General features: G+C 37.8%; 1 protein-coding gene across 1 annotated transcript; it reads left to right on the forward strand.

Moving 5' to 3' along the window:
• Positions 1-33,745: 33,745 nt before the first annotated feature.
• SLC2A9 (solute carrier family 2 member 9) lies at positions 33,746-116,297 on the forward strand (the record flags this gene model as incomplete). The annotated part of the gene is made up of 12 exons (XM_079534824.1): positions 33,746-33,829; positions 37,878-37,976; positions 46,969-47,129; positions 53,462-53,586; positions 54,669-54,814; positions 65,346-65,478; positions 74,016-74,203; positions 76,475-76,585; positions 85,173-85,274; positions 87,458-87,533; positions 106,698-106,825; positions 116,040-116,297. The coding sequence occupies 12 exons, from the start codon at positions 33,746-33,748 to the stop codon at positions 116,295-116,297; spliced, it is 1,611 nt and encodes a 536-aa protein (XP_079390950.1).
• Positions 116,298-144,179: the final 27,882 nt, after the last annotated feature.

Genomic DNA, 144,179 nt, shown 5'->3' on the forward strand with positions numbered 1-144,179 from the left:
TCTTTAATAATGATTCAACGAGGTTTTCACTGGAAGACTGTGCATGTGAGTAACATGGTTTAGTGGGCATGGTGGTGATGGGCAGATAGTTGCACTAGATGATCTCAGTGATCTTTTCCAACCTTAATGATTCCATGATTCAATATATGACACATTGAATTAGTGTATTCCTAGCTTCACTACCCATTTTTCTAGCCAGCAGCACTAAGTTTTGAGGTCTTGTGATTGAATCTGGCCAGGCAATACGGTGGAAATTGCCAACCAGCGTTATTGCTCCTCTGCTTGAGTGGTTTGTCTGTCAAAGCTGCCATCAAACAGAAGAGATGTTCCTCATTTGGTGCTTTTGGAGAGAAAATGCTGTACTTGATGTGGAATATGGACAGCCCTATATTAACACGTTCATACGCTATTCTTTGTGTTCTTTTAACATTGTTTCTAATATTTCAAAGGTAATTTTCATTTAATGTGAATTAGGACGTAGCGACTCATGAAAACAACTGTAAGTGAAGTGATTAAAATTTCACCTTGCTGTGCAGCAAGATTTGAACACTGCGCAAGGTTTTCATTTCATGTTCACACACAGCCAAATCAGATTTTAAGCTTTAGCCTAATTTTTTTTTTTTTTAAATTTTAATTCTGTGTTCTCCTTAATCCAAAAATATTTATCCTTACAGGATGACTTGTAGTGAATTTAATCCTGTGATGTGATAATTAGCTGGTAAGAAAAGCCTTAATCAGACCAAACTAAATGATCATATCTAGCTTATTTTACTTCTATATTTCTTTATGGTATTTATGTGATTCTTTAAGATATTCTGAAAATGAAAAAAATAGAGGAGTCCGTATTGAAAGTTCAGGGCACTGCAAATTTCATTAAGTTGATCGGAATTGTATCTGAACCCTAAGGAACATACATCTGAGCTAGTAAGGGGAAGAAAAATAAATGTAGGTGGGAAGCCACCTGCCACCTCTGCCTCTGGTAAGCTTGTGAAACATACACTCAGCTGTCATAGCTATTTCAGCAAATTTCACTGCCCTAGTGCTAAAATCCCTTTTCTATATCAGAGAGATCCCTTTTCTAGATCAGAGATATCAGAGAGTCACAACAGAGATAAATCAATATAGTGGTTACTGCTCGTTTTACAGATTCTGTGTATGTTCGTTGCCTCTGGCTTTTACAGAAAACTTCTGTGTATGTCTTTTTCCTCTACTTTTGGAAAAAAAAATATATAATCAGTTACAGTCTCTCTTGATTATTCTGGGCCATTTATAAAGGAGTTTTTCAAATGTGGTTTTTCCTTTACTGTTGGTTCTGTCCCACAAAGGGAAGGTAGCATCACAGGGTGCTGCTGGGACGTGCAGGTTAAAAATTTAATCATTAACCAGAAGATTCACAAATAAAAAATGCATTTAATCATTCCTGCTTTCAGCAGGTAATTTTCAAATCCGCTATTACATTCTGAAGCTAATGACAAAGAAAACATCTTAGATGACCATTTATAGAATGTAACACTACCAGTTATGTTGATATTGCACTGCTATGAATGGGGTTGATATCCACATCGTTTACAATAACTTAGGTCAATACAAGGAAAGGTATTGCTACCCTCTGACTGTCAAAGATAAAGATGGAATTGTCCAAGAAAAAGAGATGCAATCTATTATGCTTGATGTTTTTTACCCCCAGCATACAGCATTGAAGCTCCTCTTCTTGAGGTCTCATTTCAAAATTATTTAGAGCATTTTTCTTCAAATGAACATTCCAACTTAAATAGATAATGCCTCCTATTTATTTCTATGGAAACTGCAACAGATATGAAGAGCACAATAACACTGATTGGTAGAGCATATTCTCAGCTACAAAACACTGTTTTGTATTGTTTTGTACTGCATAGTCACCACAATTAGCTGTACATTTTCACCATTTTCACCAGCACTAAACAAGGATCTGCATGCTGCGCTCATAACAAATCTACACTAGCACCACTGTCGCTGTCGTCACAGCTGAAACGTACCACCCACTGCCTCACTGTGCTCACATCCACTGTTTGCTCTCTATAGTTGTTCTGCAAGCATCAGTGAATGTCAATGGGTACATTTTTTCCATGTGGAGGAGTTCAGTGACACACCTTTTCTTCATGTGCCTCTTCCATGTCAGACAAGGGTTTGTCAGACTGCCCCTCTGCTGCCATCTGTCACACAGCAACACAATGTAGTGGAATATTGGGAAGGTTCAGTCTCTACTGTCACATCACCAACTCCCACTTCTGACATCATGGACCAACATAATAAAATAGGAGGCATTACTTTCAGAGCAGCACTTGACAAAGGAAAAATTAACCCAGTTAAAAATGTCTTCTTGGGATGCTAAAAAAAAAAGGATTACAGTACAAAAATGAAGAAAATGAGGAAAACCTTACCAGCACTCTTAGCAGTGTTTATTATTTTCATTGAAATGTGCTTCATTTTACATAAATTGCTCTTAATTCTACATAAATTTGAGGATATACTTTAAAAAGCAAAAGCAAAAACTAAAAAGAAAAAAAAAGAGTACTTAAAAATGAAACACAACCAACAAGCACACACCTTTCTGCATTAACTAAAACAATAACTACTTGGGTATTTAAAAAAGGAAAATCAAAATGGATCAGGTGAGAAGCCATTTAAACCAGTTCTTCACATTATTATATATTATCTAAACTGTCTTGTTTTGTCTTGTTCTTATCAATGGTTAGTCTTCATCACACCTCCTTTATCAGGAGGAGTTTGCATTTCCTACTCACAGTTTATCTTTTGTAGTAAGTGTATAGAAAGGAGGATAAACACATATTGCCAACAATTCAGGAACCATTAACTAATAAAAAATGGTCTGGATTTGTAGATCAAAGCTGGTCTTGAACGTCATCAGGATATACAGCTGCAGGAAACTCAGGAATGTTCAAGGTAGAGAAATCATTTTCCCCAGGCAATTTTTTCCCTGAAGCTAATGTGTAAATCCTGTAAAAAGGAGTGGCTGCTTCTCATTTCTTTACATTCGTATTTTCTCTTTGTATCATTTGCTGAGTGTAAGAGGAAAGAAATTCAAGAAGTGGCAGTGGAAAAGTAGCAGAGATGAGGTCAGAGCTGAGTCATGCTCTACCTGTTCACCTTGGGTCTGTTACTGTTCCATGTCTCCAAAAAACAGTGCCACATAACTTAAAACATGACATCTTATAAATTCATTAATGTCTTATCTGCTTAGTGGGATTCATCAAAATGCTCTAATGGTTTGCCTTTACAGTGGAAATGAAGCCATTTCTGAAAATAAATTGTTACAGACTGAACAAAATTAGCAGAGCAATATGATGGCAGCACTCTGCCTTGCCTCCAGAAGGCAAACAGCAGCACTGCCATGGAGCATTCCCTGGGATACAGGCAACCAGAAGAGCAGTTTCTTCTCACAGAAGAAAAGCAGGAGACAAAAAGTCATATTAATGGCAATTTCAGGGAAAAATCCTGTGGTTAAGGCTTATTCAGTGCTTTAATATATTAACGTGTTTGCTTGTTTGTTTGTTTGTTTCCCAACAGTTTTGAAGTAAAGCATTCCTGATGCTATCATTCTGAGTAACGGACTCAGCAGCTGAAACAAAGGATGAAGAGTTTTCTTATTTTTACAGATACACTTTTTCACACCCTGATCCTATGTTAGTCTGTTAGGTATGCACCTGTGGGCCTTTAGCTGGCTGCAGCATTTCTGAATGTGCTTTTTAAATGTGGACGGAGAGAGAGTGAAAGAAAGTGTTCTTCCTCAGTCATCTATTGTGCAGCTTATTGCCATGTGTGTTCACACTTGTGAGCATGCCTGTGCATGTACACTCACCTCATTGGAACACTGAAACCTTTTAAACGCACGTAGCAATGATAATATTTCTTTCACTATGTAGTGAAGCTTCTGCCCTAGAAAATGTGGCTACTCTTGTCTTTTACAAGAAGTTATTCAACTACTAAGCTCTTGATTTTACACATTCAAGTCGGAGTGGGAGAGCTTAGATCAAGTTATATACTTTGCATAGAACTGAAGTATCATGTTTCTGAATCTGATTTGAAAGGACTGTGATCTGTGATGATGGCAGATCCTAGAACAGCGGGTCTGAATCCAGTGAAGGGATGAAATGGCTGCTCCGGTTGGAGCTCTTGGCAGCTCCCACAGCCCCAGTCTGCAGCTGAGGACTGATTGTACTCACAAAGAGTCAGAGGAAAAGAACAGGAGCTCTCAGGGAAGAAAATTCCTAAGATTTTCCTAAAAGATAAAATATGGAGTTAGTTAAAGACTCCCACAGATTGTGGGATGGCGCTGTTCCATAAACAGCCTGATTTACAGCAATGTCTGTTTGCTTTTCTCCATTTATATTCCCACACACTGTGGTCTCTTCCAAACACAGGACCCATACCAGTCACATTCAAGAGTGCTTCCTCAGTCACAGAGGAGCAGCGCTGCTGTTGTAGGAAAAGAAAGAGCTATTAACAATTGCACTGGGACAAATGAAGCCCCTGAATTGTCAGGAAAGGACATAAATCAGAAAATACATTATTTTAACCCTCAAAAGATGTCTTGGAGCAATAGAATATTTCTAAGACGGTGTTAGAAGAGAAAGGAGTACAGCAAGCACAGGGAGATTTTGGCAGGAAAAATTAAAAAAATAATTGGGCGGTCTTGATCCTGAGCCAGACAAAAGTTCAGAGGACGAACAGAGCTGCACTTACAGCAGCCTGACAAAACTTGGCTTTGCTGGGCCTCAGGGAAGGAATCAGAGGTGAAGGATGTATTGCAAAGAAGGGCACTGCACTTTGTAAATAGAATGGTTTCTAAATGTCCCTTGCTTTCTTGTTGCTGTCCTGACAACAAAAACAAATAGAATATTAAAAGAAAGAAATAAAGAAAGGAAGAAAGGAAGACTACCTCTCTTCATCCATTTATTTGTATCAATCATCTATAAACCAGAGATCACTGGTAAATCAGGAGGTTCAGACTTTAATGGGGACTGTGTCAGGCTGAAGGATTACTGCCAGGCTGAATGCTAGGCATTGGATCAAGAAGCCTTGCCTCCCAAGTGGCTGCTGCAGGTAACTTGATAATAAAGACATTAACAGCTTTAAAGGCTTAAAGCTCCCTGAGATGGTTGTGTCTTCTCATAGCTTGTCATGGAGTATTCTGCATGGGAGTTCATCCAGACTGTTGAATTGGGACCCTGCAGATCTGATCTACCAGTAAGATCCTTGGATTATTTTCAATGACTTAGGCAAAAGTTCCTCTGTATCATAATGATGGACAGATTAGTTAACTCCATTCCTAAATCCTTTTTGTTGTTGTTCTGATCTTCTTGGGAAAGAACAAACTTGAAGTAGCAAGCAGAAAATCATAAGCCTCAGTAAACAGCAAGTTTGCAAATGGAAACTGGAGATTTATATAATACATATATTAAAATGCCTTATGTAAGGCAATATCATACTGAATTATGTATTTTAATATTGAATTTAATTTTAATACTTGATTGCAGTTATATATTAATATATCTACTGCATATTGTTTTCATATACAAAATGTACTAATGTAATAAGCAATAGAAGATAATGCACCTAAAGACTCTGACATGAGAAAAGCTGTACCAAGCTTTCATATACTGCAGGCTGCCCCATAAACGATCTTTTCAAAACCTGATAAAATTTCCGGGAAAAGGAATGAGATACTTCATTCGTCAGCATTTTGCAGAACCCAAATGGAAAGCATAATATCCACTATTGAACACATTCTCATTGATAATCATGGCCTAAAACCAGATGGTGTAAGTTTTGAAACTGCTCAGATTTCACTATTATGATTTGAAAACAGCAGTTCTAAGATGTTCTCCACAGATGAGAAACCAAGGCCTGTGTCCTTGGAGCTTCTATCTTTGCAGACAGATCCTCTTTGCATCCCTGACAAACATCCAGTTCCAAAAACCTCTAAACAAGTCCCAGTGAATTCCACTGGAGCCACGTGGAAGCATTTACTTCTAATCTAGGAATGGGTAATAGAGGTGGGATGAAATCTATATCTTTTATTTTCATAGGATATTATAAATAAGGAATCATTTCTCATGAAATGAAAGCTCAAGTGTGTGGTTATTGATGTCAAAGGAGGGTACTCCATAAAGAAGAAAGTCATGATACTGAGAGCAAAGTTTATGTTTTTCCTATCTATAAACTGTGACTTAGCTACTTAAAAATATATACCTTTGTGTTTCATTGTATAAATGTCCCTTTTTTTTGTTATTTTTTGTTTGTGTGATCTGTTACATGGAATTTTATTATGACATAGATGATACAATGTGTTTTTGATGTTTGCTGTTACAATTTTTTTGCAAAATCTGTTGATCTAACATGAAGAAACAATTAGCCACATGCCTACTATCTGAACCTGTATCTAGGTTTTTCTGTTACGTGTTTGGAAAGCTGCTAACAGTGTGCTAGAAAAACAATTAGTAGAATAACAGTTCATCTTTATGCAAAATGGGCATGTCTTTCTCTTATTATGTGAAGATAGCAAGTAAGATGTGGCTCCAAATGGATTGTGTTTCACTTGAATGGTTATTTTAATTTTGAAGTCATTTGTTCCCAACAATAACTTATAAAAAATCTCCTGGTGTTCACAGAGTCCACTTGGAAATATGCTTGAAAGTCCCTGATTAATGTGACTGATTGGTATGTATCTACAGGTAATTTTACTGTTCAAATTTGTCATTCAGCAAATGCAGCATTTCATAAGACATTATGATCTAAGACATATTTTAACTGTTAGTACAAGGATAGTGGTAAGCTGATTCTCTCTATTGTAGAATTGAAAAGGAGTACTTGATTTTATAATTGTAGACTCTATTGTAGTATTATACATATATATAAAATGAGGACTGGCACGATCAGCATTAAATAGTGCTTCTCTGAACAGTTAAGTATTTTACTGCTCAAGCCTTTGATACAGATGAAGTGAGGAAGAAAGTTTTCCTTCCTTGTTATTGCATATCAGTAGATGTTATCCGTAGATATTTCTTCCAAACTTCTTTCACATTCATCTTGCAATAAAGAGAAAGGTCAGCATAGATTCCCTTGGGTCCTTGGCCTTCCATATATGTTGGCTGTTAGGACAAGTGAGTGCACTACTAACACTGCCAGCTTCAAGGTCAGCATATATAAGGTCAGCATATAAGTTTTAGAAAACTGTAGGTGTTGCCAGCCTGCTAACCACACTAACATGATTTTATATTTTCTCAGCCAAATCAGGGAAAATGCACAATTATCCATAATAAAATGATCAGCAATAAAGAACAGTAGCTTTTCCAGTAAACATGTTTCCTTATGCCTTTACAAATGCCAAGTCTGACTAAGTAGTCCAGATCACAGTAGGAGGTGAATACCATGACCAAAGTGCTTACAAAGTGCCCTAATTTTCAGTGAATCACTTTTACAGACAGAGCAAAAGCAGCCATCATTACCTCTCAAATGTGGCTGATAAGTAGCAAATCTCCATCTACAAACAGGAAACTGAAATAAAAAAAAAAAAAAGAACAACCACAATTTGACATGGAAGCAGCCTGCATCACCTCAAAATAGGACTGAAGGTGTTGTTGGAATCTTACAGATGTGTTCTGCCATCATCTTCAGTTTTCTTACTCCTTTCCAGAAGGGAAAATTCAGAAGTCTCAAGATCCTCTGCATGCTCTGTGAGAAAGGATGGTACACTGGAAGAAGATTTCTTCCTGGGGCAGAAAAGAGCCCTTGTGTCTGGACAAGACCCTAGGCAACTTTCTCCTTGAACAGAAGAGATCAGGAGACCTCTAGGGGTCCCTTCCAACCTCAGCCATTTTGTGATTTTGTGATTCTATGATTCATGGATTAAAGCAGAGGTGCAACTCTTTGAAAGGAAAACAAAGGAAGAAAATATCTACTGGCCACAGAAAAAGAAAAGAAAGAAAATGTCATAAGATTCCGAGGAAGAATGTCAAGGACTTCTCCAGAAGCTCAGATCTGTGCAGGCAGGAAGGCTTCATGCCTTCCACTGAACCTCCAAAAATATAATTTTCAGATGAACCAAGATAAAGCCAGTACATAAACCAGAGGAAGAGGATTTGAAAAAAGCCCAAATGTGGACTCTGAATCTTTGGGTTAATTCAGTTACTTTTAAAAAGTTAATGCTGTTTCGTTACAGTGCCAGCTGCCTCTTCTCCCAAAATAAATATGCTGGAGTGGTGTTTATTGTGGCCTGTACGTCCGATTGGATCAATAAGTTATTTCTTCATCTGAGAATTACATTTTTACCTTCTGTCTTTTCTAACATTTTGTTTCCTCATATTGCATTTCACATTTATTTCTTCAAGACATTCTGATTTTGAATTTGTAGCTAAATATATTTTCTTTATCTTCACAAAAGAGACTCTTTAAGGCAGTCAGACAATAGAGGTCAGGACTTGACAAGTGCTCACAACTTTTAAAAATCAGATGATCTCCAGTTATGTCTTGTGTATGACATGCTGGTGGATATAAAAATTGTGAAATTAACAATATCTTTGCCTCAGTTTCCTCATCTTTAAGCAAGGATTGATTATAAAGGTAAAAATATTAATGTACTTCAACGATGTTTAAGCCAAGTGTCTAATATTCTCTCAACCTGAATATTTTTTTTATTTAAGCAATACTTGAATATCTACACAAGGTTCATTTCTATAAGTGGGAAAAATCTCCCCCACATTCCTGTGTTCTTCCACACAAATTCAAATATTCTGTGGTTTTACCTTCCTGCAAGCTGCTTTCTATAGAGCAAAGTGCTGAGATACCAGAAACCTCAACTACTGTGCAGCATGGAGCAGAAATGATCATTTGCATCTGATGATAAGGGAGAGCTGGGCAGCACTGTGTAAGAAAGCAGGGGACTTTAATGGATGAGGGCTCTTTCTGAGCACATGTGGTATGTGGGTGCCCAACAGCAGAGAAGGGAGGAAAGGGTGATGTGTTAAATGTAGTTGGACAGGCAAGGAAAAAAGCTAAAACAGGAGTAGGAGTAAAAAAGAAATAAATACTGCTAATAGTAAGCCACATAATTGCAATGGAAGAAATCAGAAAAAGGTTAATCCTGTGATGGCAGAAGACCTTGATAATTAGGGGGCAAGCCTGCCTGTGTAACAATAAGGGGGCAAGCCTGCCTGTGTAAAAATAAGGGAGAAAAGACTGTGTAATAATCAGGGGGCAAGCCTGCCTGTGTAGCAGTAAAGGCGCAAGCTTGTGTAACAATAAGAGGGCAAGCCTGTGTAACAATAAGGGGGCAAGACTGTGTAACAATAAGGGGGCAAGCCTGCCTGTGTAACAATAAGGGGGCAAGACTGTGTAATAATCAGGGGGCAAGCCTGCCTGTGTAACAATAAGGGGACAAGCCTGCCTGTGTAACAATTAGGGGGCAAGCCTGCCTGTGTAACAATAAGGGGGCAAGCCTGCTTGTGTAATACTAAGGGGGCAAGCCTGCCTGCGTAACAATAAGGAGGTAAGCCTTCCTGTGTAATAATAAGGGGGCAAGCCTGCCTGTGTAATAATCAGGGGGCAAGCCTGCATGCGTAACAACAGGGGGCAAGCCTGCCTGTGTAACCATAAGGGGGCAAGCCTGCCTGCATAACAATAAGGGGGCAAGCCTGTGTAACAATGAGGGGGCAAGCATGTGTAACAGTAAGGGGGCAAGCCTGCCTGTGTAACAATGAGGGGGTAAGCCTGCCTGTGTAATAATCAGGGCGCAAGCCTGTCTGTGTAACAGTAAGGTGGCAAGCCTTTCTAACAATGAGGGGCAAGCCTGCCCGTGTAACAAGAAGGGGGCCATTCTTTGAACTTCTCCATTTCTTCAGCTTCATAGCCTAAATAATTTCTAATGTGAAAACAATCTGAATTATTATCCGACTGTGGCTTCTAGGCCATTGTCTAAACTCTAATCTTAAACCATGTTCAGACTGCAGCAATAGCTGGCTTTATCTGCTGTACAGCCAAGGAACAAAATGATGTGGAAGTAAAATATTCCTGATGGTCATGAGTCTGCATTACATTTATAATTTGGCAGAGTTCTCAAATACATCTTTGTCTTTCAGTTCCCTACATTCTAAAGGATTTACTAGTTTAGACCTATCAATTAACTCTACAATAATTTTGTTTGTTGTCTGGAATTAATCACTCAAACTGCTAACTACTACAAACTAGTACTATGTTTATGGAATTGTTAAAAGAGTTCCCGAATTTTCACTTACATGTAGCTTAAAAATTTAAAGAAATATGACTCATAGCACATCATAAGCACATCAAGCGTGAAAATGAAAAATAAAATATGATGGAGAATATTTTGTGGAGAAAAGATCTGGGGAAAGATAACAAATTAACTGTTCTTTGTTGATGTGGGAAGGGCCCACCACAGTGCTTTAGTTAAAAGTCCAACATTTCAAAATCCAGTGCTGGATGAAGAGCTGCTTGAAATATTTTGTGACTAATAACACGTTTTCTCAATTCACTTCCAGATTTAACCAGAAATTGTGAAGATTTGTATGCATATATTCCTCTTCCCAAATCCTGCTTAGATATTCAGACTGGATTTAAAATAGAAACTTATCAGCATGGCAGTGTTTTCAGTGGATCTATTAGTTTAACTGCTTTTGTAGTCTTTATACGCAGGAAGTGATCTAAAATGAAGTATGACAACTATAAAGTTCTTTGATTGGAATAATTCATTTCCTTAAGGGGATTTGCACAGTGTATGTTACCAAACCTTGCCTGTTATCAAAATCATGAAATTGTAATTGTAAGCAAACATATGAATGCAGAGATTCAAAAAATACCTACAGTATTGAAATCGTGAAATAATTTTGATTGGAGGTGATCTTTGGAGCTCTCCTAGGCCAGCTTCCTGCGCTAACAATATGAGGCTAACTCTAGCCTTAACTTAGGTCACTCAGAAACCAGAAACTCTCCAGATGCCTCTTCCAGATTTTCCAGCTGTTGTGAATACTATTTTTTGTCATATTTACAATCAAGACTTCCCCCTCTGCATTTGGTGACCATTGCCTCTGAGAGGAGTTCAGCTATGTCCTCTCTAGAACTCCCCCCTTGCCATTAAGTGGAAGACATAATTCATTTCACCCCTAGGGTTCCTGTTTTTTCACTGAAGAAGCTTGGAGATCCCTTAGGAGCCCCCATAACAGGTTCACGACCCTCATCTGACCTCCCACCCATTTGCACATCTCTCTGAGATCCCAGGAGACGCAAAGCTTGACACAACACTGCAGAAGTGCCATTGTAAATATCACCCATTATCACTTCTCTCAACTTGCAGCCAGTGTGCCATTAGTCTTTCTCCTGTAATCACATTTTAAGACCAGTGCATAAGAATATAGAAATCACTTTGAATATTAAAGAATTAACTAACAAATTATTGAAACTATCTCAAAGTTATACTTTTTCTCTGAGAATCCGGTTTGGGAATGTTTCTAAATTGTGAGAGTGTAAAGGTCTGTACTCCTTCCTCAGAGTAGTTTCATCCCTGTTAATAAATTAAAGTTTAAATGTAAAATGAAAGTACTTCTGGAAGAATTCAGGGTTATCTCATCATATGTCTACAGAAATCACTGCATTTTTTCTTATGTTTATTTTGTTATTTTTTTGCTTTATTTTAAATCTGAGAATTTTAGAAATACTGAATAAGATGAAAATTTTTCTGTTGGCTTTATTTTAAATAGAATATATTTCATATTCTATTTTAAATTATTTTCAACAGCTTTATCCACAGGAAAAAAAAAAAAAAAAAAAGAGGAAATTAGTCTGTTTCATACCCACCAGGTATGAAACTTCTTCTCAGACTGAGGTTGAGTCCCTCCCTTCCAGGAACACCTGAGGGAATGCAGCTGAACTGCTTTGCTTAATTAGTCAGTATATCTGAACTTAGAATGGAGTAGCATGCTTCGGTCAAGCAGTATAAAAGAGAGTTGGCATTGCTTAAAAGGAAAGACTGACTTAATGGAAGATTGTGTAGGGGAATGAATAGGTAAGTATCAGCCTAAATCAAGGACATAGTAAGTAGAAGACTATATTTAATATTGTAGGTATTTTTTGAATCTCTGTATTTATACGTTTGCTTACAAGGTGAGGAATTGAATTGAGGCATACTGACTTAATTTGTTAAAGGTATATGTAGGTGATTATTCTGTGCTCTTTTTCAGTCTTACAAGCATACAGCATGCTGGCATGGGTTGTGATCTATGTAGAGCTCATATGACTAGACTTCTTCCATTCTGACTTATACTTTTTCCTTAGAATGGTTAAACTATCTCTACATATACATATATTTGTTTTACAGTTCAGGCAAAGATTTAATGCATGTGATTCTTTTAAAACATATCTACTACAGTTGTCATGAATTACAACAGATTCTAGGATTTTTTTTTTATTTGTGTGTTAAAGTAGACATATCTTTAATATCCAGTACTCAAATTCATCAGGATATGCTTTTTAGATTGGAAAAGAAACATAGCTAAGAAACTATAAACACTTTCAAAGCTTATACATATAATATACACTACAGCTAGGAAATATTTATCATCCTTGATGTACCGACACTCCATTAAATTCTTCCTTATGGAGAATAAGTCTACACGACTGAACTGCATGTATACTTGAGTGTATACTAAAGCTTATACATTTTATTTCATTATTTCAATAGGTGAAACATCCAGGTTTTAGTCCCTGGATTAAAAACTCAAGCTATTCCTCAGAGAAGCCTTTCAGGTACAGGAGATATCAACACTGTCTCTTGTGGTCAAAGATTAGCTGAATACTTACATACTGTCTTCACCTGCAGCCTGCATCCTCCTAGCCTTTGTCTAACCTCAGTTTAACTTATTCAGGGTGGATTTAACAACTTGTTAAACTTAGCTTGTTATCTTATCATAGTCAGTGTTTTGTCAGTGTTCACAGGAAAAATCTCCCTAAGATGTATTGTAGTGCCATCTATACATAGTCTATTTTTTCTTGACTGTGCATACTTCTATGGGGACTGCAGGAGCACAGCGCTGAGACTCCTGCACCAGTGTGGAAGGTCAGGTCTGAGGCTTGGTCTCTGTGCTGTCCCTTTCCCCCACTTGCAGCTCTATGGCCACTAAACTGATGTGCACTGACGTGGCTGAATCTACCTCATGTCCCTGAGCCAGTTTGGAGAACTCTCTGCCCTTATCTCCTATAAATCCAGCTCCAGGCTGGTGAAATGATCAGTTGGTGGCTGCAGATTAGTGGGATTATATGGGGTTTATTTGGCCTGTTAGATTTAATTTACTGCAGGGTTTAGATGGAAATGGAATATTCAAAGCTGATCTTCTGAAAACAGAGCCTCTTTCATGTTTCAGAATAGCCCTTCAGCATAGTGGCTCAGAGTGTCCCACAGGATGAGGTTTAATTGTGTCTTGTGACTAAGCGGGACTTGCTCTCCCATTTGTTGTTCTCACCTTATGTTCTTGACTCAAATTGTCTTGCACTCCCTACCAAGAAACTACTTATCTTCTGGATAGAGAAGCAGAATTCTAATCCTGGGGCTTGTTGGCAGTACTACGTAAATATTTAATATCAATTATAATGGTTCTTTGGGGGAAAAGGGTGTATAATGCATAATACTTACTGGCACTGCTATTACCGTGCCCTGGACCAAAGCCAAAAGATATGGTAGATGTTAGAGGAAGCACACTTAGACCCTTGCGACACTAATGCGAATACAGCATGTTCCCTATCAGTGCCTCTTGCAGTAGTGTGTTGTCATTTTGTTTGGATTTCACCACTTCAGTGGAAGTTGTCAGTCTCTGGTCAAATCCAAGACTGAGCTGCAGGAAGGTGATTTGAAAGTAACTTGGAAGAGCCAACTGGATTCAGAAGTCAAATTTGATTTTTAATTTATTACCATCCACGTGACTGAAGCTATAAAATGCAAGATTACTTAGGTGAGCTTATTCTTCAGGTACTCAGCTTGTTTCTCCTGAAGAGCTCTCTGCAAGGTAAGGTCAAATTAAAATAAATAAATAAATAAAATAGAAGACAACTATGGAACAGGATATACATAGATAACAAAATTAAAAATATACATATATATTTTTATCAGTGTTTTAATGTCTGCCATGGGAAATTCTTCTATATTTACTAGCCCAAAGACCTTCTAAGACAAGTGCTGTTGTCTTTTTGAGGCTTTAATTGAAGTACAATTAATCTATTGACAGGAAAACTAATAAGCAAAGAAAATAAATGCATACTTTTTCTAAAGAATGATGTTTTTTTCTCTCATGTAATATACTACATTTAAGTAGTTAATATTAAGCCAGCTTAGGTGCTGTAAATTTTCTCATTGCCTGCTGACTATGTTGTTTCTTAGTTAGCACTCAGCTCCTTCCGTTTCTTAGAAATTCAGTGCTAAAGGTTCATCCTCATGTGAGAGTTAAGTGGAAGTGCTGGAGAGAGGAAGACATTTCTTGAGGAACCAAGATGCATTTTATAGGGTATTTGGCTACTGTGCTTGAGGCCTTAGCATCTTTCAGCCAGTGGAGAAAGTTGGCACACGTTCCCCACCTCCATCAGCAGTGCACTGACTGAAAGCTGACTTGCAGGCAGGGGTTGCTGTCTTTCCTAATCTCATCCTTTCTGCTGACTGGAAGGAAAGGAAGAGGCTCTTCATGTTTTCATTGCTTTCCTTGTGTGTCAGCACAGCAGAAGGTGCTCAGCAACCATTCATCTGTTTACTGGTTCACCAAATGTTTGTTTTTAAGGGAAATCTGATTCTGAGAGAAAGCTATGCATGTAATACACCTTTTATCTTCAGAAGGCATTGTTCTGAAACCACTAAGCTTCTCAGAGACAGAAGACTAATGCTTTTTTTAATTGCTGCAAACATAGATTAATCATATGCTAATTTGATAGGTGGTTCTGTTGCAAATTTCTTCTGGCTCCACGTAGAGCAAAGTACTTATTTTTTTAAAAAAAAAAAGTCAGAGAAAGTGTCAAGTCTTTGGTATAAAATCTGAGTCTTCATCTTGTTGTTTGGAATAAGCCTCCTAACTTTTATACAAAGAAATAATCTTACAAAAATATAATCTGAAGAGGAGCCAATACGGTGATTCCTTAACGTATGTAGTAATGTGTATAGAAATGTGCAACGCATGAACAACTCCTGTATCCTTTCTCTATTGTACCTAAGAGTGATTTGTGTAAGATAATGAGAATCTCTCCACTGGATCTTGTGGGGTATGGTTTAAGTCAAAATACATTCTTAAAACTGAAAGATGTTTTCTCAACTGGAAGGCAGGGCTGAAAGTCTTGGTACAATGTAGCCCTGGCAAAGTAATTAAGACGTCTTACAGAATTAGACCCTGTGACTGAGTATATTTTATTGTACATATGATGAGACGTTTCTTAACCAATAGGCCCGGTTCTGTATTGCATATTCTACATATGTTGAGGCTAGAAGAAGGCTTTCATAGAAGAAAGATTTTTCTTGTAGATTTAAGCTGTTCTCCTTTTAGTTTAGTTTAAAAAAAGAAAAAAGTCTACTGAAGAGTATTGAAGGCTTAAGTTAAGGATCCAATCTTGTATTTCTTCTTATTTGTTATCTTTGAGTCCCGCAATAGAAGAAAAATGAAGCTGCATAAAAGAGCCTTTTACCTATGAGTAAAGCAGGCAATGATCATTAACTGCCTGAAGTCTGTCAAGATCACAAAAACAAACCCATCTTCTCAATAAATTTTGTTAATTTGCAGTAAATTTTCATTTCAAGATTTTTAAGATGAACAGTACCCCTAGGCTATAAAATGCCTTACTTCTGCAAGGGCCCTTTGTCTTCAAGGTAGGAGGCAGTAACTGACTACTCCAGAAGAGGAGACAGTAAGCTTGCCTATGGGCTTATTTTCAACTTCTGTATTTGTTTCTACATACCTGTTCATCCCCAGTGCTTTGGAGTTCTGCATAACAGCTTAATTCCCAAAATGTGTCACTTGGAATATATAGAAATTCCATGTGCACTCAGTCATGAAGTGTAAAGAGAAGTTAGGCAGGTGAAGCCCCTTAATTTAGCAGTGAATACTTTTCCTTTCATGTTGCTAGACTGTCATAATAAGTGTAGTTACGCATACTGAAAAAAGTATGTGTAAAAATGTGTTTAAAATCCAAATATCTGCATTAGTGTCTGACACCTGAAATGGTTGTTGCCTGCCTTGTTCTGTACCACTGAAGTGGGGACACCCAGCTTCTGCATGCAGCTCTGCTTGCTTCTTCATTAACAAGACCTGGTGCTTTCCAGCTACCTAGTCCAGATAGTGTTAGTTCTCTCTGTAACATCTATGTGAAGGCAACCTCATTCCTTATTCCCCCCTTCCTTTTCTCCCTGAATTGAAGAACAATATTCGTCCTCAGACTATGGATAACCTGTTCCATGTTGCCTGGCAGTGGAGGAGGAGAGAAGAAAAGGAAGAAGGTGGCTGTAAGGAGAAAACCAAAGAACTGGAAAATTTGCTGCTCAGTACTGATGATCTGGGTTGGTTTGTCTGATTTTTTTTTTTTTCTTTTTTTTTTTTTTTTTTTCATCAAAATCAAACCCCCACAAGCAGTGCCATGCAGAAGTGCAAGATGGTTGTTCCCATCCAATGCCAGAGGATTATACCTCAGAGGTGTGTGTTTCCCAGTGAGTCCTTGGAGGTTGAAATCACTTCATAGTTTATAAAACTGTAAATCAAATTGCTGAATATAAATATTCAGTCCCTCCCTATTGTAAAAACAATGATAGATTTGAAATAGAAGTGAACTCCCTATTTCTGATCCCAGGCTGTATTTCAAACTGCTTGAAAAGAATGTACCATTACTGCTGGCTTTTAACTCAAACTGAGCTGGCCCATGAACAGCAGAGGAAAGTAACAAATCAGCAATGAATCATTTTGTCCCTTGTAGAGGGATCTTACCAAGGGGCACTGGTCCTTCTCATAGCTTTGTGTTAATAGCCAGAAGTTGTTCCTCATTCCTAACCCCAGTGCTAAAGTGTATGTGCCAATGAAGCTTTTGATTCATCCTTGACTTTTACTGAGAATAAACTTTTCAAACAAACAATGCATACAATGAGAAGGAGGAAAAGTCGTAAAGATCTGTTTAGCTAGGGAGTAGTCAAATCCCCTTGCTATAATTGCAGACAGACTTTCAGTTGCACCATGGAGTATGAGAAAAAAGCATTTATTATTTAAATCCCGCTGCTTAATTTACAACTTGCCAAGGTAGAGGATTTGAGCTTTTTGTGGTCATAAAACTATTTTGCGTTATTAGTTAAATTTTAAATGGAAACATAAATAGGAAATATGGGGCAACATCTGGATTTTTCAGCTGAAAAATCTTCATTCTATAATAGAAAGCTGCTGCAGTATAAACTTCAGCACATAGCAAGATGTTGTGCAGAAGAACAAAGAAGTAATCTATTGGAACTCCTGAGTAAATGAAGCATATATAGTGAGATCATAACACAGAACATGTATTGCCAGAGTTTGGTATCAACTTTTACACTTAACAAAGGTTTTTGAGTAATCTCAGACTGTTACAGATATGGAGTGGTTCTATTTCATGCAAAAACACCTAACAGTAACCTTGAGGAGGAGAATAAACTATAGTTAAAAACATTTTGTCAGCTGAGCTGTTGGTGTTTCAAAGTAATTCCTGTAAATGTGAAAGAACATGTGGAGAAAAAAATGTAAAAGGAAGTAACAGTCAGATTCCTCCCTCCTTAGCTACTGGAAGAAGAGGTGAAGCAGTATGTGATTAATAGCTGTAAGGTCTTTTCTCAATCTCTGTAGTTACTTGAAGCTGTTGCATTATGCTTTTCACTGCCCACATCTGCAGAGTCCCTACTATAATCACCAAGAATTTTTTAGGAACAACCTGTATTGCTAAGCAAGATAGCATCAGTTTAGAAGGGGTAGTGAATTAAGATGTGTTTGCATGTTCAGTGTATAAATGCAGAGTTTTGTCTAAGTTTTTGCATGCAGCCAGCTGTGCCAGAAGTGTTGGTATGGGGAATAGCACCATATTTTATCTGCTGTCCTAGAAATCCACTGTCAGCCAAGAACTTGCATAATACAGACAAGTCTTGATTTGGGCAGAGAGGGCTGTGGCTCATGTGGGACTGTGCGCAGGTGTGAGTCAGAACGAAGATGCGTATGTAAATGTGCTGCAATCTAACCTCATAACTGAGAGATTATCTTGTCCCTGCATCTCTTATCCCACAGAGGATCTTAAGCTTTAATCAATCATTGTAGGTCAGGATAGAGGCCACTTGATGAGGTTTGAATGCTGTAGAGTCTGATGTGATTAATAGTGTTTGGCATTAGTGTTTCCTGTTCTAGATTTTGGGGTGAAGTGTAAGCACAGGTGATGTCTCTAAAAAAAGAAATGTGAAGAATGGCACACTGTGTTCTTCACTACAACTAGGGCAGTATTACTTATACATAAAAAGGAGTTGAAGAGTTAAAACTAGTTAAAGCTTTGAGCAAAATCAAGTCTGCAACAATAGCATACTGTGGGATGTTGCACCTTTTCTTTGTATGTGAAGGAAAATAAGTATTAATCAAAATGACCAAATGACAAAGTCATGGGGATGTGGGGGCTGTGGGCAGAACTGAGCAAGAGGCCAGTCCTGCAGAGAGGTAAGAGAAGCTGAGACTGGGTTAGCAGCTTCAGGAATGAGCTGTGTGGTTTGAGTTCAAATGATGTGAGAGGTTGAACTGGGAAAAGCAGTAAAGAATAGCAGCGGGAGACCAAATGGAAGAAATAACATCTTCCAAATTTCTGTTTCAAAAGAAGTATGAAATCTCTCAAATCTGCAAGACAGAGCATTTAAGCACTGAATTACCCCAGGGAGTTACACTTATGCAGAATATTCCACATGAAGAACATATACATATATATATAAATATATATGGCATCTGGCATGTGTGCTCTCCTAAAACATAAGCATTTATGATGGCAGGTAAAATTTTCTTTGACACGGTAAGAATTCATAGAGGTGCAACAGTGGCTACATTAAATTCTGTCCATGTTATTCTGGCATGCTAGATAGCTGTTCCTGGCAGGCTATCTAGAAGCTACATGTCACTTGAAACAATGATTATTAGACAATTTAGCTTTCTACTGTTCAGGCTTCCCTGGGTTATGCTTTACAGCCTAGTGAAATAGCCAATATTCCTGCTGTTGTTAACTGTTTGAGAATTCACCCAGGTTAGGATAGAATTTGGGGATAGAGAACACAGTTCATACTAAGTGATCATACATGATCTTCAAATTCAGTTTAGACAAATTAGTGCTGTTTCCCTCCTTTCTGTCTTTTCTCTCTACAGCTTTTAGGATTTTGAATACAAAGTTGGAAAATATGACTGCTGTGACATTAACATGTTTGCTTGTAGATTATCATCTTGTTCTGGCACAGCTGATAAAACAGTCTTTGGTTCTGTTTAAATGTCATACTGTTTGTTGGTAATCAGTAATTAAAACATGAAGTGGGTATTTGCTATTGGTCTTTCTTTGAAACACTGTTGCACATTTTACACTGTTTGGTTTGAAGTTTAAATGCCATGCAGACAACTCAGGGATAGGATTAATAAATTGTCTTCATCTCATCAGTTGATCCATAACATTATGGAAGATCACTAAGCAGTTTGACACTTACACATCCACTGAGCTGATTTTTGTTATTTATCAGACTTGCTGGGAACGTGTTCTGAATTAAACTAACAGTGGAGTGGGGATGAGAAGGAGAAAATGTGCATAAGATCAGAGAAGCATTGACTGTATGTATTGCTTTAAAGTTTCAGAAGTTCCTGCAAGGCATATTTTGCCATATTTGGCTGCTTACAATTCCCTGACTGGCTGAGCTGTTTTTAGACCAGACCTATTCTCACTAATTGAGACTTTTTATCATATATATATGTATTGCTCTCTATAACTATATGAAGGGAGATAGCAGTGAGCTGGGGGTCGGCCTCTTCTTATGTGTAACTAGTGATAGGACAAGAGGGAATGACTTCAGTCTGTGCCAGGGGAGATTTGGGCTGGACATTAGGAAATACTACATTTCTGAAAGTGGCCAGGCAGTAGAATGGGCTGCCCAGTGAGGTGGTGGATTCACCGACCCTGGAGGTGTTGAAAGAACGTTTGGATGTTGTGTTGAGGGATATGGTTTAGTGAGAACTATTGGTGACCGGTGGATGGTTGGACTGGGTGATCTTGTAGGTCTTTTCCAACCTTGGTGATTCTATATATGCATATGCACTCTATGGGGCTCAGGAGCGTGCCTTACACACCTGATGTGCCAAAGCCATTGTTGAGCAACGTCAATAAATAAAATTACTCTGAAAGTCAACTGTACATTCAGTTCTCTCAAAGGTTTTGTCTGGGGAGTAAAACAAAGCAGGCATGATGGACATATGATATTTAACACCCCGGGTGGTATTACTCTACTACAAAAACAGGGTCATAAAAGAATCTATAGACTTTCACATATTTAAAATACTTCCTGTTCCCAGACTTCAAGTATAGATAGCCAAGAACTGCCAAACTCTACCGATAGCTGTTGATGAACTGCTATATCTCAACAGAAGGAGAAACAGTGTAAGAAACTGTCAAACAAAATGGGAGTGAGAAGACAAAAATTTCAATTAAAACTGTTCTGAAAAGGAAGTAAACACTTAAGAATCGTGATTCCAGCAATTCTGGGAAGCTGGAGATAAAGGTGAGGGAAAATAAAGGGATTTGGATCTACTTCCTATAATGTGGAGGTTGGTGGCCCTGCATGAGGCAGGGCAGTTGGAGTTTAATGATTCTTGATGTCCCTTCCAACCCAAGCCATTATGATTCTGTGAGAGGAAATATCTAGAGTAGGACATATTTCTTACTGCAGTCTGGATCTGTAACAACACAGAGGCTCTTAACATTTACTCTAATGCTCTGCTTTTCTTTTCTGCTTCAGGGAACCAAAGTGATCCACAATAGATTCAATGTCTTCCCAAATTAAAATTTCTACTGGTCAGTTTGTTACAGTGTAAATGCTGAGATTTACTTTTCTACATTTATTTGTCTACATGAACAAATGGGCTCATCCACCATGTAAAGCAGAAAGTGTATTTCTACAACTGTCTGCAATCAGTATTAGGTTTGACTACTCAGAGGAGTCTGTTAAGCAAAAGCTGTTCTCACAACTGCTCTGCTTTTCAAAGTAACTCAGATTAGATTGAGCAATACGTGTTGCAAATAATGGTGGCATTGTGCACTGCTTTAACATGTGTTGAAATTAACTTTGCAGAAGTAACAAAAGTCAATAATATGACCAATGCCTGGTGTTTTAGCACTTGTGTAACTTGTATGTTGTTATACCTCCCCTTGGTCTGGAAGTTTAAATTATGCTTCACAGATCTGGTCACATAAGAACCTTGGCTTTCATTACAGCCATCAGTTGAGGGAATCTTTACTAAAAGCTCAATTAACAATTGCATATTTCAGTACTTGGGAAATAAGTCCATAACTGCATACATTCTTCCTTAAGGTCTTGTGTCTACTACTTGTAGATTCCTGTTTCTGTTCTCAGGTTTATTTTATTAATTAAAAATGTAAGTCTTATCATGAAAGTAATGTTCCTGGAAACAACAGTATGCAGTATAGTAGACTTCTTCCTGGATTTTCAAAATATATGGCTTTAGTCATAAGATATAAGTCAGATATAAGTCAGTCACTGTCACATCGTTTTGGTATACTTGGCAATAAAACTTGAATCTTGTGAAATAATCTAGGTCCTTCTGATAATCTAGTGAAGAACACTGATATCAGATGAGGAAAATCATTAAGTAAAATTGTTCTTTCATATATTAGATTACACATTTTATTAGATAAAAATACTGTAGCTTGCTCAAATTGCAAATCTTCTGCAGCAAGGGTGGGCAGAAATCAAGTCTCATTGAACTTAGAAGCCAGTATTTGAAGTCAACAGCCACTGTGGGAAATATTTGAGCATGAGTGAGACAGAAGAGACAAAAGGAATCTGATAGCTGTCAGCATCAAGCCAAAAGAAAGCTGTGGGACTATCACAGGGTGCTGTGCAGGTGATAACTTGATGATTTATGTTATCTGAGAAGCTTTACATACATTTACTTGGAAGTTTATTCCATTAAAAGCCAAATAATTTTCTCTCTGAAAGAGATCCATTTGCCAAATGCATTAGATCTTTCAGTGGAATTTAAGTACCTTCTCTGGCATGCTACCTTCAACATCAGTAATCAGTGTGTATAACAGTGCAGTGTGAAACACTGTAAAAGTCCTTGGGTAGGCTTTCTTTTTCTTTAATTTTCTTCCTCCCCTTAACTATGAAGTTGTAATATGTCCACTGCAGTAAAGCAACACAACAGGGAGAGCAAAAGAAATAATATATAGGGACTATTTCATTGAGGATTTGAACTAATGAGAAGTTATTTATGAAAAGTTACACACAACCTTGTGTTCCACTGCTGCAGATATGCTCAGCTAAAGCTTGTGTGAAGTAGAGCCTGCCACAGATTATACTTCTTCTCTGCAGGATAAGTATGGATGCAAAATAATGGACCTTAGTCAATGCTTTTTATTCCATAAGCTGAATACGAAGATGTCTTATTCATTTGAAGTCACTGTGAAATAAATTTCAAATGTCTTCCTGGAATATTTTGTCCTGTTTAGGTAATTGTTTGTACAAATTACACAAGAAGTTAAGTAAATTACTTAAGGTTAAGAAGTATTACTTACCATTTTGATTGAAAATTGACATTTAAGTTTACTGCAGAAAAATTTCATTGCAACTTGCTTGCAAATAGAACAAAGCAAATCTTTTTATGGAGAATACTTTCTGCCCTTACTAGACAACCAGCCAATAGAATTCCACATATGACAAATAAAAACACTATTTTAAACACCTATATTGTCATCCACTTCCCTTTTTAGAGATCGCAGTTCAGTGACTCTGGAAATGAAAGCATGAAGTGAAAATATTTTTAGGCTCAAGATATTGCTTACGGGTGAAGAGCAAGAACAACTTAGATGTGTTAAGAATTTATTGTTAGTACAGAATTTATGAACAATTGTGTGTTTATTGTTAGTATAACTGGGATTTTAAGATCCTTACCTTGTCCCCAACTCTTCTGGGTCCTAAGGTTGATGGTTTTACCCTGACTGGGAGGGTGGGGACAGCCATATGCGTCTCCAGTCCTTGGTTCTTTCTTTGTTGGTTTGCAGGTCTTCATGACATCTGAATTTACTATATATGGTGCCTTTGATGTATGTTAGGTAATAAAACTTTATTTTCATTGTTATCTTTAAAACAAGCTTTGTCCTGCTGCAGCCTGTGGTTTTCAGTTAGCAGATGATAACTGCAGTGGAAGGCCTTAAAACAAGCTGCCTTCCCAGTACATACAAGGCCTACAGGAAAGCAGTGGTGGGACACTTTGTTGAGGATTGTAATAATAGGACAAGGGGTAATGGATTTAAATTAAGAGAAAAGACATTTACATTAGAGAGTAGAAAGAAACTGTTTACTCAGAAGTTGGATAGGCACTGGCATAGCTGCCTGGAGAAGTTGTGGATGCCTCATCTCTGGAAATATCCAGGTTGGATCAGGCTTCAGCAATCTGGTCTAGTGGGAGATGTCCCTACCCATGACAGGGCAATTGGAACTAGATCGTTTTCAAAGTCCCTTCCAGCCCAAACCATTCTACTGGTTCATTCACTGGTTTTGGATGGCATTTTTGGATTTAGGGAAGCAACTATGGAGAAAGGCATTGTCAGGGTAGAAGGGGGTGAGGGCGCAGAATCATGGTCAGGAGGGCCAGTAGGTTAGACCGCAGCAGCCATGAGCTGCAGATGAAGGACAGCCAGGAGCAGAAGATACCTAGTGGCAGTGGCTAGGTTCAGACAAGAGCCCTGAACAGCAGACGCCTTCTGGTGAAGTGGCAGGCCTAAGAAACTGAAGTCAACAAGTCAGCAACGTGCTGATGATCCCAGCACCCAGGACCAGACACAGCCCCAGCGATCTACAGATGATTGCATGGTTATGAGGCTGTTCTGAACCACAGCTGCAAGGTTAAAACTTGCTAGTGAAGAGAGCTAGTGGGATCAGCTTATCCTGGACTGAGGACAACAGCTGAGAACATCACCATGCCATCAGGAATGAAGGTGGAAGGGGGAATCCCCTGTGTGGCTTCTCATAACAGATCAGATCTCAGAGGCTCTCCTCATGGATGGGTGCCTGCAATGCCTGCACCCATCAACCATGTTGGCCCTGAGCCCAGGACATATTATGTGCTCAGAGCCCTGACTGAGAATGTTTGGAAATAGTAATAGCTAACAGACTTTGACCCCACTTGCCTTTGAAATGCAAAGCAGGCACTTCATCCCTCAGTTTCTCCATAATTTCATAACACTTTGAAATGTAAGGGGCTTTCATATTCATGTAATTGAGACCTACTGAGTGTGACAAAATATTCTTGCAATATTTTTAAAGCCACAAAAAAAGATGCTTAAATGTCTCTGGAAATCACAGTCAAAGATAGGAGGAGGGGTATAGGGAGGGGAGTAGGACCCAACTTCTATCTATCACTCACTCGTTCCTCAAAGTGAGACAAAAACACTATGTTCACAAAGTACTGAGTTGTACTATATTTACACACAAAATTTTACTTACATAGAGGAGAGTAATGAACACTTCGAAGCCAATTCCTACAGCATGTTGTCCTCCTCTTTTAGAAGGAAATATTTTGGTAATTGGTAGAGAGAACAAATGTTGAGCTGCTGCTTGCCAGGTTTCATGAATTTGTGCAGAGACTAACTCGTTACACAAATATCCTTGTGTTATTTTTCATCTCTAGACAAGGAAAAGCTAGATATCAGGCCTAAAGCTACAGCTAAACAAGCTGAAAAGGTCTGACCACTTAAAGCCAAACTGAGGTTTGGGACTGTTTAAAATAACTGGGCAGGTTGGATAGGGTGAAGGCTGGTGAAGTTTGTTTTCCTAGCTTGATTTCCAGGACTGACTTTCACACAAAAGCAACACAAGTAGATATTTCTACTCTGGGCTTGCTCTGCCTCCTTTTATGCACATTCAGCAGCGCAAGGAATTCTTGGACTCTGGGCTCCAGCAGTGGCCTGTGGCTCCCAGGGGGCTGAAGAATGAGTCCCGCAACTCAAGTTCTGAACAAGCTGAAGACTGGCTGAGGATACAGTGCATGCAAAGACATTTTGCTTTATTTCCCCTTCCACAGAGATCACGAGTGATGTTTAAGGCTGGAAGAAGTCAATCAAAAACGATTATTTTTTTTTGTGTATGTCAGAACTCGGAGCTTCATCTGGAAGGGCCTTGTGTTTTAGAATATTAGTAGTTTGAACACTCTTTCAAAAAAGATCATTAGCTCTGCTCCAAAGGTCTTAAGGGGAGTTGGAAACAATTCCTAAATGTAACAAGAATTTTTGCATTCCTGGTTGGAAAACTCTTTCACATAGTTGATTGCCAGCTCTTGGGTGCCTAAAATGAGGCCTCACCAAGGAGCAACTCTGGTCTTAACTAGGGGTGTGACCTTACAGTAGAAAAGCTTCTACTTGTCAATATTTAATTTAACATTTACTAAATGGTGGGTGGACGCCAGGCTGACCTCACTGGAAATAACTTGGCAAAGATTTAACTAGCTTTCATTTGCATGGAAGGTAATGCTGGTAATAACCCTAATGTAACAATAACATTAAACCCACAGTTCATTAGATTTTTTTTTCCTAAATGATGCCATAAGAGGTTTGCATGTGTGAATGTGTGAATAAGAGAAAACTGTTAAAACAATGCTAATGACCAACACAGCAAAAGGAAATTATTAACCCCATTTTCCTTCAAAGAACTGAGAAATTACTGTAGCTGATCCAAGTCAATAATACGGAATGATTAGTTCAGAATTTTTCAAAATACTCTGTATGTTTATATATTTATTGTTGATTTTGTTGTTCTTGCAGTTGTTGTTTAGCTAAACTGTATTCTACTCTTTAACACATCAAGGAGTTTTTGAAGAACTGAAATCTGAGCGTAGGTTTGGTTTCCTAATTTGAGACTGAATTTGTGAATAGGCTCACCTGCATGGAAATGAATCACATTTTTAAGTGTGAACAAGTATTCACGTGTAGCTACAAATATAGTATATTCTCTATTTATTTATTTTTGACATTTCTATTTCTAAGTTCATAAAATTGAAAAAATTCTTATTGAATGTGAAATTAAATTCCACTGACTTCTCCCAGAATATTCAGTTGGTGAGCTTCTCACTTAAGCTTGCTTGTAAAGATGTCCTTTTTTTTTTTGTTTATAATTTCAATTTAAAATTAACATGATTATTTCTTGTGTGCTATCTAACAAAGGAATTCTTATTTATTTGTCCTGTTTCTTGGTTCTATCTGTGTAAATTGTCCTTGGGTTGGTTTCTTTGTATTCTTAGTCACGTAGACATATTCATAAATAGGCCAAATTCATAAACTTGGACCTAAAACTTGGGAAAACTTGGATCAAGTGAGTAGTTTTGTTTAGTCTGACAGGATTAGTTCTAGCACAGTGAGCTGCTCTTCTATCGTAATAAAGCTGATGTTTTGTCAACTGGCACGCCTTTCCAAAGCTTATAAAGCCACATGAACTGCTTTTGTAGCGTAGCAGTGCCAGCTTTTTGGCCTCCTCTTACTTATTTTACTGTCCTTATGTGAATCATGGGACATGGTGAGCAACGCGACCTTGCCACAAATGAGGGGTGCTATTAAGAAGTAGCACATCTGCACTGTATATTGTTAAATTGCTACAGCTTAACCACTTTAGATTAGTTTAAAAGTTATGAAGATTTCAGTTAAAATATAGGCAGCATGAACTGTTAATTAGGTGTGCATAAACCTGGATGGTATCTTCTGTCACTCATATCTAAGATACAAGAGTCATTCAAACCTCATTTGCTTCCTCATCTTCATTCCAGACACTGACAAGAAGAATCTCCTATTTCCTCATAATCATCATAACATGTATGTTACAAAAGGTTAAGTGATAAGACTTTTTTTTTTCTCTTAAAATTAGAATACTGAATGCCAAGTTTAATGATACTTTTAGATAAAATTTGCTAGGAAATACTTCAAAGAATTTCTTTCCTGACCCAAAAAAGTGATGTTTTCACAGCAGCATCTTGTGGCTGGAGAAGGACACCCATGCTTATCTGAAGCAAAATGAATGGCACTATCTTTTGAGAAAATGTTTTTGTTCCTTTTATTGAGATTTACTCAACAGGGTCAAAAGAGATCTATGAACACAGCCAGAATAATGATAGCCTGAAATAGAAACCAGGTACCACCAATAACAAATTGAACAATGTTACTTCCAGTACCACCCAGAGTTCAGAATGTCAGCCAACTGGTGCCTCTCTGCCTGTTGCATCTTGGATAGTTTAGCATCTGCAAGCATACTGATAATCCAATTAAACTAGCTATCAACGTCCTTGAGGAAATGCTGATGAGCCTAATGTAATGTGTAATGTGCACAGGATTTTCAGAGTAAGCAATATACATGCTAACATGGAAAGCCAAAACTGAGGACACCTTCTCATACCTAACAGTGTTCTTATCTACACTTATCTTTGGCATATGCGGATCTCACAGCAAAGAGCAAACTGTTACAGCCTTGTTCTCACCCATGTTTTGTTTAGCACCTAAACCAACATTGATACAAATTTCCTATCTGTGGCACAAAGCCAGAACAACAACAAAGATAAATCTTTTTACAAGCTACTGTATTTTTTGTTACTGTACAGTATGTTTTGTCTCCAACCTTTGAAAACCCTGTAAAGAGATGACTCCCAGCCAGTACTGTGCACTCCTAGATACGTAAGTACTGGCCCAACACATCACTATTAAAAGCCATTTAGGGCACATGGAATGCTGTGGGTGTTCCTGAAGCAGGATACATAAATAAGCAAGAGTACACAAATGCAGGTCCTAGCCTCAGGCACTTGCATTTCAAATATCTATTGGTTCAAATGTGGGAAGTAAAGCTTTTTAACAGTATGTGGCAGCAGAAACAAAGACCTCTTGTATAGTATTGCAGCCATAAAAGGCAGCTCATTTTCTACTGGTTAGAAAAGATTTATTGCACAAATTCCAGCCTAAGCATTTTACTACTTTTTTCCTAATTACTGTTAATTATTTATTCATTCTGAAAAGGTATAAAAAAGCTAAAGCTGGCACTATGTTTTGTTCAGTAATTTAAGTGTTCTTATTTCAGAGAGGAGGACTGCTGTAACAACCTTCTGAACGGGCTGAACGCTGGAGAGCACTGAGTGAAGAGTACTTTGGATAAGTGGTAAGTAATGCCTAGACATTGAAGTGGATAGCTTGGCGCAACTTCTCCAGTTTGGCAACGGGTTTGATGTGGGCACAGAGGGAGAGCTTTATCTGCATACAAACCAATTTCTTGACATTCCTAAACAAATGGTTTCCGGTGTTAGACAAGTACTTCGCATCTGAATGAGCAGTCATTAACTCCACAATCTGTCGTCTTCTCCTTGGTAATAGATTTCTGCAGATCATAGCTTTAAATGTTCCATGAATTTATATATTAAAAAGCTAAACTTAATTTGAAATAGAAATTAAGTTGTTCATTTTCTCAATAAGGATCATCTTATATATTATTAATATAACTTCGTGACGGTCTGGAATGCTGAAACCCAGATACAGAAATAACCACATTGTAAACACTTCAGGACTGACACGGGTATTGGGGATGAAAGAGCTACAAGAGCTCTGTAACACTGTATCAATTAATTACTTAAGAGAACAAGTATTTCTGGAAGCTGGCGTGTCTACAGTATCTGTCCTGCAGATTAACTCTTGCTAAATGGTTCAGTACCATAGGAATGCGCTGTGCCACGTTGAAGTCATGCCACGCCTGACTCCAGATGACATTAATATTGAGACCGTTTGACCTTTTATGCAAACAGTACGAGAAGCACAATCTCAGTTGCACAAGGATCTATCTTAACAACACTACTTGAGGAGAAAATAAACCCTTGTTATGAATGAAATTCCATAAACACGTTTTACTCAGATAGTTGGCAGTTATGAGAATCTAATACATAAATTGGTCCTGATTTGGGTGTCAAAACCACCCTTTACCCTTGTTACCCCCTGCTGTATTCAATCAACATTTTTGATAATCAGTGGTGGATTTCTTTTGTATGAGTATGTATGTGCAATTTTCAGTAGAAAAGGAACAGACTTGTAGAAGTAGATGTCATAGACCAGTTTCAGATAGGCGTAGCTGGGAGCACAGGGAAGTGCTGAGTTTAAGTCCACTAGCTTGCAGGGATGGCTCCTTTCTTGAAAGGGTGAGTGCTCAGCCATAGAGGATTTTGGCTGTAAGTTGCATGGAAAAATTAGCAGCAGTAGCTCTAAAGCACACAATGTAGGTGAAGGAGTGAGATTTATGCTTCTCCCCTCCATGCTCTTTTACAAGAGTTTTAGATCTGAACTAAATAATAATAATAATAATAATAATAAAATTAGTCTTCTGAATCCTCCTCTTATATTCAGTAGAGGGCATAGGAAACAAAAGCACTGAAGTTGGGAAATTTTACCTTTCAAATAAGAGAACAAGTGAAGGGAGAAGAAGCACCCTCACAAAAAGAGATGTTTGCAAAGTGAGATACAATAATTAGGCATAGTCTATCATAGAAAGGCTGAGACTGAAGGGCACCTAAAAGATCTAGTTCCCACAACTGGGATTGTTCATGGTACAATAGGAGTCAATTAGTATTACTTTTATACCAACATCTTATACCAAACCTTTATGATTGGCACTGCATTTCAGTGTTCTCTCTCTGAGAGAGCTTGTTCTCCCCATTTTTAAAAGAAACCAAGATATTCAGTTCTATACCTCAAAAAGGCTTACTCTGGGAAGTGTAAAAATTCATCAGCTGTAAGCAGCTCTTCTGACTTCCACATTTTCTCTGTGTGTGGCACTACAGTGTTGATTCACACATAATATTTTAATAGAGGTTGTGTATTTTGTGCTCAGGAGACAGATGTGGAAGTGATGCATGGCCATCAAGAGGAATTTTGTTACCATAACTTTCTAACTTGCAGATGAACTGTCTGAAGCTTGCTTCTGTTGTGCTTGAAACCTAGATTAGAGTAAGCTTATTCATACCTCTGTCTGTTTAGTTTGCTCTGCCATCCATAATGCTCCCACTCTGTGAGCTGCTGAGACATCCTAGGGTCTCAGCATCCAAGGCTAACAATCACAGAAATCAGGTGGATTCAATATACTTTTAATTAACTCAACATATACGTTGGTAAATAAATTGCTGGACGCATAGGCAAACAAAATATAGCTCTGAAGGAGCTGCAAGACCTGATGTAAGTGCACTGCTCTGATTTTTTGGTCACCTCTCAACCAGCTATACAAACTGGGGGAAAGAGAGACCTGTTGTTCCATACTCCACAACAAAAAAATAAGACAATGTTTCTGGATATATATCTTAACTAATTTCTCCTGCACTAGCAACAAATGAACTGCCAGGGACAGAATGCACTTTTCACCCCATCTGTTAAAGCATTTCAGTGAATGTCAATTGGCAGCAGCAGTGCAAACTCCAGATATTCATTTTCCCAAGCAGGATGTCACTCCTATAGATGCTGTGAGATGCTGCTGTCAGAAAATCTTGTTTCTACTTGCTCTAATCTCACAACTCTCCCCTGCAATCAAATCAGTGAGACTGCAGAAGGAACACTGGCAAACCCACAAAAGGTTTCAGTGATCTGTATACTCCCTCTCCAGTCTAGATTTCTTAATTTCTGTATCACATCGGATGTGTCACAGTCCACTGGGTATTTATGAAAAGTTGTGAAACTAGAATTACATAAAGTACAGGAGGGATAGTTTGATCTGAACACCTCTGCAGATGGGGCATAGTTAGCTATTGCTGGCTTTCTGACAAGCCAGAAATGTTATAAATGTGTTTTAAAGACTGCTCAGAGAGCAAGAGATTAAGATAATTCAGCCATATAAATATGTGGCCATGAAAGGGAGACATGAGTTATCTATCTTTGCTGGCGGTGTAGCTGTGAGGTTAACATTTCTCTTTAGATGTTTACCCGACAGCTTATGACTGAGCCCATGCTGTTCCTGTTTCAGTGTTATTCCCCATATACTCTCCATCCAGTAAGCTCTTAATTTCCAGTTAGATGATGCTCTGTTGGCACTCTGTCAGAAGCGTAACATTTAACACATCGTCAACTTAATTATCTGCCTTCAATGTGAAAAAAATAAATAGCATGCGGGTGCTGCAGAGAGGAATACTGATGGATTACTTTTGATATTCTTGTTAAACATGGCACAGAACAGGTGAAATATCCAGTGGTAAGATTAAGTATATCTTTTATAAAGTGAAAAGTTTTCACCTTGAAAACTCTCTTCAAAAAACGAATTTAGCAGCAACTGACTAAAGCCCTTTGCAGCAGAGGGGAAAGTTTTGTTTGTAGGCTTTCAGTATTGAAACTGCACTGGGACGTGAAGAAGGAAGACAGTAATTTTTCTGGCTTCAGTGATTAGACAATGCAGATGCTTTCCTAGTTCCTCTTACCTTAAAACTCGGCCTGATTTCTAGGAACCATTCAGAAATAATGGCCCCAGCACTGCCTATGGTATTTCTTCTGTTAGACAGGATCTCTTCTTAGAAAACCTCCTGTATGCACAAGGATCCAAACATAACTTCTGCTCCAACCTGCTCTTTCTCTAAATTGACTGTTAGTCCTTGCGTATCATAGCTCACTGTCTTTTAAACTCCTGTCTAACAGACACCTTGCATTCAAGACAGGATCTATCATTACCATTTATGTATACATTAATATTTGAAGATCAAAGATATCCTTGAGATGCTGAAGCAGAAGAATTCATAATCCATATTCAGGACAAACTGAACAGATTGATGAACTGCCCAAGACCATAACATAAAGCACAGTGTAAATAACAGATAATCCACCCTACCTGAAACTATAGAAATCAGATTTGTTTATTAATAAGTGATTATTAAAATGCCTTTTAATGCTGTTGAAGCACATGTGGTGATGATTAGAGAGGAATTTTCTTGACAGGGCACTGAATAAATAGACCCATCCTTTGCAGAAGCATTCATGCAGTGGCACAGCTAATGTAAAGAGGTGAGAGTCCTCAGAATCATTCTGACCCAACATTTAGACAAATCCTAATATAGCCCTATAGGTGGATGACTTCAGCACAGTTGTCGTGTATTTTTTGGTTGTTTTTAACTGCATTTTTGATGCTGCTGTGCCTACCTGGCACTCTTGCTGCATGCTGCTACAATTTTCCCTCTTTTCCTTCTCAGCTATCAATTTACAAAGTAACGGAATGGAGAACAAGCAACAAAGCAATGGGGGGGTGACACAAAGTAAGGAGATGAAGAAAAAAATGGTAAGTGAATGTCTCAACTCTTCTATCAGTGTATTTGCCATTATGTCAGTATGTTAAGGCGAGAAATAATGTATGTGCTACCCACATACTGCCATATTATTGGCATTTGAGTGTCAACCGCAGTGAGCTGCTCCCACTGTGTTATGTTAAATGAAACTAAATAAAACACAGATACTGATTCATCTCAAATGCGCTCCATGCATTTTAGAGGCTCAATTCTCCTAGTTTGCCCCTTGTACTGTTGGGGACCATTCAGAACGATTAGAAGTGTTGTTTAGGTTATCTGTCTGTGCAGATGTTTCTCAATATGAACGATGACTTCACATGTTAATAAGGACCACATGGCTTTCTGTTCAAGTGCTGCTTTGCTCGATGTGTGGTGAGGACACAGGTTGCACAAAGACTCAGGTTGTATATTGGGAACAATTTCTTCTCAGAAATTGGTGGTGCACTGGCACAGGCTGCCCAGGGATGTGGAGGAGTTACTGTCCCTGGTGATGTTCAAGAACTGTGTAGGTGTGGCACTGAGGGACATGGATAGTGGGCATGGTGAGGATGGGATGGTGGTTGGACCAGGTGTTCTTAGTGGTCTTTTCCAGATTTAATGATTTTATGACACCTCCAAGTTTCTACATTACAGTCTGCCTTCAAACCTGCTGTGCTTTATGGCTTAACTTCTGTGTCTTTGGGAACTGCAAAGGTAGTTGTGAGGTATGTGGCATGCTAGCGGTGGAAAGAGTGCAGATTTACACCACTATGGACTGCAGACATCTGGGAATAGTTCCCAGATGTACTTAGGACTGGTCTGAGGCACATGCGTTGCCAACTGGAAGGCGCAGCTTAACTCTCAGCGTTTTGATGCGTGTTTGCAAATAGGCACCTGCGGAACGAAGAGGTGGAAGCGCTGACCACCGCCCCCAAGCACCGCGGAAACCCTCCGCCTCCCCGGGTCTCACGGCTATTTGTTTAAGTTATTCAGCAGCGCTCTGGACCACCCCATCCCTCCCTCCGCACAGGCCAATCTCTGTGGTCGCGGAGCGGAGCCCGGGCACGGCCGCGCTGTCCCTCGCCCACCCCCCGCCTCCCACGGCCGCGCCCCGCGCGCTGCCCGGCGGAGATGCGCGACCGCTGCGCACGTGCGGAGGCGGCGGCATGGAGCCTGCGGCGGCGCCCGAGGCGGATACGCTGGTGGCGCGGGAAGCGGGCGGCCGCCGGGCGGGGAGAAGCGCAAGTAGCGTAAGGAGCCCGAGGGGAGCGGGGACGGCGGCGGAGGGGCGCGGACTGGGGGGAGAAGGGGAGGGTTTGTGACCTTTCTCAGCTGGATAGGGGGGAGGAGAAGCGGGCTGGGGCACGGCGGCCGTGGGAGCCGGAGTAAGTCCCCGAGTGAGGACGGGCTCAGGTTGCAGCGCGGAGCCGTCCCCGCTCGGTGCCGGCTGGGCTGAGCTAAAAATACCGTGGCCGCCCGAGCCGGGAGTGGAGGGGGGCGGCGGGGACGGGGCAGAGCCGACCACGCGGTGGGAGAGAGCCCGCAGGGCGAGCAGCTCCTGCAAGCAGGGCGAGGAGAGCGGGGCTGCACTGAGCTCAGCTGGGGAGGGCAGGGAGCAGCCCGGGGGCCGCGGGTGGGCACGCACCTGTCTGCCCGGAGCCGTCCCAGCAGCGGTGTGCAGGGTCGGGTGCGCGAAAATCAGGTGCCTATGGTCGATAAGAAGCCTTAGCAGCGTCTATTGAAAGATCCTAAAACTTCCTTCTGTGCCTGTGCGGTGTTCACTGCTTGCAACTGTGTTTGATTTTAACCTGGAAAGGGGGCTATCACCCACTAACCAAAAAAGCAAAATCATGAATAGTGCTTGGAAAACTGAAATGCAAACCAGTGTACTTTTAAAACAAATGCAACTGCAGGTTCATAGTACACGAGCATTGCACCCTGTGCTGAAAGAAGAAGTTGAGTTGGTAAAATCATTTCCAAAGGCTATCGGAGCTCTGTGATCTGTGATAAGAGCAAAAAAATATGGACTCTTACAAGTAAGCAGCTCTCCAATGCCTGGGGGTCTTTGCTTTGGTCCAATATGAAACTTCCTTACTGCACCTTTATGCAGGGTGACAGCCTGTGCTAAGAGCAGCACACTGATAGTGGTAAAGGAAAGTAGCACCGCTGGGGAAGGTGTGACCACTTCTTGTTTCCCAGCCACTGTCAAACAGATTGCTGGAGGCTTAGCTTGCTTTGATCACTTATTCACTTATTTATTTAAAATATTGCCACAGACTTAATATTATTTTGAGTAATTTTTTTCTTTCTTTTTTCTTTTTCCCTTCTTGTTTCATTTTGCTTTTATTTGGCATTGCTGAAACTTGAGCAAATATTTGAAGTAGTGCACGAGGAGAGACAGGTCATGGAGAAATTGAAGCTCATGTTCCAAGATCTGTAAAGCTTTGCATGAGGCTCTGTGTGCCTTCTGCAGCAGGTCATATATGAGAAAACTTCAGGGTGCTGAAGTGTGCTCTAAACCTTGCTGTCTGCGGCACTTGAAAATAAAGCGGGCATTGGGTTTTCTAATTTGACAGTATTCCCATCATTTATACTGCCTTATTTGTTACTTAACCCTGTGTGCATTTAATTTGCTTGCACTGAAAGTTTCAGGTGTTCGCTGGAGTTTTTAATAAGCATAGATTACGTGGTCCAAATCACCTTGTTTGCAGGATTTTTCCAAGGTGTTTAATGTTGTTGGAGCAGATCTTATGTGGTAATATTTCTAAAAGGACTTGCACTTATCATTTATGAAACCTTTGGGAACACTCCTGTGTATCTCCTTAGTGTTCTAAATTCACAGAATCATAGAATCATTTGAGTTGGAAGAGACCCCAAAAGGCCATCTAGCCCAACTTCCCTGCAGTGAACAGGGATGCCTACAGCTCCATCAGGTTGTTCAGAGTCCCATCCAACCTGAGCTTGAGTGTCTGCAGGGATGGGGCATCCACCACCTCTCTGGGCAACCTGTTCCTGTGCTTTGCTACCCTTATAAAAATGTCTTTTATATCCAATCTAAACCTCCTCTCTTTTAGTTTAAAACCATTTATCCTTGTCCTGTCACAATAGACTCTGCTGAAGAGTCTGTTCCCTTCTTTCTCCCATTGTAGATATTGAAAGGCCATTTGGGTTTCTCCGGAGCCTTCTCTTTTCATGGGCCCCACTGCTAGAGCCTGTCTAGGTCTCTTTGAATGGCTTCTTTCCTTGAGTACATCAACTGCATCACACAGCCTGTTGTCATCTGCAAACTTGCTGAGGGTGTGCACAATCCCACTGTCCATGTCACTGATGAAGATAACAAAGAGCTTTGGACCCAGTACTGACCCCTGAGGGGCACCACTGGTCCCTCATTCAGAGTAGCAGTGACTCCTAGAAGTGAAGGAGTGGCTGTTCAACTCAGAGAAAAAATGGGCAAGGTGTTATCAACACCTAAATAAAGCCTTATGTTGGAATTTCTGCTTCTTATTACTGGAATAATGCTGCAAAGCTGCGTGTGTGGCAGGTTCATTTTAAGAAGCTGGCTAATAATAATAAATTGTACTTGGCTTATTTAACGAACTCTATGGGATATATTTCTTATGCAAGATTTCTGCTGCTGTACACTTCCTCCTGACCTGACTGAAAATAGAGCAGTTAATGAACTGTGTAATCTCTTCAAAGACTACCACGCCCTGTGGAAGAAGTTAACCACACTGGGCTGTCCCACAGGGCACGTTTGAGCCCTTCAGACCTGCAGCTGCAGAGCACAGCAGACCCCATGGGTGCTGAGTTGTGTGCTGCAGCCCCTGCCCTGTCAGTGGATATCCCATCATTTCTCCATGAACCCAAGTGACAGTGACTGTGTGGTGGCAGCGTGACCCCAGCATGTCAAAAGCCACACTGCAGCCACTTTCCCTACTGTACTTGTCCTGGAGGAACTTGCTCCTATTCATCATCACTGCTGTCATGCCATATGCTACCTGCTCAAATGTAGTTGGTGCTTCCGATCTTCATTTCCCAAAGGAAATGTACAGCTTTGTGCCACTGACAAAATGTATAGATTCATTAACCTGTTGTCTGCTCTTTGTGATGTAGATGAAGCTGAAGTTACAAGGCCTGCTTACACAGCTTTTTCTCCTTTCAAAAGCGTTCAGGCTTCAATGAGCAATCAGACTGAACATAAACCAGTAGTCCCTGCTCCTGAAATTTGAGATTCTTAGCAGAGTTTTTAAAAATAATAATAAAAAAAAGATGCTTTAAAATGTCATCCACTACAATGAAATTTCTTAAGTCAAGAAAGGTGAGCTGTCTTCTATAATGTACAAAACAATAGCCAAGCAGCCACCAAAACACAGATTTCTCTTAGGAAATCTTTTGAAATTAAATTAGGACTGGCATTGGTAATGTGTGCAGCACTCCAAAATCCAGAAGCAGAACTGAGTGTCAGAAAGTGATGCTGGATGAAATGGAAAGGACCCTTAAGTCTGGAAGCTTCAAATCAACTGACTGTTACTCCGGTATCTGAGCAACGTTGCTTTTTGTATGGATGAAAAATTAGTAGTAGAGGTTGGGGCTATCAGCTAGATGCAGGAGGACGGATAAGGGGTGGAAGGAGGAAAGTTGTAGAGGGTGAATTTCTGGTACAATGCTGGGGGAAAAGAGCAGATGGAATCTCTGTCTGAGAGTGTGTGTGCGAATGGCAGCAAGTTGCTGTTGGTGAGGTACATCTGGGTTACAATATCTAGTTTGTGGGCACCAGTTTGTTTGTTTGTTTGCTTGTTTATTTAATGCTCAGAATTTCACTAACCCTCATGCTTATGGGGCTGGGTGGGGAGTACACCAACTTCTTAGGCTACCCCCTAAGTCAGGTCTATTCCAAGTCATGTTGCATCAAGTATGTGTTACTGTGTGCTTTGTGGTGTTATTGTACATTGCCAAAGTTTTCTTTGATGAGATATGCTTCTATAAGATTTTGCTTTTTATTTTTTATTTTTTATTTTTGTGTGTGTTGGGGGCAGATGGGGAGATTGAAGCAAGAATTTGTGAGGTTGAAAGAAGTTTAAATGTTTACTTATGCCTTGGTAAATGTTAACTGAGATGCTGTCACTTCAGATTTACTGTTTCTTGGTCTGCAGAAATGGGAAATGCTGCAGGCCGTTACTCTGCATGAAGGAGGTCTGCCTGCAGGAGCTACACAAGACAGTACAAGCAGTGTTAAAGACTGCAGCTTTTCTATTTAGAGTATACTAACAATGGCTACATCTTTTCCTTGTTTTTCAGAGTTGGTCTGGAAGCCTAATTTTAGCATCTTTAACTGGTGCTTTTGGGTCATCTTTTCTTTATGGTTACAATCTCTCTGTGGTGAACGCGCCTGCAGTGGTAAGTTACTGACACAACTGGAACTAAGTATCAGTAGAGGGCAGCCTTGTCTATCTAATGTGCTCTCTCCAGCATCCTGCTCTTACCATCCTGCTGATATGGTGGAAGAGGTTAAATCTTCTATGTTAACCTTTCTGTACTTGAATGACTGTTTCTGGTGTCTGTGGGGTTTTCAACTAAATTCAGTATTGGTCAGGAAAACAAATGCTGCTGTCGAGATGAGGAGTTGTGCAGGGTTTCTTTTACAAAAAACTTCCCAAAATACAGAATAATGCTAAATCTTGCGCAGTTTTGAGTGATAAAGCATTTTTAAGAGCCTGTCTTTCTGACTAGAGAATATTTGGTAGCTGCAGGCGCATATTCAGCAACTTTCGTTCATTCAGTTCTGGAGGCTGACACATTTCATTCCCACAGTTGCGCTGCTATAAATGTCTCTTGCTGCCTCTTAAATCATGGGCCACTTCTGCATTTCTTTGGTTCTGATTTTGAAACTGCTGTGTTGACAGTTTGCTGCAATGTATGGATTATGTCTGATGAGAAGAGTATTGTAGAATCAGTGTACAATTTTTGAGGGATTTCATTAAAATATCAGCTATCACGTGGAAATATGAATGACTTGTTTTCATACTGATGGCCTACAGAGGCACTTAATTCAATCAAGCAGCACATTAAGCAATTCAGTAGAGTTGCAAGAAACACTTTTTTTTTTTTTTTTTTTTTTTTTAAATAGGTAGCTAGTAAATTTTTTGAGTGAGTTGTTGATACTCTGTTTTTAAAAAGTTCCTTTCCGAAGTTCACTCCTCCTTTTATGGAAATCTGTTATTAGAATGTGTGGCTAAGCTTCACCTGAGCAGCTCAGTCACGTGAAGGATGGATACAATACTCATGCAAGTAATGGAAAAAGAAATTTTGAAATTTACATTTTGCATTCATATTGTATTTAATAAAGCAACGATGTGAAGGATTAGAAATTGACTCACCCTGTAGGAAGCTTTCGTTGTTCACTTGACAGCTTCTGGGAATTTTCCTGAAGCTCCTGGTACCATTTGTACCAATAACACCAGTTTAGACAGATTGGATGTTTATTCTAGTATGGCATGTCTGTGCATCACCTCACCCTGCAATCTTCAGGAGATAAGTACGGCTTAGACAGAATCAGCAGGAAGCTGAAATTCTGGGAACAATGGTATTGATTGTAGCGGTGATAGGCATCTTTCCTGCACTGAATCAGTGCTGTCAGAGGTGAAGCATGAATAGTCTGACTTCTAAACTTTTAAGTGCGATATGAAAAATGGACCATCTGGTAATCAAAGCTCTCCTGCCGCTTTCTGCATGGGTAAAAGAAAGAAAGAGTGATCAGAAATGTTATTTGCCAGTGCCCAGATTGTTAGATTTAAGCCATGTTATTGATTATAGTGGTGATCAGAGAAGAATGAAGTTGGGGAGACTGGAATTGCAACTATGTCATGAAGAACGTTAAATTTCAAGTGTCACGGATAGTAGTACTTCCAGCATTGTCTGTTTTTTCTTGAAATCTTTATTTGTGGCTATTGGACAGAAAGTTTGGCACCGTGTTGGTGGTTCTGGTCATGCTATTGACAGGTGTGCATGAAGTCTGCCCTTTTCCAGAGTGGTGTTGCAGTATTTGAGAATTTAATATCTTCCTTATTTGTGTTAGACTATACAGTAGGTAGGGCCTAAGAATAGTCCTGTTCATACTCCAATGGAAAAGAGTATGTAGTTGTGTTGTTCAAGAGCAGAATACTACTAGTGTGGCCCCTGGTCCTCTCTGTAACTCCCAGGTCAAGCTGTGTCATCCATTTGTCTGGGACAGGCCACTTTCCCGTCCCTATCCTGCACTGGCCAGGCTGAAGAGAAGAGTCTGGGAGCTGCTCATAGCCAAGGTGAGGAGGAATGAGCCGTACCAACATCGTGATTCCTGCAGCACAAGAATCAGAACCTTTGCTCCATATGTCTTCTCCTGTGTGGCTGTGTGTCACCAAATGAAGTGAAGTTGAGAATGATGTGAGGTAACTGAGGGGAATGGCTTTTGCCTGTAAATAAATAGCGCTCTTACAAGAGGTCGTGGTGGGAGTGCATTAACTCCTAAAAGTTGTAAGTTGAGTTTAATTTACAAACTTGGTAAATCAAGCAACGTGATTTGGTTGTGTGCACCTTACACCAACATTGTGGTGGGCATCTATGTGTAGGATGCTAAGTATCTTTTGCTCCTATTTACTTCAGTACAATTCCTGTTGACCAACTTTAGAGAAATTGCTATATAATGCTTTCAGGGGTATTTAGAAAGTGCTTGATAATGACTGTTGACAAAAGTATGAGATGTTTCCAGGAGACAGGATTTGAACACTGAATTGTACAGGGGAAGTTCATTTAAGGCTGAAACCATCAACTCTGTGTGCAAACAATTGTGTATGTCTTCTTTCTGTGCTGAAAGTTGTGCCAGCTCATCAAACCACAGGGAAATGCCCCTGCAGTTCTCAGCTGGGAGCTTTACAACAAGCCATTTCATAAGGTTCGGTACTTTCTCTGACTTACTGCAATGGGGAAACAAACTGCATCAGATCTGCCCAGTGCAGATTTGTCTGTACTGACTACTCAGTCCCCCACCTTCCTGTGGGAAGGAGCAATAACCCATTGCAGGTGTGCTTCTTCCTGCTGGAAGCTGTGTTTCTGCAATCTTTTTAGAGCTGGCTCTGGGGTAGCTGCAGAAATGTATAGCTCACTGTCAGCCAGTTGGGTAACTGTGAGTGGCCCTCAAAACTGTGGGCCAGGGCATTTTTCTTCTCAAAAGACCACCTCTTATCTCCCCTTGATGTAAGTTATTTAAAGTTAGACAAGAAAAATCACCTTATATGTGTGCGTGTATATATGTGCTTATATATGCTTTAACTCTGTTCTGGCGTGGCCTTACCTTCAGTACTGTGTGCAGGTTTTGGCATTATGATATAAAAAGGACATAAAATTATTAGATAGAATCCAGAGGAGGGCTACCATGATGGGAAAAGTTCTAGAGGTCAAGACATGCAAGGAGAGGTTGAAGTCCCTCAGTTTGTTCAGGGCAGAGCAGCTGCAGAGGGAATGGCATGGAGCTGTGCCAAGGGAGAGGCAGCTGGGGGTTAGGGAAAGGGTCTGCACCAGAGGGTGGTTGGGCACTGGCCAAGGGTATGCATAATGGATTTGTTGAATCAGATTTGTTTTTTGCTTTTGGTTTTCATTTCCATGTGCAATACCTCCAAACCTGTATGTGTTAATACTTTCCCATTTAGTGTCAGTGGAAATCTAGGCAAAAAAAAAGAAAGAACAAAAAACAACAAAAAAAGTGATGGCATGTTTGTCTCTTATTCTTAAATGCTGTAGTTCGTACTTTATTTTCTTGAATATTTACACTTGCCTAATGTCTCATTATGAATAAGAATATAGTGCTGAGAAAATTAGTCATGACAAGGGGAAAAAATTTACATACTATTTTTAGTTATTAGAATTAGCAAGAAATGCTAATAGCGTTCTAAAAATGCTTTCTCTTAGTATTCATCACTATCAAAAATGAATCTCAAATAAACTAGATATCAAAATCTAAATATAATCTGAGTACTGATATTAGAGATAAGATTTATTACTTGATTTAGTGATGAATTTGTTTGGATATTCACAATGAAATATAGTTTGCTGCAAAGTTAACCAAGTGCAATTGGACATTTTTCATCTAATAATTTGTTTCTGTTTGTATGGGAACTATAAAATAGAGTGGAAATAATGAGGTATGATTGTCTTTCTTTTAAACGTCAGGGCACAATAATCTAGCCAGAAATTTAATAGAATGAAGACACTGTGAACACTGTATGTTCTACCTCCACTGCTCTAATGTACTTGGCATGTGCAGAGATTGTGTTTCAAGCTAAATAAAGCCCTCAGGTTGAATAGCTTGTGCATAGCAGGCTCGAATACCTAAGGTTGGAAGTTCCTAGCCTAAACAGGGAGAGCTTGGTGGAAGTCTTATCCTTCTGAGTGCTACCCCAAGATACTTTAGAGGCTGTGTCATGCCTGATGAAATCTGAGAGGAGCCTGGCGAGACTTTGAGATACTGTAGAGCTTGTGAGGGATCGTATCACACAGGTGTGCAGAACTGTTCTGCAGGAGTGATCATGTGGTACCTCAGGCTTTCTGGAATACCATAACCCCCAGTGGCATCAGATCTTTTCTTGGTTTCTAAATGAGAGGGGAATAAACGTGAAGTTTGATGAAAAAGAAATCAAATACACAACGTCTTTGCAGGTGATACAAAGACTGTGTAAGAAATGTCCTACTGGGGATATGAAGCCTTTACATTTTAGAAAGATGAGAAAATTAGGCATAACTGAACATTAGAGTAAGAGTAGTTGTTAAAGCCATCTTGCAGAAAATTACAATTGTGCTCATATAGGGAAAGCTGAAAAATAATATGAACTCTGGCATCCTGATGGCTAAAACTGTGAGCTGGTCATGGGGTCTGAGCATTTTCAGGAGGGAGAAAAGAATTCCAGAGAGCTGAGAATATAAGGCTGATAGATCAAGCAGAAAAATGATGTTCCAGAAATACAAGGACAGAGCAAGAAAACTGAATTTATGTTTTGGAATGGAAAAGTCTCTGAAGGTTCCATGCCAGAAGGCTTTTTATAGGGATGTATTGGATACATTTTAAAATCAGTAGAAATGTGGAATAAAATTAGTCATAATTTTCTATCTCACTGACAAAATGCCATGCATAAGACTGAAAAAAATACCCCAAAATACAGGCTACATATCACTTCTTACAAATAACATAAATAATAGAGAAATTGAATGAATTAATGTGACTTGAAGGAAAAAGTAATTTTGAGGGACAGGCTTGGAAGATAAAGGTTAAGAATTAGATATTTGCACTTGACAAACCAGCAGAAACTATAATACAAAAGTGAGAATTTGGGAAAGATCAGACATGGCTTTTGTGAAGGGCAACGATCCCTTAAGGGTCTGGAGTTTTCCACAGAATCAAGAGGCTCTCGGACTTTCAAAAAATACTCTGGAACGATACTTATGGAAGTCTTTTAGGAGGAACTAAGCTGTCATGGGGGAGTAAGTGTAGGCTTTGGGATAGATGAGTTGTTAAAATACAAGAAGACAGGAGAAGCCAGGTTTCAGGTTTTTGTTTCTTTAAGAGAACTCAGTTGTCTGGAAGACAGATTTATTTCTGCATCTTAGGTATCTGATTTCATGTTTGATACTTCTTTCATTACTGAAAATAAAATGCTTGTTTAGCTGCCTGAACTTCATTCAAAAAACATCTTATGTAAATGTGAAGGTAAGAAGCTATTATTTATTTATAGAAGCAATTCGTCATTCTTAACTTAAACAGCGTCAAAAATCTAGCTCTTTTTTTTATGTTACTGTGGCTTTTTTTTTCCCCTGTAATATCAAATCAACATCTAAAAGTTCTTATCTTCCTCCTCCAGCAATTATTTATCTTGGCTGTGAATTTCTGGGAAGAAAAATGTTAACTTTTGTTGCTTGGCTTAACATGTCCTTTATTTTGCATGGCTGACTGATTCTGTGTTATCATAAATAAGTCATAAAAGTGGAGCAGGCTCCCTTCTTCCATCAGTCCATGAATACCAGTTCATATTGAAAAGATCCAACCAGTGATCAGAGTCATGATCTGGTGCCACTAAAAGAAGGTGAAGGGTCTTAATAATCGGAGACTCTTTGCTGAGAGGCACTGAGGTGCCCATCTGCCTCCCGGATAATCTCTAGAAAGGTTTGCTGCCTGCTGGGGGCTTGCATTCAGGACGTGAAGAAGAGAATATCTGGCATGATAAAGCCAGACAACCACTATCACCTCCTAGTCTTTCAAATTGAGTTGCATGAGGCTGCAACCAGGAAATTTAAAAATATCACAGAATCACAGAGTTTGGAATGGACCTCAAAAGATCACTGAGTCCAACCCCCCTGCTAAAGAAGGTACCCTAAAATAGGTCACACAGGCAGGCGTCCAGCCAGGTCTTGAATTCTTCCATAGGAGACTTCATAATCTCTCTGCACAACTTATTCCAGTGCTCTGTCTCCCTTACCATAAAAAAGTCCTTCCAATGTCAGTAAGGAACTTTCTATGCTGAAGTTTTAGGCCATTACTTCACGTCCTATCACTACACGCCACTAAGAAGAGCCTGGCCTCATCCATTTGCCTTCCACCTCTCTTTAGATATTTATAAACGTTTTTCAGATCTCCTCTCAGACTTCTTTTCCCCAAGTTGAACAGACCCAGGTTACTCTGCTTTTCCGAAAAGACTCCATGTCCCTAGTGAAGATGTTGGAGGGATTGGGAACGCAGGTAGTGTTCTTCACAGTTCTCCCAGTTGGGGACTGGGATCTGGGCAGAAGGAGGAGAACAGATCAGTTGAATGAATGGCTGCATGGGTGGTGTCACACCAAAGGCTGTGTGTTCTGAAAGCCCATCTGAAGGGCCTCTATACCAACACATGCAGCATGGGGAATAAGCAGGATGAGTTGGAAACCATGGTGCACTTGGAAAACTTATGATCTTATTGCTATCATGATGAGCCTATGTAAACTTAATGAGGTTCAACCAAACAGAGTGCAAGGTTTTGCACTTGGTTCAAGGTAATCCCAGATATGCTTTCAGACAGCTAAAAGAACTCTATGAGCATAGTCCTGCTGAGAAGAACTTAGGGATCCTGGGATGAGAAACTTAACATGAGCCAGAAGTGTGCACTTGTAGCCTGGAAGGCCAATGGTATTTTGGGCTGCATCAGAAAAGAGGTGAGCAGTGAGGGTGGTGATATTCCTCCTCTATTCTGCCCTCGTGTGGCCCTATCTGGAGTACTGTGTCCAGGTCTGGGGCCTACAACACAGGAAAGATGTGGAGCTTTTGGAGAAGATCCAGAGGAGGGCAACAAACATGATCAGAGGGCTGGAGCACCTCTCCTTCCAGTACTGAAAAGGAGATTATAAACAGAAGGGAAATCAACTTTTTACATGGATAGATAGGGATAGGACAAGGGGGAATAGTTTTAAAGTGAAGGAAGGAAGAGTAAGATTAGATGTCAGGGGGAAGTTTTTCACTGAGAGAGTAGTGAGGTGCTGGAGTGGGTTGCCTAGAGAGTTTGTGGATGTGCCATCCATGGAGGTGTTCAAGGCCAGGTTGGATGGGACCTGGGCAACTTGATTTACTACTTGGTACAGCAGTTGGCAACTCTGCCTGTGGCAGCAGGGTTGGAACTTGACCCTTGTGGTACCTTCCAACACAAGCTGTTCTATGATTCTATGACCAATTTTTTTTCCACAGAATCATAGAATTACAGAATCGCAGAGTTTGGAAGGGACCTCAAAAGATCGAGTCCAACTCCCCTGCCAAAGCAGGTAGCCCCCCTTCCCAAAGCAGGTTTCAATTCAGTCTATCTTTTTCCTGAAATTATGCTAAAGAAATTGCTATGAAGGCACTCATTTTTACAATACTACATCTTCATAGAAAAGACAAGTGAAATAGCATTTCATTTTGTGCAAATCTGAGCTTGCGTTTTAGGTCTGAAATACAAAGCATCAATGATAAGTACTGTTTCATAGTAAGCACAGTGCAGGCTTTGACCAGTGGGATTCCTATTTATATATCTTCTAAAGTATCTTTAATTTTTTCCCCATTAAGTTTCATAATTAAATGTAAAAAAAAAATGGGCTACCAATGTAGTAGAAATTCCAGGAGAAGATAAATTTCTTCATAATCAGGAAGACAGGTTTTGGACGTGCCATTTGGGAAGTGGGACTGAGGTGGGCGTGTTGAACCCAGTGTTTCAGTACCCACAAACAGGCTGATGCCCTTTAGAGCTGTTGCTTACCAATGTCCTGATCTTCTATTTCTTCTGTATCTTTTAACAAATATTCAACAATTCAACAAATTTTGAAATCTTCCATGAAATGTTGCATTCTCTGTGGTAGCTTATCAACTAGAGTGTTTTCTGTGCATGTGCGTTCACGCAGGCTTCTGGAAGAAGCACAAGGGTGGTGAGGCAAATAAGAGGAAATGGGGAAAGCAAAGAAAGAAGCTACCACAGTTGTGATATGTGTGTGCAGATGCATGGACAGTCTTCATTTAATTCCTCCCACTCCATACCCAATCTGTCAACATTCAGCTTTTGGTGCTGTACCACGGAAAACAAGCTGAACTTGTTTCTTGATGTCAGTCATGTTGTCCTCTGGCAGGTATCAGTTGTGATTCCCACCCTCTTTACTCCTGCATTTCTGCCTACTTACCAGTCTCTTCAAGACATTTTCACCTTTGTCCCCTCCCTTCCTCAATCCCTTCTTTCCTTCCTTATTTTTTTACCCAAGGTTATTGTCATGATAGATCCATGAGAAAGCAATGAAACTACTTGCTCTTAGCACAAGATTGTTTCATGATCAGTGACTCAACAAGAGATTCCACTATTCAAACATTTATGGTTGTTCTTTATTTTTGTTTATTTATTATTATTTTCAAGAAGTCATGGCAGATGATAGACAGTACAGTTTTGTTTAGATTGTCCAGAAACTGTTATTCTAGGATGCGATACCTCACTTGCTTGAGGTTAATGGTACATATGTGAGCTATCAGCAAATCTCAGTGATGTGCAGAAATGTGCCAAGTGTTCTGTTGTTAATTTTGTACTGGCAACTTAAATCATAACATGCCTTCTTTAGAGAAGTTTTTCTTTTATGTCTCTCCTCTTTTCCTCTTGTCTGCTAATGTTTTCTTACCACAATGCCCTTAAAAGCATGTATACTTTGATGGTTCAGTTAGTCTGTAGTACAGTTGCATCTATAGGTGGGTACCCATTTTTTGGAGGAGGAAGATAGGAATGCAAAAGTGGTTCCGGCAAGCAAGCTGCTGTTTGTTCATCCAATTGCTGTGAGCTGCGTACTTAAAGATGGATTTTTGTATGTACAATGCTGTATTTTCTTTCAGTATATCAAGAAGTTCTACAATGAAACTTGGGAACGAAGATACGGCTTCTCAGTGGATGAAAGCACCCTGACTCTCCTCTGGTCTGTAACTGTTTCCATTTTTGCCATCGGTGGCCTTGTGGGTGCTATCATTGTTACCCCAATTGTGAAGTTCTTTGGACGGTAAGTGCATTGGAGAACTACTGACTTCTAAAGCAGTTCCTAACCCAGCTTATCTAGAGATCTTGTATTTTATTTTTTAAAACCCTGTTCATCTCTACCAGAATGTGAAGTTACAAAATCTCATTTCTAAGAGTTGTGAATTTCAAAGAATAAAATTAATACCTTTTCGTCTGACCATACTCTGCTACATTTGAGTTAATAGAAAAGTTTGCCCAGAATTGATATCTTGTTGAGGTGTCAAAAATGTTGAATAAACAAGTGTGCAAAAGGAAAAAAAAACATAAAATAGGAAATATTTTAGAAAAGATTGACAGATTCTTGTCCCACAAGTCTCCTGGGTATCTTAAAGTTACACAAATAAAACATGTTTCATTTATGTCTCAACAACTTTCGTTATTACACAATAGAAAAACTTTGCTCCTTTTTTTTCATCTCCTTGTGTGAACTTAAAATATGGTTTGAAGACACAGACTACAGTGAAGTTTTTATTTCTTCTTCCACTTTCTTGGTGACACATTCACCATTCTGTTCAACGAAGTATTTGATCAAATCTTGACCACAGAAAATATTAATATTTTACAAATGTTCATGCTAGTGTACTTTGCATTTTTGCAGTAGGTAATAGCTAGATATTTCTCTTACGTACCATCTTCTAAAGAGTTCTAAAATTGATTAGTAATTTCTCTATATTTGGAAGGAGTTGGATAAAAAAAAACTATAACATGCATCTTAGCTACTAATTTGGCTTTTCGTTAATTATAAAATTTCAATTAATTAATTCTCAAATAAGAAATTACAAATTATAAATGATTAAAAATCATTTTATAATCTCTGCTTGATTGAATTACCAAAGAAATTCATCCAAGAGGGTCAAATATAAGTCTTCATCTTCACTGTTCTTGTATTCCACATTTTCACTATTTCTACCACATACTTTGCATGGTACTCTGATCCTGTATCATCTCTCTAAACTCGCCTGCTCTCAAATCGTCTGCTTAGATTTTTTTTCTTGGTTGCCTCTACATTTTTCTCCAACTCTTCTACATTCTTTTTCTTCTTTTTACTCCAAACAATGCCATTTCACATTTTTCCATTTTGTGCTTACAAGAAGTCACTATACTCTACTTTGTAAATCTATTATATGCTTGTCATTAACATATTTTGTCCTGTCAATTCAACATTTGATTTTGTGTTCTTTTTTTCATAGTCACTTTTTTTTTTTCTGATTGTTTGCAATTCCTATTGCCTATCCATCAATTTGCCTTTTAACACATTTATTGAATATATGAAAGTCTCTTTGTGTCAGACTGTTAAATTTTTTGGAATTGCCACTGAATCATCTCTGCTTTAGCGAATTATATAAGAAATGAATTCAAAGAAGTCTTCTTTTTTGTGTAGAGTAGAACAGGTTTGTGTGAAATTTTGTTGAGGCGGTGGCTGATGCCAATCATAAGCATACCTCTTTGATGAGAGCACATTGTATTTCCAGGGTAGAGTTCTAAATCTTTGGAAGCTCTATCCCTGTTTATGATGTTTATCCCTGTTTAGTCATGAAAACAGTGCTCTTGTCGATACAAGTAAGAGTACTTGATTGGAGATTGGAAGGAACTGCATCTCTCAAAGAGATTGGATTGGCTGCTCATCAAAATGTAGTTCTTGAGTTTGCTGTTCACATTGCAGTGTATTTGTCTGGTTTAGGAAGCCAGACTGACATATCAGTACAGTAATTGAAGAGCACACTGTGAAGTGTTGACACAACAATAAAATACTTATGTTGTTAAATGGTTCAAGTGTAGATTGAAGAATTTTGTGTATGATGAAAGTGTGCTCTATTTATACTGACATCGAATAATGTACTAAGGGGATCAAAAGCATTAGTCAGAAATAACGTGAGACTTTTAAAAGAGAACTCTTGCCTTGTGTAGCTGTAAGATTAATAACATAATTTTCAGAATACTGGATTTCTAAGCACTGCTATATTTCAAGAGATTTTCAGGGCAAGGTTTTCAAAGGGACTTCATTCACATAAGGAGAAGTCCTATGTTCAAACAAAGCAATTAAAGTAATTTATCTAGATTATCTTGGTAACTAGAATAGTGATCAGTATTCATTCTGTTACTGGCATTGACTGTTATTTAAACACATAGAGTTCTTCCTATATTTTTTATACAATGTATCACATCCCCTAAGATGAGCTTCTAGAATTTTATTGCTAATGAACTTTGAGACAGTGATACTTTTTTGAGGACACTTTAATTCAATAATTTTTATAGTTGTGAGTTTCGTGCAAAAAGGTTATTAATTCAAATCCCTAATTAAAAAAAAAAACAACGTGATTAATTTTTGCAGCAGTGGAGGTCATGTCGTTGGTTGGATTTTGTTCTGGCTTCTGGATTTCTCCATTATCATGAGGGCAAATGACAACTTTGAAATCACAAGAGAGATGAAATTTTGGAAAAAAACCAAATTCTGATGCAGAGATTCTCAAGTCTTTTCAATGTATATATATATATAAATAATCTGGTGAACACATGGCTCATCTTTTATTAATATTTCCAACTAGGTATAAAATTGGAAATACCATTTCTACAGCAGAACAGATATCCAATCTTAAGAAAGAACCAAATTTTAGTACAAGGTTGTAAAACATATTGTTTCTCTTAGAATATAGCTGCTGCTGGAAAAAATGCTCTGTGCTCAGACAACCAAACATTTTTTGGTTGCTTCTTCCTTTTGTAATGCTCTAGACTGGAAAAAGCTCTGAATTATTTGAACAAAAAGGAGAACAAAGACATTTACATTTAAATGAATGCTTGTCTAGTATTTGTAGTGCAATATGTGACACAGAGACAGTTTATCATGAATGTGATAAATGTATTTAAAAACCCCAATTATTATTTATTTAGTTATTTTTTGTCTCGTTTGGGTCTTTTTAACAAACAATGACTGTTTGCATTTCTGTATGTCAGGATAATGCAGAACATGGCTCACACCTTTCCTAGATCTGACACTGCTTTGCAAGTTAGCTTTAGATTGAGTTCAGTTTGCTCCCTATTTGCCTGCTTACCTCATTACAAAAATAGGGATACTAAAATCTTCAGCAAGACTGAAATGAAGTGTGCTATGTGAGAGCTTGGTGGGGAATTTACACTTCACTAAGTTTCATGTACCATTTGAGAATTGCTTCATCAGTTTGCTGCTTTGGATGCAAAATGTATGAGTAGGTTGACCAATGAATCAATGTATCTTTTCTCATCATGAGTTAGCTTGTTAGTGTATGAAGTTTGTGCACCTGCACTATGTAAGTGTTGTGAGCGTCTGTCTGACCAGATTGGCTGGAGTTTCCCAAGTGGAAGCGTCTGGTACAGTGTTCTATGAAGTATGGTATCATTATATTGCTTATGTTAGAGTTATATAAGCAGTATAAACAAGGGATTTGATGTATTCCCTTTTTTTGTGCCTTCGTTTCTAGGGTAATACAGTTTTGCCCTATGTGATAGGGAGAGCGTGGCTAATTTATGATCATAGCAATTCTGAATATAACATGACCTGATTGAAACTAAATCAGGACAGCATGTGAAATCTGGAGAGTTTTGCTGTGTTCTTTTTCCTAGGAGATATGGTGAGTGGTTACCACGGTTGGTGGCTGTGGTGGGCTGGCCCCAAGTGGCAGCCAAGGGCCCCTGAGTTGCTCATCATAACCCAACTTGCAAACAAGGGAACAGAAGTGAGAATACACACAGGTTATATACAGGAAGGGAAATGACTTTCAAGTTACTAACATGGGCAAGCCAGACTTGAGGAGTTTAACTTAATCTGTTGATTAAAATAAATAATTAATTACTGATCAAGTAGTAGGGAAAGAAGGAAGGCAAAAATTGAAAAACCTTTCCTCCTACTGTCCCAGACTGGATGTCACTCCAGAATCCACTCCTCACCTTTGACATCACCACGGGTCACTTCAATGATCAGGGAGTCAGGGTCTATGCAGAGAAGCTTAATTTTGCCCATCCTTGCTTTTTTTCTATGCTCCAGCATGCTGCTCAGAATAAGTGGTCATTGGCTAACTGCTTAGAGAAGGATGCATGTTTTGTAAGCTCTTTTATTTGTTTTTGTTGTATTTTTTGTTGAAAAAATAACAATAATAAGTTCAGATAAATGTATAGCACTTGTTTGACTTGACTCATTTCCATTTTTGACAGTATTTATTATCATACAAATTATATTACCCTCTAAGTTTATGTCCGTTTAAACATAACAACAAAACCAGCACTCTTGACATCTGCATTATATAAACACAAATTTAAAATTAACTGTTTTTATTTCATTGTTTGATTTCAAACAATCTTATTCAAGCAATGTTCCAACAGTCTTAAAAGAAAAAAATTATGGGAAATTTGGAAAAGTAATTTAAATATAAGTATTCAAAATACTTCCTCTTAAAAATGTATTAATCTATTGTAACCAATTGGGTGATTGGTTCAATGGTGGAGATGATTCTGTTTGTTGCCTATGTGTTGAATTCAAGATGGATGTGAACCTCTGTGTTACTTTTTTCTTTTTTTTTAATCACATTTGAAAAGAAAGGGAAGATAGCTTTTCTGATAATTTCTGTTATTTTACATAGAAATCACATTATGTAGAGGCTGCAAATCCCTTGAAGATACTTAAAAATGTAATACCACTTCAGTTCTTCAGTGAAAATGGTATACTGTCAGCCTACATAATTTACTGTCAAAATCAATGGATTTCTCATAATTAACATAATCACTGATGTTTTTCTTCACATTAATTTTGTTGCCATATCAGTTGTTTCCTTCATAGACTGTTGTGGATGGGACTGTAGGTTTCCGTATTGAACCATAATTCAAGACAAAAACAAAACTGCTCTTAATTAAGTGACTGCAAAACCTGGTAAAGACAGAGCTCTGTTGCTTTACTGCATAGAATCATGTAATTGACTTGGAAGAGACCTTTAAAGGTCACCTAGTCCAACTCCTCTGCAATGAACGGGGACACCTACAGCTTGATCAGGTTGCTCAGCACTCCGTCCAGCCTGACCTTGAAGGTCTCCAGAGATAGGGTTCTCACCACCTCTCTGGGCAACTTGTGCCAGTAACTCACCACCTTCCCTCGTATCCAGTCTAAATCTCCTCTCTTTTAGTTTGAAACCATGCCCCGTCACAACAGACTCAGCTAAAGAATCTGTCCCCTTCTTTCTTATTGCCCCCCTCCAGATACTGAAAGGCCGGTATACCACACCTATGATTCTGCTTGGGAATTTCAATCTCTGAGACAGGGTAGATTTTGTACTTCATCTCTCAGCTGAAGATAGTTACAGCAGAGCTACTGACCTTGTATCTTTAACCACACTTCTTCCATAAGTTCTGAAAGAGACACTGCATGTCAGTGCTCAGATCTGACTGTCTGAAATGTTGAAATGCTACGTATTTTCTTTAATAAAGTGTTTTGTTCTGCAGAAGTTAAGAGACTCATGAGTCACTGCTGTATGAATGAGTCCTCAAATTTGAGCAGAAGATTCAGTAAAATGAAAACTCCAGGAAATACATCCATTGGCAGAGTGTAAATGAGAAAGGATTTTCTGGAATTTTTAAAATATATTTTCATGTATTTCTTTTTGTTTTCTTTTTATCATTTAATAAAGCAAATATTTTTTCATAAAGAACAGCTTTGAATTTTTTTTTTTTTCAATTTGGCTATTATACTGTGAAATAATTCAAAATCTGGGGGAAAAAAAGAGATTTAAACAAATAATTTGGTTAACTTCTGGACTTTGGGAAGAGATTGATATTTTTTCACCACTGTTGAGCCCAAGTGTCTTTTTCTAGCACTACGAGCATTGATTTTCCTTTGTGTGTATTTTTAATTTCATTGGTTTAAATCTGAAAGTTCTCAAAATGGCAAAACTTATATGTAAAATAAAAATGCTTAAGGTTAAATTAACTTATTGTAATTGGAAGTATATTCACTGGTTCCTACACACATAGAAATCCAGGACACATTTATTTCTGCTCATAAGCAGAGTCCCAAGCATGGCACTTGGGTTCTTAGTTTGTGTACCTTTGAAGCACAGCTCTGTTGTTGACAATGATATTGTTTATTTTAAAGCTATGGTATAGATTTGGAACTATATACATTTATATATAATATTGCGCTTTGGAACTCCACACAGTGTGTACAAAGCACCATTTATTAGGCCCTTTTTGGATTCACTTATAGCTATTTAAGTAAAATAGCGTCATGTGCTTGGAATGTGACAAGATCTGTCTGTAATGGTGCTGATACCTACATAAAGTATCTTCTCTTCTTAGGAAATGTACGCTGTTGCTTAACAACGTCTTTGCAGTGACAGCTGCAATACTGATGTCACTCTCTCAGCTGGCAGGATCATTTGAAATGCTCATACTGGGCCGCATTATAATGGGAGTTGATGCAGGTAAGCTTTTATCAACTGTACTAACTGTATCTGTCAACTGTACTTAACTATCAACTTTACTAACTGTAATGCCTGTATTGCATATAACCTTTCTCACCTCCATCAGTTAGATATTTCTTTGCATTAAAGAGGCATCTTGGGGACTAGACTCACTGGGACAAAACATTAGAGCAAGGGTTGAAGTATCTGGCATTCAGTGAAGACACTGTAATTGCCCCTAGCTGCTGGTGTCCATCTGGAGTGTTTTTCCCAATTTCCTTCCTCAACTCCCACAGCATATGCAATAAAAGTCCTTTTGCTGTGAGGATGTAGCCTATTTATTAAAGCTTCTTACTCCTGTGTGTTTGGAAGCTGTTGGATCTGATTCTAGTAGCAGAAGGAGTAAGAAGAAGGTTTAGACATAGTCATTGACTCAGTGATTCTAAGATGGTTTCACCCTATCTGTATAACTACATGAACCTAAGCAATGGAAAGTGTTTTTCTTTTGTATCGCTAAACCTCAGTTTTAGCAAACTTTGGCTATGCTGTCCATAAGCACAAACTACAGTTGTTTAAATGTGGATGTGTGTTTCACTTAAATGTGCAAATTATGGGTAATATTGATGCTAGCTGTTGACCTTCGTCTCATATTTCCAGCAGATGATTGAATGTTTGGAGCATTTTCAGTATGAGACAGTATACATAACCAGGCTCATGCATTTGTTTTCTCCTGGTTTTGAGCAGCATGCTCATCCTTGTTTCATGCCTGCTATTAAAATTTCTTTGCAGCAGTAACCATGCATTAAGAGGAACATCTGGTGACACTTTTTATGGTAAAAACACTTCATTTGACACTGTCTGCTCTCTGGGCCTGATGTTTTTTCTTCCTTACCTGCACCAGCGTAAACTGGAATTTCCTTCTTGCTCCTCAGAAATCTTTGCTACTTCTCTTCAAATATTGGCCTGTAGAGATAATCATTCCCACGGCTGCTAAATGGTGCAAGAGTAGTTACACTCCTTTCAGTAGGTGTTCATTTTGTACTTAGTATACTGAAAAGGTGGTATGACAATTTATGCTTTTTTTCCTCCCCCTTCATTTGTAGGCATTTCCTTGAGTGCCCTTCCCATGTATTTGAGTGAAATATCTCCTAAGGAAATCCGTGGTTCATTGGGTCAGGTTACAGCAATTTTCATCTGTGTCGGTGTTTTCATGGGGCAAGTCTTGGGACTGCCAGAGATATTTGGGACAGTAAGTATTCAGCAGACTTCTTATCTCCACATATTCTTTGAAAATGCAAAATATTCTGTGAGAGAATGCAAGTGTATGTAAAGAGTGATATTTTGATATTTTGACAGAGTTCCTTTTAAAAGCAGAAAACAGCTCAGTTGCTTTTTTGTTCAGAAGCACTTTGGAAAGTGGTTTCTTCTATGTCTTAAAAGACATAGTGTGTGTGTAACTGAGTTTGGTAAATATGGCAAATGGCAAAAAATTTGAACAGCTTCTACGTACATATGCATGTTTTCCCACCCCATGCTCTTACTTGATATACATTTATTCATGCTTATTTCTGGATTCTCTCAATATCCTGGAAATGTTTGGGAGCTTTTGCATATTTTATTTACAATTCTTCAAAGTAATAACTGAAACTATTTGATTAGAAGTTGTACAAAAACCTGAGTCTTGCCCAGTGATTACAGCACTTCTTTAATGCACTCATACTTAGGAAATGAAGGAGAAGAATTAACATATACTTATATGTAAAGAGGATATCTGTTCTGATACAGAAGGATAACCTTGCTCACATAGGCTGAAATTAACTTAGTGGCCACTGGATGTCATCATTACTCTGAAAACAAAGTCAAGATATATTCAGGGTGGCACTGGGAATACTTTTGGACCAGAGAAGAGTTTTCAAGACGAGGTGGAGGAAATGTCTGCAGCAATCAACTTACAATGGAACCTGAAAAAAGAATCCCTTCTGACAGCCGGCAAAAGTAGTAAATAGTTGAAAAGTGAGGAGAGTTTTTCCTCCCATCTCCACTCAAATTCATCTGCTTTGTAAACGTACCATAGCATCCTCCCTGATTTTTTTTTTGGTCTGATCAGTTCTCCAATTCTGTCTTCTTATCCTTGGACTCATTTCTCCTGTTGAGCACACCTGAAGGGAATCTTTTGATTCAGCTTACCTTTTCAGTACAGATTATTTTCTTCTCTGCTCCTTTAAGGCAACAGATCTTAGGTAAGAACTTTAGCTGGCTTTCATTTCCTTGCCTGTCTTCTACAATGTTCTTCTTGCTTTGAAAGCCAGAGTTTTACAAAAGAGTATTAAAAATGTCAAGATGCTGATTCAGCTGCTTATTGTCAGTTCTTAAGTGGTAAATTTTATTTAAAAACTAATCAAACAAACAAACCATGAATACACTTCTAAAGTTAAGGTGTTGTGTGAAAATTCGTACTTCCTTGCTAGATTGTTGGGATATTTTGAATAGAATTTACCTATTCCTTGTTTTCATATCATTCTTGCTTTTTTTGTTTAGGCTATCCTCTTCTCTCTCTCTCTTTATCCCTTCCAAATTAAGAAGATTGCAATTCTGCTTCTGCAAACTGGTTCAGTATACTAGTAGTTAGTATTACATCGTTGAAGTTAACAATTAGTTTCTGTAAGAGGAAATACACTTTATCTGTAAAATCATTCCTTTTCAGGATTAGTAACATCGATCTATGAAAGGAGCTAAGTTTTGGCCTGTTTGAATTAGCATTGTTCCAATGAAATTATGGCAGTTAGCTTGATTTATCTAGTTGGGTTTGTGGGTGTATTTTCCTTTTAATAGATTAATAAAATTTAGCACTGGAGGTAGGGAACCTCGAGCTGTTTGAAATCATTTCCAAGTAGTCTTATCCTACTTTGAAGGCTCTATCTAATTTTCTGCTGGTTTCAGCCAAGCCAGGATTTTGTTCCATAGCTTTTTGTTTCCCTTGATATCAGTAAGATAGGAACAAGCATTTGCCAAACACTTCTGTTGAAGGTGGAAGGAATCAAATATGGTATCCTTTTCAGGATTCTTCAGCTCTTGCAATACTTTCCTCCTTCTCTCCATGGCAATTGCTCTCAGACTTCTGTCACTGTATTTAATTATATTTAAAGGTACAATCAAGACTTACTGGCTGCTTTCTAGACATCAGCTTCTTGCTGATTAATATTGTGGCTTCTCTTCAGTAATGATGTGAGAGCTTATGGAATTGTTTCCAGATCACTATATTTTTCTCTCCTCTTTCTCTTGTTGGAGCAATCTCTTACACATTTGAAGTGAAGACAGTATTTTAGATCCACAGCCACTGTATTTCAGAGAGAGCTACATGTTCACAGTGTCTTAATGATTTCAGTTGTCAGTGTAGAACAAACTCCTCCTTTCCTCAGAATTCTGAAATGATTTTCATCACAACTTAGGTCAAGGCTGTAATGTGACAGTCTGTGGTATAATTCTATGCTTCTGAAATTTGTACATTTTTTAAAGCAACTAGAGAAGGAAGCTCCAATCTGTTGGAGCTTGTCATCAGTGATAACTTTAAGTACAACTGCTGACATTAGTATCCAGAAAAACACCTTGGTTAAGTCTGTCTAACAATGACCTAATTTTTAATCTTGTTTTAAAACTTCACATAAACTTTTGCTGTTTTTATGGTTGTGGTATTGATGTTACTAATTATAGTATCTAAGCTGTGACACTTTTGATGAAAGGAGGGATAAAGGCTGATCTGGACATCTTGCTGGAAGAGGCTGTCTGGAACAGGAATTGATGTGAGAAGGGCTGCAAAAATGGCCAACTTTCCCTCTTACAAGAGAAGGTGATAAGAACATCACATGCCTGTCTGAGGAAATAAAGGAAGAGGAACTGACTGCACCTTGTTAATTTAGAAGGAAGAGCTAGAGAGGTTTGCTTAATCTCAGGGATAACACTGCTAACAAGAAGTGTTCTCTGTGAGAAACTGCTTGCTGAAATTCGCCAGAGTGATGTTTGGAACAGACTCCTGGCTGAAGTAGCTTGAGCAGAAAATTTAACTTTTAAATTGGAGCTTAATGCATTTATCTGGATTATATGTGATTGTTGCCTTCAGTAGTTCTATAGAAGTCTTTCTACAGAAAAGGATTTGGGGCATAGCCTTACCAGATTTACACAGGCTTTGGGGCATAGCCTTACCAGGTTTTATTAACAACCTAATTGGTAACTTCCTCACTTACTGAATGAAACTGTTCATTTAAATGTGGAAAAGTGATGAAAATAGATCTGAAGCTCTGAGTATTACTTGAGGCAATTCAGAAAGTGCTTACTGGTCATTGTGTCAAGTAGGTTAAGCAACCCATAGTGATTTTTAACAAACTTTTGTTTATAAAACTAGTACAGGTGATGCAGGAGGCATGTCCACAAGTCCAGACTTGGTGCTGGGGTAAATGGCCTTGTTACTGCAGTCCATGAATGCAACTCTGATCTCTGTTTTTGGTCTGATCTCTGTTTCCAAGATCATGCCGAAAATGTCTGAAGCACTGGAGTTAAAAAGTGAGGAAGTGCTGCCCTGTGCCACGCAGTCCAATTTCCTACTTTCTACACAATTCATATCATGATTTCTCCTTCAGAAAGATTATCAAGATTTGTATTAATTTCTTTTTTCCTATCACAGCAGCCGTCCTAAGTGTTCTACTGGAAGTGCTAGTGGTTGAGAATCTTCTCATTTCCTTCTTTTTTCATAACCAATTCTGTCAGTTTATTTTCATTGCTCTTTTGGTCAAATATTATTAATCCTTCATATCTTTGTTTTTTTCCTCACCTGTAGAAATGGTCTCCCCTCATCACTACTAATCTTTATGTTCATAAAATATCCCAAATACCCCAAGTGGGAAGAAACCCACAAGCATCACTGAGTCCAACACCTAGCTCCACGCAGGACCCATTCACCAAAATTGCAGCAATGCTTCTCATTCAAGGCTTTGATTCTGATATGTTATAGCCTATGGTAAACCACGATAACGAAATCTCTGTAGAGACTTGGGAAATTATACTGTGGTAAAGCTGTCTGGTGATCTGGTGATCAGAATACAGAGTGCAGCTACAACCATAAAACACAAGAAAAAGCAGCAACTTATTTGATGACTATTTAGGACACTTAGACAGAATTACTCATCATTCTCATGATTGAGTATGGTCCTCTAATTAATTAAAGGAGCTATATTCTTCTTGGTCTGGGTTCTTTCACTGGCTTAAACAAGAAAATAGAGCTTTTTAGAGCACAGATCACCTATTATTCTCCTTTAATTGTAAAACAGCTAAAGAAAGTTTTTTAAAATTTCACTCAAGTTCACACATGACTGATTTCCAGACTGCATGGACATAGAACTATACTAAGTCCTTGAGACTCTATCTGGATGTTTGGCCCCATTCAATTCTTTAGCAACACTTAACAACAGTTGTGTCTGTCTTCTGAAGAGGCCACATCTGGGCAGTACAAACAAGTACACTGAGATCCTCCTTGGAGAAATTTCACAATCGTTATAGGGAAGGAAAGCTGATATTTGGAGTTCTTGTTGAGCCATGTGACTGCCTGATGCATGAAGCATGGAAAGGTTCTTCACCTGGGGGTGGTCAGGCGCAGAACTGGCTCCCCAGGGCAATGGTTGTGGTACCAAGCTGCCAGAGTTCCAGAAGCATGTGGACAACATTCTCAGAGAGAGGGTCTCATTTTGAGTGGTCCTGTGTGGTGCCAGGAGTTGGACTCGATGAGCTTTGTTCATCCCTTCCACCTTGGGATACTTTGTGATTCCACTGTGAGGATAATATACTCATTTTTATTTGCCAGCATCTCATTTTAGCCTTCTGTATTCTAGAGCTGTTAATTCATCAGGAAGCCATGGCAACTGCAGATGACAACCTGATGTTGGCCCACAGGAATGGAATCATGTTATCTGCCATAACATGAGAGCTGAATTTCTGCTACTGGCTACAAGATTATTTAATCTAGGACATTTTTGCTTATATAGCGTGTGCAGCTTTCTGCATATTGAAGGAGAAAACAGGCTTGTCATTTGTTAAAACACTGCCCTTCAGGTGTTCCCTCTTTCTTTCTGTGATTCTGAAATTAAATCAGCCAGAGAATTTTTTTGACAGATTGTTCCCTACAGATCCCTTGCCAGTGCATTGTCAGCCTCAGTTCTAAAAGTTCAAATGCGCACTTATGATCTTGAGGGAATATTCTCTGGCCTAATTCTGGCATATTCCACATATTTTCAGGTATTTCTGTAGCTATGTTTCTCCTGCATGTAAGTCTGTGTTTCACTCCAAAGCTTTCCCATAGTGTGTTAACATCTTTTAAATGCTGTAGATGTAGATTCGGTGTCATTTCCATTTTTGTATAGCTATAAGAAAGCTATATAAAATTATATGCATGAAATCAGGATAGGTAAAACTGGAATTGTTGCTGCAATTTCCCCTGTGGCTGCCTGGGTCCGGCTGCTTCTCAGACCAGAACAGATGTCTGCTGTAGGTAGGCCAGTGGAAAAGTAGGTTTTGTTTAATTTACAAACTCCTTTTTATACATTTCAATTCTTTATAGATCATACTTGTCTAGATAGATTACACTGTTTCATAGTGGGTAGCATGTCATACTAAGCACATTGCTTTGCTCATCTCCTAAGGCCTATTAGGGCAGCACCTTCTGAGCAATTTCTATTGCTCCTGTAGGTGTTTCCAGGGGGGAAATAGTTAAGCAAACAGGAAAATTCCTGATGTGTCCATCTCTTGAATGAAGCTAGTTTTGGTCATCCAAGAGAATACAAGGTGCAGGAGAAAGCAGCAGTGAACAAAGGTAGGAAGTGTCTTGCTGAGGAGAAAAAGCTGTGTGAAGATAATGGCTCTTATTGGCAATTCCATATTGGGTAAGCAGAGTTAAACAGAGTTTGCCTTCTGAATAGACTTGAGTGGCACACTGTCTTCTTCCAGATTTTTCTTTGCCTCCACTAGATACATTCAGAATTTTCTGAATTTTACTGAATTTTATCTATACTGCAGCTGTACTATGTGGCTGGTAAGGAAAGATTACTACAATGAGTTCCTTTCAAATCAGTACTTCATACAACTTGGAAAGGTGATTTTTTTCAAATCAGCTCTAAGAACTTTTGTAGGTCCCTGGTCAAACTGTAATGAATTACAAGACCCCTTGAAAATCACATATTTGAAGTGATGGACAGCTGTGTACTTAGGAAAGTTTGTTTAGGAATCTTTCATGCTGTTTTACCAAGTTCTTTCAAAAGTACTCCTTCATTTGCACTAAAAAAGTGATGCAATCAATAGTCTTACAGGCTGCGTTGCTGAAGGCTGCTCTTTGCCTTTACCTGTTGAAATTCCTTTAAATATTCTTATTTCCTTGTTAGACTCTGGATTCAGGTTCAAGGATTCCTTAAAACAGTCTGTATGTCACAAACGAGAAACAAATGCAATTCAGAATTGCTCTGATGCCCACAGTCTGCAGATGGACACCAATGAAAAAATTTTGAGATTCTTTTCAGATAGATCTTGCACATTATAACACAAAGTATGAGTCAATCAGTCTTCCTCATACTGTTCTGAGTTCTTTTATTCTATACCTCTATCTTCCAAGACAAAAACTATGGTTAAAGATATTTATCTTTCAAGGTTGGATTGATAATCTACACATTATTAAAATGTAGAATAAAGAACTCTTGTAGCAAAAAGAGAGAGAGGAGAAGTTATGTCAGTGAACTCTTGCAATTCTGTGATGCATCATGGAAATGAAAGTAGCTTATGCCTCATGGATGCATGCTTTTTGTAGAATAAGAAATCATGGCTTTGTTGCTTCCATTGCAGCAGAAAAGGGTCACACACTAATGTTTTCCAGGGTCCTTCTCTAATTCCCAGCATGTTCTATCTGTGATTTCAAATATCTAACTGTAAAATGGAAAAGTATAACACTTTCATTACATCTAGTGATTTGCCAGAAGTAAAGTGGAATAAAATCTTATTGGATGCTAGTAGTGGTATACTCCAGTGGAAAAGTACCTTAGGTATCCCCATGGGGCTAGCAGATGCACAAAACCCAGGAGATCTCCATCCTTCTGGGCTGCAGCAGGATGCTTCAAGGCATCTAGAAATTACAGTAGATGTGATTCTTTTTGCATATGTGTGATTATATTTTGCCAAAATAAAGTTACATAAGTTCCTGTGAGGTGGCTGTTATGCTTTTAAAACTATGATTTTAAAATAAATTTTAAAATTATTTGTCTATTGAGATAATAGAACCTATAGAAATTATATATTTCCTCACTCAATTTTTTTGTTCCTATTATGCATCTTGTGTTAGGAGACTTAACTGGCCTGACAATTTTTTTGCCAAAATGAGTAGCTATTTATAGGGCAATACAGCCCATCTTCCCTCTTCTACTATATGACAGACAACAATTCAATTATCTCTTTTTTAATTGTTATATGTATGTGTATAATTTTAGCCTTTCCTGTGATGAAAATGTCTTATCACTTTATCAATAAATATTTTCTAATTAACAAATATTAAACATAACCAATAATTAAACAGGCCATTGAACTGCATACAGTCCAGTAGTGCAACAGTCAGCAGGGCTTATTGACGTTTTCCGTATCCTAGTTTGTTTTCCATCTCTTAACTTGTTCCATTTTCTACATTTTAGCCAATAATTCTCTGACATAATAACATTTGCTTTACTGTATTCTAATATAGTTTTATCTTGTTTAATTGACAAACCGTAGGCATGATTTACACACACACGTATATATATTTACCACCACATAATTCTGCAGATTTGCTCTTTATTATATCAGCCTTTGAGTATGTGGTTGTCAAACTTGCTCCTCTACTTAGCTGTCTTTTGTAAATAGATCAAAGCTGGGTTTTTCCTGTCTCAGCCTAAGCAAATATTCACAATGTGACAGTTCAAAATTGAAATCGTACCATCCTGACATGTTATTTGTACCAGTTCTAAGCAGGTGATGAGTCAAGTCCTCTGTAATTAAAATATTTAATGCTCTTCTAAGTTTTTTGTGAAATAAAATGTGATGGGGTTGTTTTCTTTCCTTTCAGTAATGCCCCTATTCTTCTCCTTAGTGACAATTGAAGCAAAGCATTGAAGTAGCTTCCAAGTCATGCTTAAAATGTCTTGTGTCTTCATTTAATTATTGCTTCTGAGCATTGTCCCAGAACAGGTTCTGTTCCTACTTAAAAACATCAGGGTACCTTTCCTTTCCCTTCTTTCTTTATTTCCTTTTATAATGTCTAATTCAGCTTGATTTTCTGCAGTTCATATTTATGCTTTCATCCCAACAAATGTAGTTCTTCTAAACTCCGTTTAGTCTCAATATTTCTTTTCTGTATAGAGATGAATGTAGACAATGTAAATTAACAGAAAAACAATTAGAACCAAAATTCTGTAGAAGAATTGAACAGGCTCCATCTGAAACCTTTTGAAATGGATGGAAACATTTCCACTGATTTTAGTTGCTTACCAGTGTGAGTTTTTTTTTTCTATAATATGGTTAAAAATAAAATAAACTTCTTAACTTTTCCTATCAAAATGAAATGTTTACCCCATATCTAAAGGGCAAATCAGCAGTGTCATCACAGTCATACGAGTTCAATTAAATTACAAAATTCAGGGATGATCAAGCTTCCTTTCAGAATGTGAAAGTATATTTGATTGTTTTATCTCAAATTCTTTTTTGAAGTTAGCATAATAAAAAGTAAATCAAAAATCCTTCATAGAGGAAATAAAGGAAGCTCAGTGTTTTATGAGGAGAAAATTCTATTATACTGTCAGAGTGTGTTATTTACTGTGGAGTGTAGGTTCAGAAGTTCAATCTTTTTCCTACTTATTTCAAAATAGCACTTTCAGAAGAGTTACCTGAGAGAAAAGTGAAGTAGAAAACCATACGGCCTGGGAGAATTTAAAAAGGTAGAAATATTATTCCAAGCAAGTCCCAGTAGGGTGGCAAAATAGTCATCGTAATAATACACACCTTAAAAAGTGGCCTTGGTATTGTGGAAAGAAAACCTACAGGAAATAAGATGTGACAACAAAGAGCTAATTTTTATTTATTGTTATTATTATTATTATTGAGGTATTGAAAAAAGTTCTTAAGCCTTATAAACCTACATAGTATGTAGTAAGAGTATTTATATTATAAGAAACAATGATAGAGATTAAACAGGATTTTTTTTTTATAACTGTGTAAAATAAATGTCTGTTTACAGGCAGATTTAGAATACAACTTTAAAAAACATTGCATGTTTTCTTAAGTTTCTTAACATCAGGAGCCCATTTTGCATATGTGATTTATTAACAATTCTTAAAGTTTTAATTTAATTTTCTCGTCTTTAAAATAAGACTGATAATCATTCAGTCTTGACGCTTGTATACTGGGTAGAGTTCTACACTCTACTGAATCTAAAATAATAAATAAACTCAGAATGAAGGAACAGGATCTTGAAGTCCTCACGGTAACAAAGGCTTTGAGAAGGACTGGTAAGATCGATGCTTGAATTCTTTGAAAAATTCCTTTCTCCAGTTTTTTTTACTCTCATCAGAGATTTAAACAAAAATAACCTGTCACTGAAAGGACAACAGAAATCAGCAATTAGGAAACACCCCTCTCATTCTGCCTGCAGTTGTTAAACTACCCCATATCCCAGCTCAGGTTTTCATGGTGTGCTGTGTGTTCTGTTTGAGAAGATGTACTGCTGAAGTGGGAAAACATAAGATAAAAACTGTCAACAGAAATTAGCTGGAGGACTTCTGAATTTTGATATGACTGTGGAAAATTATATTGAAATAAAATGTAGCCAGATCTGTTTAGGGAAAATTTGGGGTCTGAATGGACAGATTCATTTTGAGAGGGAGAGTGGATCCAAACTCCCTGTGCCTTTCAGAGTTCAATCAGAGAGGATGTGGTGCAATCTGCTTTTGATCTAGCCAAGCTTTTGAAAATGTGCTAGACATTATGCCTGAGCAGTAGGTGCACTGAAGTCTCAGCAGGCTTTTCAATTAAGGACCAATTCTCAGATTAGAAAGAATTGAGTTAAATAGATGAATGTTGAACTTTAAGGGGAAAACTACTAAAGAAAAATGCATCTTGGTATTAGATAACTGGAAGAAAAGGTATCATAAGAACATGGACTGATAGCAGGCCACTTTGCTGCAGAAAGTTATACTTCAGGCAACTTTCTTCTCCAGCCACTCTCTGTGTTCTTGATGAATGTGTGATATTGGTGCAAATGAGGATGACTTGTAGAATATATATTTGAGTATATATAAATATTTTTTGTGTATATAAATATATAAATATAATATAATATTTATATAATTATATATAATTATATATATATTATTACTTATATAATAAAATATAGTTAAATATAATATATATAAATATTTTTTGTGTATATGGTTGTTAATGCCAAAGGAAAGGAAAAACGTGTGAAGTAATGCTGTTTTCTAGTTCCCCTGCCTCTCTTTCCGTGCTCAGTCAGTTGATGACCTAAATTCTGTCTTCCTCGTCCCTTGAGGAAGGAGATCTAAGACAAAAGTGTTCAGACTTCCTACTGAGCTCAGGAAGAAGATGTTACCCGGTTCATTGGCACAATATGTCAAATGATGAAGTTACAGCACTTTCCATCAAAGCTATTTTTGTTCCTGGTTTCACTATGAGAAAATACTACTGACAATCATATTTGCTTCTGTCTGCAGGAATCTCGATGGCCTTTTTTGTTTGGAGTGATCGTTGTTCCTGCATTGGTACAAATTGTGATTCTGCCTTTTCTTCCTGAAAGTCCTCGTTACCTCCTACTTGAAAAACATAATACCAGTAAGGCAGAAAAAGGTATGATGTGTTACTTGAATTCTTGTAATAAAGCTGCTTTTTTTTTTTTTTTTTTTTTTTTTTGTAGGGATGCAGTCTGGAAAGGAATTTTTATATTAGTGAAATCAGAATATTCCAACTGTAAATATGCTCCTGGCAATTATTTTCCCCTTGCCTTTTCCATTTGTTTCTATATGTCACTGAAAATCACTGTTGCTTTGGTTTTTTTTTTTCTATACATGAATTTCTCCAGCAAGCTAACTTATATAATGTTATGCTCAGTGATAGAAACTTAAATCATCCTCTTGCTATGTGTCAGACACTACATGCAATGTTCATTGGGGAGTGAAAGAAGATTTCAGTGTTTATTGACTGTCCTTTATGTAAAGTCTATGCCATTTTCTTAATGAAAGCATTTTTTTTTCTTTTGCTCCATAGTGGCTTTGTTTATCGCATATTCTGTGACTCAACAACCTCTGTTAGTTTGATAAAAATAGCACACATCTATTTATCTGAAAATGTTCAGTGCTCCCATATTTCTTGCTTCAGTTTCACAGACACCGACCAGAAAATTTTGCTCTTAACTCACATTCTATGCATAAACTTTTTTTCATGTTACAGATTTTGCATACTCTGCCCTTTGAAATAACTATGGCCAGTTACAGTTCCCAGTACACCATCACACTAAGTTTATTTTTGCGTATTGTAGTGATAATTTAAAAAGAGGACTGTACATAGAAGGGAAGAGCCTGTTTGTAATGTATTTGGTCTCCATAAATGTTCAGCAAGTGTCAGTGAATGTCAGTGGGAGCCATTTTTTCTGCAGGGAGGAATTCAATGACACACCTCTGCTTCATATGCATTTCTATGTCAGACACCCTTTTGTCAGACTGCTCCTCTGCTGCTATCTGTCGTATGGCAACAAAATACAATAGAATATTGGCAGGAAGATTAGGATCAGATAGTTTGCTTGTTTGTTTGTTTGTTTGTTTCACTGTAAAAGAAACTTGTCTTTGAGAAGAATTCTGAGCTTTGCAGACTTGAGGAGGCAGAAAACAGCTTTTCCAGAGGGAAACCATGGCAAGCAGCTTAGGGCAGGCAGTTGAGTAGCTCAGTTTTGTAGCACTATGCCTGGGCTTGGAGAAAATGTCTTTTGGTGCCAAACTTAAACTGTCTCTGTTCAACCTGATAAAATTGTGAATGTATTTGCTATGTATGGCAAAGAGCCTGCATCTGCAATCATGTTGCATAATGTTAGACTTCCTTTAGAGATCTATTCACAATACTTCCACAGTGCTTGGAAACTTCACTAGTAAGAGTAGAGCTGTGTCTCTTGCATGTAGAGCTTAGAAACTGCCATAATTTCTCATGAAAATAACCCCACCTGCTTGGAAATTCACACCACTTACTGTTGGTAACAGGCCAATTGCAGTCCAGGATGTTTTCAGAACGCACGTGTTCTAAAAATGTTTGAAAATGAATCTAGAAGCATCGGAGGTGGATTTTGAAGTAGAAGACGTCAGAATAGCAGAGTTACCCACACCTTATTTCCAGTGATATGGTAATTGAGATGAGGGGGTCTTCAGCCAGTAGCTTAATAAGGTTTCCTGCGGATGAGAAGGTGGATTTCAGGAGCCACTCTGACAAGTAAAGCTGTAAAATTAGGCACCAAAAGGCAAAGGAGTCTGATATCACTAAATTTTTAAAGTTGATGGATATGAATAGAAGCCTTTGGGCTTGATTAATTCCAAAATCAAGATTTAACCCTGATATGCAGTGTAGTATGTATAGAAACTCTTTTTGAATGTAATCTGCAGAGATTTAAATACAGCTGGTTACTGGTGAATATAGATGGATCTGTGTTAAGAGCCTAGGACAGTAATGTCGATATATTCCAATCAATTTTCTTCCCTTTCTTTACCTACTAACAAGTCATTCACCCAAGATTAGACCACTTGCTTCCCAGGCAAGGCAACCTGTTAGGATATCAGATGCAGAATAGGTACGGATCGTTGTTAGGTAGGATTTAGCTGTTCACTCTCCATAAAATCCCCTCTGTAAGTCAGTATAGATCATATCATATTTCTCTGTTGTAAAGTATCTACATGGCTTATTGTAAATCACATTAGGGAAATAAGCATTTTTTTTCTTACCATTGCACATCCTTTACAATCTCCCTTCTCCTAACATAGATTTGCAAATGAAAGTATCTTTGTATGCTGAGTCACCATCCCTGGAAGTGCTTAAAAATCGTTTGGATGTGGTGCTCAGGGACAAGATTTAGCAGAGGGTTGTTAGAGTTAGGGTAGTATGGTTAGGTTGCAGTTGGACTTGATGATCTCGAAGGTTTTTTCCAACCTGAGCAATTCTATGATTCTATGTGTGTTTAGTATACAGATTGGTGGGGAAGATGCCTGTGTGATTCATGGAATGCCTGGGTGAAAAATGACCAGAGAGACCTGCACTTTCAGCCTGATGGGTGGGATTTGGAGATTTCCTCCCCACCAGGGCGCACAGAGAAATCTAGATGAGACAAGAGCTGAGCCTCTGTAATGCAGCAAAATAATGAAAGCTAGTGGGAGGGATTCACAGAATAGGAATGCGAATAACTGAATCAACAATCAAGAAAAATGGTCTGCATTTTAGTTTTATCTGTAGAAATGTGTAAGGAAAAGCCTGTGTATTAGGGAGACCAGAGAATCATGAAAAAAACTACTGATCTAAGCCATTAATGACAATGCAGTATTCTCCATTATAATGATGACTACAGTAATGCTCTGGAATTATTTGTCTTAGGTTGGATCTGCATATTAATATGAGAAATGTGCGAGTCTGTTTTGTGACTAAATCCTTTTCTCTTTCCCCTAACGGAAGAAGGCTACTTGTGCAAATTTCGTGCATTTCATTGTGGATTATGTCTTTTTGGAGAAATATAAAACCATTATTTGCAAAAGGTCCACTGTATTTAAGGCAAATGACTACATTACATCTTTTTATAACATACTCTATGTAAAAGCTTCTAAAATGGAAATGATAATGTTAATCTTCCTAATTATTTTAGAGCAATAAAAATCCAGTGGTATAATGTAGGTCACTGAGTTTCCACAGAGTTCTGCGCCTGCTTTAATCTCTCCATTTTTTTTTCTGCCCTCGGGAGATTAACCACATGATAACTACCAAATTACAAGTGGCCTCATTCTCTTTTTTGGCAGCAGGGTAAAAGAGCATGATACCCTTAAGTGGCAAACAAGAGACACAACGAGGAAAATGGAGCAAAGTGACAAAAAAGAGAAATGAGGCAAGAGTAGGCAGGTGTCATGTCTGAGGGTAAAACACACCTCTATGAGGCAAACTATTTCATGAGCACAGGGATAAACAAGGTCCAGATAACTTTTGTCCTTGTGGATACTATGCTAAAAGCAGTGCTAGGAGCTGAGCACTGCTGGTCTTTCTGGAGTCAGTATCCTGCATCTGGCTCCCTGAGACTACCACCAGTCGAAACCAATCCTGTATTCCTATTTCACTGCTGAATGTTGGAGAACTATCTGGGGGCAGAATGATTGGCTGGACTCAACAGCACAATCTATAATCCTGCTTCACTCAGTAAGTTAGAAGTCTGGTAATGGAGAGAGGGAAGAACCATCCCAAGTCCCCTCTCTTTGGAATAAAAGAAAGGAGAAAAATACCTGACATTTATCTTGTATCATCTTAATGCTCACCAGATGATGGAGGAGAAGTAGATATTCAAGTGACTGGAAGACTCTGGAAAGAGATCACCATTAAATTGTTAGGAAGCTGTGGGAGCAAAGGATAACAGGGTAGGATCAGGAAGAAAAAGAAATCAGTGGTTGTAATTGTATCCAATTTATTCTCTTCATTCAAGACTCAAACTCTATGGTGGTGAAACAGGAATTCGGTATTTGTTGAGTATTTGTTGTATGCCAAATGAATCCCTGATCTGTGACTGTGGCTAGTAGATATGTAGCAATGCAAACAAGACCAACAGTAGTACTGTGATAAAACAGAATAATGTTGTGACTTACAGCAGTGTTTACAAATATTTGAGGAGCTGATACATTTCTTCTAAATAATGCTGTTGCAAAGAAAAAATCTTTATTTTCAATGCAGCTACAGTAACATGTCATGTAAACCAATAATGGAAGCCATTTGGCACACTAGCTTCCCAGAAAACCATAACATTATTATGTCTTAAGGGTCAAATAACTTGGATATAATATCACAGTAACATCTGCTGGTGACATACAAAATCTGTTCATTTGCTGTGTTCAGTCACACATTTACATTCCCATGGTTATTGAAGAAGCATTGCACCTGGTGTAAAAATAATGTAGTTTTAAAACTCTTTAAAGGATGTAGTTTGAGTTGATAGCTCTTGATGTGATAAAAGAGCAGGGCCATTTCTGATTTTAAAAAGTAAGTCGTTATTTTTATTACAAAGCCCCTCATGGAGTCTACATGCACAGGAGGCATTAAAATCAGAGTTACTGCGGGAAACAAAAAAATGCTGCAGATCTAGTGATTTAGATGGAGTGTCAGGAAGGTCACCTATGATTTATTTCTGTTTATGTGTGCTTTTTGCATATGTCTTTAAGCATTATAAGCTATACTTGCTCGTTCATGGTATAGGCTCTACCACAATGGAGCTGACTGCCAAAAGCTGGAATTACTACAGCGTGTCCGCCAAGCTTTTCCTAAACCTTGTGTCTTTTAGAAAATTTACTTGGTTCAATGGACTTTGGTGCAGTTTGGTTTATCAATTATTGTGCTTATTGAATGTAGTATGTTGTTATTTTGTTTCCTCTGAACATCTTGGCTAGTTTCAGTGTGAGAACAGATATGGACGTAATGCCAAACTAGATGCTAATTCACAGATCTGTGAGCAAGTCTTTTGCTGGCAGCTGTATTTACTGAGTTGGAATATCAACTTTGGAGTTTAGTATTAAATGTCACTGTGCTACATGGTTGTAGTTAATTAATAATTTACTACATTTAAATAGCTGTTTAAATCTCTCTTAGCAAAATACTTCCAAATTATTCTTCTGGCTATTCAGTACTCTGATAAAATCAGTGGTATGAGGAAACACTGTTTTTTTCATTTTATCAAATATTTTTACAATGTAAAGTTACTGTGAGGAAATTACTGCACATCTGATTCAAAAACACTGAAGTCAGGTGGTTTTTCTGTAAGCACTGAGGCAGTGAAGCTCCCTGTATGTCCACCATTACCCAGAACAGAAGCCAGTGTTAATGGAAGATGTTTCACTGGGTCCATCCAGACCAGTACTCTGTCTCTGTAGCCAAAGAAGATGCTGTTTGAGGAGAGTTTAGACAAAGCTTAGTGTTAAAGACCCCAGTTTTAGGGTACTTCATTATCAGTGAAAATGAACATATCACTGGGTAACAAAGGGCAATATTATTCAATTATTCAAAACAGCTTTGTATTGCTTCGTTTTAAAGGTGTAAGAAATATTATCCCAGCTACCAGCAGTTACCACACTTGTTTTTGTTTCATCATACAGGGGGCTGGCTCTGTTCTGTAAGCCACAAAAAAGCATTTTGGTCTTTTGAAGTATCTTGAAGTCTGTATGGTAATTTGGTTTCCTTTGCACAGTCTTGGAAGTACTACAGTGGAAAAAGGATTAGGAATCCACATATAGCTGAGTCCCTCTTATGCAGCTTCAGTTAAAGTTTTAAAGAAGTCGGTTTTAAAGAAGAGACATATTGATTTTATTCAGACCCTTTAACCACTTTCAAATGTTTCATCTTCACATAGCTGAGATGAATGGAAACTAGTTGTGTAAATGGTAAGGGTTCCTATTTCCTTTTCCCTAGACTGGAAACATTCACTTCTTTTGCTGTTTTTAAAGGTAATGTATCTTAGTCTGCTGAATATCTAGATCTTCTGGTCTAAGAAAATTAAAAAGAAATCTGGAGAAGATCTAAAGATTGCTAGAACTGTTACAAGCAGGGTACAGATGTGAATGCAAGGTATCCCTATGGAGAGAAGCAGGAAATGAGCCATTGCAGTGGGAGGTAGGAATGACTGCTGTGATTTTCAGTGCCAGTAATGCAGGAGTATAAAATGCAAAATGAATAGAATTGAAAATAACAAATTAAAAGACTTGATTTTTCCCGAATAGTGCAGAGTGTATTTTCACATTAATTATGTATAAAAGTGTGATTCTTACTGTACTAAAAAAGTGCTAATGAAAGATCTTTAAAGATGTGTTGAGTAGCTGGAAAATTTGTTAATTACTGTTGTTTACTGAAAACTATGTGTGAGTAGCATAGCATTTTCCTAACATTTTTTGACTTGTTAATTTTATACATCTGTCAAAGTTTCCTCTTGACTTTTACATCTCTGGTCCTAATACCAGGGAGGGAAGAAAAAGAAAGCAGGTGTCTATATTTTTTTCCTGCCTTGTGCTTTGTAATTTTTGGTAATTGCTGTTTTGTGTTTTTTTTTTAACTTCCTGGTCCCTCTCAAAATGGAGCAAGATCCCTTGTGCAGAACAGACAGATTGCTTCCATTTTACTTGACTGCACCTATATTTTTTAACTTGTGTGCCCTACAGGAATGGAGAGAATTCAAAGGACAGGAAAAAAATCAAGAAAATTGTGCACTGACCTAATTTAGACCAATAAACTGGATGCTTAAAAATCTATGAGAATCATTTCAAAAAAGAATATTGTAATATATGCCTGGTTATTCTCACAGTTATCTGCATTTTCTTTGTCAGTGCTCTAGCAGTACTGACAGAAGTGTAATTTAAGCACAAGACATTGACTGTAGCATGCTACAGGTTGTTCCAATACTACACATCTTTTCAACTTTACATTTCCTATCATAGCCTTTAAATACATCACACTCATTCTAACTAGTGCTTTGCAAGTCATTTAATAATTAGTGAGAAGTGGCACGACAGTAAAACTCAGCAGCTTAAATTCTTGATTCTAAGCTCTGAATTTGTTATTTCATTTCTGATTTATAAGAACGATGTGAAAGGACAGTGCACATGCAGTCTTAGAGAATTTAAAAATTCTGATTTCTCCTTTCCCTAAAGAGAAACTGAATATCAGAATAAACAAATGTTATGGATCAAATCAGCACACAGAGGTGCTAAGCATTCATCCTTTGAAAAATGGTGCCTTCTGTTAACTAGGGTCTGCCTGGCAGAGTGTGCAGCGCTGCACACTCACCAAAGTGATGGAGAATAACACGTTGGTTGAGGCCAGCTTGTACATGTGGCCAACCCCTCACAGCATCAAATGGCCACTACTTGGCCTTTTTATCTACTGAGTGAAGTTAAAATTTTGTTAACTTCAAAACCTAAATGGAGGCCAGGTGTTTTACTCTTGACTAGTCAATGTTCTTTGCTTTCTTGACCATCTAAGTCCTTTTTGTGATCCAAAAGAATAGGCAGAAAATACGAAGGTTACTGATTTACATGCAGTGCTGTGCAAAGCAGTGGATAAAACAAAAATGAGTTGGGCTCTTAGGATAAGTAATTCAACTTAATCATTTAATAAAAATAACTCATTTCCTTTAACAGGAGCAATATTAAGTGACCTGCTGTGTAAAGGATTGTTTTTAGAGAAAGCATCCTACTGGGTCACAAAGTCTTATTACAGGAATATGTTTAATGTAATTGTTTCTCTGCAGTCATTCCAAGATGAACATTTTAAATATCTCTTAAAAAGCCAACCCCTGGGTTATGTTCATAAAATTATGGTGAAATAATCATTAATTTATACCGTATCTGTATTACAAGGTTGGTGGAGATGCACCACCTCCACCAGGAGGTATTCACTTGTAGTACCTTTTGGAGGAGATGTGAGAGGAAAAGCTTTTATCATTCAAACTGGAAGGGCATCTCAGTGAGTCAACAACATGCAATAATATAATACAAAGTTGGTTTATTTGCAGGAAGATACAAGGTTGTTTGCTTATATTTATCAGGTAAATTCACTCCTAAATGTAAATTGTCAATAGATAGAAAGTTTTTAACCTCTTTGGATGATTCTTTCTAGTAATAAATATATTGAGGAAGTTAATTCTTATCTATATGCTATTGAAAATTATATATTAAGAAGACAAATAGCTGTTCCTTTCAAATGTTTGCCTTTCTTTTTTCATCAGGCTCATGAACATTTTACATATTATTACTTCTCTATCCAATCTATCTGTAACAATGAAATCTGCTATACAATTTGGTCACAAAAGTAGCTAATTTAAATAACGTTAAGAACTGCTTTTATATTAAACTTTTCTTAGCATATGCAGGGTTTTGACTCTGACTTTATGCAGTATTATATATGAAATAATATAGGGAGAGGTTTGATATGGTGCTAAATTATTTATATTCTTATTGCAGTTTCAGAAATAAGTTGCAAGGATTATACCCAGAATAGAATCATATTTTTGGAAGAATAATTATTTTGGAGCCCATGAATGTCTCCGGCTTGTCTCACGTGCTATGCAACAAGTCTGTTACAAATGATTAGTGTCTCGCTTAAAGTTTGTTCTCTGTTTGTAGCATTTCAGACCTTCCTTGGGAAAGAGGATGTGTCTCAAGAAGTAGAAGAAGTTCTGGCAGAGAGTCGAGTCCAAAGAAACACCAAATTAGTGTCAGTGCTTCAGCTCCTTAGAACCCGTGCTGTACGGTGGCAAGTCATCACTGTGGTCGTCACCATGGGATGCTACCAGCTTTGTGGGCTAAATGCAGTAAGTGTCCTTCAGACTGTTGCATCTTATTGCATATGGTTGCTGCTGAAATAAACTGCAAATGTGACTCCTCACTGTCATTTTGTGCATTAAGTGATAATTCAGTTTTCACGCTGTAAAGTGAACTATAAAAACATTTGTATAGGTAAGGTATGTTTGTTTTGTTCGGTTTCCCTAATTATGAGATTTCAGTGCTAATAAGATATTTTGTTCCTTATCGTGGATACTTTTTTGTGAAGAGAACTGAAATTAACTTCTGGAGAACAGGCGGCTCAGGGAAGACCTTTCATTCTCTACAACTTCCTGGGTTGAGTCACTGTACCTGGGAGTGTCTAATAAACATATAGATATGGAATTGAGATACATGGCTTAGTGGGCATGGTATGGGTGGCTGGTCATTGGACTCAATGATCTTAGTGGTCTTTTCTAGCCTTAATTATTCTATGATTTTAATCCAGACTCTCTAACGTTATTGATGACATAAGCAAAATAAAATGACACAGCTAAACTTCCAGGGGAAGAAGGGCTTGGGGCCTTTATGGGTATTAAATAAGTGACAGAAATTGTCCAGTATTCCATGGCAGAGCAGAACCACACTCTCATATCTTGTGCGTGTGTGTGTGTCAGGGATCCAGACCAAAATGAAAGGTGGAGTTGTTTTAAAGTATAATTTAATGCCTCAAGAAAAATTTTTGTTTTGACCTGTGTGTTGAGTCAGCTATTTCAAGCATTACCTTTGTTTTATTTCTACTTTATTTCTCCAACCATGTTACACATTATAATATTATTCACATCAAATTTACATTCTGAAATTGATTAACTGATTCATCCAGAAACAAAAAATGAAGAGCACAAAAGTAAATGATGAAAGCCATTAAGAGAAGTATTGGAACACTTAAATACAAGCTCAGGTTCCTTGTCTCTTCTGACTGGCTTTCCTGACTGACCTTGACAAGTCATCCAAAGCTCAGAAAATGAGGAAGAGGTACAGATGTGTCAATCTGGTTCTCGGTTTATCTAGATGTGTCTGAAATCACTTGCTGGGTGTGAGTCATTGTCAACAAGGTTTCACTAACCGCAAAAGCATCTCTTAAGTCATAGCTCTCACCCTTCACTTTGTAGTGCCCTGTTAGTCAGTCTGATCTTTTCAATAACCACCATCTGGGCAGGGCATATGGGAAAGCTGGACCTCTTTCAGGCAAGTCTCTCAGGTCCCTCTCAGGGGAAATTACCAAATGGCAGACCTCTGTAATAATCCTGCTGATATCTGTGTATATTTACTCAATTTTAAAGCTTTATTTTATAATTAAAAAAAAAAAGTTCAGAAACAGTACAATCGCCAGTTTCCATGTAGAATAGACATCATGGTGAAGCCCTGATCATATTAATCTATTTGATTATAACAGAATTTCAGACAACCCAACCTCAATTGACAACAGTAAATGAATTCATATTAGCGTCTTTTCACCTGATAAAACGTATCTCTGATGCATAGCATTCATAACAGTTAGATTCCACCATTATATCTTGGTTCTAAAGCAGAACAAAACCACAGAGAAGTTGTAATTCATTGGTAGACTTCTAATATTTTCATATAAAATAATACATTGTACTGCATGTTACTTTGACAGAGTATTCCCAGATGGGATCCTTAGGCTTCTGTGGGATCCCTCCTGCCACCAAGGGTCTTTATTTTCAACTCGAAGAAATCTTGCTAGGGATGCGGGCCAAGCAGCAATGTGTTTTCTATAAGCAAAAGACCTACTGTAATGTGCTCTTCAAGCTTGCTATAGAGAAGACCTGGCATCAGGCAGCTGCAGGAAGAGATCTGTATGCATACAGCATGCAATGTAATATGCATTAGTGTTGTTGCATCAGTTGCCTTTTTGCTGCTTTCTTTTCACAGAATTATAGAATGTTTGACATGAAAGGAATCCATAAAGGTCACCTTTCCTGAAAACGTCCAACTCCTTTTCAATGAACAGGGGCATCTACAGTTCAATCAGGTGCTTAGAGCCCTGTCCAGCCTGATCTTGAATGTCTCCAGGAACAGAGCAGCCACCACCTCTCTGGGCAACCTTTTGAAGGGAATTGTTGAAATTATTAGGAAGGAACATGACAGGTGTTTGCAATCCAGTTCATTTCATCCTAAAAACTATTGTTGACTCTTCACCAAACAAGTCTCAATCTAAGAGATACTTGAACTGAATGACAAAGGCTTGTATTCCAAACCACAATGATTAATAACTCATTCTTTTCTCTCTCATATAGATCTGGTACTACACAAACAACATCTTTAGTGAAGCTGGAATCAATAGCAAAACAATCCCATATGTTACTCTAAGCACTGGTGCCGTTGAGACCCTTGCTGCTGTTTCTTCTGTAAGTAAGGTTAAAGAATTCATTAACATGCTTACTACTTAAATTACCGGTTTCATCTCCTTACATAGATTAAAACATGGCCAGAATAGTATATTGAAGATTAAGTGTAGTAATTAATAAAAACAATTGAAAATGCTATTTCTGGATTTAATTCTAAATCCAATTGTCCTCTGTATGAGTGAAGAGGAGGAAGGTCGGAAGTGCAAGGCCTAAAGCACCATAAGTGAAACACATTACTGACTTGACTACAACACTGGTTGCTGAAGGAAATTCGTTTCTGTTTACATTGCAATAAACAAGAAAAAAATAGGCAGGTCCTTGGAATGGAAGGTTGTAAAGGAGCAAATACTCTTTCCTTTCATTGTTAGATTTCTTTTTGTTATCTTCATATATCTTACACCAAGTGTATTTGCAAAATATTGGGCACAGCAGACAAGCATTTTTAAATGTCAGATGGAAGGCATTGGCAAAAATCCTTTCCAGTGGCACAGCAATTGCTTATGACCTGCAAAATATTAAACTAAATATATCTATCAAGTTTATTTTCCTGTAGTCACAAGGATCTTTTTATTCTCATTTTTGTGAATTTCCACTTTTTTTTTTTCATAAACCATCACTTATTTATGTCTGTGTTTGTTTGTTTAAGGAACATACTTTTTAATATGGGGAGATAGTACAATCCCTGGAAATCCCTACCTCTCACAAGTTCATGATATTCTGCTTTAAGATATATGTAAAAATTATTATTATTCTTATGATGGCAGCTATTTGAGGGAAGAATACATCCATTCTGTGAAAAGAGATGATAATTGAATGGGAATGATTTCACAATATTAAGAGTGTTCTATTAATGGGGTCTATCATCTTCAGTTCCTCCTTGATATCCATTTGTGGGGCTCAAGCAGAGCACAGAGCATGGCTCATTCAGAGAGGCTGTTGTGGCTACCTACTTTGTTTCATTGTATATTTAGTAACTTCTTTATGTATGAGAGGAATACATTCAGTACTTCTTTCTGTGCCTCTGGTAATGCTCATGTATTGGCATCTCTACCTTCTTAAAATTTACTCTTTCAGCTCAAGAGAAGTGTTGCTTTGAAGCCTTATCTTTATTTCAGTAATCTTCATAAACGTTCCACTGCTGCTGTTTAAAAGAACAAGAGATGAATTCAGTGTTTTAACTGAAAGTTGTACCGCTTCTCATTTCTATGAATAAATTCCTTGTTTTCATGCCTAGAAGTAAGAATGGGATATTTCCTTCCTCTTGCAATGTCTCAACTACAATTTTTGCTTTTTTTAAAAAGTGTATTTGGGAGTGTTAGGTATGGATTCAGGTGCGTACGCCTTACAGACGTTACTAAGGGTGAAAAGGGAAGAAGCAGAAAAAAGCAAGGGGAGAACTTAACTTTCTTTGTATTTTTTTGTGGTACTTCTTAGCAGAAACCAGACTTGCTAACAAATTCCAGGGTTTCAGTAAACACTCCTATAAGTAATAGAACCAGATCTCTTTAGTAAGTGGTTCACAATACAATCAGTACCACCTCTGATCATTATACAGCTGCAAGATGTTCAAATGCATGGACTTTGAACCTCAGTGAGAATAACGGGGATTCATCTGTTGATGAACCTTTGCTGATATTTGATAGCCTTGATGGAATTTCTTTCTTTGAATTTGTCTAGATACCTTTTGACTTCTAAATGTTTTTAGAATCAACAGCATCCTAAAACAATACATTTCACAATTTAAAAAGACAGTGTATGAGAAAGACTTTTGCACTGAGACTGTTGAATATAAGATACACCAGGTATGGGCTATAAGAAATGATAATAACTAATTGCAAAATTATTCTTGGAGAGATAGCTGTCCCTGTGGGATTCTGTGTCTGTTTGTCTGGAGTCCATTGGTCCTGAAAAGCTCATTAGGCAAGAATGATTCTTTTTATAATCACCTGTGTCATCAAAACTTATTGAAGTTCAGAAACTCAAAAATGTTTGCAGAAACTAAAGATCTTAAAAAATAGGACTTGTGGCCTGAAATTTATAAGAATAAATTCAGTAAGGTTCCCAGTGCTGCACTTTAGGAACAAAAAGCTTCATATGCACAAATATAAAGTGTCATGTGGAACTCTGTCAAAAGGCTTACTGAAGTCACAATCCATCATGTTTTTCATTTTCTTTCTATCTGCTTAGCTTTCTCCCCGACAGCAAAAGGAGTCGTACTGTTCTGCACTGAACAAATCTGTTTTGACTGCTCTTATCACCTTACTATCTTCTAGCTGTTGTCAGACTGATTAGTTAATAATTTATCCCAGTGTCTGGGGAGGACAAGGGATTCTGCCTCTCTTCTCCATGTGCAATAAAAGATAGGTGTTCTCTCTGCCTAGATCCAGTGCTCTCAGAAATTACCATTGAGTCACAAGATTTTGGGGATTTTTATGATTATGAAAGCCTCATTTTTATTAATAAATTTAGAGGAGGAAAAAGGTAGTCTCTAATCAATATGCTACTGCATGCAGATTCAAGGGGAAAAAAGTGACCTGGCAATGAAAATAGTTTTTTTATCCAAGCAAAATATTTATGTAGCTCATCATCTATAATTGTAGAAAGCCATAAATAGTTGCCTACATGAGCAAATTGTTGGCTTCTAAAATTGCCTACCATGCTAATTTGTTTTGTCTATGTAAAATTTCAATTGTGTGAATTTGCAAATGACTTGCAAATGCTTTGCTCAGTCCCAAGAAACCATGACTAAGCATTCTAAGAAGTGAAATAAAAAAAATACCTAGTGATTCATTTAGAATATCAAATACTGAATTATTTTAGATGCAATGAGTCACTAATTACTTGTTACAAACTTCATCCTCATTTCACAGTTTCAAATGTAAATGTGTGCAATCTTTATAGAGCAAATCCATGAGCTGAGACATGCTTAGATTTATATATTTGAGAAAAGTAATGAGAAAGAACAAGCAGGAGAAAAGAGATATTGACCAAAAAACTTCCCAGACATGCTGGAGTGCAAGTGGGCATATTTTCACTGCAGGGTGAATTGCAAATTGTGATCCTGTTAATGCGTGTTGCCTTAATCCACAAATGGTCAATGTGATCATTATTAGGCAAGGATATTATTCCTTCTAAATTGTTTTATTACAATAGAGCTTTAGGACAGATGAAATTACATGCAAGGAATTAATGATGTAATGCCTTCCAGGAAAAAAAATCTCTTACGAAACACCACTCTGTAGATTTGAGCGACAATCTGTTAGAGACTGCATTTCCTTAGTACAAATCTTTCTGCAGGATATATTCAGAAAATGAAAGTTCTGTAGACACAACTCCATGCTTTCAAGCATTAAAAATGTTTTTTGAGTTATTTGTGTTCCTTTTTTTTTCTTTTCTTTTTTTTTTTTTTCAGTCTGTTCTATCTTCAGGGTATTCAAAAGCTAACATTAGAAAATAAAACACCAGCCATGATAGTCTATCATAGATCAAGGCCAGTATCTAATCTGTCTTTTATAATTGTGTGCCTGACACAAGACAGACATGGAATTTTTAATAAATAAATCATCATTAGTAGGAACTTTGCTTCAAAAATACCACAGCTTATTGAAGTCACACAACAGGAATTAGATAGTGAGTTTTTTGTGTGCTGCCCTAAGAGTTGATCCAGGCACTACCAAGATGAAGGCTGGAACAAATCTGTGTGTGGGCTGCATCTTGGTCAGGCTAGCCTAGCAGACATTCAGTACGGAAACCATATTTATTGAGTGGAAAAGTTTCTCTGTCAGGTGAGATTGATTATGGATAGTTTACTGCAAAATAGAAACTTAGAAATAAATTTCTTTGCTGATAGTGATCCCTACACTGGTAGCTACCAAGGAGGAGGCTTGGCATTCAAACAGGTTCTTCAGGGCAGTAGTAAAGGGCTGGAGTTGAAGGAGTTTTTGGACTTGCCCTCAGAAATATGGTTTGAATTTTGGGCAGTCCTGTGAGAGCCAGGAATTGAATTTGGTGATCTTTGTGGGTTGTTTCCAACTTGGGATATTCTGTGATTCTGTGATCTTATCCAGCCATGGCATTAACATGGATTCAGGTGAACTGATATGCCTGCGAAGACACTTTAGGCTTGTGCTAATGTGATCAAATGTGGCGCTGTACCTTTGAAGTCCAGTTTAGGTACTGTTTCTTTGTTTTGCAATTGTATAATTCATACCAGAAGCAAAAGGATATAAAAATAGAAATCAAAAATCCATTTGTAACTCATAGTCTTCTTTTACTCTACTTTTCTTGAATGAGTGATACTACACATTATGTCATAAATAGACATGTCAGTGGTATAAATATGATTATCCACTCCAGCCCAGCTATTTAAAATGGAAATAACATGGACTTGGCATGTCACATTAAATCTGAATCTAGACTTACAGTATTTCTCATATCTACTTGCAAAATACATGGAAAAGAAAGTATAGTTACTCTCAATGTTAACATATAGATCAGACTTCCGTATAGAGCTGAGAAATGAAAAAAAATCTAATAAGGTTATTAGTATGATTTTGGGGCCAGGAAGTGAGTAGGGAATAGTATTCATTGCCCTCCCATTTGGGCTGCAGAACTTGCTTACATATTCATCTTTCTCCCTGTCTTGTCTGATCTTTTATAACGTGATCTGCTTTCAACATGTCAGTCCCCCAAAATCAGCAGCTGACTCAAGTGAAAAGATCAGCATTTGCTTTTTAAGCTTTATTGACAGGTGTTTCCTGTCAGACAAAAGAAAGTATCAGTTGCCATATTATCAACAAACATTTTGGTTGGAAGGATTTTGGTTGCAATTTCTTTTTTTTTTTAAACACATTTTCAGTAATTTAAGCTATGTTAATCACAATGATTCCGGGCATAGGTTTCTACAAATGTCTGTTTATGATCACACGTTAAGTATCAACCTACTCAATTTGGCAAATAACTCAGTATGCTATCACTTGTAAAGTTCTTTTTATGACTTTACTGCAGCATATGCTGAATTCCTTATTATTTCATTTATTCTGCCAAACAGTATATTTTTTGTTACAAGTCTTTAATAGGTAAGAATTGCCAGTGGAGCATGCAGACTTATAAATACTTGAAAACTAGTGAATCATTTTCAACTTCCTATCAGTCATGGGCCTCTTGGTGAGTTTTGCAAGTTAACAAGTTTTGGAGTTGTATAGTCATAACCAAAAATGAAATTATGGTCAGTTTACAGTCCTCTTTATGGCATGCTTTACTTTTTTTGGTTGTTTCTTTTTTTAACCAAGGAAACTTCAGATTTCATCTGAGTTTTTTTTTCCATCAAGAAAATGAGAACAGACAGCAGAGAAATTTGAAATATTGATGCTTTATCAGAAGTTTCCTTAAGAAATCCTAGAAGATAAATTAGTTTATTAATTACAATTCAGTGAAAAATGCTTGACGGAATGGCTGTTGAAGCATGTGTACTTAATTTAAGCAATATTTTAAGCCCCAGTAAAAAAAAGGGCCCTCTGAGAGGCTTTTCTGATGCAGATTGGTTTTTCATGTTTGAACAACTGTGGCCTGTTAATATTTCGTGAGGTGGTTCTGCATCTGTCTGCCTGCTTCCCCACAAAGACATTGCTTTCCAAGCACACATGCTGCCTGTTACCACAGTCTTGTAGTTTTTGACCAGATAGGGAGCATGCATTAAATTGTTGCTCTTGCCTTTCACGAGCTTGACTCAGTCTAGTATCCCATTTCAGTTGAGACTGCTATGCCTCATTTGAATCTGTTCCACAAGTAGTTGTGAGTGTTTTGATGGGTTGTGTGTATTTTGTTGGGTTAGAACTACTGATTCAAGAAGTATGACATGCATTTGAGAGAAGTAGAAGAGTTTTTTTCTTTAAACTGAAAATAGAGTGCTTCTGCCCATAATTGTTCAGGTTGATCATGTGTAACGGAGAAGCTTCTGAGTCAGTGTGCACCAAGGTTTTGTAATGCTGTCAGTGTGATTTACTTAGTGTCACCTTTGGAAATGAGTTAACAATTCCCAGCAAGCTGGGTACATCGTAGTGTCCCAGTGAGTAAGTACAAAAATTGCTTTTAATATTCTCTAGAAGATGAAGTTGGTCCATTCCATAAATCACAAGATATGCCACCAAGAATCGTAATGATAAATTCTTTGAGGCAAAAACTGTAGGAAGTGCCCAGAAGTTGAAACATTCAAGTTCCTAAGAGCCATTGTATTAAATAAATGACAGTGACTCTGAGCGTGATGAGTGCTTGAGAAGCTTGGCTTCAGCTTGGGGAAAGTTACATCTGAATGAAAAAAAAAATATTAGAATACATTAGAAAGTATTGTTCTCTTCTGCAGATAGCACATGGGGCCTGCTATAACGTTGTCTGCACTTGGCTGCACACAGTTAAAACTGGGAGTTCCTCAGACCCACCTAGATTTGCCTAAATGTGCCCAAAATACTTCAACTTATGCAGTCATGAGTGTATGCACAAAACTCTTTGGAGTCTTCCATTGCTGGGATTTGCTTTTCTTTGAGCTTGATTTTTTTTTTCTGCATTTTGCTTTGTACATGAATCCTCTGCGAACCAATTTTCCTCTGAGAGAAATGTTCAGCACTCACTCCTTTTTAATACAAAACTCCACCAGCTGGTGTAACAACAAGATTTTTTAATAGCAAACACCAATCTATAATTGAAAAAGGGAATGTCATTTTTATGCCAAATTATCTGTGCATCATCCATTGCGGCACACACTGCAGAAGTCTCCATCTCCTGAAGAACTCATCAGACCATTTCACATCCTTCATTTTTATAAAAACTTTCTCTTGGTTACGTTTATACATGGCCACATGTATTTTCAGGATGGATTCATTAGTCACAGTTGAAAATACTTGGCATCTTCTAGGGTTTTGGCAGTGCAGCAGTTGCGGTTTCAGAACATTTGGACTCTGTGAGTGCAGTGTAAAGCCTTAATAACATCAGAGGGAGTCTATTTTAAACACTGCTCTGAAATAAATTCTATTACAGAATCTGTGGAAACTGTCAAAATGAGTATATTTCCTCATTTAAGGAAATAATGCTAGAGCTGGCTGGCTGCTCACTGCGTTCTGCAGCATCACAATGCTCTGCGGTGTGGAAGACCACCTCTATGGGGTGAGGGGGTGCCAAGTCCTAAAGCCTTTTCTATCAGCTGCTGCTAAGGCCGGTATTGTGAGAGAGGAATTTTTTCCCTGATTGGCTGTGCTTCCCTATACCATGTTTCTTCCAGATATTCACAGTGTAGTGGTCTGCGTTGTTGCAGTAAATAAGCAAGCAAACAAACAAACAAATAAATGGGTGTTGCTCCAGATTTCATTTTATTTACTCAATTTATCTTCTGCTTGAGAGATGTCTGAAAGGGGGTTTTCAGTCCCCAGTACATAACTGTGACAAACAGTTGTGAAATTCTAACTCTAAGTTATTTGAAGTGAGAAATATTGGGCTTCATCAAATCATTTTATCATTTTCATTTTGTAATTTGTAATTATAGTAGTTGTCAGTGAAAGCAGCATATTAGAAAAATGTTATGATAGATATTAGTCTAATGACTCAGACTAGCAAAAAAAAGTTTCATGTTGCAGCTTTTCAAAAATTTCTTCTCTGTTTTCATCTTTAACAGAAAAGTATTCAGATTTTGTGACTTTTTACAAAGGCAATTTATTTTCAGGTGTTAAATTTAAATTCAGAATGTGAATAAATGCCTCTTCTATAACCCCTTTTCCCTTCTTTTATCTGGCTATTCGAATTAAAACTTCATCATGGCTAACTTCTGTTTTTAATTCAGACAAGCCAGAAATTAAAAAACAAATTGCAGATGAAGGAAAAATGATTTAATCTGTGTTTATGAATATGTTATGCTGAAGACACATTTTAATACATAATTTTTAAACCATTAAAGTTCATTTTGAAAGATATACTGAATTCGCCATTGAAATTAATAAATATTTGTTATACAGTTGAGATGTATTTTGTTTCAACCTTTTGATGTTTAAAAAACATTAATAACATTATTGTATGAATTTGGTGCAAATCTGTAGCTGATTCCATCAAAGCAGAATGAGTTTTCCCCTAAAAAAGTGAGTGGTAAGATGAAATTGAGCTTGAGATCCTTACCATCATATTATTTATATGGCTAAGGTGCAGCCTTCTTTATTAAGAAATTGGGGATAGTAGTAACTTTGAAATATGCCAAACTAATACTACTAATGTGGAATTAACCTGTTGCATATTTTTCCATCTATGTGGTTACATTTGCTCAGTAGGAGAAATGCATACATAAAACCATATCAAGTAATGTTTTTGGTGGTTTCACTGTTTTTTTTCTGAGCTCTTAAAAAATGCCATGCTGATTTGTTTTTCCAAACAGGTAGGAGTATGTAAACATAATTATGAAGACAATTATGAATGCAGCAGAGCTGATATGTACAAAATATTCTCTATTGCTTGTATTTTTCATCTTCATATTTACCAGAAGAGCACATTACATTCTCTGATTTCTTCAGTGGCTTATCAAGAAACCCATATGTCTCTTGTTGTTTTCCAGGGCTTAGTTATTGAACGGCTCGGACGCAGGCCTCTTCTCATTGGGGGTTTTGGGTTGATGATCGTCTTCTTCGCAGTTCTTACTGTGTCTCTGACTTTGCAGGTACGGTTCCTATGTATTTGTTGCTCTCTTTTGTCTGTTTTAAACAGTATTCTTACATAAGCATTTTTAATCATTTTGATGTAAGGATGTCTGTCTTTCACTTGGCTGTAAATTTGGTGGTTTCAACATGCTGTGATCAGCTGTACCAGCTTTTGCATCAATTTGTATAATTCATTTCATGGCACAACACGAACTACTCTGAAGACAGTTTTACCCATAGTTGGGAAATGTTATGTTCTGTTTTATTTTTATCTTATAAAGCAATCTACTTCAAGTTTTCTTTTGTACTGTGTATTCTAACCTTATTCTTCTGCTTGGATGTTTTTGTTTTTGTTTTTTGTTTTTTCCAATTGTGAAAAGTTTCTACGTTTAATATTTTTATCAAGTTACGTTTCTGATATTTTCATTGAAAACATGAAGACCTAAGAGCAGATGTTCTGCAAAGGCTAAGTTTTCAGATGCTATTAGAAGTCATGTCCCTAAATATTTCAGATGGTCAAAGGAGGATAGATAAACCAATCTAAAGACATTTTCCATTGTTTATTCTTCAATTTTCATTGTGCTGTTTCCCTCAGTTTTTGAGTGCTTTTGGGATTTAGAAGTGACAGTCTGGAGCAGCATGTTTTTGAGTGGTCTTCTATCAAGCTGTTCCTTGCCTGATGTTGTTTCTGTGTCTTAACATTAATCCGACTTTCAAATGTTACTTTTTGGTCGAAGAAAAGCAGACGCATGCAGCAACATGGTAGAGTTTTATTTGACTTACCTGTATGTGTAGCACAAGAAAGTTTTACTCACGTACCTGTCATGACAGTAAGACTGCTCTCCAGAGGAGAGCTTTTACTGCAAGGTTTGTAAATTGACTAAGAATTGCTAAATGGTTTAAAACACCGTTTGATGGATGAGGAGATTCAGCTATTGGAGATCCCTGAAATTTGAGTCCTATTTCACTTCTTTTCAGAAGTGTCTTGGTCTGTTATAGATTAGAGATTGGGAATTGCTCTGAACAAAGGACCCAGGGTTGATCTCAGGGCAATTTGTATCTCCTCTGTATTTGCACCTTCACTTTCTCAGTGCCTTAAGGGACCTTGGTTGTGAGTTCAGATGGGAACTCCAGAATGTCTCATTTTGGCAGGTATACAAATCACTTGCTCTGCATTAATGCCCAGGAGGCTGTAATCATGTTTTCTGCATAAAGGAATAAGCCAGACTGTAAGAGAAATCTGTCAGAAAATTAAAGTCATTATTTAATACTGAAATAAATAATAACCTAGTTTAGCAAATGTATTTTACAGTGACTCTCAGGATGATATGTAACTTAAGCAACTTTGAAAAAAATAGTTAAATTATAATAGAAGGAGTATTCACATTTGCTGATGGAAAAAGAAATTGATAGATAAAGGAGTGGGGATCTGTGAATTTCTGCTAACATAATAGTATTCTTACCAAGCATTAATGGAGATAGTTAAAAACAGTGTCCTGAAATCTCAGTAGGAATCATGTACGGTATTTCCAGTTCCCACTGTTTGGAGATCTGAATCAAGAAATATATTTTTTATAGTAAAATTAACACAGATTGCCTTGTGAGGAAAATAGATGATTTCATTTATAAGTCTGTTAAGGAACCATTTATATCTTGTTTTCTTGTCCCAATAGCTGGTGCTTGCACACATGACCCTGCTTGTTGTCAAAAAAAGGTTATGACTAAAAATGCCTTCACTGTGTTTTTCGTGTGCTTTGTGCAGGCTCAGATAGTGCTGTCCTTCTCAAAGGCAGCATGTTGTATCTAGACATCTGCCCAGTCTTTGGCTGGAGAAGCTCTGTGGATCATCATTGCTGCTCTTTTACACATCCAAAATATGTTAGGAGAATAGAAGTGCAAAATCTGTGTAGCAGAAGGAAAAACTCTTTTCTGGATTGGCTTGAGCTTTAGAATAAGAATTGTGACTTCGGTAGTGCAGGAGATAGGCTAGTATTTCTCTATGGGATGTGACAGAAAGCAAGACCTTCAGTACAAATAATCTAATAAAATTCTACAGAAATGCTGTGATTTTCTAAAATAGTCCTAGTCTAAATTCCGAAACAGGGAAGCATTCTGGAGAACACTATCAATTGTTTGTTTTGTTTTGTTTCAATGTTGATGATGAGTACAATGCACTTAATATTAATGTCTTTTTTTCTACCAGAATAATGTGACTTGGCTTCCTTACCTCAGTATATTTTGCATTCTTGCAATTATTGCATCATTCTGCATTGGACCAGGTATGTGCATATTCTTTTGTGTTAATTTGTATATCAAAGCCCAGGTATTCTTGCACTGGTAGTTAGGTTTACATATAGCTTTCTGGAAACAGTAACTTATTCTTGTCTAAAAACATTAAGAAAAGGTAATAGCAATACAGAGTGATAGTAACATTCTTGTAAAAACCCATGCACATGTACTTGTACTTAGCTTTCAGCTATCAGAAATAATCTCATGATCAGTCTGCAATCAGTACCAAATTAAAATGTTGAGTATTACCTATCACCACTATTTTCTATTTTTCTATTTTCTATAGAAAAACACTCAAACTAGAAGTTAGGCGTTTCATTTAAAAATGCTTTGATTAACAGATCAGTGCCAGTAGGACACTGGGACACTGGGGAGGGTTGGGGGAGGCAGTTCCTCTCCTTTCTGCTTTTCCACAGATGTGCAAGGGGATTTCCATAGATGTGCAAAGGATTTTCCATGTAGCGTCTTCAGTACGATGATGGAGAAGTTCTGATGATGGAGCTGCCTTTTGTTTGTCAGTTCTCTAGTGATTATACCCACTTCAAATCTGAGGCCCTTAGGTGACTGTTTCTATAAGTTATCATGAGTTTATCAAAGGTTTTTCCCCAGTCCATTTTGCTTTCATAAAAGGGTTGGATACCAATTTAGACAATCCAGTGTTCCCAGGCAGTAATATTTGTACTTTGTCTTCCTTAAAAAGAACATGTTTAAGGAATAAAAGAGTAATAAAACCAAACCGTTCTCAGAATTGGAGAATGAAAGGATAAGAGCAGCAGACACAAGTCTCAGCAGGAGCATTTTTTACTGGATAGAAGATTAAAAAACTTACACAGAGCATGATCATTATTATCTAAGTGTAATACTGCCTTATATGATGTTGCTCTGGAATTCAGTTACTTGATCAGATTTGGATCCTGCAATTAACAAATAATGAAATGTTAACAGAAGTATTTTGCAGACAGATAGATAGAAGAAGAATTTAATCCAAATTCAGTTCACAGAATGTCAAAATATGATTACATTTTCAAATTCTCCCTTACAGACTGTTCTCTACAAAAAGGGATTAAAACACCCCTGTTCATACAACTTTTTTTGCATCTTCTGCTGTAAACCTGAAAGACTTCTGTTCCTCTGAAATCTTGTTTTCTTGAACAGTTGTGTCTCTTCCTTATAAAGAATGTGACATTAAACATTAATCAACTTCTTGTACATCTTCACCCCTGAAGTTATCTAATTAATTGATTATGGTTTATTCGAGGGAAGAAAATAGTTGCTGATATTTGTTGTAATTTTAATGAAAGATAGCTGTAATATTTTGGATCCTCATTTGGAAAAACTGAGGAAAAATTATGCTACATTAGAAGAAAATATGGAAAATACTGAAATATTTCTGGGAAAATGGTTTGCTACTAATCTCTCTGTTTATTCCTCTGCATATGATAGCTGGCTGGGAAAGGGAAGGTGCCTAACAGGCTTAACTAGGAATGCACAATCTTCCTCTTCTTGATCATTAATGCTCCCACTGTAGGGGCAAAGTAATGCTTCCTCCTTCCTTACCTCCAACTCTTCTCATAAGGCAAAGAGTAGAAGCAATCTTGCAATCCCCTTTTCCTACTCTATTAAAATCCCAGGTTCAGCTAGACCTCTTGTATAACTGGTGCGTGATTTTTAGACTGAGAGCTTTTTAAAAAGAAGAATTCTGTAGAACAAAGCTGCTCTTGCTGTTTCAATACCTAATGGAAATCAAATATTGACTTCAAATTTCTTGGATACTTCCCTTTCAGAGTTTTAAGTTGCTTAAATAAATTAAGTGCAGCTACTTGAAGCACCTTCTTTTGTTCCTCCTAGAAAACTGTTGAAACAAACTGCAATTTGTTCCACACTACAAACCAATTTTTAGAACTTGCACATCAAGACATTCTTATATGTTGTTGTAATAAAGGCTTTGTGTGATGCCCTCTAGGTCTTCCATTGGAAGCAATGGAACAAATGACCTTTCTTCCTCCTCAGGTTTCTTGTGGTCTAGTAGACTTTCAATCTTTTCCAGATGAAATACCTTTTTCGTACTCTTTCCTCTCAATAATATTTTAAGACAACACCTTTGCAAGAAAATTTAAAATAAAATATCTGATATTCTTCTGTAGTACTTTGGTATGTTTAATGAAACAAGACTAAGACTCAGAAATAAAATTTCCACCTTTTTGCTCAGTAAGTTTTTTTTCACCAGAAAATTAATATATTTTTATTTATTAAGTTGCAAATTTTTAATATTTTAGCCTTTTGTAGAAGGCTGAGCATCCTTTGTTTGTACTGGTTAAACAGGTAATATTATCATGGTATTGTTCATGCTTAGTGTCTTACGAAATCTATCTGTAGTTATTTAGGGTGTTTCAGCATTCTTCAGATTAACTCCCATATGGTTTGTAACGATTCTGCAGATACAGATCCTCATCAAGGGTGAATTCTTTTTACAGTCAAGTTATTGACTGTATAACTGTACAATATTGGTAGTTGGAAGAATTATCGCATCTGAAAAAAGTAAATAATGTAGAGAACTGAGCTCAGAAAACACTCCTAGAACTTTCTGGATAATAAAATTGCCTTTCAAATACAGTATTTTCTCTCTTGTTAGAACATCTGATACTTGCTTAATAGCTTATATATTGTGTGGTCTTCTACTTTCAGAATAGCATATGGATGAGTACCATCTGCTCCTTACAGCTAGAATCAACTGTTACTATAAACTGCATTTTTTATTTGTTTCAATTTTCTGAACTCAAGTTTTCAGCTTACAGATGTTCTCTAGGCTTATTGCTTAGCAGTAAAGCATTAATGCTAACAGCAGGTACGTTCAGGCACGAGAGAGATTTTGTATTTCATCATTTTTATCAGAAGATGATTAACAGAAGGCAATCTTTCATGTATTTGCTCAAAAATTAAAGGGGCTCTTGTGTTCAAAATAGACTATCTATGATCTGAAAGAGAAAAAAAAAAAAACCTGCAAAAGTTGCTTAGCTCTACAAATTAGGGAACTGTGCTTTTTCAGACATTTGGTTAATTGTACACAAGTGAAGGCACTTGATTAAAGAGAAACATATTGCTTTCCAGTATTATTTTTGGTTTTGTGGACAAAATTGGTAAGTAGTTTTACAGTTTTCATCTCAAAATGTGGAAGCTTCATGGAAATGTTTTTCTTGGCCATGCATTCAACCTGCCAGAAATATATGTTTCATTTGAGGAAGTGTCATCCAATAAAGAGTAAACAGAAAGGGACTGATCATAGGATCATAGAATCCTTAGAGTCGGAAGGGACCTCTGACGGCTGTCTTATCCAGCTTCTCTGCAATGAACAGGGAAACTACAGATAGATCAGATTATCAAGGGCCTGATCCAGCCTCACCTTGAAAGTCTCCAGGGACAGGGCATCAACCACATCACGGGGCAACCTGCTCCAGTGCCTCACCACCCTCACTGTAAAAGACTTTTTCCTTATATCTAACCTAAATCTATGAATCCTAAGTAGATAACAAGTAAAAACAAATAAAGAAAAATTAAAAACATAATTCAAAGAAATTTAATAAGAGTATGCATTCAAAGCATTCATGCCCTTGTTCAGGTTCAATGTCATGAACAAATGCACTGATTAGAAATATTTTGACTGAGTAAACAGCATGTAACTTGTTGGAAATTTAGTTAGTGATAGATTAGTTTAGGTATGTGCAAAGCATCTTCCTTCTTTGACCTTGTGTTCGAGTGATTAAGGAACTGAAAATGCTAAAACCAGTTATCCTCGTGTTCTTAATTAGCAGCTGCTTCTTCACAGATACAGAATTAACATGTTGAACTACACCTGCAGAATCTATGTAACTTTCAGAAGACCCACACTAAAATCTGAGTCAAACAGGACAAGTGTAGGTTCTTCTTATTTGTATCTGTTTTGGTGAATTCCCAATCCACCCACTGTGCCTTTGCAACAGTTGTGCAAGAAAATGATTTTTTATTTTGCTGAATTTATTTTGTGAATTGAATATTTATATGGTTATGCATGCAGGGGGAATTTGAATTTTATATAATGCTAAAAATTGAGCCCTTTTACCTGCTAGCCAAGTAGTTAGAAAAAAAAAGGCAAGAAACCCTACAAAATAAACCCAAACAAACAACCACAAATGGAGTGTCCCAGGATGCGTCCAATTCAGACAGTTTCCTGCAGATGTGTAGCACCACCTGTCAGGGAGGTTGTCAGGTAAGCTGGGGTAAGGATCTTTCACTGCTTGTTTTTAATGCTTAAATATTCATTCTCTGAAGCAGAGAATGACTCTTGTGCCATGTGTCAAGAGATTCACCCCAGATGGTGGGACATGTGGTGCAAAAGAAAACCAACGGATTAATTGAGGGTTACAGCAATGCTGGCGTGGACTTCCAGGCAACTTTCCTAATAGAAATAAGCATAACAAACTATAAGAACTTTGGTGTTAAGCATTTCCATGCATCTTTGTATGAAGAGATTTATTAATATTTTTTTCTTTAGAATACTGTTTTAAGTGTGGCATCCTCCGTTCCAGTTTGGAGAAATGGAGGAGGTAGTGCTGCACTGAGATGTTGGTCTTAAGACCCATCTTCAAAAACTAAAGAAAAGAGTGGGAGGTGGATTGTTTAAAAATATTGCTAGCTTTGGTGCAATCCTTCCGTTATAACATTCTTTCAGAAACTGAGGAAGTATCGGCTCTTTCATATCAAACCTTTGCAAGTTCAGTGATATTGGAAGCACAGTAAACTGAAACACTGGATTTATTTTAACCTTTGGTAATAGGTATAAATAACCCAAGACAATATTGTTCCAGTAAGACCTGTAAAAAGGTGTTTGTGTTGCTCTTCCTTTGACATCCAGCTCACGGGGAAGTTAGTCACCTGTGTGCAGTAACATCTTTTCTTCCTTGGGACGTTCCTCAAGAGTTCCTTGGAGTGCTCTCCAAGGGAAAAAATCAGCTTTATTACCACAAGCACTAGGGGAAGGTTCCTATATTTGAATAGTCTTTTTTATATCCATTGCTCAAGCTATCTTTGTTCAGGAAATTTATGTTGGTTTGGTAGCCCTTCAAGTATACTGCTATGGTTGAAGTCTCACTTCATCATCTTCATTTCTTGTAACAGATGATGCATAAGTGTAGGCAGTTAGAGTGAAAAAGAGACTTAGAAAGTAAGGAGCAGATTTAAGGATACCTGAAAACGTCCATAAGAATGATATCTCTAAATGTCACATGGAAAGCTTCTCTGTAACAGATCCTATTTTATATGTAAGTCGTTTGAAAGGCAGTATTATATTAACATAGTATATGCATGTTCTTTTACGTCTTTTCCTAGAGACCTAATGCATCATATTGCTACATATAATCTCTCTGTACTGCAATGTGAAAAATACTCACTGTACTGACAAGTGTGACATCATCATTGTTGTGATGAAGGCTTAGAGCAGACTGTTAGAATACAACAGTGCTCATTCAGCAGTTTGCACAGGAAGGCTGCAAAGAAGGGCTGCTGTCAAGGTGAAGTAGAGTTTTATGAGAAAAATTGCAGAGCATCTTCTTAATGCCTAACAAAAGAGAAGGTTGAGGGTATGTTTTCTGTTTCTAAATACATGTTCAAAAGGGAAAATAACACTGAGAACAGGGAACAAGTTGACAGCAAATGTTGCTGCAGAAAATGACAACAAATCCCAAGTCTAGGTGCTAGGTAGCCTGGAATGAATTCAGAGTCAAAATTGGAAGTCAGCTCCTAATCACTGGAGTTCAGTTCCATATTAGCTTCTCAGTGGAAACAGTGAAAGGAGAAACTAAGCAAACAACTCTTATAAATTTATGAAAGGACTGTATGAAATACTGCCTGAAAGAGCTGAGTATGGGATTTGACCCAGATTCAGTCTAATTCTGTCCTCCCTTATGTCCAAGTCCTGTGTTCTCCCTTCGTCTCCAAGTGAGATGCTGGATCTAAATATTTTGTACAATCTTTGCTTCCATTTGTCATAAAGTTCATGTGCCTGAAAAGACAAACATGTTCTTAGAGAGGATTTTCTAGCTGTCATTACATGTAGCATGTAGCCCATGACTTAAATTTAACTTACAACAATAGTACATCCAACGTTATTGTTTTATATTCTGTAACACCTCAGAAGTGTTTATCTGGCCATAAATCATTTAGGTATTTCTGCGAGTGAGTAACACTCCTCTTGAGAAGAAATCCTGAGCTTGGTTGTATTTAGGTTGAATTTAGCATGAATAGGATGAGAAGTGAATCAGTGTCAGTTTGCATCTATTCCTATTTTCAAAACTAGTTCCTATTCAGTATGAATAAGGATGGCAATATCATATCAGCAGTATGTTTCCAGGCACAAACTCATCACAGAAAATGGAAATAAAAATCACTCTTTGATGCAATTTGAAGAAAAAAAAATATTATGGCTGTGAGATCTTCCATTTGTTGCTTTTAATACTGATTGCATTTTCAGGCATGGATAAGAAACAATAACAAACCAGACCGTTTTAGAAAAATGTTTCATTCAATTTTTGTCTTTGTTTTGAGGGTTTTGTCTTTATAATATAAACTTGTCATGGTTTATTGACTGCAAGTAATCTTTCCTAACACAGCTGAGTATGGATATAGTGGAAACATGGTAATGGTATATTCAGTATATGTTAAACAGACATTACAGAGTAAACAAAAGAGAACTTGGAGGAAATAAATGCTGTGCCCTGAGGTGTATCAAAGACATTTTGGTATTTAAAGTTTAAAACAGTCTGTGCTCTTATTCTGAATGCCAGCATACAGCTGTAGTGACAGCAGAGCAGTTGTGATAGAAGGGTCACTGTGAAAGCCATGGGTTTGTTCAGTCTGAAATGTCATCAGAGAAGAAAAAAAATCTCAGATGTGAAACAGAAAGAAAGGTGTGATAGCACGCATGTAGACATAAAAGTACTGAAATAAATTGTCATTATTATCACCTGAAATAGGCATTCGCTGAAGCTCTGTGTGATTTCTCTAGCTTCTCCACTTAGATTGGGATGTAAGACTTTCTAATGCTCATGGTGTCCCACAGAGCCATTCTTTCAGTACAGTTCAGGAAAGTGTTTGGAGTTTGCTCAAGTGGAAGAACATTCTTTTTTACTAGAAAAATATATTGTGTTAAAAAGAAGCAAAAAAATCAGTGTTGTTGTATATCTAATTAAAAAATGATAGATTTGAAAGTTTAGGTTAATTCTCAAAGGATCTCTTATTCTGTAACTATAAGCCTTTGCAGTCATTCCAGCAGGTAAGCATCCTTTGATAAAGTTGAATAGTTCCTGCATCAGGTGCGCAAAAATAACCTTTAGTTTTCCTGGTTATTTAATAAGTTCTGGTTTGTTAACAATTATAAAGCCTCTGGGGACACAACAGTAGATTTTAAATGCTTCCCTAAGAGAAGCTAAATGTCCTGAACATGAGCTGCAATTGCATTCAGGGATAACTCATCTCTGACCCAGAGATATATAAGTACAGTGTAACATGTACCTTAAATTGTCTCAGTTGAAGATTTTCTGAGGGATCTCTGGCCCCATCCCCTGCCCCATTGTGCCTCTCCATTGCAGCAGACAGCCATCCATCCAACACAAGTTGCCCTATGGGTGCCATTTCAGCCACCCAGCTGCCAGCAATCAGAGCCTGCCATATTAATGCAGAGTGCCATTTCTTTAATTTATGTGGGCTGTGAAACACAGCAACAGGAGATCTGATTTACCAATCCTTCTCCATTTAGCAATGGAAAAAGCTACTGCCTACACATGAGGAAGGAGAATTTTCAACTTACTGCTAGTAAATCAAGGGGATAAAAGAATGAGAAGTTGAAGGGCTTCACGTAATAACTTGTCTTTTTGTTGCCTTTCAGCAAACAGAGTTTTTGAGCTGTTAAGGAAAAGATATAACAGAATTGCTGTCAGCATGGTTGCATCACCACTGAATTTTGGAGAGGGTAAAATTACGTGTCCCTTGATTATATTAAAGACAGTGTCTTTCAACACATATTTGGGATATTTGTTTTGCTTGAATACTTCTTCCTATAGAGATCAGTGTAAAGTAAGCGTGTATTTTTTAACAGTTCTATTACATAAGTAATTTAAATCTTTACAATTAGTGGAAGTTCTGAAGTAAAATGATCCTCTAGTGTTCTTAAGGTATCTATCTGTTGGAATTGCTTGAGATGACGCATGGAGTTCTTAGCAGCAGGCAAACTTATTAACTTCCTCCCTTTAACAATAGATTTAAAAATTATTTTAATTGAAGCTTTCAAAAAATGAACACTTTGACACTTGAGAGCACTCCTTTTACCTGAGCTATCAGGTTTGCCTGAATGATAGCTAATTACATGCTGATGGCTCACAACTCCAAATCTTAAGAAGTTTACTGCTGAAAAAATGCATCCATGTGCTCTAGGACTTCATAAAAAAAACTGATTTATTCAAATGTTACGTAAGTAATTTATGTACATGATTCAGATTAGTGGGGAGTAGAAATGGAAAGCCTAGTAAAAAATACTGAAGGCTTTAAAATTCATGATTTACAAGCTATATAGGTATTTAATCAAAAAGCCTTTTTCTTCTGTGAATTAAGTATAAAATATTTATATTTACAAAAGTGAAAACTAATAAATATGTAGAACAGCACATGTAGAACTGATAAATTAGAACTAGTAACTGCAAGACAATAAAAATATTTTATTTTCCTTGTGAGCAGATGCAATGCACACAAAAGGAAAGTACTTAGTTCATTTCATCTACTTTCTGCTAAGCTCCATGGCCAACATTTAAATGCAAATGTTCACGAGTTTTGTATAACAATGAGAAGTTGCTCTACAGATCAGACAGTGGGTCTTAGTAGCCAGACCAAAATACTGAAGGTTACAGCAGTGGGAATCTTTCAGGGGAAAAAATAGTTCGGAAGGTCAAATGCATGATCAAGGATTATATCAAACATAGCTTGATAGTACGTGCTTGAAAAAGCAAGCAGCTTTTTCTTTGGAATCTCCAGATGCTATCTATCTATCCTGCATCGGAAACTCCACTTTTGTGGGGAACATTCAGTTGTGCTGAAAACAGCTATCTTGGCTTTGACAACTGGGAGGTGTTTCCTGTCCAGTCACCAAACTGTCTGCTAAGTATTTGTCAAAGCTAGCGCTAAATGTACTGCATTATTCATCCCCTTGCTTCCCCTGCAAGGGGAATTCAAGCCTAAGGTTTGAGGTTTGGGAAGGTTTAATGAAGGTCTGGATGAAAGAAAACTTTTAGTTCTGCTGATGTTCTTCCATTCTGTTGAAAAAAAATAAATCATACTCTAATTTATGTATACAAGTAAATGTTGGGGCTCATATGAACACATAAACTGCTACACAGTGTTAGACCACAGCCTTATGTGAATTGCTGCCTTGTAATGCCAGCTGTAGATGCTTTGAGGGAAACATAAGAAGTCTCTTCTTTCTCTTCTTTCTCTGTTGGAATGCATCCAACACAGCTTCTGGCAATCTGCTTGTTGGGAGTTTTCTTGGGGACAAGGGTGAATCTGGATCCACATCTTTAGGAGCTAGACACTGATTTGCTTTGTAGGGCTTAAACTCAACTTGTTAAACATAAGAAGGTTATTATTTACCCTGAATACAAAAAGTATAGATATCATTGATAATATGATGTACTGCTTCAGCAGTACAAAGAAGTATGTGAACATTTATCACGTCTTAAAGACGTGTTATTTATACCTCAGTTGTTTTATCACACCTGGAACTATCTTGATTTTTTTTTGCATTTATTTGGTCTCATCCTGCAGTCCAAGTGGTACAGCAGTTGAGATTGCCTGTGTAGTTCTGCTGTTCACCTGTATTACCACTAATATTAGTGTCATAAAGCTATAGTCAACTGCTGCATAATTTCAAAAGTAGAGTTTGAAGTGTTCTAGGGCTATTAGCTGGCCTCACATTAGACTAGCAATGTGAGGCACTGGCTGAAAAAGGTGAAGGTTTTGTCCAGATCTTTTCAGCTTTTAAGACTCTCTTCTTTCTGAACGATTCCACTTCATCAGACAGCTTCAAATCTCTCACTGCAACAAAACTGTTACTGTCATTTTTCGAGTCAATACTTGTAAAGAAAAGACATCTTTAGGCTCTATTCATTTGACTTTCTGTATGGTTGAAAACAGATAATGCTATTTGCTACTGGGCACAGTAACTACATGTCTACTACTCTTCATAAACTTTCTACAGTCAGAAACAGTAGCAGCCGCAGCAACAGCTGAATTATTTAATTGGTGGTGTCTGAGACACCACATTCTAAAGACTCCAAAATTTCTCAGAAAATATAAACAGTGAAAACAGTCTGTTACTCATCTTAAACAGGAGGGACAAGGAGAGACTCTTCTGCCCCAACTTCTCTGATCACGTACAGCATTCTAACTCTTGGGATCCTTCAGGAGGAACACAGCTTTGCAGTGACATAATTGTGTACTGCTATTATGATTAATCTGTTTGTTAAAACATTTAGTGAGAAAAGCCTGACATGCCATACTGAGTTTTTGAGTTTGTTTTAGCTTGCACAGGCTCATAACAAGCAGCATTTTGTGCTAATGGGCCATTATCTTGAATTCATCACAGAGAAATCATACCTGATGTCTCTTTCCCCCCCCCCCCTCCCCCAGTAGATTATTACAGAAGCCAAAAGCCTCGACTTGACGGGCTTTTGTCTTTTTTGTCCTGTACCTAGGACACTTATGAGGCTTTATTTCAGGCATTTCCTTGATACTAGTGTCCCTACAGTGAACAAAAACATGACAGTTCTCTACACTCCTTAAAGTAAAAACTCCTTTTCTAAAGATCATTTTTAAAAAATAAATTTATATTAACAGAAGTAATTTTAATCAGGATCTGATTATCATTTTAATGATACTGAGAATAATTATAGAATGAATAATATCATAAAGACTCTTAGTCATAGCTCAATAAAGAATTTTTTTTCTTCATGTTCAAACAGAAGAATAGGAAGTCAGGCTATAATTAAGATTCTGATATGATAAATGTGTCTGAAAATACAACAAATGTTCAAAAGACTATTTACAGGCAGCTAAAAGTTGAGTGTATTTTTGAATTGTATTTTTTTTAATAGTTATGGAGAATTATTATGGTGAAGAAAAAAGAAATGTTGCTAGTACTGCAGTGGAAATGTAATGTTGATCTTCATTTTCCAAGTATTTCATGATAAATACTGCACTAAGTTCTAGGCTTTCACATCATGAAAAAAAAATAACACAAGAAAACCAATATATATATGTGCAAAAATGACCCTAAGCAAAATAAAAGTATAAGCAAAACACTAAAAAATATATATATTCTTTGGATTTGTGCATCAGTTGGCAGAATGGCTCATGTCTGGACTGTCAGTTCTATTACAATAAAAAAGCAAAGATTGGCTCTACAAAAACAAGAAACAAACAAACAAACAAAACCCATCAACTACTGCTTAATAGAAATTAAGATCAAGAAGACTATATGATCATCTAGCCTGTTTTCATGTGTGTTATCACTCACTACTTTTCATTCAGTCTCTAAAGCTTTTCCAGTAGAACAGGAACATCAATTTGTTCAAAGTGCTCAAGACCAAAGTAACAACAAATAATTGATATGAAAGAGGTATCTTCAGATAACGCTAAAATATAAACCCACAAAAGGAGCAGGAAAAAATGTGTAAAGATGCTCTACTCAGTGTTGAAAATGAGGTGCACTTGGGTCAGTACAGCCAGATAGGGCTTCATGACTGATTTTACAGTCTTTCTCACCATGGTGCAATAATATGCAGTGAAAAATGGCTTGTATTGAGCATATTCAGAAGTCTTCAGATTAGGAAGACCGGAATCTAATAAACCAGAATAGTAGAGAAATTGTCTAGTTTAATCATTTTGGTAAATGACCATATGACAAAGCACTGAGTTTTGGTGTCTACTTGGACTTGCATAGTTCTGGGTTGCATTATTTATAGATTGCTTTGTTTTAATTTTCACCAGGTACTTGTTTAAATTGGTGGGAGATTTTCCAAGATGTGTTGCTCTGCATCAGTTTCAAATACAGTTCATCTTTGCAGACTGGAGACTTCATTTAGGACTAAACAGTTATTAGAAATAATGTGGGTAAGGGATGAGCGTAAAATGGAGTAGATAATCAATCATGAGCAAATCTGTGAAAAGCAAAATGCAGAAATTAAGTTTTGATGCTGTGACAAAGCTGGATTGAATGGACTGTGCTAAAAAGAGGTGATAAAATTGACTGACTGATGAGGAAGATGGCCATAGGAGTGGTATTGGGACTTATGAAGTTGAATGCAGTGGTAAGGCACACCAGGTAAAAATAGCTAAGTATAATGGAAACAAGGTGTGATGACTTGCATATAACTGAAACATTTATGAATGAACTAATAACAGATAGTGGACATTTTGTGCTGGAAGAGCAAGCAGACTCAAAGGTGAGTGTTAGGCTTAAATGAGGTAGAGATCAGTGTAAAAAACTGCATTCTGCTCTTGGTTCTCAGATCTAGGTTTCATTAAAAGATCATACTGTTAAAACTGGCTGAGTTCATAGCATTTGGGAAATAGGGAAAAGGAAAAGCTATGAAAAATTAGTACTTGGGCTTCCAAGAGCAGAGCTGCATTTGAAAGAAGATATAACTCAAGTAGAAGAAACTGTCTTAAAAAGACTGAATTTACTTGGGCTCTTCAATTATGTAGTATGCATTTTGCCTTCATTATACAGTTTTTTGAGATAAAAATGATTCAGTCAGTAAATGGGTGCTCATAAAATTCTGCTTAAGAACAGTGCCTTACAGAACTAAAAAATTAAGAGAAAATGCATTAATTATTATTCAAGAGGGGAAGAACTTCACTGAAGAAGAAGAAATTATCAGATGGTTCAGATAAGGGAATACTTAGGTCATTTGCACTGAAATTACATGAATTAAAAATAATTACTGAACTGAACAGAGAAGAAATATTATGTCGTTTGTCAATGGCCTTACTGTTGTATGTCATACATGTTAGTGTCAATAATTGAGATCTGAGATTTTTTTTTAAACCAGTGATGTTGCAGCAGAGTATATCAGTATGTTTTTGTGTTGTACTTGGTTGCTTTGTTACTTTAATTGATCGAAAGTGATGTGGTTTACCTTGCACCAGCAAAGACCCAAATGCCTGCCAGACTGATTTTCTATAGGCTGTTGGAATAGCAGATTTATAGATGCTAAACCAAACATTACTTATTAAATGCAAAAGCCTTTTCCACACAGCATTATATTACAAGCAAGAATGTTAATAACTGTGAGGTACTTGTTACTATATTATTAGTTTTTGCCAGATTCTGTATTTTTTATGTTTTCTAATTTGGTTCTACGGTTTGCACTGCTGGTTTGTCTTAGACTGATGAAGCTTTAAACATCCTTTGTTCAAGTGGCCTTTAATCCAAACAGAAGAGCTCCAGCTCTTCAGATGGTACAAATTAACGTTGTTAACCAACTGTACTGTTTTATACAATCCAAGTGCCTGTTTTCCTTAAGTCTGTAGTAGATCAGCAGTTCTCCTGTGGAGAGCTGGGGACATTTAAGAGAGACTGTGGCATGACGATGTGCGTCAGCCCATCTCTATCACACATTCTGCTCCCAGCTCTCTAATCAGGATTAGCTAGCAAGGCAGTTGTCCTGCCTGAAAATGTAACACCTTTATTGGGAAGGAGGAGTATATTGTTCCACCAAGTAGAACGTGCAACAATTTTAAGTAGAATGTGCAACTTAAAATAATCTGGCAGCCACACAGAATCTCTGTAAAAATCAATATGTTCTATCTATAGGCTCACAGGGACAGAAAGCACTTGCTGGTTGTGCTGGGTGCCTCACCAGCAGATCTCCTGTAGTATATCTTTCAGGTGCATCTTTTTGAGTTTTTAGTTTTTTGGCAGCTAAGGCTTGGGTGCAGGCTAACATCCTTTTGCTGTCTTTCTGAAGAATATTGGGTTTCTTTGCCAGCGGCTTTCCTCCAGGAGGTTTGTCTCACTTCCTTTTCCTCTCCCACATAGCTGTCCTCCAGAATTGTCTTCTCCCAGTTGAACTGCACACACTGAAGCCTGTCATTGAGCTATTATTCTGTTTTCCAGCCCTATTAGGTTATATCAGTCCTTGCCTTGTGGTCAAAAGCTGTTTGGCTTGATCTGATCTAGAGCTACACAGACATCTTTTAGCAAAACAGAACATTGTTGCAAAATGCTTGCCTGTTCTGTCAAAACATCTCATCTTGAAGATTCCTTATCTCACAGTGGCTGGAAGATCTGGCAGGTCTTGCCCTAATCAGGCTTTCCAGGATTTCAAGCCTTCCTATTGGGAAGGCATTCAGCTGCCTCTTGAGTTGTGGAGCTGGAAACCCCACAGTTTTTGTGGAGCTGCCAGCTGGGACTGAACACATGGAACTGTGCCTTGAGCCTGTGCTAAGAGATGAGCAGAGAACTTGGAGTTCCTTTCTCTTCCCTGCCTTGAGGGATGCAATTTCCATTGCTTCTAGAGGCAGTTTACCAATCTAATAAGTCTCCCTGTCCTGTACTAGGCATTTATTCTCTCAACAGTCTTATTTCATAAATCATGTATATAACTAGGATCAAGTTCCAGTTAGGTACTGCATAGAGACAAAATTAGGATCTCTGTATTTCCTTCAGTTTTCACATTTTCTGTGTTTAGACTTTTGTGCTGAAACAAATAACTCTTGCTAATCGGTATTTTTTTGTAACTGCAGTCAATATGTGCATTTAATATTTTGAAAGGAAAGCATATTGATACTCATGCAAATGTAAATATATATTTGAAAATCTCTAGCTGGTACAGCAAGAATATTATTTCTGTTCTATCATTCCAATTTCATATGCAATAGTCTATTTGGTTGAGACTCTGGATGCTTGCCATCAAGTGGCATTGAATCTATGTGTAACTGCACTAATTATGGAAGAAAATGAGTAAAATGCACAGATATAAGTGTTTTGGTGCATATAAAATTCTGTCATATAGGCTTTGTCTAGTTTCATTAAGCAGATCATTGGTATACAAGGCTTGCAATAGCAATGTGCAATTTGCAATAGAAGTACCATGTTAACAGGTGGAAAAATCTTTAGTGGCACTGTAATATGTCAAGAGCTTCTTCCATTATGTTCACTGTAATGCTGAAAACAGGAATGTATAAGAAATGAATTGCTGTAAGTATCCTGGTCAGTGCATTACTCTTCTAAGTTAATGTTCAGAACCTATTTTGCTGAAGTATTCTTACGGGAAATCATAATATATGTTTTCATTTTTTGATCAGTGCTAAAATAATGCTGTTCCACTGAAAAATGTTTGGAAATTCTCCTAATGGAAACACTATTTCCAGATTCATCACCCATGAGGAAGAACACCATTTAGCTTTATGATGAAGCCGTTTAACCAAATTTAAGCTTATGAGGCTGCAAAACTCATGACAAAACGTTTAAAGACTGTTTCAAAAAGACAGTGGATTGGTTAGCCTGCTTTTGGCTCTGGTTTCCAAGCAACCATTGAACAGCAGCCAGCACGGAACAATTAATTCATTGGGTATCTTACACTGAAACTAACTGTAAGGAGCGGTTGGTAAGATGACATATTGTTGTGATGACTAAACCACTCAAAAAACAGTGTGGAAAATCCTGAGATTCTGTAAAGATAGAGAATGAGAATCAAACCTGCATCAGAGACAGTAGTGACACATTCTACAAAATGCCTTGACCAGTTCAAAGCATACTGCAGCTTTCTTCCAAGTCACGTGCTTGAATTTTTTTCTCAAAGAGAAAAAGGGGAAAAAAGATCTTTGAGTAGCTCTGCACCTTGAAATGGCTGGTGATGGGTGGATGCTTGGGGTTATGAATTTAGCTGATTTCAGGTGCCTTCACTGTTGGCATCTTAAGGATTTACATTTTTTCTTCAGCTTATCATAATTTCTCTATTCATTTCACTCCACTAAGGAGTGAAATGGTTCTTGGTAGGCTTTCTTATCCCCTGCTCTACGTCCTAGTAAGGTCAAGTTTCTGCTCTTCCTGGCATGTAGCAATATACAACTATGATCTACTTTCATCAACTTTTTCATTTGTCTTTAGGCCTGTCCTGTTTTTCAGTTAATTCACCAATTACTTTTCAGGCTCCTTGATTGTTTCATATGTTTCTCTTAAGTCATCCTTCTATATAACCTGGCTTTCTCTGCTTTGTGATGCTGTGGAATTCTTGTCTATGCCATGACAAAGTCTGAGGATTTGCTCTGCCTGAGGGTTGTGCACCTTTCCTCTTTTTATGCTGTAGACATTTGAGAGCTCCAAGGAACTGCTGAATTTTTTTATTTTTTATTTTTAGACTTTTCAATATGCTATTTTTACCATCACGAGATTAATTGATTAATTTTCAAATTAGATTGAAGAGCTTTTGTGATAAGCAGGACTAATAATAATCTGCAGTGATTATTAATATGTATCCAAATACTACTATCTGAATTTCAAGGAACCTTTTTTTTACTAACAATGCTTATGCATTTTTATTTCCACAACATTTATTCTTTCTGATATGTTTCTGTCCTGAACTTTTTTTTTTTTCATTTTTGCCTCTGGCTTTTTTCCTCTCTTGTACAATGTGTATTTTCTCAAATGGATCCCGAACAGCATTTTTATTATACTGACAAGAACGGTAACACCTCTGGAGACTATCCTACAGCAAAGGCATGCCAGAATAAATGATCATAAATGAATAACTTCCATGGTTTCTATGTATCCAGTCATTCAGTTCTTCACTGCGAGAGGCAGGTGCACTGGCAAACCACTCCCTCATGTGACATTTGAGACCTAAACCAGGTACTGGCAGGACAGATGTGATTGTTATTTTGCCTGCCATAGTATAGGATTTAAACCCCAGTCCCAAGTACATGACAAAATAGGCACTGTAAACCACAGAGGACTGATAGACCATTACCTGAATTTGAGTGAGTGCCTGTTTGGCTAGTTGTTCTACACAGTCAAAGTACTATTGACAGTGGTCACTTTTTTGGTCGAAGAATTTGGATACCACTTGTGACTTGTGGAAAGACTTTTAAACTGGGGCACGGATGACCCAAACACTTAGTGTTTCTGTTTCCTATGTATAAAATAGGAATAAATATTTATTTGCTCTGTACTTCTGTATGTGTAATTTATACTGACAGTCTTTGGAACAAAAAGTTGAGTTTGCTACAGTTGTAAATATATTCTCACAAAAAGTCAAAGTTGATAATGGGGCACTGCCTATACTGTATAATCTAACTTTTTTCTGCATTACTTTGCCTTCCTTTTATGCACATAATCATGGTCTCTGAGTATGAAAGATCTGAAATGGAGGAATATCTGAGAATGTGTCAACTGCATATCCTGTTCTGTATTTACAAATCACTATCTGATACTTGATAGAACAGTTTCTAGTGCACGTGTTTAAGTGCAGTGGCTCTGAGCACAAGGGGCTGTATGACAATGCATCACCATACAGCACTTCCATGTGTTCACAGCTGTCCTTTGGGAAGGGAATATGCAGTCTGAATTCAAAGAGTAGAACAAAAAATAAGCACACAGATGAAACAAAAGCATGTAAGAGGAAGATCCAGTGTGTGTACAAAGTCTTCTATAATGTTTTCACCTTAAATTATGTGTATTTTGGAAAGAGGATTGTCATAGGGGTTTTTGAGAGAAAATGTGTCCTGATCAACCCAATTTTCCTGAAATTCACCTGATTTTGATTGTTCATATTAGCTAGTTAAAATGCCTAAAACAGCTAAAGGAATTACATAAGGGATGAGCAGTGGATCTTAGGGGACAGATTCTTTAACAGGGTCTGTGGTGACAGAACAAGGGGAAACGGTTTCAAACTCTAAGAGAGGAGATTTAGGTTAGATATAAGGAGAAGATATTTTACAATGAGGGTGGTGAGGCACTGGAGCAGGTTGCCTGGAGAGATGTGGTTGATGCCCCATCCCTGGAGACTTTGAAAGTGAGGCAGGATAAAGCCCTGGTGGCCCAATCTGGCTGCGATGTCCCTGTGCATTGCAGGGGAGTCAAACTACATGGCCTTCAGAGGTCCCTTCCAACTCTAAGGATTCTATGATCTTACCTGATAAGCTAAGTGGTAATGCAGAAAATGAGGCATAATAACAAAGGCAGACATGAGGTTCTTGAGTTAGGAATTGGTAGCAACATTACTGAAAACATGACTAATGTAATGAGATTAACTTTTTTCCAAACTGCTACAAAATAATCCTGCAAGCAGACGTGTCTAATTAACTGTAATAAGTATCCACTTAGCAATTAGAATTCATGTTTTATTCTGTGAAAACAGTGATATTTCTATAGAAATATCCTACTAAAAATGAAAGAAGCCAAAGAAAAATCAGGACTTTCAGCACTAGACAGCTGTTCCCCAAGGGTTATTGTCAGGCCAACAACATGCCAGTGCTGTACAAAATAGCCCACTGTCTAAGTGGAAGGAAACACGAGTGACAAATGTACTATTCTGCAGAGCTTGGTATTATGGAGGTCAGAGTCCTTGGGTGATGGGAAGAATAGACCTTGCCAGAAGTGCCAACTAGTAAACGTGTTAAATAAACATCAATGAAAAATGTGCCTACAGAGCAGCAAATGCTTTGCTTTTTTATTACTAAAATTAAGTGGGCAATAACTATCCAAAAATATTATTTAATCTCTTCAGAGCCATCTTTTTAGTTTTTAATGCCTAAAAGTATTTTGGAATATTTCTCAAATTTTAGAATTTCAAGCATTTTAGTAGAAATGGTGATTCTTATTCTAATAACCAGCTCATCACATGGCACTCTGGAAGTTGTGTGAATTCTCCGTTTCCTGTCACTAAGATGCAGTGGCATTAAACAACAAAATGTCACATTCCTCTAAAATATGGTTTTAATAAATCGTATTATCTGCTCAGAAATGCTTGCTGATGAAATGTGCAACACAGAGTGTGTTTGCCTCTGTTATTAAAGAAAGCGTTGGCAGAGGACGTTTACTAAAACCACCACCTTCTTGGACCCTGTTCCAGGTGGGATCCCGTTTGTCCTCACAGGAGAGTTTTTCCAGCAGTCTCAGAGGCCGGCTGCATTCATGGTAGCTGGGACAGTCAACTGGCTCTGCAACTTTGCAGTCGGACTGCTCTTCCCTTTCATTCAGGTACTTAACATGCTTGATCTTTGATGCGCTATATTTCTTACGCTATAAGTATTTTTCTGGTAATAGTAAATGTCTTTTCATTGAAGTGAATGAAATTCCTACTATGTTTATGATGCATTTTAATTGTGCTACCCATGTATCATCCGAATGTCTCAGGAAGAATTGTCCTCTGAAAAAATTAATAGCAGTATAGCAGTGAACAACCCTAAATGGCAAATTACCAACAGGAGTACTGTAGCAGTGCAATCTGATGTGATGGCTGTGTCCATAAGTCACACCGTCCTTGTCATCTGCAGCCATAATGATCCATCTTCAGCTTTATTGTATGCTTTGAGAATTCTTATTTGGTGAATAGTCTCATTGGTGAATAAATACAAAGAAGGTGTTACTGCTGTGTGTGACTTCTTAAAACTGAAAATTATATGATGCATTGTTATATGCAGTACTCTGCACCAGTATTTGCAGATACTGTAAAATTATATCTTACTCTAAGCCTGTGTAAGTTAACTATCATTTGAGAGTGAAACTGCTTTAATTAAGTAGTTCTGTTTGGAATTATCTGTCTGAAAGAATTTATGGGAGAACTTGAAAGAATTATAAAATCTGACCCTTGGTCTACATTTGACACAATTTAAAATTTCTTTTAAGAGGAAAATGGCTTTAATCATTTTGATGACTTGGATCACCTTCAAAAGTTAACATGAGTATAAATGCTGTCATCCTTCCAAACTGTGCTACTGTTAACATTAACTTCAGTTCCACCGCTCTGAGCTGTAAGTGTTTAGGTTTGTTTTAATGCTTAGTGAAATCTGTGAGTGTTCTCCATCAGTTTTTTTTAGCTCAGACAAAGGAGCTGGTTCAGACTTCTCAGGTGTGATATTCAAAAGCAGGTAGAGTTGTCATTAATTTCCCACTGAGGTCATTGGAACATCTACCAAATTCAGCAGAGAAACAATTAGACAAATCTGACATGTTTTTTTTGAAAACTTCACCTTAGTCATCAGCATCAACATGAATTCACTCAGCTCAGGATTCTCCCTCTAATGTAACCTTTTTTGTTCTGCAAACCCCCTCAACAGGTCTTGTATTTAAAAAGGACCTCAGTAAATACAAATATAAAGGCAAACTGCATTTTCTGTTTCTTTCACATGCACGTTAATTCTTTGTGAGTGTTTTAGTATGCATCCATACGAAGTTTGCTATTGCCTTGGGAAATCTATGATTTTGCATCATAAAAAATTCCCTTTATGTGTTTACAGCATTACCAGTTTAGTTTTAATGAAGAAAATCATGTTTCCATATTACAGAGATTTTGGCTTTCAAAAAGTAATTTAAAAAAAACGCCTAAAGATGTTCACATCTTCACACATCTGTGTGCCTGGCTTTCCATGATTTTATTGATGTTGAAGCTTCCTTAAGAGGAAGTGTCTCATTAATTGTACACAGCAAGTGGCTCAGAAGGCTCTTTTCAGCTTTTTTTTTTTGTGTGTGTTTTACATCAGTAGCCACTGCTGTAGTTTATGGTGGCAGAATCCCAAATCCAAAGCAGTGAGCTGACAGCACCAATTTCTCCTTCCCTGCAAATTATGAGGGAATCATAGGAATAACATAATGATGCTTTGAGTTGCATAAACTTGAAAAATGGAGAGAATTAGAAGAGAAAACAGGAAACACGGCAATTATGTGAAAGAAAGCAAAACTAAAATGATTCCACCTGGAAAAAAATTGTGAGGTAGGAAAGACTGACTGTGAATGATAGAAGACAGAGAAAAGATTGGTTATTTTCTTTATGTCAAAAGGATTAGAAGGTGTTAAACTTCTCTGACGTATCAAAAGAAACTATGAATTTCATAACAACTTGAGCAGGAAAATTTGAGGGATCTCTCACCTGAAGGCCTTCAAGGTTATATTAGTCATCCTTCTGAAAGCTTATTGCTGCTTAATATATTCTCTCTTTTATGGATAATAAAAGGAAACAGATCGTTTTCCCTGTGGCAGTAGTGATTCATTGCAAAAAAAAAAAAAAAACAACCACCGACAAACCTGACCAGAGGAAGTCGTGCATTCCTTTTTGTCTTTAACTACCAGCATTCAAACTGACTGATTGACTTTTGCATCTCTATTTTCTAATTGCACTGGTGTGTGTTTCGTGTTTGCAATTCTGAATTATCACTGAAGGTTTGATGTCGCTTTCAAATTTATCAGTTAGTTATACAGTGATAAATATAAAATTGCATCTACTTCTGTATTAAATTTAACTGGTTTCACCCTCCACCTATCGGATGCTTTGTTGCAAATTGTTTAATCTGCTGAACAGAAGAGAGTGAAGGTTTTGATAGGTATTTAACTGTTGACTGAAAAGCACAAGTAAATGTATTTCAGGTGTTGGCATTTCCGTAAGTTATTCACGAGCCATAAAGAGCTCATCCTTCTGTGTGATATTTATTCTAGTCCTTGAGTTAATGAATAACTTCTTAAACAGAGGAGTGATGGATGGCTAAATAATGTAATACAAACATGCTTGTCCATGAGTATCCTGCTCTCTTTCTCACTGGCACATCTATAAACAGAAACTATTTCCCAGACACTCAGATGAATAAAACCCAACTCTTCTACACACACAAGTAGATACAGGCACAAACCTATTAATGTAACCAGACTCAAAATTATTACTTGTGGGCATTTTTTGGCATCACCTCTCTAAATCTGCAGTTCTACTTTATGCTGCTGGATAGAAAATCTGAGACTTTTCCTGACTTCTCTGGAGACTGTTATTCAAGAATATGTTGTAAAGAGTGAGTGATAGCTGGTAGGAATAGCTATGCTAAGGAGGTCTGGATAGTGAAGGACAGGGCAACATAGTAAACAAGAAATACGAGTGTTTATGTGTGTGGAAGTAGATGCGATGGGCTGAAGCTAGCAGATGGGACAACAAACCACAGCAGAAGAAAAGTGCTTGAAAAGCTCTGGTGGTGTTCAGCAAGTGTTCAGCTGTTAGTCTTCAAAAAGGATTGCAGTAGCAGCCTTCTGTACCAAGATAGGTCAGCAGGACATTAAATCACATGTTATCTAGTGTTGTTTTTCTAAAGCATTGTAAAAATACAAAGAATTACTAAGAATTAGCAGTTAATTTTAGGACTGACTATGCTCTTTTCATAATATTCTGATGCATTCTTATTTCATTTTTCAGTTTCTTCTCTTAGAATGTTATGGGGCATTTAAAGACTACATGGAAAGCAATATTCTGCTGCAGAAGTTTTATGTCATAATAATTTCCCATTCTAGAAGGAAGACTGCAGAGTCTCTTTTTTAAGATGCTACGGTCATGGTGTATATGGAGTGCTTATTCAAAAGATACTTATTAAAATATCTCTGTATATTTTATTGAAATTGGAATCTTTCAATGGATATACTAATTTACACTGTAGAACACACTTTCCTTTCCCAGAAACACAGTGGAAACAGAAGTAAGCCAGAGAGGAATGAAAGAAAACAGTCGTTTTTATCTGCCATAAATGTACTTGATGTTTCCTACTTGATTCTTTTAATACCCCATGCTAACTGCTTTGTAATATGTATGTTAAAGGACTAAAGATAAGGAGATGGGGGAAGAGGAGTTACCAGGGATCACAGAGGAGTATTCAGGTGTGCTTACAGGTCCACTAGGTGCAAAGATGACTACTCCTCAGTTGTGTTTGGCTTTTGCCTGTGGTACTGTGAGGTTGCGTGCCTACAGCAAGGAAAGATAGAGTTTGAAATATTTAGAAATGCTGGGGAAGCAACTGATGGAGGTCTTCAAATCTCTTCACATGGTTGTACTAGGAAATGATGTAGATCCCTGTCTAAATGACAAAGAAGAACTTTGCTGCTGCTGTAGCTGCTTAGAAAAAAGAAAGAGAACTTGAATGGGATTCATTTATCATCTTTCCATCTTTCCAGGCCTATGTACAGTCCTTGAGGACTGCAGTGATTTTTCCCCTTTTATTTCTGCCCCAAGAGAAGCTTGCATTGTCTCAAAATAGGTAACATTTCTCATTCTCTTGCAGCATTTTTGCAGCAACTCTGCGGCAATACTTCTACAAGCTGCATGGTGTTCTGCAGCCATTTGATTGAGCAATAGCATAGAATATCTCATTTTTGCAGGGGCTAATAAAATCAGTGTGCAGTTTGAGTGTTTTTCTGGTTATAAAAAACATTGTTTTTACAAAGTCATAATATTTGTATTTATCTACCATCATGTACTTTTTTGTGCTGTTTCTTTGTAACTGTAGATTGAGGCACGTTTATAAGCAAATACATATTGTGTTGTAGATCTGAGAGATGAACGCTCACACCTTATCAAAGGCTTGCATATAAGTCTTAAGTTATGGTTGAGTGCTTATTCTTCAAGTTGGGGAAACAAGCAACTGTCAGATACTGTCAGAAACAACCTCTGCAGCTCCTTTCTGGCTCACTGGCAATGGAAAGGGCTGTGCTTTTTTACTGTGGATAAGTCACTAGATGTGGGGCAGGCTTCAAAAATAAATGAGAAACTGTCATTACCTCAAATATCCAATGTGACTGCTACTGATTGTAATCTTTATGGTAACCACCAAATGCAAGCATCCATTGCCAGTGCCAAACATGCAGTGACATTTCAAGTTGAGAATTTAGTGACTGGGAAGGTAAAGGGGTTCGTTTGCCTTCCACTTAAAGTTTTGATGGTACTGAAGGAATCTCTCCTGCTTTTTTCAGCCTAGCAATTGAATTTTTAGGGCAGATATTATGCGTGTTTTTTTGGATTGCCCCCACTCCACTATATTGAAAATGATTTTGTGATTGATGTCACTATTATGAAATGCAAAAGCAAATAAGAAAGCAAAAATGGAGAACAGGAAGTGCCTATGTAGGACTCAGCAGCAATTGATGGAGAAATCAGGCAGAGTGCATAAATAAAAACTCAAATGGAAATTGAGAGACATTGTGTAGATACGCATTTGTTTGTTTCTGGATTATGTTTCCAAGACTAGTGAAAGACTATAAAGGTAGTTCAGTAGGAAGGAACCACGTTGGTATCATACTTGGAAAGAAAATCTGACATTTGCTGGGAGTCAGAACTTCTATTTTAAAAATCTTTGTTTGGTAAACTTGCTAAATCTGATTCATTTGTGGTAAATTTGTTCATTTGTGCATTTCTTTTTTGTATATGCTCAGGAATGTAAATTTTCCAAATTTCAATGTAGCAGTTGTGCCTAGAAATTGATTTTTACTATAAAGTGAGTTAAATCAGTAAATAGCTATCTATTGCCTGAGGAGCAAATCTGGGGGAGTTTCTTTTGGGTTGCTTGTTGGTTTGTTTGTTTTATGAATCCTAGAGATCTTACAATTTTAATTCTAGGATTTCCATTTGCTTGTGTTTACTTTTTAGCTTGAGGAAAAAAAAAAGAAGAAAAACAAAAAAAAGCTCTTTTGTTCATCCATTCTGAGCATTTGAAGTCACAGTGGTAAAAATTAAGTGTTCTTTAGCATTACGTTTAAGGAGAGACTGGGCCTATACATTTTGCATAATGCCGATAGCAGCCCTGTGCAATCTGAGAATATGTCAAACTTTCTGTTTATGAAGATGTTGCTGTGCTGCACTGCCTTATTCATACACCTCAATTACAGAGCTACAAGCCACTGTCTGAGTCAGGTCTGATTTGCCGTGCTGGGGATCTGATTTGGCAGAATTGTTTAAGTGCTTTGACGTTAACCCCTTTTTGTGGTAATCAAATGCATGTCTTAAATGAAAAGTTTCCTGATTTCCCACTTTTCAGAGAATACAGAGCCTTGATCAGCTGCAGAAATATAAAGAGGATAAAAAAATGAGTAATTCAAGATTCAAGTGGCAGGACATTTATAGAAACATTGAGTTTAAATAGCCTCCTTAGAAAGCAGTACAAAAATGGAAGGTGATGAGTTTAAAAGTTTGTTCTTAACTTTAAAATATCTTGGGCATCCTTGAAAAATTCACTCTAAGTCAATTTTGAAGAAGATTTAGTAGCCTACTGACTATTTAGGAATAACCAAGGTGCTCTCTTCAAGAGATGGCAGCAAAAATCTGGTCTGCGATTCTCATACCCTCTGCTGGGAGCCCAGGAAGGCAGACTTCCATAACCCATGGAAATCATGGTCCTTCAAGGATATCTGTGTATCTGACCTCGACTCTGAATGAATAACTATGAGCTACAAGAGCCTTCAAGAGAAGGGGCCCTGGTTATTCAGGAAAACACCTGAAATATTTGGTAACTTTGAACATCTGATGTTCATGCAAGAGGATACAATGAAGAAACAATGGAAAACAGATGGAAATACATGCTTCTATTCCATGTAATTAGTGAAATAATGTTCAAAAGTATAGAAAAATATTTAGCTTTTCAAATTTTATCATGTGTGTTATCATTAGTCTTATGTCATTAAGAATGCACATATCAGTAGGGGATCTTGAGGCCCAATGGGCTAAGAGCACAGAATTGCAGAGTATCTGTACTTTGCATGGCCCCAAAGGCTCTCATTGAAATTCTTCCTCAGTTTTTTATTCCCATTCCAGCCCCACAGACTTCCCTCTCAGAATGAGTGTGCAGTAACTCAGTGCTCACACTCTTCCCAGCGCACTACCCTACCTTCAGCATCTCTTGACAGGAACATCAGATATACTCATCCATCCATTGATTCCTCCCTCTGGCACCAATCAATTCAGAATACATCAGAAAAAGATAAAAATGAATTAAAAATCTAGGCTGAGCTGTATCCCTTTCATACGCCATTAAAGGTTTCTTTTGAGTTAGGATTCAAGATTTGATATTTACCTTCTGCTTTATCCTGCACTTCTGTCCAAAATTCCTTTATCAGTGTGCAGTGCAGATAGATTTCATGCTTATAATGGGTAATGTAATTTATATTCTTCTGTTGCAGACACTGATTCAGAAGATATTAGCTGAACTCTGAGTTACAAAGGCTTGTGAACATGTTTGTCTTTTCTCTGTGTGTAAAATGATAGCCTGCTTTAAAGAAATATTATGAGTGAATGCTAGCTGATGAGAGAAGTTACAATCATTTTGTGATTGCCCTCTGGTGTTCCTCTCCAGGAATTAGGGCTCCATCCTGCTGCACGTGAGGAGTGCAAAGTAATGGTCTCTTGCTACAGAACTCATTTGCAGGATTTTTGAACTCATTTGCAGGACTCATTTGCAAGAAAAAATACTTTTTATCTTGTTCTCTCTGAAATTTCATCTGGAGGCCTTTGGGGGCTATATCTAAAAGGAAAAGCAGAAATTAAGGACAGCAAGTTTATTACCAGTAATCGTAAACATATTATGTAAAATAATTGCAAATGAATCGTGCAGTAATGACAGTGTTCAGTGCAATCAGAAAAGGTTTCAGCACAAATCAAAGAAGTTAATAAACATTAATTCAAATAATGGTCAGCAAAGAAATAATCAGGAGTGACAAAGTTGGGAGAAACCTGTGTCAGCTTTACCAAGATGCACAGTGAACTGGTGGTCAGGCTAAGTAAAACTGGACATTAATGGTTTATTTGCGTCAAGGAGAAAGTCTAGTTCAATTAACATCTTAAAATGGGAAAAACATAATTCTAGATTGGAATCATACCATTGCAGTGAACAGTAATTACACATGCAGAGAAGCCAGATGCAAAATTTGGATTTTTTTAACATGACAGAATGAGTTATGAGGCGCCGTGAAGTTATTTTTTCCTGTCTACTGAATTCATTTGCTTTTGCCTCTGTACAAGCTTGAAAGCCATATCAGTTTCCTTCCCAGAATATTTTTCCTCCTCATCACCCGTGCTCATTGGCTTGTGATTGTCAGGTTGTTCAGGAGTTTGTGCTTCTAAGATTTAACAAAAAATGTATCAGTGATTTCAAGAGTCCATAGGCAGTGTTTCAGAGGATGCACTTTCGAGCCTTTCCTATTACAGTCTGGAGCAGAGGGGCTGAACTAGGTAATGAATGATCCATGGAAAACATTGTGACCAGGCAGCCATGAAGCTGGAGAAGTTTATTTTTTTTCTTCTTCATTCCACAACGTGACTTCATATTCTTCTTCCATGCTATATTTTATGTATGCTGAGCAAGTGAAACATAAAAACAGTGCCAGGAATTGCATAACCCCTTAGGATTCCTTACCTACCCTATAATATAGAAATGGTGGACATATAGCTTATAGAAAAGTTGGTGTTATGTCATGGTTTAGTGTTGTCATGATTGTTTCATATATATATATATATATATTTAATGGCAATTGTAAATATGTCTGGGAACTCACAGCCACAAATTTTAACCAGTGTAGATTTCTCCATTCAAACACCTCATATTGAGTCTGAGACATTAATTTCTCCCCATGCTCACTATTCTGACCTCACCCTAGGCAGTGGAAAGAGTGCCTTATTTGTGGATCTGGAGATACCACTTTTTGTTAATTTTGCCCTTGTTAATTAAAGCAAGTAAAAATGTTCATTAGACATTTGCTTTAAGAGCTCAAAGACAACTATAGGGATCCTGGACCTTTGAATTTCTTCAGGAGTTAGGGATAGTAGTTCTTAGATTCCTCTCTAGCAAGAAAGAAGTATATTTTATGGAATTTGTTCTTCTTGAAGCTCTTGTAACCTTGGAAATGATAGGAATGTCTGCCTGTTTTCCTCCTTGTTTATTTTGCAAATCTCAGAGCTGTAACATCTGTGACGCAGCTGCCTCTGGCTATAACAAGTTTCTCGTCTGTCATGTACAGCTGCAAGATATCACAAAAGCATGCCTTCTTTTTGTACCTAGAAATTGAGAGGTTGTATTCAGAGCAGCCTGGTGAAAAACTTGCCTTATCTCCAGCAGTATTGCACAAGTGCAAGGCTGGGTCAAGCTGTGCAGGCATCAGAAGCCCTGCTTCCCCCTGCTGCTAGTGCATGCAGCCCCAACCTGATGCCTTCCAGCACCTCTGCCTGCAGCCTGTTGCAGCTCCGTCTTTGGGCCACTGGTGCTGGAAGAGCTGCAGATTCATGCATTTTTATGAACTTCTAAGGCACTCTGACTTGCAGTGAATGCCAGCACTCACAATACTTGCCTAAAAATTGCTCCACACCGCCCACTTGGACTTTCACTCCATTTCTGATGTTAATTTTCTTATGACTTTTTTTTGCCTTGATGCATGCAATGACCATATCTCACTTGTTTTCTGTTCACAGAGTGGTTTACAGAACTACTGCTTCCTCGTGTTTGCTGCCATCTGCTTTGCAGGAGCAACCTACCTGTTTTTTGTCCTGCCTGAAACTAAGAACAAGACATTGGGTGAGATCAGCCATGCATTTGCCAAAAGAAATAAAGTCTCCTTGGAAATGCAAGAAATGAACCATTACCCAGAAGAGAGGAAATCAAGTGCTGAGCAAGAATCAAACTTCACTTCTTCAGTGGACAATGGGGAAACAAAACATGCAATTGTGTAAAACAGGGATGTTCTTTTGGGGTGGCTGGGGGGAAAATATGTTCTTTTCATTGAGTATGTTTATAGTAATTGTATTTTTAATGTGACAACATGAACTACTTCCTCCTCAAATATGTTTTAAAGTGAGTACAGGTGAACTCGTTAGCAGCTAGGGAGATGTAGGGGAACTTGGAGGCAGAGTAGCAGCAGCTGTTTAAATAAGTAAGAGCCAGAGTTTTCTTGGACACCTGCGAAGTAGTGGGGTGGAGGAATGTAGACCTGGGGAATATAGCATACTGGCAGTGGGGAGCAGTAGTTGGCCAGGCACTGTTGTGTGTTGATGGTGAGGTGTGTGTGCACCTGGCAGGAGATGAATGGGAAGGAGTGCCAGTAAGGATAGGGTTGCTAGGAATCAACATGAGCCAACCTGAAATGGGACCAGCTTTCCTTGCTCCCAGTTGGTAAGCCTACACATGAGAAGTGAGGAAAAAGAAGACAGATGATGCTCCTCCAACCTTCCAGTCCTTCTCCAGCTATTTTGGCTTTTCTCTGCTTCTTATGAAGACCTCCCAGCTATTCGTAACTGGGAAGCTATAGGGCCTGATGGGTTTCTTTATCTGACCTGCAAATCATAATCTATGATTTTCTTATAGTTTCTGAGTTTGCTGGCACTGCATTTCTGTGAGATACATATACATATTTTTATAAGACTGTTTCTAGAATTTTTAGTATGAAAGGAAATCTAACCCTCATATTGAAGGGAAAGAACTTTGATAGTAGTTGTAGGGTGTAGCATTGAAAAGAAAACCAAATACCAAGTTTCCCAAGGGTGTTTTTTGTTGTTAATTTTTCTTTGGGTTTGGCTTTTTTTAAATTATTCTGTTTGTGTAAAATGATAACCAATTCCTCTCTTCCAAGTTCCTTTTAAAACAAGCCTTAGGAGCCAAAATTTCTCTAAGACCCAATAACCACCATTTCTTAACACTCAAATTTCCAAAGGAACTTGGAAATCTATTTCTTATTTAGACATTAATTTGGGCTCAATTCTTAAGCTCTGGACCTTCTCCATGTTTATAAGCTTCTAAGCTACTTAATGCTCTTAAAACTGGACTTAAAATCTGCGTAATGTCATGATAGCAAGACTCAGCAGGTTGCCAAGTGGTAGGTGATCCATTGCCTTTCATTTAGGATATTTTTAACAAACACTTATTTTCAGTTTGTGATTATGATAATGGTTTTTCTTTTCTCTTTAAGTAACTTGGATGCTAAGGGTGTAAATAAGCAATTGAATAGCTGTTGTTTCATATGAAAAGTCAGTAAGTCTTAGTGCTGCTCTCAGTGAGGAGTATGGCACAAGAAGCAAGTGCAGCATTTAGGTAGAGCCAGCTGCTTCCGTAAGTTACATTTACTAATGTCCAAATTCATAAATTTGGGATTAAATATATATATATACTCATATATATCCAAAATATAAATGTATATGACTATACATATATTCATATATAGAGCAAGAAATAAATGGATAATTGCTTTCTAGTATTTATTCTGTTCAGACTTCCCTGACTACTAAGCTGCTTATTGTTTTGTTTCATACTGTAAATTAAGATCAAAGATCCTGATAGCTATTACTTCTAAATGATGTATAGGGTATACTGTGATTTATTTATTTGTGATATACTTGCTGCACACACCGTAAGCATAGATTACCTAATAGGGCAATTTCACCATTGGGTAACAAAAGAAAATTGTTCTAAGACTTTATGCCTGGATTTATCCTATTTTATCGGGCTAGAGATTCAGCAATAAGTCAGACAGAAAAAAAAGATACATGTAAGGAAGAGAGTTAAGAATGAAGATTCAGATTTATTATACTGGTGCTACTTTTAAGAAACTGAGTGTATCAGGGCGATACCAACTGATTATGAGATACAGAAGCTAATCAAATACTATGGAGAAAAATGAAGAAAGGTGTCTTCAATAACCCCTTCTAAAGTTGTATACCTAAGAAATGGATATGTCTTCTTTTGGTGGCTCTTGTTGCCTACCCACGTGTTACGTGAGGCTTTCTAAGTGGTGGCTAGGTAAAAAATGAACTTGAACGCTATCCCTACGGACCATTTCCAGAAGAAATTCTTCTACTGCCTGGAGAGCAAGACTGGCAAATTCAGACCCTCTCATTCAGGTTGAAAATTATTTTGCAATTAGGGCTACTGACATGAAATGATGTGATCTTACTGAGATGAGGTGGCTGGACTAGAATCCATTATTATTGTCAAAATTAGAAAAATGTAGCACTCAGTGCTATTCGTTGATGTGCATTACAGCAACATTATCGACAAATAATGCCTACCAGATAACTTCAATAAAATATCATGTTGGCCTAATAGAGCAGCTCAGCTGGGCTTCTGCAACAGGATAAAATTATCTTACTATTGTTTAAAGTTGCATCTGGAGCCCAGCTATAAACATGTTGACCAAAGGATGTTCAATAGAATTTCATATCGCAGCTCGGGGGATTGTGCATTATTAACAGTAGGGGTTGTGTCCCCCTTGCCTCTCTCTTGCCATAGCCCAGATAGACACACTCCATATGCACACTTTCTGCAGACGGTGACTGCAGACAAGGACAGCGGTTGCCTCTCCTCTGCCCTTTGCTCCAGCCCATGGCTCAGTTGCAAATCGTTCCATCCTCCTGATGTACTCTGGTGCAGGTGCTCTGCTTGCTGGCTAAGGAAGTGGCTGCTGTCTCCTCTGCCTGGGGCTGTGGAAGTTTCTGAGGAAGCTGCAGATGTGCGGGTACTGTGTAACTTCTCATCTCTCACCCTGAAGAGAGTTTTGTGTTGTTAAATTTGTTTGGTAATTTTTTTTTTTATTTCCAATGTTATGCTGCTATAGCTTCTCCAGCAACAAAAGGACAACATAGAAAATATCACCAATGTTGTTTGGTTTTCTGGTTGAATGTGTCATGTCTGTGGCCATGTGTTTGTCAGTGGTGCTATGTGGAGCCGGGTTCAGTTTTCCAGTTTCAGGGACATACCATTACTTGGTTTTTCTTTGTACAAGCATTGCTGGTGGGTTGTGTGTGCTTGATCAGCCATGTCCACGCACAAAGACTGCAAAATAAATCTTTGGAATTAAATACATGATGGAAGTTTTCTTCTGACTAAATCTGAATCTCCTCAGCTGTCCATGTTCAGCTCTCTGGACGTTTTGTATGTCCCAGTACAGGGCTGTTTGTCCCTTCATATGAATGACTCAACTCAATTTGGACTCTGCCTTTGGCTAGTTGGAAGTTATGAAGAAGAAATATCAGCCCTGAAACTGCATATTTTATGGAGTATTACTTATATTCTGCTTCCCAAGACAGATTCCACACTTAATTCTTTCATATTTTCATTTGTGTAGGGAACCTGCTTTGGCAGGGGGGTTGGACTCGATGATCTCTGGAGGTCCCTTCCAACCCCTACAGTTCTGTGATTCTGTGATATGTTTATATTATTAGGCTGTGGAAATAAAAATAGAGGTATCAGTGAGGGGTATTAAAACTGGCTAGTGGTAGAAATAAAGGTGTGTAAGAGTTGTTGAACCCAGGGGGCCTTTTTTGCAGAAAGCTGCAATTTGCTATCAGTGATTTTGATTTCCTAAATTTCTTTTTGATGTGGAATTCAGCCAAATGACTTTCTGGTACAGAGATATGCAAAACTTGAGATTTCAAATGTGCATAAAACTTGAATTTCATACTTTGGGTTCTGAAGCCAATTTTCACTCCACAAGGATCTGCTCTCTAGAGGGGGAAGATGTATTTCAGCCATATGGGAGAATTTTCATCTTCAGGCTCAAATGCAAAAAAAAAAAAACAACACCAAAACAACAGAAATTTTCTTTCTTCCTTTTGACTATTTTTATGTGCTCTTCCTTACAGAGATCACCATGCAAACTATTACAGCTCCCATCGCCTCACACAACAGGAAGAACAAATCAGAGTAAAGCATGATTAGGAGACACCTGCCGTGTTTTTCTTTCAGCCCAAGTTCAAAAAACCGTCTGAAATACAGTCTAAAAATCTGAACTATATAGACCCAAATGGTGAAGCAAGTTTGTAAATTCCAAGATTCCAGCTGTTACGTTAACTGAGCTCTTAGTTCCAATCTGGGCCCATACTTAGCCCTCTCTGGAAGTGATGTTATTACAGAGTGAACCCTGTGAAGAGGTGAATTTCATGGCAAAAGCTTGGTGCTTGGGTTCGTAATTGAGTTATCACAGCTCAGTAAGCAATCAAGCATAACCTGAGTCACTACAACTGTCTTCCTTGGTAAGCTAAGCTGCATTAACGTCACTTTTGCTGTGACCTAAGAGAAACACAGGGCTCAGAGGGTAATCAGGGCTCCTTTACATGTTTTTGCTACAATTCTGCTAAATTTCCTCCTACTCCAGTTAGTACAACAAAGCAATGCATGAGGTTATGGGAATTTGTGATTGTCTTAAGATAATTCCAAAAAGTAAAAAGCAGAATATAACCCTGCTTGGCCCTCTGAAATACAACCTGTTAAGACCATGAACAAGAATGAATTTGTCTGCTGTTTGTAAGCTGCCATTTGTAAGACATCATGATAAGATCTAAACTACAAAAGGGAAGATTTAGATTAGATGTTAGGATGACATCCTTTACTCATGAAGCACTGGCACAGGCTGCACAGAGAAGCTGTGGGTGCCCCATCCCAGTAGGCACTCAAGGCCAGGTTGGATGGAGCCCTGGGCAGCCTGAGCTGGTGGGGGCAGCCCTACACATGGCAGGAGGTTGGTACTGGTTGAGCAGTACAACCCCAAATTTCATATGGATTCATCTCTTTGAACTAAACTTTACTTTCTTTTTATATGCATATGCATGCAGAGAGAGATTGGTTTATGTTATCCCATCATAAAAGACTGGCTGTTTTAATTCTCATATTAAAAAAAAAATAGGCCATTTGGATATTATTTTTCAGAGGAAGAATGGAGTTTTTTCTTAATTCTGTGGAACTATCTCTCTTAAACAAATGTGAGGTAAATACCAGTATAAGAAGTTATATATACTTCAAAACAACACCACAATAAACCAAGGTTAGACAATTTATGTTCTGTCATTGACTTGCTGAAGCCTTATCTTCCGAGCTAAAAATCTCTATGAGCTGTGATAGACCAATCATTTGCGTAACTAACAGTGAAGTTAGTTAGTTCAAGACTTCTCCTGAGCAGTGATGCTCAAATGACTGCTAATATACAGTAAGAGAACCAGTTTCCTTTTGTCAAATATGCTTAAAAATGAGCACACAAATATAAAAGTTATCCTTAATAGCAGCATTTGAGCTTTCTTTCAAGGCATCAAAAGTACTCTTAAGACTCTTTTTATCCACCTAGAGAACAGGTTTGTATTTAAGTCCTTCAGGCAGCAGGATGTATTTACATATGTTTAGCTTGGGTTAAGCCAAATAAAGTCTTCCAGCATGTAGTATAAAACATGCTGGAAGGAGTTTCAGGTATCACTCTGAGTTGACAGTGAAACCACTGCTCAGTTTGCACCAGTAATCAAAAGAAAAAAAGGGACAAAGGAATGGCAATAGGAAACATGAGAAAAACGTAATATTACATGTCTGCTCTCCCCTATTTTAAAAAAGGCGTAGAAGCATTTAGGTGATTAGGGTTGGGTTTTTTTTTTATGTTTTAGGAAGGTTAAGGAAAGTTAAATAGGTTAACAGGATGAAATATGGCTAAGGAAAAAAGAATGCAAGACAGATGGCTTGTTTTTACAGTGAATGGCTCACGAATGCGCAATTAAAAATAAATATAAAACTAACAGAAAAAAATTTAAATGCGTAACTAAAATTTTAGAATTCATTGGAACAAACTAGAATTAATCAACGTTATTAGGATTAGATATTTAAATTTATGGTAACATTCCAATTGAAATTAGGCAAGAGAAAAAAGAAAAGCTACAACTAACAAGAGATAAGAAATTTCTCTAAGGAGCTCAGTAGTTTGTAATTGGCTATTACATCCATCTTTCACCTTCTTTTGAGATGTGTACATAATTTGTGGAGGTAAGATGATATTCTATGTGGATCATTGTTCAGTCACACTGTAATAAATCTGCAGTGAGAACTATGAGCTGACCCAGAATCCAATAGAATTGGGGAAATCCCAACACTAATAGGAAAAAAATATCAGACATTCAGTTTTATATGTTTCCAGAAAAATACCAAAGCCCCTAAATTTTCTCCATACAAAGGAACTTTTCAAATGCAAATTGGAACATTATGCCTAGTGATAAGCATTGGAAAACTGTGTTCTGAAGTTTCTTTCTTTGCTCTTTCTAAGAGCTCCTTCAGTCAATTTTGCAAAGATATTACAAAGGTACAAGACTTTTTTGGTTATTCACATTGGCTGATAAATATTAGAAATAGAAATGAGTATTAGTAAGAAAAAAAAAGATTGAACAATACAGCAATAGTAGGAGGAGGATCATTATGTCTGGCAAGTTTCCGTATTTTCTGTGACAGCTGGTATGGATCACTTAAAATTTAAAAAGCCTATTAGTTTTTTTTTGTTATTTTTTTAATATTCTCAGATTGTATTTGTAGATGGGGTCAGCCTTGTGGTACAAGCTAATGGGTTGAAGAAACGGAATCCAAATCGAGTGGGTTGTGTCAGCACACAGGATGTAGGAGGTGATGAAGAGATGATCACTCTGGAATGCAAAATTGTTCAAAGTTTTTTTGACAACTTTTTTTTTCAAATTTAGAAGTGACAGAAAATTGTAACACATCATACATGCTTTCACTGTCATTACACTACTTGGAACGACTTTAAAAACGTAATTTGAAGGCAAAGACATTTCTTTTGTCTTTCAAATGAAAGATCATAAAATCAGAATCATAGAACATCCTGAGTGGGAAGGGTCCCACAAGGATCACCAAGTCCAACTCCTGGCTCCATACAGCACCACCAAAAACCCAAACCCTGTGTCTGAGAGCAGTGTCCAAATGCTCCTCAAACTCCAGCACCTCAGGACCGTGCCTACTGCCCTGGGCAGCCCCTTCCATGCCCACTGCTGACTGGCGCAGACCCTTTCCCTAACCCCCAGCTGCTCCTCCCTGGCGCAGCTCCATGCCGTTCCCTCAGGTCTTGTCGCTGTCGCACAGAGCAGAGCTCAGTGCTGCCCCTCCGCTCCATGTGGAGGATCTGCAGCTGCCAAGATGCCTCCCCTCAGCTGCTCTGCTCTGGGCTGAACAAACTCAGCTGTTGCTCATACTTCTTGTCCTCTAGACCTTTTACCATCTTTGTAGCCCTCCTCTGAAGGCTCTGCAATAATTTTATGTCCTTCTTTACTGCACACAGTAGCTGGTGACAATACTTTCTTATGTATCTCATACTAGATTATAGATTCCTTCTTGACAGTGACTTTTGATCAATTATACATCATGAATAGTGCCATCAGACCAATTTTTTTTCCTAGCACTACATTTAAAATGGGATGTCTTCTAGGTTGCTTCTGCTTTGTAATCAAAACCAAAATGAGAAAATAGCGAAGTATAAAACCAATGCAGCTCTGGATCTGCATGCTATGCATCCTAGAGAGGTTTACCATTAAATACTTGAGATGGAATCTACAGGGATAAACTGTAGACATTTTCCTGAGTAAAGCTAATGGGCATTTTACCTTTGTTTCCATTGCAGATTGGGATTTTACTCAAAAACTTTTTGCAGCACTGAAAATATGCTCACAGTGGTATAAGAGTAATTGATTACCAACATGAATGAAAGTCAAAACATGAAAATGTTGCAGGACTGGCTCCTTGTCCAGTTAAGAGTAGATTGCACAGATGTTGCCAATCTTGCTGCCCAGTTAATTAGAATACTACTGCTTCTTAGGAAGAATGAAATTTAAAAGAACTCTACAATTTGCTTTGCGAACTGCTCTGTAGAAATTAGTACAATGAAGAGATTTGCCCTAGGCATCTGTAATATTTGTCTGACCTACATACACAGCTCAAACAATGTGCCCTCCTTACAAAGGGTAAAGTCAGGCTGAGTTTCCACATATTGTCACTGCCGACAGCAGAATTCCTCTTTAATTTAGCATTTGCTTAAAGAACAAACTTTTAGAACTTATTAAGATGATATTTGATATGCTTAATCTGCTCTATGGCCTTCTGTGTTTCATATTTATGATTTTAAGAGTTGCTTCATTTTGTATTTTTTAACGTTCTCATCATTTATAAATGTCTTTCGTAGCAAAAGAACTCCAGCCCTTTCCTGTATCTAAGCTGCAAACACTTAAAAGAGCAGATTCTCTTGCATTATAAAACCAAAAAATAGCCCTGCATTGCATTTATTTAATTCTTCCTCATGTAACATCTTCACAATACCTGTCACAGTCTACATTTTTGTTGGTTGAATTTACATGTAAGAGAACAAGGATGAATGATAGACTCACAGAATCACTTGAGTTGGAAGAGATCCTTAAAAGTCATCTAGTCCAATACCCCTGCAATGAACTGAGATACCTACAACTTCATCAAGTTGCTCAGAGGGCCGTCCAACCTGACCTTGAATGTCTCCAAGGATTGGGTTTCTACCACCTCTCTGGTCAAGTTGTTCCAGTGCCTCACCCCTGTTACTGAATAAAAACATCACAGGAACAAAAATCCTAAAAGTCCAAGGAGGTGACAAGGCTGGAGGAGTCCATCTTCTCTTCTCTCATGGAGCCAGCTCTCCTCTCACAGCTCTGGGACTGTGGAGCTCCATGTCAGAAGTAGGACCGGCTCCTCTCCACTTAAGTGCATTTTTGCATGTTTACAACAGCCTCTCAGATAAAAACTAAACTGTGAGGGAAATGTGAGAAGCAGAAATAACAGAGAAATGCTGAGCACAAACCAGCCTGGCTCTGCCAACTGACCCTCTGACCTGAGGTGCATCCTTACCACATTCAGCTTAACACATAGCATAAAATCCCACAAACATTTCCACCTTGAGGGAAAATCACTGCTTAAAAATAAAGCGTAACTGTCAAAAGTTTGCTTGTTTTCAGGTGTGGTTGTCCACTGGCAATGACACTGCTGTTATGCACCAATTTGGTTTCACATTACTTTTTCTTGATGGGTCAAATACAGTTCTGTCACAGTGGTGACTAATCACTCTGAATCAGATAATGTACTTCACTACAAAAAGAGAGCAAAACATATGAGACAGTGAGCTATTAGATAGTTATTCCTTCTGTGCGTTCAGTATAGGCATGCAGAATGCTTATCAATTTAAAAGCCTTTTGTAGTTATAAAGGCAGCCAGGGGAAAAAATGTTTGGGGTATTTTTTTAGTAGTTATTTTAGGATAATTGCTGCTTTCAGATGTTTCTTCTCCAGTATATTCAAATAATATGCACAGAGAAATATGCATCTCAAACTCATTAAAATTCTCGCTGTAGGGTTAATAGTGCAGTGTGATTAATTTTTAATGTAATTTACAAATGTAGAGATTTTCTTATTCAAAACAGAGAATGTACAAAAATGGTCTGCCATGGTAATGAGTGCATTCTGTTATCAAAGCTGTTACTGCAATTGTGGATATCATATCCATACTAGGGAAAGAATTATATATATATTTTCATGTGCAGAGCTTTTTTAATGCATATCTACTTATATGTTTCCATGTATATATTTATGTATTAATAGGTATATAATGGCTTTATGTGGCTTACAAGATTTCAGCAGAAATTCCATATCCTAATAGCAGTAATCCATAAAATCCAGTACACTCTGTTTTCTTACACATGTTGGATTAAGTATGACTTTTTTTAATCATACATATTGAAGTACTTCTCTTGAACAGTTCACAGATACTTATGATTTATGTATCTGTGAAGAGTTCAATGATTCTTTAGTTAGAAAGAAGTAGTTATAGAAATCATCACTGAGGTGGCTCTATCCGTTAGAATATAAATGCAGCTGTGCACAAGTAGCAAAGAGGGAACACAGTTTCCTGCCAACTTGGATTTTAGACATTAGTTCCCATTCATTGATGCAAAGGTTGTATTAGCTATCAGTATACTTCTACGCAAGCTGTCTGAGCAAATCCAGGGCCAAATAGCACTACATTTCAAATCGTAGTTGCTGAACACTTAGAGAAGCTTAAAATATCACTGAAAATAAGTTTTCAAGAGTTATTTTTAGTTTGGGCCTATATAAAGTCTATTCCAAAATTTTCACATGGCTTAACTAGCAACTTGAATGTCTCGTAACTTCTTGTGATCTTAATAATGAAATAGTGAAGTACCTTATGCATTGCTCAGTTTATATTGGCAGTAGTATGGAGAGTTGTATTCATATATTGATGCTTGCATCTTTTTATATACTCTAGCACAATGCATATTAAAAAAAAAAAAGTGATTAAATAGGTTCGACTTCTTGAATGCTAGACCATACGCCATTAGAATGAATAGAATCATAGAATCACCAAGGTTGGAAACGACCTCATCCAGTCCAGCCCTCCATCTACCACCAATACTGTCCAGTAAACTGTGTCCTAAAGTACCACATCTACACATTTCTTGAACACCTCCAGGGACAGCAACTTTATCACCTCCCTGGGCAGCCTGTGCCAGGTATTCTGACAAGAGTAAATTCAAACTTCTGGAATAGGACACTGACAATATGATGCAAGGCACAATAAAGCCAACAGGATCACAACACAAGAGTGAATAGCCAGAAGCCGTGTGGAGAGTAGGGATAGAACAATTTATCTGACTGCTTTGAAATGCCCCTGAATCCCCATGGCCCTGTTTGGGAAAGAACTGCAAGCTGGGAGCCCCCAAGGCACAGATCAGGCACAGCTGTTTCCTTCTCTGTATGGAATAACCTGTATTTCTGTGCCTTTAATCTTTCATGCTTTTTTTTTTTTTTTTCACACTGCAATCAAACCTTTTCAGTGAAATTTTCTTAACTGACAGGATATGAGAAACAATTGTTGAATTTTTGAGTGACTTCACCCAGAAAAGCCTTTCTTCCTTTTAACCGATGTATTTTTGTCTCTAATAAGCAAGCTTGAGCAACTGAGCATTTTTTTCATGATTAAAACTTACTTTACTCTTAAATTGTTTCACACAGCAGCAGAGGAGCCAGCCATAGCCATGCCATTTGTACTGTTTTTATCTAACACTCTAAAACGTGGCAAACTGAGCTTGACAGTACTTGCCGCACAGAGACAGGGTACAACAGTGCTCCTCTTGACTGTAACGGAAAAAGAAAAATTAAAAAAAAAAAAAGGAAATCAATGGGAATAGAAAAAAAAGCTTTAATTAACATCTAGAATTTATAATGCTGAATGTATCGATCTGGAAAGTCGCCCAGTAATTACAGCTGAAACCTCCAACATATAAAAGATACAGTAGTGAACTACACTGCGCTTTATCACCATTTGGCAAAAAAGCAGCCAAACAAGAAGTAAAACCCACACACCAAAAATTGCTGCTGAACAATTCTATTCTCTTGGCTTGACCTTAGTGGCAGCAGCAATTTTTGTTTTATAATCTGGAGTGGGAGACTCCAGTTAGTGTCATCAGGACTGGGTACTGTGAATGAGTGCCTCATTAAGGCAGTGCAGTGAAGGAGTCAACACCATCGTTAACCACAGAAAACTTACAAAGCACCTTGCTCTGCACTAGGAATCTGGTAGGAACAAGCTCAGTTTTCCCAAATGACTCAAGCAACAAATACCGTGCTGAAAATAAACAGAAAGCATTTTTTTCTATACATATTCCAAAGCTCAACATCTGTTCCACAGTAAACATGACACAGAGTTGTAGAATATTAGTACTTTCACAGCAAAGGTAATTAAGTTCTTGGATTATCTCTCCATCTGTTTTCAGTAGTTACACAGTATGTGCATTTGGGGGGAGAGAAACACATGCTCTAAGTATCAGCATGTTCACATAGCTTAGTGGCTTTTCTAGTGCGTATGCTAAGAGTGATCTATGGGACATTGCTATGTGACTTTCTCCCAGCATCCCAAATACCACAACACATGACAAGCAGTGGAGTTGCAATGATGTGAGAGCCACAGGCACATTGAAGCATTTCCTATCTGCAGACCTTATTTGAGAGCAGAGGCTACCAAAGAGGTACTATTATTTCTGCTCATCATCCTCTCAAGGTCTTTTTTACCCTTTGGTGTTGGAATATTTGGAGGCACATGGGAGATCTGATGACTTTGCCTCAGAAAGATTGCAATATGAAACTGACTGAAGCCAGGGAAGCTGGTCATCCTTATCAGAGTTAAGTAAATCACCATGCTTCTAAGCAGCAGGATAAAATTGAATTCACCAGAGACTGCTCTGTGTTGCCCATGAGTGGCAGTAGTTTGAAGGAAGAATGTCCTAAGCAGTGTACAGCTTTGTCCCACTCTAAACAGGGAATGCAGAACCACATGGGATGTATGAACAGGGAGAGGGTTAGAACTTTAACAGCCCACCTTCATTTGTCAGATAAATCTCACCACAATTTGCTCTCAGGCCCTGGAAACTGCGAGTGAAGATATAGCTCTCTGTGCTCAACATGATAATGCTGTTCAGAGTTGTAACCCACTTTAGTATCCACTACCCTGGGGTTAGAAGGGACCTTCTCTCAAAATCACGTAATTTCTTTTTTTTATTACTGTTATAAAAGGCCATTTGCAATGTGGATGTGGTCAATCCATACTTCATGGGTCATCTCTTACTCTTGGGCAGATAAAGCATATCTCCTATACTTGGTCTACGTCACCTCAACAGTAGCAAGGCTCTTCTGGCTCAAGAGCTTACATGATCACTTGGTTGTGGGAGGAACACCTCCTGTGGGATGAGCCTACCTAACTCATTCTACAGCCGACCACATCACAAACCAAACTTGTCCACAGCAGCCGCAGGAACTCTGGGCAGATATCACCATCTCCTGTTTGTCAAACATTGTTAGATATTTTCTTCATGGGCTACCTAATTTATACCCAATGTACTGGCCATTTGTAAGTATTTACAATGTTGATGAGTCAATAGAGATACCAATCCCTGCCTCAAAGAATTTGGCTGGAGTTTAGTCATTCAGAAGTACTTCTGAAGAGCGCTGAAGTGAAGTCTGGATATATCCAAGGTGTGTCAGCTATCATAGAAACCTCCATCTTCGTGTTACACCATTTCTCTTATATACAAGTCTACTAGTCAGTAAATTTATCTTCATCTTGTCCACAGAATTTCTCTTTACCTATGAGAGGGCTGTTCAAAAAGCCCTCATGTTGATGAAAATGTTGCTGAATAGCTGGCAAATATTAAGAATTATCTTCACTCACCAGCATCACTTTGCCAGCTGCTGAAATAGCAGAACAACCAAAGGACTTAAGAAAAATTTTTTGAAAAGACTGTGATAATATAACAACAAAGAAGAGGAATTAAATGTACCCCTAAAAATAATGCATCACCCTCAATTTTGCTGCTCATAACATCTAAAGCTTTCTTCTCCTGCAGTAAGAAAAATTCAGGGCTAGTTTTAAATTTGTTCCCACTTCTACTGTTGGTCATATTTCTTGTGCTTACTTCATTCCCTGCTCACAACTCAACACCTGGGAATGGCAATGTTTAGTTTATTGAATTTTTCTTTTTTAAAATGCTAGTGGCAACAGGCAGTTCTTTTCAAGAGAGCTTGCAATGAATCTGAGCAATAGCAGAAATGATTAGATTTTGAAATGAAATGAGTACAGCCAGTTGGGCAATGAGCATCTTTGAAAAAAGGCTTTTCTACCAACACCTGAGCACTGGGAAAAAGTCAAGCCCCAGTGCTGCATGCAGAGAGATTCCAAAATCTCGCTTTGCAAATTATTCAAAATAATTTAAAAGTGTCTTTGCTTGAGCTGGTGTTGAAGAAGCATAAGCAAAGTGCTTTTTGCAACATGATTCACACAGAGATCAAATCTGCTTCAGTCAGATTTCTGTCCAACTGCTTAATATTCTAATGATCACCTTCTTATTCTAGATGTTACAGGAATTAATTTTAAAAAGAAAGAGATGACACGCAGGGGTAGAAATTAACCTAAAAATTATCCAAATCATTCTTCTACTGTCTATCTTGACATTGCCTATTCATCAGAGCTTTAGGGTTGCTGGAATCACTCTGCACCAGATATATGAAGCTGCACAGCTGAGAAACTGGGCACTGGCACAAAGACAGATGAATAAGTAACATCTGAATATCATGGTGATCAGTGATTGGCAGCACTGCATTGCTTCCCATCAAAGGTACTGCCCCATCTATAAGACGGCCTGGAAACAAGGCTTTTCTCCAGGATCAAATAATTCAATTTTAGATCAAGAAGCTGAAAAAATAGTATATTCCTAAAGCAAATGTCATCCTTCAAATTCTGGAGAAATTCTGGCTTTTATTGCGCCTGTGTAACTTTGCAGAAGTTAGACCAGGGTTTATGTCACTGTAATGGTGATAAAACTTCAGTCACATATGGAGAATCAAAATATTGTACCTCCAGTTCATTGTCTAATCTGCCTAAAGGCAGCGAAGAGTTTTATTCTCAAGCATAGATAATGGTGTGAAAAACTATGATTTAAAAAAAAAAAAAAAAAAAAGCCATTACTTCATTTTCCCATTTTGCAATTTTTTTTTTTATTTTTTTTTTTTATTTTTTATTTTTTAATTTCCATTTGTTTCATGGCTGGAAATGCTGCGTAAATGCTATTACTGTTATTCATAGTGCACAGTCAATCCACATATATGGTTTCTTCTGATGGTAATACACAAATAGCATGTCTCATGTTTTGAGAATCACTTGACTTACTTTGCACAATGCTTTCTGAACCTCCCAGTCAGAAAAGATGGAAACAATAATTTATATTTATACCATGTGTTGCCTTTTTCAAATACATATAGGCTCTAATCTTTTTTTTCCTGGATCTTTCTGTCGGTTCTTAATACAAAGGCAGACACTAAAATGCATGTTAATTATACGATGATCCAATTATTAAGCACACAGCTTTTGTGCTTTAGAAAAAAATCATTCTAGTTATGAATTTATCTAAATATGATTTTAAAACAGTGTGTCTATGGAATAATTACTACTGTTCTCCCAGTTAGCAAAATCCATTTTCTATTATCATATGCTTTTCAGTGAGAACTAATAAGTAATAATAAAATAATATAAGCACATGAGTGAAGTAGGTTAGAACATGTGAATGTGCCTAGCAAATAGAGTTGAAATATGTGGGATTGGTCCTTGTTACTGTGTTTGGACAAATGCCCCAAACCATTTTCCTTCCCTCTTGTATCTTCACAGGAAATTTCTTGTAAATCTCTTTCTGATAATCCCTTAAAAATTAAGAAATCAAATATCTGTAATCTATTCAGCCATTGCAGAACTATATTATTCGCAAGTGCTTTCAGCCATTGATCATGCTTTGGTCTCCAGCTATGGAGGAATGGGTGCACTGTTTATAAATTGTTCATCTGGAAGATGAGGACGCTCAGATTTCTGAGAATAAGTCAACCTAAATCTGGACTCCTGTTTATATCCACACAGCACTGTACCAAACTTGGGGTACTGAACCAGGTCCCATGTTCCTCTGAAACAGCCAGCACACAAGTGTATCACATCTAGAACCTTTACAAGAGTTACAGTGTGCTTTGTATTCAAGAGCCAACACATACACAGGCTGTGTATACCATCATCTAGAATAAACTGACATCCATCCATGTCCAAGCTACTTCAGATATAACAGATCTGGAACTTACTTAATTGTGTAACATGTTATTGCTGCCAGAAAAGAGCATCATTTTCTATAAATTTGTAAGACTTCTTATATTATTTGTTGCATGTGCATTAAGTTCCACAATTTCTTACCTACCAAGATTTGAATTCAACTCTCAAAGTGCACCCTATTACTATGGGATGTGTCAAGTCATTTCTGGAACCACTCTTCCTTTGGTGTTATATTCAAATGTGGCACATCGCTCACATACTTTAAAAAAAATAATAATGTAAAAGATTAGGATTAAGTGAATGCTCTAGTTAAGCTCAAGACAACTATTAAAATAATAAACCATGACTAAATTTATTGTTATTTTCATTAGAAACTACCTGTCAGATCACTCTAGAGAAGATGCAGTCTATATTGTCAGAAAAGGAGATAAATGCCTTTTGCCCCCCATCAGTCTACCAAAAATCTCCCAAGCGGAGTCCAGGAGCTGGGATAAGACAAGGACAGTTCCTGGTAAGAAGATTCTCATTTCTATCAAACATTGTGATGAGTTGGTGTATCCTGATAATTGGACCTATTTCTCCACTTTTTGAAGTGAATGCCCACACAAATCATCACCATGCCTCAGTAAATGTTACACAAAACTTTCTAGTTATGTTCCTATTTTCAAAAGAGGAACAAGGAAAGAGAGAAAATCTTCCAGTTTTTCTTTTGTCAGTGTTTTCCTTTTTACTGGACCTAAAAGATTTTCACTGGATACACGTACTTTTATACAAGGCAGAGACCATTGTCAAACAAGTTACTTTACCTGGACTCTTCCATGTACCTTCTAAAGTAACTTACAACACCCATTGATCAGACAGAAGCCAAAGACATTGTACCAACTACCGTGCTGCACCTTCAGGCTGAGGACAGCCACCCTTTGGTTTGCCATGTTTTTCATCTTGAACTCTCTGAAAGAACTACCTAAAAGAAAATAGCTTTCTTCATTCATTGTGATTGTCAAGTGGTAGGGCTTCAGGAGATGACTCATTTTGAACCAGCAAAAAAAAAAAAAAAAAAAGAGTAAGAAAATATTTAAGTTCCCAAGTTCAGCACTCCAAAAATGTCTTTCAATTTGGCAAGCATGGGTGGAAGGAGTTCTGAACTGCAGCTCTGCTTAGCTTGGGAGCTGCAAAGCACAGGTCAGATCAGAAAGAGATGCAATGGAGAGCAAAACAGAGAACACTGACAAGTCATTTGCCTCAACAGAAAAAAAAAGAGAGGAATCATTCTGACATAAATTTTAAAGCTTAATGAGCATTTTATCCTTAACTGGAATAAAAGATATTAAAAGGCGTGCAGAGCCAGAGGATGAATCTGAGAGACTCTTAGAGGATCTGTACACAAAAAACACAGAACACTAAAGCAACTACAATATTATTAAAGAAGGTTCCTGGGGATCTCTCAAATACGTAATTCAGGTTGCTCCCTACAAATACAGCAGTTGCCATTCTTCATGGAATCGCCAGTGGGCATAAATCAAAGCCTGAAAACTGAAAGAGACGATCCATCTCATTAACAGGTACCTATCTTGCCTGGAATGACTCAGAATCCCTGGTTAAACCCCTAAAGAAGGTGATCAGAGGAAACAGTGATGTCTAAGTAACCTATCACCAGATAAAGGCACTACCTTGTGACACTAACAGTCTTTACAAGTTGCAAGATGCAGTACATGTGCAAGCTCTTAATCAAACTATTACATATTTCTGAAAATTGTGACATGACCTCTTGCCACACTTCTCTTCAGACAAAGGAATATAATGTATATTTTCAATTACTCAGTTGGTTCACTTCTTTCTTAGTTTCTACCTCCAGTGTACAACCATTCTTTACATATTTCCCCCTCATTTTATCCTTATTTTCCTTGCTTGCATGCAAGCCCATTCTCACAAGATCACCCTTCAGAGAGTCCTACAACTGAGAGTCTCTGCTCCTCTTCCAGTCCTGCCTCCTGCCTTGATCCATGTCTCTTGCCTGCTCTCACTGCCTATGAATGCATCACTAATTCACACAGATGTCAGTAAAAGAAATCATACTGATCCCCAAAGCAGTAAACAGTCCTCTACAGTCCCAAACTGCCCTTGTGCCTGCAGCCACGGGACCAAGGTCAATGTGGTGGCATTTGTATAAAATGACCAATGCTCTGGAGCATTTGCAAACCTCAAGCTCAGGCCAACGCGTCCTACAATCACTACTATTTTTTAGAAATTTTCTGGCATGGAATATGACACTTTCTTTTTCCCTCCACAAGAATCCTGAAAAAGTTGACATGAATAAGAAATGAATGAATTTTTCTATCTTGGCTGCTCCTTCTCAGGGCTATATCTATGCAGAACTATGTAGAGCTACTTACTATCTATGTTGAAATTACCTCATCTTCTGTTCCACAGAACTGCACACAGCAAACGCTACAGAGTGACCAACAGCCAGTGGGAAAACGGGGGTAAAACCAGGGATTAGTAAAAGTAGGATGGCAAACAGTATCTGGAAATTTGTCTACTTCTGTTTGCATTATTTTTAGCTGAATTGGAAAAAAAATGTTAAAAGAACTTTTTGGTTTGAATTGAAAACAGGTACCCAAAAATTAGCTTCTAAGTAAGAACAAATGAAGCTTAATGGAGTGGTGAGTCAAGTTGTTGGAAGAAAAAAGAGAAAAGATTTCTTTTTATAGCAGTAATGATCATTCCACCAGTGCAAGTATCTTTGAATGCATGATTGAAGATAATACTCAAACATCAGTTTGCATCAGTAGAGACATAATCACATACATTTGGGATGTATTCAAAAAATTGAATTTCATCAGATCATCCATGCAAACAGTAAATTCCTCAAATCAGCCTGCCTTCATCTTGCTCTCTATCCACTTACAGAAGGCAACAGGCAACCTCTCCAGCTTCTCAGGTTTTTTTCCTCTTTTAAGGCAATTTTACAGCTATAGTCAGCCACATATTAGACATGCTGTGGTACAAGGGGAAGAGGGTGGAGCTATTATAGCCCACAAAAAAAAAGCAATATACAGTAAGAGCCCCTGTGCCCTGCCTGGTTCCTACCCAGCCAGTGCCCAGAGCTTGGGATGGAGGGTCTGCAATTCCCATCAATATCAGCTCCCAGAACATGGGACTATTCTGCCCAGCTGCAGATGCAGCTTCAACCCAGTTTTACCAAGTTTTCTTTCATCTTTGTTCTTTGGTTTACAACAGAGAGAGGATAGCAGGAAAGGCTGTGCCTGTGTGTGCAAAGGTATAGTGTATTGCCCTCTATCATTATTGCTTTTGTTGTAACTTTTTCTATTTTATAGGCTTAATCTTTACTAGAGTAATTCTTCCGTTTTTTATTTAAGAGTATCTGCAGCACATGGTTACTCAATCCAGCACAGTAAAATAAGGTCTGTGAGCAAGGTGCTGCTGACAGTCCTTGGTCTCCTGGTGACCTTACAGTGAAGTGGGCAGTGGGGTGTTTTCATATCTACAGGTCAAACAGTGAACCACAAACAAAACAGATCTGAAATTGCTGCTGAGGAAAAACAAGAAACAAGGACCAAAATGTCACTGTTATCTTGCAAAGTGCTGCCTTGAAGTGAATTTGGGAATCTATGAGAAAGAGATTGACAGAACAAATAATGCAAGGGCACTTCCTTTCCTGATAAAATATTTAATAAACTATTCTATTCAAGAAGACAAAACTAAGAAAGCTGACAAAAGAAAAAAGGAAATAAAATACACAATTATTATTTTCAGTTCAAAGTAATAAGTAATTAACAGAACGACGAGAGGATCAGATATCTTTGCAGTTTTGGTTTAGTGCCAGCTGCTATATCTCCTTCCTAAAGAGCACCAAAGGTGGCTGTAAAACTTACACAGGTTTCTAGGGAAACTGAATATGTCCAATAAGGCCTTCCCCTTCTCTGATCCACAGATTCTCTGAAACTTGAAAAATCTTTAAGAAATGACGTGAATTTTGAAAAACTGAGTAATATTTTTTTCAGATAAAAATGCATGGAGTTAAATTGTAGCTATCTGTTCATTCAGATTCCTCGTCTGCTCTCCTTCCGCTTTTCTGGAGAAAAGGAGCACCAGCTCAAGGCCATCTGTATAATCTTAGATGACCAGAATGATGTTAACATTTTGGTCCTCCCCACCTTCACCTCCATGGCTACATCCAAGCTCGGGCCCTTGCCTTGCTCCTCGACTGAGCTACGCTACACGTATACTGGTGCACCCATATACCTCTCTCATCCTGAACCTAACCTGCTGACCTGACTTCTCAACATGACCTTGGACCTGCCTCACCTCAGTGAACTGACTGGCCACTGGACTCTCAGCTGAATCTGATTACTGTCACCTGCCCTGTTCCTCTTGTTGGGGTACAGAGAGACCATGCCCTTGTTGGCTGCCACCTTTGGCTCCCACACAGAGCAGCCTGCATTTGCAGTTTCCCCATGCAGCAGTTTCATACCATTCAATAGCAAATAGCATATCAGCCACCAAATAGCTCGCTTTGGGTTCATTTTGCTGAATATATTTATTGACCTTTTCTAGCCCACCTTGCCTCTCAAAGCAGAGCTAATTTCAATACTAAATAGTTTGTTCAGGACATCATTCAATTGAATTTTGATATCTCTGAGGAGGGAAATTCCAGTCTTTCTGAGCAACCCTGCCCAGTGCTTGATCATCCTCATGGGGATTTTTTTCCTTATATTCACCTAGAATTTCCCTTGTTAAAGCTTCTGACTGTTGCCTTTTGTCCTTTCTCTGTGCATCATTCTGTAAGACTCTGGTTGCATCTCCTTTATAACCTCCTTTCCCATCTACTCTCACTGTGTGGTATCATTAACTGACTCACCTTTTTTAAGGGTCAGAATGAGTTGGCTGTTTATTTGTTACTTCTCTGCTGACCTCAGAGCAGAGGAACGCTGTATTATTTCTTCTGTACAGGTCCCTACACACCACAGGCATTTCAGAATACATCAGACACTCCTGTATAAAAAATATCCTATCATAAGAATTATTTTTCTCTTCTGTCACAAGATTTCAAACTTTGTCTTCTGGTAATGTTAGGAGGGTTACTAAACAGGACTGGTTTCCTTTGTCACGGGGCTGAAGCAACAGCTTTGCAGTCAAATGTATAATCACACTGTGTAAAGGTCCTATTGGTTGCTGTCAAGTGGAGACAAGAATTGATTACCCCAGAAGCTACAACAATTATCTGTACCACATTCATCTTTTCTTTCTATGGTTAAGAAAGTCAGCATTACAAGACTGCATTCCACAGTTACTGTAGTAAACAGTGTTTCTTAGGAACGTGTACTAATTTTGATGTCAGAATTGTTTATGGAGCATAAACTGGAGTTTTCATTTGAACGAGGGTTTGCTTGCATTTTACAGAAAAATGCTTCCCTTAAATTGCACCTATCAGCCTTGACTTTAGCGTAATTTTTGTGGGGGAGGAAAAGAGCTGGGGGAATAAAGTATTGCTGATAGAATTTCCTAGCAATTTGGCAATCAATTGGGGAAACGCAAATTACTTTAAATGCATCTGAATGAAATATTTTGACTTGAATTCACATTTCAACTTCTTGTTGGGAGTCTGAATTACCATGTCTTAGGTTCGAAAGGGAAAGAATCAACCCTAGTGAACTTCTAGACTGTAAGATTGTGTACTGTCAGCTGCACCTTGAAAACTGGTGTCTGATGCACAACAAATCTGCTTTCATTATATGTCATTAGATTGGAATCAGATTTGGCCTCTGAAGGATAAAATGATAAACCCACTTATCCACAAACCTACTCAGTTACTCCTACTAGTACTGACTGTTGTAGTTACTATTTTTTTTGAAGTTCCCTCCAAATTTTAACAGTGAAATAGATATGCACTGAAATAGATATATAGTGTCTTAGCTGTGTGAAGGAAAACAACAGTTGGCTTCTGCATGCAGACCAGCATCTTCTCTGCTGTCATTCACATATGGCTCCTGCCACAACCATCACCCACACACCCACAAATGCAAGACTGGGTCTCCCAGGTTCCACAACATGTTCTATCACTGAAGAGCATTTAATTTGCTTGCTCAGCCTAATCTATATACTTTTTTTGTACTATAACCTATGAAAATAGCTAGTATATGAAAATAGGTATATCCTCCAGTCAAGGAAATAACATTGTCTGAAGGAAATTTTTAATGCCATGTTAGCTGCACAGCACTCACTCAAATGGTTAATAATGTACAGCAGTGTTAAGTAAGACTTGATTCATTTTCCTTTATCCAGCCAGTAACACCTTGGATACATAATTGAAAAAATAACTAAAATGTTTTCTCACCTTTATGTATGGCAACAACTGGTCTCAAAACTTTTCCTTAATAGACTGAATAAAGAAAAAACACGCAGGAAAGAAAGGTGAACCATTCTCTGGTTATTGTTGTTTGGTTGTTTGGTTTTTCCTGCTGTTCTATTATCAAGTAATAATTCCTATTGCATTTCTTACAACACTATGCAGTTATTGAGACAGTGTATTAAACCAGGGTAAAACCATGATAATTTCATTCTGAATGAAGCCAACAGTGGTTACAGGATACTTCAAACAAATTAGACAGAACTGTAGCAGGCAGAGGCTTAGCACAAGAACTACAAAGGACATAAATAACTCCTCTGTAAAGTGCAATTAGAAAGTCTGAACCCATTTACCTGAATGCATATAGCTCACCAATAAACTAAACTGGAAGTTACTGTTCTCTTTGAGATGTGATACAAGAAATAAGGGCCATCAGATGAAACAGAGAGGCAGCAAGCCAAAAGGAGCAAATTTTTCAACCCCTGTTTGACATCCCAAGACTTTAAGGTGAAACAATAGTGAACTTCCAAGAGCAAGTCAGTTATTTGTACAGTTTTCAGAAAAATCAAAAGTAAAAAAATTGTAGAGGAATTGCAGCTTGTCAAGGCTAGAAAAACAGCAGTGCTTGTAGCAGGTGGTAATAACTTTTACTACCCTGTATGATAAACAAGCAGACTTTCAGACACACATACTTGGCTTCCTAAGATAAAGAGGCAAGCTACTTCACACTTGAAAAAGAGCTTTTTTTTCCTCACAAAAGTTCAACCATTTGTTTGTATTAGTTGGATATAAGATACTATAGCTTTCTCAGGATTTATAATAGTCAACTACAATAACAGTAAAGGACAGAACATAAAATGTGACTCCTCAGTCACTGATATTTCAAGCATAATTTAACATGGAGCAGCCATAGAAAAAGAAGTGCCTTCATTTTGAGTTGCAATTTTAGAAAGATAAACTATGCACATCTTACCAGCTGCAACCGTTTCTTTCTTCTGGGATTTCAGTGCAAGATCCTCCTGAAGACCTCAGCAATCTCCCTCCCCTTTCCAGGAAAGAATTATTGGCTCACTTTTAAGTAACTTCCATACTAAACTGATAAACAGAACATGAGTTTTCTTAACCTTGGAAGAAGTAAAAATGAGCACTTCATAAAACCCACACCAGAACTTATAAAAAGTTTGACAAGAAGAATTTCAGTGCTCTTCCTTCATTGCTTCCCATAGGAGAGGCCATGCTGCTCATATTGTAGGAGTAAAACCTATCTTACAAAGGTCATCGATCCTGTCTTTACTAATCAGTTCTAAATTTCAGCCAGAAAGCAAATGCAGAGACACATCACATCATCCCCTCTACGTGTGTATCATCTTCACTTGTATCAAATATTTGCTAAGAGGTAGAAGTGGGAGGAAGCCACTGAGACTGAAAAGAGGCCAGAAATCAATCAAGTTACTGCTTTCTGACCCTAGAAAGTTTTTTTTAATTATTTTTTTTTTTCTTTAACCTTGCTGAGCATTGAGTTTCGAGGCTGGACATCTCATCTTTGCCTCTAAACAAATGCAGTGGTTTACCACCAGGGAACTAACTCAGTCAGTGCTGTGGCAAAACATGAGCACAAAAGCCAAGAGAGCAGAAAAGCACTTCCAACTCTTTTTAGTTCTCACTATTAGAAAATTCCAAAATTAGTGACAGCTATGGGGGTGAGAATACCAGGTCGCTAGTTTTACAAGGAGTTTTGATTTGCACTGAGCCTTTAAATAAATGGGAACCATATCCATGCTAAACTTCCAAAGCACATTTTTTTTACATTAAGGCTAGTCCTTCTGAGCTCTGCCCACTGTGAGAAAAGAATCAGGTTGAAAAATACTGCTAGTATGACCCCAGGTGTGAGCTGCCTTCAAATCTTTTCTTGCTGGAGGAAGAAAATACACAGCTGTAGCCAATTCATGAAAACTCAGCCCCGCATTGAACGCCAGGGCTGTAAGCAGTGGGTCTTTGCTGCTCACTTCTCCTTGCGCTTGATCTCTCTTCTTCTTTCCTGTATTATCTTTCTGTGTGTGGATATTCTAACTCAGTGATGGGGACTGGTCACTGTATGTAGCTCATCCTGTAGAGAAATTAAGAAAGAACAAAGGAAGACCCCACTGGTCAAATTAAAGGGAAATGTGAGAGCCACCAGTTAGGAGGCTGCTCACACAAAATGCTTTTGCACACAGAGTGTGTGGTGTGCAGGAAAGCAAGGGCTGGCAGAAAGGAGCAGTCATCCTGGAAGTGAAGATCTTGGCTAGATGAAGGATCTGTAAAGTTGGTGTCCTTCTGCTATTGATTAGTAACTCCCTATGGAGATTATCAGAAACTTTCAGTTTATTGTATCTAGTCAATGTGAATATATTTTTTTTCTTGTACAAAATAATTTTCTCTAGTACTCCAACAAATATGCTAGGAACTGAAGGAGAGAAGAGACAACAGAAAAAAAAAAACAACACAATTTTAGAATGGCAAAGTCATCCCTTTACATTGCCTTCACCACTGAATGAACTGTCCTAGCAGATTAAAGTTATGCAGTCTGTATTGCTGCCATCCCTGAACTCATCACATTTGCTCTTATATACAAGGCACTGAAGCATGCCGTCTTTTTTAAAAAGCAGTAGAAGGTGGGCTGTGCCTCTTTGAGTACCAAAGAAAGCTCTTGGCTTTGTTCAGGAGGAGAAGATTGGGATAGCTTTAAGCCTCCCTGAGGCTGCCCAAACTTGCAAACGGGCGCAGATGTAGCACGAGCACTACTCCTGCCAGTCTGAGCTGCTTGTGGGGGCACATCCTATAGGATTGTCCTCACTGTGCATCGATTGATCTTCATGCTGAAAAACCATGCCCCAGGGCACATCAGTAGTCCCTGTGTATGAATGGGCACAGCACACTGTAGTGCCAGAGCTTCACTTCAGCTCTTGGTGAGAGAAGGAACAACGCTGCTGTGGCACTGAAGGATTTCTCCCCTGCTGAGTGACACAGAGCAGATGCTCAGTGCTTGTAAGAGAAAAGGGACGGGAGCTCATGCTCCTGGTTAATCTATGTGTTCAAAGACACCCAGCTTGCACAGGTTTGTGTTGCATTTCAGAGTCTGTCCAGCTGGCCTCTGGTTTCGTTTACAGCATTGCAAGGTGCACAGGAGTAGATACAAGTAACCATGGGAGACAGTGAATATGCGTATGCATACAAAGAAGAGCATCAGATTTTGTCTAAGTTCAATATTTTATTTGCACAGAGTAAAGCAATCATAGTATTGACTAGAGATTTCAAAGGGAATTATGAGCATTCAGGATGTTTCTGGAAGAAAGACTTGGTTCTAGCAAGCCAAGGGGACTGGGAGAATCCTTTAAAATGTCCGACCATTGCACAGCGAAAACAGCACCATCCAGTACAGCAGAAAGATGGTTTCAGAGTGTACTTTGCTCTCCACTCCTTGACCAAATATTCCTTACAATATGATGCAGGTTGTTGCTGAGGAAGTAATTGTTGAAGTTCAGTGTAAGTTAGAAATATGACAGCTGTTGATCTGCTTCAATGGACTGATACTTAAGTAGTACCTGCTTAATGACCTGCTCGTTCACTGAACTCTGATCATGCCTTTCTCAGTAACTGGGGAACTTGGAGATTCCTCCTGATCCCTCACCTTCTTCAACCAAATTTCTAGCTTCCTTTTTTAAGGAAATAACTTGATCTCCCAGCTAATTTCACTCTTTCCTTCCAAAAATTCTCCTGTCCTCTTATCCTGTTTTCTCCCCTGTCCTCAGACACAGCTCTGCTATTGACAAGACAGTCAGTCTTTCTAATTTATTCAGTGCTGCTGAGCTGGATCTTCAGTTTGCAATTTTCTATCCCATCTGACCTATGAAATACTGTTTGCAAGTATTATTTTTAAGAAAAAGGTATTACTTGAATTATCAAGGTAGAGGTTGGTTAATACAGAAAAGACTTCTGTCTAAGCTGCCATTTGAATTTTTGACACTGTATTACCTGAACTAGATGTTTTCAAAAGTCATGCAGATGCATTTTGCACTCTGTCAAAAAGCTCTCACCTATGTTTCACCATCAGCAAGACAATGACACTGTTTAATACCTGTTGTTGAGAGATATCCAAGAGGTGCTTCTAAATCATCTCATCTTCTTTGCCATCTGTCTCAAAATGCTTACAGATAAGGATCAATTAGCAAATCATGAAAGAAATTGTCTAAACATAAAATAGTTGGGGGAAAAAAAATTGCAGGCTCTTCACTGCATAATTCAAATCTAGATTTTCAAAGATTCTCAACTGTAAGCAGCCAAAATGCCTTTTCAAAATGTGAGAAGACTGTGTACTTGTATCTAATTGTTGTGACAAAATTGTAACAGCAAAATTTTAAGATCTGACTTGCTTCTTCTGTATGAATTTGCACATCTTATTTAGAGAGAAAACTATTTTATTACCCTACAAATGTGATTAAATGTGTTCACATATAAAGAATATAAGCATGTATGTGTGTAAGTGTATATAATCACATCTATACACCGATCAGAGTAAAAACATTCTGCCTTTATTTCTATTAAAAACCAAATTGAACTTCTTGTAGAAAAACACTATTTCTGCCATGAGTGTCCAACCTTTTGTCTTGCCTGAGCTGTGCTGAGTGAAAAGAAATTGTCTAGGGCCACATACACATTTGTCACTCCAAAATTAAAGCCTCTCACTTATTTCCATAGAAACCACAACAGATACAAAGAGCACAATAACACTGTTTGATAGTGCAAGGTCTCAGCTACAAATCACGGTCACCACCATTAGCAAAGCATTTTCACTGGTCAAGAACAAGAGCCTGCATGCCATGTTTGTAACAACCTGCACCAGCAGAGGTGACCCTTTGTCACCACTGCTGAAATGCATCACCCACTACCTCACTGCTCACATCCACTCCTTGATCTCCATAAACATTCAGCAAGCATCAGTGAATGTCAATGAGTGCCATTTTTTCTATATGGAAAAATTCAATGCCATACCTTTGCTTCATATGCATTTCCATGTCAGACACCATTTTGTCAGACTGCCCCTCTGCTGCCATCTGTCTCATGGCAACAACATGTAATGGAATATTGGCGGGAAGGTTCAGACTTTACTGCCATACCGCAAACATTCACCTCTGATGTCATGGGCCAGGATCATAAAATACGAGGCATTACTTCCAGAGCAGCCCTCATTAAATATATATTATCGTTAATGTGCATAAATAGCAAAGCTTATTTTAATTTTATTTCATTTTTTAATTAAAACTCTGCCAGGGCAGATGGCACGGGGCGGCTGCACTGTGGGCTGTGCTGTGTCACATGCAGTCCATGGGTGCAAATTGATCTTGCCTGGTTTATTCCTAATACCAATCCATTCTCACTTTCCATAATCAAGCAAAATCTCTACAAGCTTTTTTAAAAGTCTATTTATGCTTGTCCTCTAACCTATGTTTCTGGTGAATAATCTTGTGGAAGGAAATAACGTTGCTTGAAAAAAAAAAAAAAAAAAAAAAAGGAAAAAAAAAGATCTTAAAGAATTCCTTTGGGCTGGAGACATAATGTAATTTGAGTACAGCTTGAGGTTGTTCCAGATTTGGTGATGTTAAGGTACTCAAGCAGCAAACCATGCCAACAGCTTCTGTTTACTGAAGGAGACTAATTATATGAAGTTAACAGAGAAAGCAAAAGGTCAAGGCCAAAGGCTGAAAATGTAGATTTTTAATTTTACTAAAAACCT

Source organism: Tetrao urogallus, assembly GCF_951394365.1.
Source record: "Tetrao urogallus genome assembly, chromosome: 4".
Lineage (NCBI taxonomy): Eukaryota > Metazoa > Chordata > Aves > Galliformes > Phasianidae > Tetrao > Tetrao urogallus.